The 113,970-nt window shown below is 48.4% G+C and overlaps 1 protein-coding gene across 1 annotated transcript; it reads right to left on the reverse strand.

Moving 5' to 3' along the window:
* Window positions 1-306: 306 nt before the first annotated feature.
* On the reverse strand, window positions 307-67,079 carry MMP17 (matrix metallopeptidase 17). The gene is made up of 10 exons (XM_086474332.1): window positions 66,951-67,079; window positions 23,697-23,829; window positions 21,624-21,750; window positions 14,294-14,577; window positions 11,153-11,329; window positions 10,918-11,017; window positions 8,649-8,731; window positions 4,272-4,424; window positions 1,838-2,095; window positions 307-635 (listed from the first exon to the last, which is right to left on the reverse strand). The coding sequence occupies exons 1-10, from the start codon at window positions 67,077-67,079 to the stop codon at window positions 307-309; spliced, it is 1,773 nt and encodes a 590-aa protein (XP_086330458.1).
* Between the last annotated feature and the right edge of the window lie 46,891 nt (window positions 67,080-113,970).

Genomic DNA, 113,970 nt, shown 5'->3' on the forward strand with positions numbered 1-113,970 from the left:
TGTTTAAACACCCAAAGCAACACATCTCTATGGAACATTTCTAAATTCAATGTTAGGCTGCTCTCATCTTTAACTGGATGGGGGAATAAGAAGGTGCAGAACTCAAAATCTGTTATTAGACCTTTAAACTAAAATTAAAAAGAAAAAAAACCCAAGAACCACTGTTCATTTCTCATGGAGAATTCAAACCCTTCACCAGCATGTTCCTAGGAATGTTTTTCTGCTTGCAAGAGTTAGCATCACAGGATTGCATCCACCTCCCCTCCCTGGAGCACCATGGCGTTGTCTCATCTGTGGAATGAGATGTCATAGGGCTGCACACATCAGTGTTGCTGTCCACACGCTCGTCAGCACGAGGCTGGCTGACAGTCTGAGCACAGGGCAAGCCCGGAGGGACGGGGAGGCCGAGGTGCAGGAGCAGACCTCGTAGCCGTTTTCTGAGCGGCTCTCGTCGTGCTGCCCTGGTTTGGAGCGTGCCCCAGTCCTGCTGCTCCCGGCTGCTTCTGGGGAGTCGGACTGCATGTCGCTGCACACCAGCCAGTCTCTGGCAATGGACTGGGGATAACCAGGCTGGGCCTCCAGGTCACTGTCCAGCACTTTCCAGTACTCCTTGCCTCTGAAGAAGTAACTTGCACCTGTGAAGAGACCAAAACCCAAAGGCAAGATGAGCGGCGATGGGTACTCTCCCAGTGGAAAGCTAAGCCCCAGGGAGTGGCGGTACATACTGCTTGCTGCCAATACCCTCTCTCACTGCAGGAGTGGTGGGATGCTCAGAAAGATGATCCTGTGCCCGTCCAGGATCTCTCACACCAGCCAGGAGCCACCAGACAGATGGGAGGCAGGTGGTGAGATGTCACCTCTTCTATGGTGGGTCCTAGAGCAGATGCAGCCCCCTGGTACTGAGGGTGTGCAGGGTAAAAGGCCTAGTAAATCCACAGCTGGATACACCATACACATCTCTTGGTGGCTGTTGGTGGACAGTCTTGTAAAAGGGCATGGTAAGGCTGAAGACGACCTCACCTACCTGTTAATGACCTGGCATGCATACTGCTATCCCTGAGCTCAGATAAATAACCCGAGCCTGGCAGGGCCCTGGGAACCTTCTGCTCTTGAGTGTGTTTCTTCCACTCTGAACTGGGAGGCTGTGAATTCTCTAAGCAGGTCCCATGACCATGGAGGACTCCTACCCATGTGAACAGCCAGTCACTCTCAACAGCTTCGGAAATTCAGCTTGAAAAGCCTCTAGAAATGTCCCTCCCCTCTGCCTTGTTTAATGGTTGCTATTACACTGTTAGATCACCAGTAAATAAAACCTGGAAATGCCACTTTGTTGTGACTGAATGGGTGGTTTTAAACATCTGTGACAAAATTTTTGTGGTCTTTTCAGGGGGAAGAAACAACTGAGAAATCTCATCCCTGGAGGAAAAGTTATAACTATGGGGAAAACATCTCCTTTAAAAACATTTTCTGTCCACATCCTCATATATCTAGCTAAAAAAACAACGACCACAAATTCAGCGAGGAGCAAATCAGCACATATTAGGATAAAAATCACTGCAAAGCAACATCAACTGTGTTCTTTTAATAAAATCAAATTATTAGGCCCCCAGGATATTTTTGTTGCCTGCTTGAAATTACAAAGTCTTTTAGTGAGCAGCGCGGGGAGCTCTGGCTGGAAGCCTACCTCCCTCTTCAGCTTTCAGACACTGGGAACTGTCGTCCCATCTGGGTCTCAGCAGTTTATGTCGGCAGGCGCAGTCCAAGGGTCTAGAGCTCAAGTGCAAATGATGCACTGACATTTTTTCTTGTGTCTCTTTGAACCAGCATATGGACTCACCATCTGACCACCTCATGGCATCATCTAAAGGGCTTGGTATTCCCTTCCACAGGATGGTCTCTGAAGGGTACCCAGGATCCATCCTCCGCTCGTGGTCATCATAGCACCAGTAGAGATTGTCCTTAAAGAAATAAGTCTTGTCATTGTGGGCCCAGGAGAAAGCGGCGTCGATTCCTCCTAGTGGCAAACCAAAGTCTGAGATCGGCCGTGGGTATCCTTCCTCCACGTTATTGTCTTTGAAGACCCAGTATCTGTCTCCTATGGAAAGGAAAGAAGCACAGAGCAAAATCACATTTGATTCACAGCCAAAACAAGCATTCCCCCACAGACAAGCTGATGTTTCATTATCTGTTGCCGTGACAATCCTCAGGACTGAGCTCTTGGCATTTAAGGATGGGGATGGGAAGGTAGCAGCCTGATGGGAAACCTCCATCTTTGAATAGTTGCTTTTCTGTGTCAGGCTCTCCACGGAGCATAGCCCCCCTTCGCTCCTCAACGGCTGCAGGCATGATGGTCCTGGGACACGAACGTGCCAACAGCGTTAGTACCCTTGTCACTTTAACGTATTTGGTGGTGGCATTTGGTTTTCTGACCCTTTGATTTCTGCCTGATATCCAACTGCAAGAAAACAGAAAGTTACATGGAGCTTTTGTGGCAAATTAGGGCCTGGACAAATCCCATCCCAGCAGCTCACTGCTCTTCAAGTGTCCTACGTAGCCACCCACCCTGGCCCTACGCTGGGCAGGACAGAACTGTTAATGTGGTTTTTTTTTCTGATAAAAATGAAACACAACATGACTGGTCCCTGGTCTGTGGCAGAACAAGAAAATGAACCCAGATCTCTCAATTTCTACATAATCCTTAACCACTGTGACAGTCTTTCTGTTTGTACGATGTCTCTTTGGGAACCTCCAGTGTGCTTTTAGGTATCACACAACCTATATTAAAGATCAGTCTTTTTCCTCCCTCGGTTTTCTAGAAAATCTGAAGAGGCACTTAAATACATGCCCACGTATCAGCAGCAGGACCTTAGAGGCTGGGGTAATTTGTGTGCTCTGGTTTCTGCCCAGGGATCAATGAAACAGTGCTGGAGAAAGAATGAGACAGTATTTTATAGCTGGAAAGAAAATCTTGAGTTTAATCTTAGGAGCAAGGCAAGACTAACACACACATCACGTGTGACCACAGAGCGCTGTGCCATGCAGGTGCAAGCCCCAGCTGTGGCACAGCTGTAATTCCGGCCTCACAAGCAGCCAGGAGGAGCCCCTGGCCCTGAGCTGCCGGAGGTCTGCGTGTCCCCAGCAGGGAGAGAAGGGAAGGAAGCGAGCGAGTGCCGCTGGGGTCTGCAGTCCTGACTGGGAGGGTCTGGTGTCAGGCCTAAGGGCTGCCACGCGCCATTCCCTCTGGATTCAGGGAATGGGAGAGCTGGGCGGCTGCCCGAGGCAGCTGGAAACACACGGCAGAGCCTTTTGCGTGCTGTTCCTTGGGGAGCCGCAGGGCTCGGTGTGGCTCTGCAGTGCTCAGCGTGCAGGCAGCCTGGAAGGGCTTCGGCTGCACTTGGAAACGCTTCTGTGAGCGGAGAGGGGTGTGCGGGACGTAAGCCATTCCTTGCTGGAGGAATCAAAACCAAATTATTGCTGAACCAAGCACTCCTGAAACTGATAATTGCACCACGCTGGAAGCAGAACGGTCAGGAGACAAAAAGCAGTTTCCAGCCGGGGAGCACGGAGGGCTGGGATGTTTTTAGCTCTTCAAATACACAACCTTTCCGAAACAAGAGCTTGTGCCTGCCGGGGGCTTGGGTGACATTCAGTGCATGGGTAACAACTAACCAGCACAGGTGGATGGTTCATGGAGGACTTGGACATTTGTATAGGAACCAAGAGCTAACGTCTTTCCTCCAGCTCTCCTGAAAGAAACTTGCAAGTCATTTTAAATAAAAAGAGAGGATTATACCACTGATTTTAAGGAGAAAAAAAAAAATTGTAACAGAAATATAATTAGCAAAACCAAGCTCTTCAGGTTTCAGTTTCGTCCCCTCCGCTGCTTCTTTTCTCAGCAACAAACAGTATAAAGAGAAAAGGCCAAAGAAGGAACACAAACCTGTAAAGGGTGTGTTTGGGTGGTTCCTGCTTTTATTTCATTCTTGAAAAGCTAAGATTTCTGTTAGGTTTGGCTGAAGTTTTTCTTCAATGACATTTCCCTTACTTTCTGGAGAATGTGACTGCTGCTTTTTGCCTGCCCTCCCTACGAGCTAGTTTCTTCTGGCCTTGCTCATGGACAACAGGTCTTGGACCTGCCCTGACAGATGCTCAACAGCTGACATGGGTGACTCCTGCCTGCAGGAGAGGGGAAAATACTGCCAAGGTACCTTGGCACTGGGCTCTACACTAGGAGACACACGTGCTACCTCCAGCACCGCGTTCACTCACACCTTTGAAGAAGACGATCTTGTGGTCGCTGGTTCTCTCGTAGACGGCATCCAGGCTGTCCAGGTTGAGCGGCAAGCCCCGCCAGAAACGGTGGATCTGAGCCGGCTGGAGGGAGACCAAGTGCTTATTGCGAGTCAGTCTCCAGAAGTACTTGCCTGGAGGAACAGACTGGACATTACTGAACCACACTGCAACCCACCTTCGCCGGGGGAGATGAGTGCCAGGCACACGGTGGCAGCAGCGGAAAGCAAAGCACGTGAGATGGGAGCTATGAATTAGAGGCATCCTGCTTTCCACCAGCAGCTGCTAGTGCTTTCTATTTCTGGCAGCGATTAGGAGAAATTCCCTTTTTGGGATCAAAATAATCCTCCGGACATTGCACTGGAGCTGTTATACTGCTGTCTCTGGTGTGAAGCTGCGCCGCTGAGCTGGAGCAGGTGAGAGAAGCCTTTCATCTCCTCCCTCGCTGCTCTGCGTGGGACCTCCTGAGAGCCAGCAGGACCAGGCAGCGGCTGAAGCTACGCCAGGCACCAGCAGCCACCAGCAGCATTTTTCGAGAGCCTCCAAAGAAACATCCCTATTTTGCCTCTCCTGGACCACCCGCAGCTTCCTGCACACAGAGTGCCCAGCTGCTTTCATTTTTAGAAATGTGTATGATGTTATAATGAAACACAGAAATATCAGAGGGATTTTTTTAATGAAGAAAGGGAGTAAGAAAATAGAGGAGAAGGAAATTGCATTAATAAAACTGGACGGGGTTGAGGTGGGGAAGGAGGGACAATTAAGGAGTTTGGTACTATCTAGAGGTGTAGGATAAGCAGGGGACATCAGAGCTGTGGTGCTCCCAGGGGCTGAACGTACCGGCGGTGTAAGCAGACACATTTCCAGCACCTGCAGCAACACTGTCCCAGCTAGGAAAGAGTTTGGCTTGGGGTATTTTTGGAATATTTTGGGTAATGGAAAAGGAAACAGGTTTGTTCTCTGTGGGAAGGATGCCAAACTGTGCCCTGCCGAAGGAGCTTTATGTGGGATTTCCCGAGGAATCTTACTGATTTTAGAGGGAACTCAAAACCCAACTCTGCCCTCTCTGGGATTCTCAGCCTGAGTTTTTGTAGCACGTTTCATGCTGCATTTTCTCTGGAGAGCTCCACACAGTGAGATCCGAGCAGAAGCAAGATGTCTAAGAGCCAGCTCTCAACTTTGTCTCATATTTGTTATTGCCTGGTAGAAATTATTGCATGTTATTTACATCTGCTCTTGCATGGATTCCCAAGGGAGGATAAACAACAGAAACCAAAGATGCATCTTCAGATTTGTATTCATGACACTCAGCCCTTTCTCCATGGCCGGCAGCTTGTGACACCAGCTTTTAAAATTTTATGGAAATTGGATCTTAGCCTAATAATGCAGAAGGCGAAACTGTTAACACTTAAACATCTGCAGAGAGGGGATTTTATTCTAATTATAAGGATTTATATCATATTCTTGTTCTTCTGCTCCAGTTTGCATATTGGCTTTATCTGCCTGAAACCCACAAATGAATAATACATTCAAATGTGGTATGAATTGCCATAATTACAGATTCTTTTTAAGAACGTAAAAAAAAATAGGATTCAAATTTGGTGGCCATTGTACATCGATGGAAACATATGTAATTAAATAAAGATGATCTCTGCATCTCTAATTAGCGAGGCACTAGACAAAGCCAGATTTTTACTTTTTTAACGAGAAATGCAGCTCAACATAATTCCTTCTTTAGTAGATAAGCATCTGAACTTCGGAGTGCCCTGGGCTCATTTGAGACAAGGAGGGAAGCCCCAGTGCTTTTGATGTTTCAACTCTTTGCCACTGATGAGCTCAGCGGGTGTGCAACTGCAGGAAGCAAGCTTTAAGTCTACCCTCAAAGTCAGGCATAGCCTAGGCTGTTGGTTAGTTTGGTTGTTCTTTTGATAAGCCATCAGGAAAAAGCAAAAAGATACAGCAATTAAGTAGCAAGGAATTCTTAATGCAATGGCTCCCGTCTGCCTGTGCTTGTGTTTTGTCACGGCCAAGCCTGCTCGCCAAAGTGCTGTGGTGGCTTGGACGATCGTCAGCCAAAGCCAGATCCATGGGGGAATTGCTGCCATTACCATGCAGAAATACAATAAAATAAGAAAATATTCTAACCCTGTGTTTGTTTAAAAACCTCCCACCGAGCTGGCAAACTGAGCAGGATGAGAGCCAAGTGTAAAGTCCTGCTGTCTCGAGTGTCTTGTTTTATATGGATGATGGGTTGAGGCAATTGCTTTCTTTAATACGAGGTGATTTTGATCCCAGCTGCGTACCGTACTTTGGCTGCCTCTGGCAAGACTGCTGCATGCACCGTGCAGACAGACACATGGGCCAAAGTTGTTTTAAAACTTCAGGAGTCTGTAGCAAGGCACCCAAGTCAAAGCAAGCTGTGTTTTGGAAGCGCAGAGAACCCACCGATGCCTTCAACACGACAAGTCTGGGAGCCATGGGGAGCTCCAGTCGCTTGTGGTGGGAGAGGCTATTTTTTGGCTGTGGAACCAGCCGGACCAGCTCTGAACAAAACATCCATGGATGGAGGGAGTTCATCACTGGTTGTCATTAAAATCCTGCCCCAGAGGTGACAGCCCTGCTCCTTGGTGCCCAGGACGGTTTGGTGGCAGCAGCGGGGGCTCTGAGGGAGGTGCCGGGCTCCAGAGGCAGCCGTGCAGCTGGCACCCACTGACACTGTGGCTCTTTACATTTGCATTTTGGACCACAATAAATATATCCAAAAATAGAGACCAAGACGGATTTCTCTTTAATCTTTTTTTTTTTTTTTCCCCCTCTGAGAGACAGACAGCCATTTATCCTGGACACCAGTTCTTGTCTCTTATTTTCCCTTCTTCACTGTGGCTTTTTGGAGCTGGCATCTGAACAAATACTGCAGGGGAACAGCCTCCATATTGTGCACTCTGAGGGCACAGACAACATCAAATTCTCTGGAGCCCTTTTGCCGTTGTTGCCTGCAACCCAAGACTTGCACTGTGATACCCAGATGGGTTATATGTGCCTGGACACTGCTCCTGATTCCTCAGGGAGACAGTCCTACTTCTCTGCTAGATGGCTTTGGGGTGGCCAAATGGTGGCCAGGGATGGAAAGAAGTGCCCAGTGGGCTTTTTTCCGTCTTGGAAAGATGGGAAGGAAAGCCCACAGAATCCAGCCTACACAGGCTCCGTATACCTGAGAAGGGATCCTCGTCAACAGCCGGGCACCCCAGGGACACACTGCCAGCAAGTGTTTGCTGACACAGAACCAGATGGCTCTGCAATTGCGGGCACGTTGTCTTTGAGCCGTGCACAGTGAGCAGCATTAGGGAAGGTGAAGTGTGGGAGGAAAGGAAAGTTGGAGGCATCCAGGAAAAAAGCAGTGGAGAGCCGCTGTTGCTCTGCTCATCCTTGGTTTGACCCAGATTTCGGCTTTGATAGCACGAGTATCAGATTTTAGTTCGTCACTTGGGCAGCGCAGTGCGATGGGCCAGACTGTGGTACAAGGTGCTGCGCTGGATTGTCACCAGCCTGGTCACTTCAGAGGGAAGCGTTAAACCCCAGGACGTGCCACATGGACATGTGCCTGCCCTGCTGTTAGGACACACGGCCCTTGTGGTGCTGCACTGGCTGGGCACCGCAGCGGGCAGGAGGGTTTGCCGCCACCGGCACAGCTTGCAGGTGCTCCTCTGGTCTCTCCTTCCTAACCATCCGCTAGACCCTCAACCCAGCTCGTGTCGCCCAGCTGCTCTTGGCCGCAGGTCCCACAGGTTAATTATGTGCTGGGTTTAAAAATAACCTTTTTTGTAATTTTAAAAATAAATTGTGTTTCAGTTTCACTGACTTCTTTTTGGATAAAAGAAATGGTCCATTTACTGTGCAGTCTGTTGGCTACCTCTAGCACAACCCTTCTCTTCCTCCTCCTCCCTCACGGTCCCATTTAGCTGTGATCTCTGCCTGTCCCCCAGCAGTGCCACTGCATGTCCCCAGCCATCGGCCACATGGGCACCTCCACCATGGCGCTGTGACAGACTGGCCATGAGCCGGGTGGTCTTCTTCCACACTGGAGGCAGGATTTGCATTGACATGAAAATTTCCTTATCATTCATCCTCGGCCTTAGCAGGCTGATTAAAGGTCTAAGCCCTTTGATGTGAGCCGAAAGGAGTCAGTGGCACTCAAGATGCCTCCCTGGGTCTGGGGGCCCTGCAGCCTGCAAACCCTGAGCCAGCTTATCCTCATCGCCCGCCCCAGCCTGGGCGACACTGCTGCTACAGCATGGCACTGTCACACCAGCGTCACCACAGGGTGACACACACAAAGGCCGCCGGCAGCGGGTGCTTACCTTTGAAGAAGAAAGCCTCTCCCCTGATCTGGGCCACTGCATCGAAGTGAGTGTTGCATCTGTTGGGCATGTCCCGCCTGAGCCTGCAGAGAGATGCCCAGGTGAGCACAGCCCAGGCGGGCAATGAGGGGCTGTGTCCTCCCCAGTGTCCCCCATCCCACGGACCACATCTCCCCTGCCCCCAGAGTCCCCAGCAGAAGACCACAGGCTGCATCCATCTGTTGTTCCTCATGCTCAAACCCAGCCACGTGCACAGGGATTTCCAAGGCAAGCTTGGGCAACCCTCAGCCTGAAGATAACTTCGTGGCAGACAAGCTCCCTGGGCCACTGGAGGACGTCGCTGGGAGTCAAACGGGGACATGCTCTACATTTACCAGCTAGCGTAACTGGTGAGGGCAGAGCTGGCTTGCCGCTCCCCAGTGGCACAGTGCAGCTCGGCCAGCTGCCCCTGGGCAGCAGGACACGTGGTGGATAAGAGCCAAGCAGCATCTCGCTCCAGTGACTGGGGACGTTGATGCTCCAAGGCTGAGCTCTGAAATGCCAGTGAGACGTGACAGAGCCGCAAAGCAGAAAGCAGACAAGACCAAACACAGGGAGACGATGCCACACGCAAGACAATGCCATGTGATATGTGATGAAAGCCACCTGGCAAGTCACAGCTGAGATGCTGAGCTGCTTTTAACAAGGTGGGTGGGAAAGGCACTGAGTATAAAGGACCGAAAACGCTGCGAAGCCCATGTGAGAAATGATGATTGATGGAGGGCAAGGAGAGGATGCTGGGAACATGCACAGAAAATGTGCTGTGGGTGACAGGGAAACATAAATCTAATTTGCTGATAGAAGAGTTGTGCTGGGCTGCCAGCATCAGCTTCATAGCCTTCTTTGACTACAAAACGACCCCATCCACCCTCCCAGTCACACACAGGGCAGGATGAAAGGTCTGGCACAAACAAGCGTCCTGCTCCTTCTGCTGCTGCTGCGAGACGATGGTCTCCTACAGTATCAGGGAGAAATGCTCTTGTCTCTAGGTCAAAACGGCCATACAGAGCCTTGTGGACAAGTTCTGTTAGAAGCTACATGGGAAGAAAGATAACTAATGGCATTCAGCATGTTCAAGGAAAAGCGTCCCTTAGGATCCTCATAGCCTTTCTGCAACCCCTGGCAGCTGGGACACCTTCACCAAGAGCAGGTGCTCAGCACCTCTGTACTGTGAGCTTCACACCGAGCAAGGAAAAGTGGGGTAAAGAAGGTGCTGAAGTGAGAAAAGTAACTGTAGCGCAGGGATATTTTTTCAAGATTATATTCTTCTTGGTCCCATTACTGTAGGAATAACCCAGCTGTTCACGCTCCAGTGCTGTTATCCCCTCTTTGCATTGGGGCACAGAGAGATGAAGTGACTTCTTCATGGTCAAACACCAGAAGAGGTCAGACCAGGAGGTGAAGATGACCTGCTCCATCTCTGCTGCTCTCACCTGCGGTGTTGCTGGTATCCAGCAAAAATATGTGTGACCATGACCTCGTGCCTTTTTGTTCAGTGTCCCTTCCTCTTTTAACTGTCCTGCTGCCCGGGTAGTAAAACAATTTGGTAACTCCAACGTTTATTAATCAGCTAGATCGAGAACTTCCCTTAATGAGGGCACGCTGGTTGCTTGATGACACTCAGTGTAAGCAGTCCTTTGCCAATTCAAACCTGCGTTGGAGTTAGGCTACCGGTCCACTTGTTCCAATATTCACCCCCACAGGTACATTAGGGAGTTGCTCACCGTGGAAAGATGTAGGTAGGTTACGCTTGCACAAATCAGAATACTGCAGAGGAAGTTTGATTAAAATTTCAGCAAGGATGAATTCACCTAAGGGTGATGGGGACAAATTTCCATTAACATGAGTAAAATTTTGAGTCTTAGGGAAACACAAAGCATTCCAAGATGATATAGAATTTCTGGATGTGCCTTGAGTAATAGAAATTAGATAAGCGATAGATAGCACCTATCACTTGTTCCTGCTCTTAACCACTTCAGTTGTGGGCTGGCTGGTGAGTCTCCACACAGACTGCCTGAAAAAAGCAACAGCATATGCAAGAGATGATCAGGAGATGTGAAGAAGAAGGGGCACTTCTGTGTCTGCGTGTTTTCCAGAAGACAAGAGGTCCAGAGGGAAATACCGAAGCCAGAGTGAGCAGGCAAGATACTGATGCTTGAATGGCGCTTCACTACTAGATGTCCTTTGCAGGATCATCAGTGACAGCTGAAAAGAAACAATCTTGACTTACGGGACAGTGGAGCGATTCTCTGGCAGCTCTGGCAGGATAGGATGGTCATCGGTTTTGCTTACTTCAGGCTTGGCTGTGGGGGACACAGATTCCCTGACTCCTATGCGTAAAGACAAAGAAGCAGTAGAGGGGTACACCATCCTCCCCACCAGGCTCCACTCACCCCAGGAAACAGCTAGTCCAGCATGCCCCATGCCAGAAACGGGCTGTAGCTGGGTGAGGGACACGAACTTACCGTAGAGTTGCCAGATTCGGACTTTGTCCTCGTAAGGTAGGTCATACTTCAGAGGATCCCCCACTGGACCTTGGTAGTACGGTCTCATGATAGACTCTATGGCAGAGATGTGGGTCAAGCCAATGGCATGGCCAAACTCATGGACAGCTACAGCAAATAGGTCCATCCCATGAGCATCTGGAAATAAAGACAAAACTGAAATAATAGTCACTGCATGCTGATTGTATTTGAGGGGTTTGGGTGGGCTGTAAGAGAAGGTATAGGTATATGTTAGATAAACTGGAAAGAAAAGCTTTGGAATAGGTGAAGTTTGAACAGGACATTTTTCTCCAATCGGAAAAAGGAAACTGAAGTGTATCATATGGAAATGGAGAGCACGCCAGACATCAGCCCACAGTGTGAGTCCTCAGCCCCATACAAGCCTAGGGATCACCCCTCTTATTCCCAGATCACCGATGGCACCTGAGAAAGAGCCAGACAAACGTTAGAGAGAGCGACCTCGGCACAACAGTCCATCATCCCCGCTAACCGGCACTGCAGGAGCTGGGTCAGAGCAGTCATCTCCCGTATCTCATGCCTGCCCTGAAGCAGTTGCTGACACAGCCTTTGTGATGCCCAGAATACCAAATTTCTGCAGCCGCCAGCCAGAAGCTCGTCAAAGCCTGTGATAATAAGCAAAGCCATGTGCCAAGGAACTAGTGAGCACATGGCAGTGCCTGCCTGCCCGTGGTGCTCTGCTGGGCCTTCCCTGCCTGCACAGTGCTGGCACCGCACACTGCTGCCCTGGCCAAATCTACCAACAACACCTTCCTGCACGCACACAAACGCAGAGCTGTTCACCTGCTCATCGGCCACCAACGTTGCTCATCTACCTGCTGTCCTGACAGAAAATGGCAGAAGGGGCAGGTGACCACATCCAGCTTGTTTCCAGAGGACTGGCCCATCTTCTCCCCTTCCACACCTTGCGCTGGTGCGGCTGCATCTCCTGGGTCTGCTTCCTTAGGCAAACACTTTGATCCTCATACACTCCGCTAAGCACCACAGAGACTCTATTGGACGTTGATTCCTCCTTTGGTGACTTTTTTCCTCACTCTGGCTCTCTCTATTCTCAAATTTCCTTATTTGCAATCCAATCCCTACTGCCTCACACTGCACCCACACACACAGACCCATCCCATATTCTCTAGAGTCTCAGACACTCGGGTCAGATCTCAACAGGGGTGAACGTCCACTTCCAAACCTACATCACTGCTGCCAAAGCAAAGGAGGAACAGCTTGCAGGAGCCGTACAGGACTGATCCTGCACGGTGCATTCCCACCATCCAGCCCCAGATCAGCTGGGCCAAGCACTTGTGCAGTTGCTGCCCCTCACTGCACAGCAATGCCCTGCAGAGCAATACCAGAGGGTGGCAATGATTTTAAGTACAGTTCTTACAAAGATCATGATTGCAAGTATTGTAATAAAAAGGCAGCGAGGTGGGAAAGGTCTCTGCATCGCTCAGGGGAGCCCCACGTTCTCTGAGCCACAGCTGGGGCCAAAGGACATGGTCACGTAGAAGCAGCCGTGGCTGATCCTGCACAGCCCTTAGCACTCCCCACCAGGCTTGGGGTGTTGGAGGGGGATATTTTTGCTGAATTCTGCTTTTTCCTTCATGACTATTATTTACAGTGTCTGTAAACAGCCGGGATTTTTATAACCTGTGCTGTTTTCCCCAGCACTAGGAGAGAACAAGACATATGCTTTCTGACATTTTAATACCAAACTGACAACCTTGGGGATATTTTTATATCACCTACCAAGTTGTTATTTTTGAATCACTAGGGAGAACAAAATAAATAAAAGATGAAGCTCAGATAGCTCCAAGACCTTCAAAATAGAGGGCAGCTTTCTCACCGTCAGGCTCATCCTCTCCTTCCTCAGCAGTGCTTGGAGGGATCCTCCCTGCGGGGCTGCCGGCCCTGAGCCTGCTCCTCCACACGAGCTTCTTTCACAATGAGCATGCCCAACTACCAGCTACAAAAGGGAAACCATTCTTTACTTCATCACATAACACATCTGCTACGGCAAGCTACCAGACCTCAGCGCTTGCCTCTGCCCTGTGTCTCTGCAGAGCAGAGCTGCTTTTTTTTTTTCTTCCCCATAAGAGACACCGGTTGGGGTTGCACAGTGGCATGAACCAAGGAGCAGGTTGAATCCCGAATAATCAGCCTGTCCTGACCTTTAGCCTTAACCTCAGACCTCCTCCAGCACGTCTGGTGAATACTCCTGCCCACTCAGCGGGGATAGACGGAGGTCAGCTGGTGGGCAGGGAGGAGAGGGGTGGGGAAAAAGAAGGTATTAGCTGGTTTCAGAGAAGATGATTAGGTCTAAATGAAACCATTAAGCTGAAGCAGTAGGAGCCCACTGGGAGGCTGGCGGAGGAGGTGGTGTGACAAGTAAATTAGCAGCTGGTGGCTGCAGAGGAGACACTCTGTCAAAACATGTCCAACATGAAGGTTTGGGACCTGAACCCCACAGATGGCTCACACAGCTGAGGAACAATTGCTTCTGCTTATTAAAACTCTGCTCTAGCCAGACGAGACGAAATAAAAGGAAAAAAAAGAATAAAACTGTAACTTGTAACCATCCTGATGTCAAGTAATGGACACGAGATGGCAGGAAAAGCCTAGTGTTCACAGGGGCCTTTTTCCCTGCAGACCACAGAAGCCTTTCCAGGCAGGTCAGCTTATAAATACGCATTAAAAATAGGAAACCAGGATGCGTGGCAGTGAAGCCACCCAAAAGATGCCAAAGTCAGAGAATGCAGTTCCCATCTGAGAGCTCCGACAGCTGCACATCCAACCTGAAACCTTCCGGGTCCCAGAAGGGATGGTGACTGGGTGTGGGTGATGAGGAGCATTGCAACTGCTGATATGATGGGGAGAAACACAGAGATGCCATCGAGGCTTCTAAGAACACAGAAGGTCCTCAACGCTGTCGCCATTTCACTAGCAAGGGCGAGGGGGGAACCAGAAGGTGGTGTCGGGATCCCCAAGCCCGTGGTGAAGGCACAGCAGAGGTTAAACCACTCTAACCGCCAGAGCAGAAGAGGAAAACTGGAAGCCCTTGCGTTTGACTGCAGCTCTATCACCCTGACCTACCTGACGATCGGAATGTCCAATACTCATCATCGTCAAAATGAGTGTCTCCCGCTGTATGATGGTCTCCAGGGAAGAAAGCATGTGCCACTGTCCCACCAGGTCCGTCAAAGGGATAGCCGTCATTGTGATCTGCCTTGGAGAAGTCTATCTGGATGTCAGCGTTGTTACCTGCCACTTCGTGGAAATTCAGTGGGGTAATGTCGCTCCAGACCTTCAGGGCGTAGTACATCAGGGCTCGGACTGTGTCGTGGCCCAGGTGGGACTCTTTTGGGAAGGTGCGAACTCTGAAATAAAGAGGGCAAAAAAGAGGTCAGTAGCATGAAAGATCTTCTCTGAGGACCACCAGGAAGGGCTATGCAGACCTTGGTGAGGCCTCCAAACCTTTTAGCGCTCCTCCAAAGTGCCCTAACACCTTTATAGATGTGCCTTTAAGTCTCTGAATCACATCGATTCCAGAGCTATAAGGATTTCAGAGACTGAATTTGGGTCCTCTGGAAAGACCAAGCCAGTTTTGTCCACCAGAGTGTGAAACATCCCACACTTGTGAAACACAACCAGGATTTGAATCCAGACACCTCCTGATCCTGCTGTACCAGGTGGCAGTCAGCCTCAGAGCAACACTTCATGCACAAACTGCTGTTAACGCCCAGGTCTACGACTTTGGCCCAGCCTTGGAAATGCCAATGCTGTAAGTCCCTTGCCCCTTTTTTTTTTTTTCTCAAGCTTCCTTTCAGCTATTGACAATTATTTTCTCACCACTTATTCGTTCCAAGCACAACCCAAATATACAGACATTATTGACTTCTGAAGCCTTTGCACCACACACAGGCCCATCAGTTTTCCCACAACAAACAGCAGGTCATTGCTCATTCTTATTACACACACAGAAATCCAGTACGGATTTGCTGCCTCCATATATTTCCCAGCATGTCTGCTGGAGGTATAAAATATACTCTGAAACCAGTACACTGCCAGAAATCTCTGAGACTGCAATCCATAACAAGGAGGAATAGAAAAGGATGCATTTTATGTAAATCACCTTCAAAATCCCTCCAGCCTATTGCCTGCAGGAGACAGGCTATCTGATGGAGCACTGTAGTTGAGAAACTCTTGCCTCGCTTCTCAGTAGAAAAAGCATTGATGAGCAGGGGCTTACAACACTACTGCATACATCACAGGGCTGTTACAGCTGCATCAGCACTGCATCCCTTGGTCCCCAGCTCTGCCTTGCCCTGGAAGAGAAGCCAGGTGGGATGAGCCATGTGCTGGTGTTTGACCTGCAGCTGCACGATTCAAACCTCACTTTTGGTCTGAGCTGGAATGAAAAAAAGTCAGTGTTTCCTGTATAACCAAACCTTGAAAAAGAATTCCTAATATTGTTGATTTAATAGAGGAGATGAAAAGACAAAGATGCAACAAGGCACCTTGGCTTCTAAAAGAGTATGTTTAGATAATCTTTCATTGACAACTTTGACAAAAATAAACATGCTCCAGGAAAATGTACTGTTGACTGAGTAATTATTGACAAAAACCAATTCTGCTGGAAAATTTCTGGCCAGCTCTACCCCAATAATAATGGATACTTTATTTCTTGTGTACCAGCACACCAACCAAAATGTTCATGAAATATTAATGGCTTGACAGATTTTTAAAGGCTGAAGCAACAATTATGATCACCTCACTTGCCCTCCTGCATAATGTAGCTGGGAGAGCATTGCTCAGTATTACTCCACTCCCCAGCACCAGGGTGAAGTAATGACCCAACTAAACCTCTAGAAGTAATTACAGGTGTCAGAAATGGACGCCACACCACTCAAGCTCTTCCTACAAGTAATTTGGTTACTAGGAGACACCATGGATCAGAGAAGGGAAGTAGGAACAACTTGCTGACTGAGGTTGGATGCCCTTGCTTTCACGCAGTCCAAGGTGGGTACCACCTCCCGACCTGGGCAAAACTAGCGAGGGTTAAATCCAGGACAGAACAAAAAGGGACTCCCGAGAACAAGCAGAAATCTCACTAGCAGTTTCTCTGAAGAGCTTGGGAACCCCACCCTAGAGACAGTAGGAATGAGATGAGCGATCAGGCAAAACACACCACAGCCACATAAGAAAAAAATCACTCGTATCTACTAGGGATACACTAGGGATAGCCTTTGCTATCCCTAAACTATTCTGGGCAAAGACAGACCTTATCTACTAAACTAAATGAGTCAGCATATATGTAGGATCAGGCAATTGCAGGACTCCAAACAAAACACACTTGTAAAGACGACAGCATGGAGGTACGACAGTATCAGCATGGGATTAGAAAAGATAATCTTCAGGCAATTTTTTAATTTTTAGAAGAGACTGGGGCTGGGTGTAAACCTCTACAGGACAAAAAAAAAAGGCCACTTGGTTTCCAGATATTCTTTAACTAGGTGTCATCTTCCACAACACTCCTCTGGACTTAGGTAAACTCTTTGCTGCTTTAATCCCGACTGAACAAGTCCCTGTACGAGTAAAACACATCATGTTTCGTCCAGGAGTCACAACCTGTCTCCAAGATCATGGTGCCTAGGATACAGACTCAGATCCGGGGACATTATCTGCTCTTCCCTCAAGCCCCACTCAACCACGTGAGCCCCTCCCCTCCTCTGCTGTAGAATGAGGATAATAAATCTGATCTCCCTTGTAAAAGGATGGTGGATGAAAAGCCCTGTCTAAAGAGACAAACATAATTAAAATTCAACCCAACCCCTGACTCCAGAAGCATTAGATTAAGGCAGAAACAGTGTCAATACTTATTTTGCTTCTTATAGAAGGTTCTGCACCTCTGAGCTGACCCACATTTTATTAAAATGCTGCAGCTGTAAGTGAAAAACTCCCCATCCTTTATCCATTACCACCGTTATTTTTCAAGAGAATCCCATCAGGGTTTTTCAATTCAGCATCTGATTTGATTGCCGGAGCTCTTCTAATTGTTTTCAATGAGATTAAGAGAAGACTATTAGGCTGATAGGATGTTCATTGGCCTTGCATTACCCAGTTCCACTGAAAAGGAGGCACAATTCTAACGTCATGCAGATGCAGACAGGACTAAATAAGCTTCCTTCTACCTTTATTATTTTTATTGATATTTGTAGTAAATGGTGCTTAGGTACCCAGCAGAGAGCAGCTCTCCTTCTTCCTGGATGTTAGTCTCTCCTGAGACTCCCCTTGCAGAGCTTCAATCACAGGCGAAAGCCTGATGTGAGTAATTGGAGAGAAAGCTCTCTCAAGGTCTCTGCCAAGCCCCTGGGAAGGTGGTGAGGACTCAGCTGCTTCAGTTCCTCTCTGGCCACCCCACCAACACTGCCCCGAGCTGCGGGGTCAGTCACATCCCTCTGCAAAGCCACATGCTGGGACACCCTGAGGAGCATCTGTCCCCACAGCAGATGGGGCCTGAAACAGCAGCTGCCAAGTAGTACGTGGTTGTAAGTGGCACAACTGGATGCCAAGGAGAACATCTCTACTCTGCTTTTAGAGCTCACCCAGCTGGCAGCTCCGCCATGCAGACAAATGAAAGCTGACTTTCACCTGGCTGCTGCTAGTCCTTCACATGTCCCCTGGGTCCCCTCCTTCGCTTGTCCCATCCCAAAGAGAGTTTGGGTCCAAGCTGGTTAATAAGTAGAGGCCGGAGAGGGCTGATCTGTCGCTGTTCACTATCGAAGGGCACCCACACCAATGGTTCTTTTGATTTCCGAGTTCCTTTTTTTTGTTTTTGTCCTCCCAAAGCCAAAAGTGCAAGAGTATTAGTGATGTATGAGAAATCAATTGCTGGTTAATGAAAGCAATCCTTCACCTTCTGCAGCCTCGAAACTAGAGAGAAATAAAATAAATACTGATAACTAGCAAACACAGCAGGCTAAGGATTGCCTAATAAACACAAATTGATTTTTCTGGCAGGGGGAAGAGGGGACAGTTGAAAGGGTGGCTGCTTGCTGCCATGGCACAGCAGCCCCGATCCAGAGCTGCCACAACACCCCAACGCCACAAGAGGAAAGCAGTGGGGCTGTTTGCACCCTCCATTGCGCCTCTCCCAGCACTTTGCAAAAATTACTGAAAATTATCATCTTAGGGTGATAATCCTTCTCCTGCTCACATAGTGCCAGCGATGCCCTGCAGCCCAGCGATGGGCACTGGCACAGGAATAAGCCATCCTGGGGAGAAGGGGTGGGTGAAAGCAAATTTCACAGCCAGCTTCTCAGGCTGGGACAGGAGCAGCTGCTCCGGGTGGTGCTGCTAGAGCGGGGCCACCGCGCTTTGCTGCCTGCCCCAGCCATCACACCCTGGTGCCGGCTGCCAACGTGGCAGCTGCCTGCACTCTGCTCCTGCCACTTGGAGCTTCTCCTTCGAGGATCCCATGATAGGTGCGTTACGACAGTCCTAAAGCAGCTCCGCACCAGGGGGGTGACACTCCTGCCCCACGCAGGCACCTGTGACCCCCCAGGCAAGGGGGGGCACGACTGGTAGGTCCTCACGCTGGGATGCCACGGATTAGAGGAGGAAAGGCAGAGCATCAGGTCCATCGTGGCGACGGCAGCGTGGTACTGGGGGTTACCCTGGTTGCACAGCCTTACCCCGTGGTACCTCCCCAGCAGCTACCCTTCCACGCCTTGGTAAATCCGCATCTCAGGTCAGGCAGTGCCATACCTCCACCATGGTGGAGGATGCTCATGGCGATGACAGGCAGTGACTGACAGACGTCACTGCTCCTGTGCCGCCTGCCTTTGCTCCCGCTCTGGCACGTCATGTCCTAAGCATTGCCGTTTCAAAGACCGCAGCTTTGATGAAGAAGCACCAGAGACTCGTCCTTAACTAAAGATGGATGAAAGTCAGCTCAGTTTGGCAGCGGGCTGAGATTTTCGCAAGAAAAAACCTGGGAAATTTAGAAAGCTGGGCTTTAGCAGCTTCCCCACGCCCCAGGGAGTGCAAAGCATGTAGAGAGGGGGCACGGCCCTGACAGTGCTTTTCCCATGACTGCAAGGAGACAGAGAGCACCTGGGAAGAGACAGAGATGCCGGCTGTGAATTCCCCTTCTGCGGGACACAACCAGAAGCAATAAAGGAAGATTAGCAGCAGAAAAACCAGGCTGCAAACGTGAGGGGGAACTCACTGCGGGCAGCTCCTGGCGCTGATGCCAGCAGAGGGCATCCACGGCACGCCACCGCATCCCACATCTATCCCACTGCCACCTCTCCAGCATACTGAGTGCCCTGGTACCCATGTACGATGCAGAAGAAAAGAAAATAAAAATCCCATGAAAAGAAGATTTATATGCTGTAGTATCCTGGAAACTTCCCATGGAGACGAGGCACAGATGACTGTGGGTGTCTGATGCTGTACTGGGATGCTCTGATACTGTACCGTTGGCTGTGCAGGATGCAGCCTGTACTGTTTCGCCCCCCTTGCCCTCCAGTCCCACAGGCTGGCTGTACTTAAGGGGAAAAAGGAGAAACCTGAGCAACCTGCACACCTAGAAAATTTTGTTTGCCAGACACTGCCTCCTCCATCAGTGCAGATGCCTATCCCAAGATGATCCTTTCATACAGGTTTCTTACCTGTTTATTCCAGCCTCACAATTGTTCAGGTTTTTTTTGAATTTTTAAATGCATGCCGTAATGGATTTTGGTTTTGTTTTCTTTTTTTAAAATCTTCAATCAACGTGTAAAAGGTAAGCATGTAAAACTTTATGCCTCTATTGGCAGATTTTCATAGTAGTTTCAAAAAAGCTATTTTAAACTCAAGTGTTGGATGTAAATACTACGTTAGAGTTTCTATAATGCTATAAGCTATTGGCTTATACAACCTTCAGTTATAAAATACAGCCCTTTCTTGAACAAAAGCCAACATCTTGGAAAGGATCAAAGAATAAAAAGCAGAAATGAGTTTCTCAGGAGATGGATTTTTTTATGTCATACATATAAAACAGTCTCAAACCCAATCCCCTTTCTATGGCAATCTTCGCTGCAGCATCACAGTTGCCAAGGGGGTGGGAGGCCCCGGCTATCCCAGGGCTGCATCCACCACAACAGCCTGACCCCATTCCCCCTCCACGCTTCACTCCAGCCTGGGACTGTGGACACTGTGCTCCTGAGCACATCACCTGGCCCCTGCACCTGCCCCACCGCAGGACATAGCTCGGGTCTGCCCAGTCCAGCTTTGCTCACAGGACCTGCCGAGGTCAGGGCTGTGCACGAGCCTTGCGTCCTGCACTGGCTCTGGCAGCTCACAGGACATCAAGGCAGGTTTTGTTGTTTCACCCAAAGGGATTTTTTTTCCCCTCTGAAATACAAAGTTTATTCCAGAAGTCAGAGCTGGTCGACAGGGGGACAGGCTGAGCTTTTATAACGCAGGTCACTTCACTACAAGAAGCTGCCCATGAGCCAAAATTGTTTCTTACTGAAGCTGAGTTATGTTTATCTTCTCTGAAAATAAGGTTTCAGAGGGATGTGCTGGAACATGGACCAAATCCCTGGTAAGGCCACAGTTTCAACACATGTCAACAGCGACAGCCAAGTCAAGATTTGTTACTGCAGTAGGAGGTGGACTCGCTTGAGGGAAGATGTCAGATCGAAGAGAAGATTATTATTAATGAGGAGATCTCTCCGTAGCATCCACATGTGTTTTCAGAGTACTGCAAGCACCTCACAGTGCTCATCTTTCTTGGAGGAACAGTCACTGCAGCACATGGTCTTTGAGGGAGGAAAAAAAAAAAAAAAGTCCCAAAAAGTACACGGCTTGGTGGGACAGTGATTGATGGCCTTGTTTGCCAGTCCTGACCTGCAGCGTGACTGCAGGGGCTCTGGAAGTTGGACCCAAACTTCTGTGTATCACAGTTTTAGTGACCCATACTTGTTGCTCCCTGACATCAGGGGAAAAATACTCCCTTGTGGCAAGGACTAGGAGAAAAAAAGTGACTCTACCTAGAAAATGCTCCCAACCCTTGGGCTCAGGTGGAGCAAGAGAAGAAGCCCCATCTGTGCCAAGCCAAATCTGTGGCAGCTGCTTGAGAAAGCACAAAGTCCCAATGAGAAATGATGTTCTAACCATTGCCACACATCAAAAAGCTCCCAGCTAACCACTGGCTGAATCTGCACCATTCCCAGCTAGCAGCCAACCAGGTCCAAGAAGTCAAGGCTAGGATCAGCAGGAGAGTTTACAAAAATAGTCTGTGGGGTTCTGGGAGCACAGAGGGACCCATCTTAATGCATCACCCTGAAGCTCATCACGAAACCATATTCAGCCCAGGGCTGCATGGGATCAGCCCTTTGCTGCAACATTTCAGTAGGGGATGGTGAATTCCTACCTCCAGGACAAGTTTCTTTTGCTCCACTTGGTGACAGCCTGCACAAATCGCTTCCTCCTAGTCTCTGCGGTGGTGATGTCAGGCAGAGAGCAGCGAGGGGTCTTCATCAGCTCCAGTGTGGCTTCATCTAGATTTAGAAAAACAAATAATAGAAATCATGGGAACAGTGGGTTAAGAAATCCCAGCAGGGACAGGGAGAAGGGAAGTGCTAAGGATGCAGCAGCAGAGCGAAAGGCAGTGCGTGGGAGCCACTGGGGCTGGGCCCACCAACACCCATGGTGCCCCCCATGGGGCACTGAGCCCCATCCATGCCATGGTTGCACCCACCAACAGCAGCAATTCTGGCTGAAAGCCCATTTCTTCAAAGCACCCACCAGCTGGGGCTGCCAGGAGGTAAGGGGAGACAACACCCCACAGCCAGGAGGCTGGGCGCTAGCTCTGCTGTTAGTGTCAATGGACGGTTTTACTGATTTCAGAAGTAAATGCAGCAGGTTACCTCTTGTGTGACACTTTACAGATCTTAAACTTGTGTGGAAAACCACCTGTGGCCAGATTTGATTATGTTTTAAAACATAAGTTTTTAATTATTCTGTTTTATTCTCTCTTGCTGGATTTCCCATTGTTCCCCGGCAAAGCAGAAACATGTTCACATGTAAATAAACTGCATCGCTGTTCAGCCAGGAGCTCATTTGGACACCGTTTATATTCCTTCTTACTTATTTTAAAAACTGAATGAAAGCTTAAAGCTCCTATTCTCATCTACTGAAAGGCAGACAAATTGTTCATTCACCCATTTTCCATGCTGGCTTTACCTCTTTACTTAAACACCTTGTTTTCAGATGCAAACCCATGTCCATGCCCTGTCCAGGGCAGCTCCCCAGGCCCATTTCAAACACCCCCTCCAAAAATGAAAATGCAAATGTATTCAAAAGGCCATCCTTGCTCCCAGACCTCCTGCAGCTTGTGATAAGGTGGAAGAGAAATATTGCACACGCTCAATTAAGAGTGGAGAAGGAAAGTCCCAGCAATGGGATGTGGCCAGCAGCTGCTCAGGCAGAAGCTGCTCCACGAGACCAGTGGAGGGCTGCCGGGGGCACTGGGATGGACGAGGACCGGCCTGCTAATTAGCAGCTTCTCATTAATTCTGTCCTGAGCAGCGGAAGCAAGCTGGCCACGCAGCAGGAGGTCGCGGCCGCGCGTCAGGGAGGGGAGGAGAGCAGACAGGCATCCTTCCGAGGGCCGGGATAATGCTGGCTTTCTCCTTCCCTCAATAAGGACATTGAGAGGAACGACCCTGGCCATGCCAGGAAAACATGTGTCACTTCAGCCTGGCCTTGGACCGCTCTGTCCCAGACAGATGTGGCCGCCACTTCAGGCAGAAGCCACGCACCACCCCGGCCCACTGGCTGCCGGGGAGGTGACAGGCTTTCAGCTGGATGGGGGTGACAGGGGGCGGGGGGTGCGTGTTCGCAGAGTCACTGTGGCTTGGCGAGAGCCCAGGAGACCCCCGCCAGCTCCGCAGGCACCTCGTGGCTCTATGTGTCATAAGCAGGAGCGAACAGCGCTGGGGCGATGCGACACCACCTTCCTCCCTCCCCTGTGCTGTGCCCCAGCAACAAGGAAACCAGAATATCTACATATACAAATCAGGAGGCTTAATCAGGATTTTCTTCAACTCCATGTGATGCTGCAATTACAGCTTTGAACAGGACAACCTATCAGTCTTAGTTTCTCAGTCTTTTTTTTTTTTCTTCCTCCCCTCCTTTTTTTTTTTTTTGAACACACCAAGAGCTATTTTAAGCTGTTTTAAGCACGACAGGAACCCCAAGGGTGGGTGGGTTTGGTGAAATAATTGCTTGCCTCAGGTTCTTGAAAGCACAAGGCAACAAAGCACCTGAGCCATGTAATTACTCTTACAGCTGCAAACTGGGCCATATGTTACCCCCATGTGAGCTTTTCCTGGAGATGATGCTACTCCACAACTCAGCATCAAGCCCCCTCTCCTCTGTGGACCTGCAAGGAGTCATCCTTGCACCCCTCTGCACCACAGTGGAGGGATCATGAGCCACTGACCTAGGACCCCTGTTGCCTCGAGCCCCCCGAACCGCTGCATGGCAGTGATGGCCTTGGTGAGCTCCTCCTGCGTCTGCAGTTGTCCTGTGACAGGATCCGGAGGAGGCAGATACCCGAATTTTGTCAGCCAGTCCTGTGAAACAAGGAGAAGGGCGGGGATGAGAAAAGGAAAGGAAGGAAATATATACACAAGGAAAGATGCTCCAAAGGTCCCGTCTGTTCCGCTTGGAAATCCTTTTCCCATTTACATGTTTATACCCGACTTCCCCATCGAACCACATGGTCCCTGCTAACAAACGGATGTGTCAGGACGGATCTGTACACATCACTTCAGTAATGGGATCCGGTGACCTTCACGCATTCCAAGGGTGACATCTAATTTTCCCACCCAGCTGCAGACCATCTTTGATAGCGGCGGCAGCGCAGCCCCAACCCGAGGGTTACACAGGCGCCTTTGATGCTCCCCTTGGACACTGGCAGCTCTCACTGGACACTTGTTGCAGGGCTGACCACAGAAAGGGCAGGAAAACTGCCTGTCACAAGGGTCAGGCAATGCCACATCCCTCGGGACCTCACTTCCAGTGGGAGCCCACAGGGGTCTTGGGGAGGGTGCCCAGGTCCGATGGAAGAACCTTGTTGACCTCTGGCTGAAGCTGCAGAGCAGCTGGGTTTTGCCCAACTTTGTCTCAGTCAGACCTCTCTGGCTGTATGTGCTGGGCTTTAAATTTTCTACTGTCCCCCAAGGTCACCACAGTAAGGTCATAGCTTCCCATGAGAGGTGAGAAGCGGGGACATTTCCTCCTCCCTGCCAGCACAGGGAACACCTCTGTGGCCAAGCACCCTTTACAAGTCCCCCTATGTCCTCACACTGGCACAAGGGCTGTGCCTGCTCTCCTGGTCCCTTCAGCCAGTGTACCACAATGCCATCATCCTGCTGTGATATTAATTGACTTGCTGTGACCTCCTGCTGCCTTCCAGTCCACGAACTGCTGGGGTGGCTGAGCTTTGGGACTGCAGTGCATTAAGGGTGCGAACAGCTTGGCAGGAGCTCCCTCCACCTGGTGAATATGAGCTGGGACACAGGGACAAAGACATCCCTGTGGTCCAAGCCCCCTCAACGCACCCTGAGGGTTTGAGGATGTTAGGTTAGCAGTTGGACTTGATGATCCTAAGGGTCTTTTCCAACCCAAATGATTCTATGAGGGTGGCTTATTTTACTTTGACCTTCACAACACCAGGATTTTGATTGGAAACAGATTCAATCATGAAGTCTCTGGCCCCCTTCTGAGCCACGCAGTCAGAGACCCTGATGGATGACCTCAGCATTGACACAAAACTAACTGAGCCCTCTAGAGAAAACCACCATGGAGATGGTGCTGCTTCCTCAGAGGCCACCACACGGTGTGGGAGCTTGGCTTGGACCCTTCCCACCAGTTCCCAGGCAGCAGGAGCACTGTGGCTGCAAAGTCTCGGCTTCCAGTAACCAAAATGCCGCCCCAGTGAGACCTGGTGGGTTTCCCAGCAATGCCATCACCTTTCCACCACTGCAGGGAGAGGTATGGGGACAAGGAGCATAGGAAAACCCTGCAACAGCCTTCCCCTAAAATTTGGCCAACACTAAAAAGTCATTCCTGGTGCTTGATGGCCCTCATCGTTTCAAAAAAAAAAAAACAACCCAAACAAAAAAACAAACAAACAAAAAAACAAAACACCAAAATCCACAAAACACAACAACGAAACAAACTATAAATGGATTTTAAAAAAAAGCACTGTAAGAAAATCTCATTGATGATGGCAACAGGCTTCTCTGCTTTGAATTATTTGTTCAAGGGGATGAATCAGCAGAGTCGCACGCACCCCAACAGCGCCAGAAGCACCAGGACTGGCTTACGGGTGAAGCTGAAACCTCAGCCACCCACAGCCCCTGACAGGGCCAACTGATTTATTTAAGAGGAGAAATAAATGGCTTTTCCCTCTATGCCCTCCTCTCCAGCATTTCCACATGCCCTGGTTTAACCATGTCCCTCCAGGTTGCCCTAAAGCATCTAGAGCCAGACACGGGTATCTCTACCACCAGAAAGTAGCAGGGACCTGTGCAGCACCTGCATGTCCCTCTTTGCCAAAGCCTAAGCAAACACGGCCACATGCCAGCAATCCCCCCGCCACAGGCGCCTCATTAAAACCAAGACCACTATTTGATAGGAATTGGTCTCTCAAAGGACAATACATTTTAATGAAGATGTTTTTCTTCCTCTTTTCAGCCTAAAACTGATGACAAAAATGCCATAAATCTCCTTCTTACAACTCCTTTCTAAATGTCTGGTGAATTATCTTTTAAATCCTTTCTTACCTTCCTTCTCGCTCCCCTCCCCTACCTCGGCAGAAGGATCAGCAAAGAATAACAATACTGCATGCAGGGAATGCCATAAACACCTACCCTCTCTTCTTTTTAGCTGTATCAAAGAATCTATTGAGCCTCTTGAAGACTGATATTGATCTAGCCTTCCACTGCAGTCAATGTGCCACAAATTTATTGTAGTCAGATTAGTGCCAAAAGTCAGTACCTGCTTATCGCTACAATCTGAATGTCCCACAGCTCGGTGTCACCTGCAGTGGCCACCCCAAACGGCACAGCATCCCCAGCCCCTCTCTAGCAAGCCCAATTAAACAATTGCACGTTTACAGAACTTTAAAACAGATCTCCCCACACTTGGTCTGGCTCTCCATTGAGGAACGTAGTCTCTTGTGCCACGTTTCTCAGTGGCAATTCACTTCCCTCCTCATCCTCCTTCACGGTTGCCTCATTTCAGTAGGGTGGTGTGTTATTACAGCCAGAAAAAGCAGCTTATCTGGCCATTTCTTGTTGCTTAATGCAACTCCACTAGCCACCACCTTGCTAGTAGTGCATTAGCATCATTGCAGCCTTCCCTTGCCATCATGCTGAAGGCCAGGCCAAGCACTCTCTCCTCTTCTCCCTGCTCCTATTTGTCCCTTTGCATAGCAAAAACATTTGTGACAGAAATTAGAGATACAATTCGCCCTTGATTGGTCATGAGAAATCAGCTGTGACACGGCGCTCGGCAGCCGGCCCATCAATTGACGAGGACGGTGGGGTTTAATTTGGTTTCTTCCCTGGTCATGGAGACAGCGTCATTTATTCTCTAACGACAGCAGAGCCGATGCTACGCCAGAGATATACATAACTCAGCTTTGCTCAGGTCCTCCTGGAGATGGAGGTGGCAGCAAAAGGCTGGGGAAAGCAAAGGCATGGTGAGGTCCAGCAAAGGTCCTGCTGCTCTGGCTGCAGCCAGGGCAAGATCTCTCTTTCTTAACCCAAAGGGGTGGAAAAACCACAAACACAACTGGACATGCCAGAGCAAACGGGAGCCTCCTTAAAGAAGAAATAAAAGGAACAGGCAGATATCACAAGCCCTTCACCTGGTCCACCTTGCAAGCACTTATTTTCCTGCAGACCATCATCTTGATCATGCTTTTACTCAGGTTCTCCATAATTTTATAGACCTCTCTGATATCATTCCCATTCACCTATTTTCCAGTGTACGGGTTCTGGCTGGTTTCCTCTCTCCTTGTAAGCAAAGCTGAATCATAATATTGAACTTTCACATTCCACCTTTGCTGTGGCAAAAAATGTCATTAGGGAAAATGCGCCTGGACTTGGAGATGAGAAAGACCAGCAGGAATTGTCTGGCTAATTATCTGTGTGCCCTGTGAAAGCTTTTCAGATATTTTCTTATCCTTAATTAGGACAAAAGCTAAACTTACAAACCTCCATAAATGAAAAATATGAAAACATTTTCCACTGAGATAACTTCAACACGTTCACTTCTTATTTCCACTTTTTTTTTAAATTAAAAAAAAGCTTTTTTGCCAACTCTCATTAGCTTAAAATGTTTAAATGAAATAGTGATTTGAGCTGAATGCTAAAATTCTTTGAACATATTTCTTGCCTGAGTTGGCACGTTAAAAACTTTTACTTAAAAACGTGCTGCGCTAAATGAATTGACCTAATCCCATGAGAAGATTCAACTTCAGCAACTCCCTATTTTAAAAGAAAAAAAAAATTGCTTCACCAAAAAATTCAGATTGAGCCAATGTCTGGCCATCTTCCAGCTCTGAGAAGAGCTGGGAACGAGTGTGGCTGCATTACATGACTCATGCCGTGGCTTGGGGTATGTACCTTGGTCTGAGGCTTATGGGATCCCAGTTTTTGTGGGAATTGCCTCATTGTGTCTCTGGCGCCCAATTCCTCATCTATAAAATACTCGTAATTGTATTTCCTGGTCTCCCTTCCACTGGTCCTGTCTGCTCCCACTGGGAACTCTTTGGGGCAGTCCATCTGCCCCTGCTCTGCTTTACCCCAGCTGCGGGGGGCTGCTGGGCCAGACCCAGCCACTGCATTTCACTGCCATCACCAAAAGTGGATCCACATGATGGGCTTCTCCTCTGGTGCTGGGAGTTAGCAAAGACGGGGCTGGGGAAAGCTGGAGGGACGGAGCCAAGCCCATGATGAATCTTCTGATCCAGCTCCACCACCACACAATACAGAACGAAATTCCATTCTGTCCCCATTGTGCTTAGGGCCAGCAAAAAAAAAAAAGGAAGAACTGCATGGCAGGCAAAACCAGCCAGAGACCTTCATCCATCTGCACCTCCCCTTCACTGTGCTGGATAAACACAGCTGCCAGCAAGAGACCTCACGCTGCTCAGCGCTGAGCAAAAATACATACATACCCCTTAAAAACCGCAGCCAGGATGTTTATTGACAACACACTGTCCCTGCATGGGGCTGGAGCTCCCACCCTGCCCCACTCTGGATGGTGGGACTTGCGCCATGTCCTAGGCAGCAGGGAAAAGCCATCTGAACATGTTCAACTCCTGGGACTGAGGCACCATGAACCAAGGCTCCCTGGGTGCTGCCCATGCTCCATCCTCTGCGATCTCATGGGACTAGCCACCCACAGACGACACAACTCAAGAAATGAAGAAAAATTAGGAGAGGGGGGAAGGTAAAGAAGAGTTTTTCCCTCCCATGTAGCTCTACAATCTTTAAACGGTTTGATTTTACCCCTCCCATCCCACTGCAGGCGGTACCGAATAGAAGAGGTCCTAAAGCAACTGCTTCAAAGCAGTTTTCCTTTGAAAAGGGACTGTGTTAACGGTGACGCAGCAGCATCATCCCTCCATGGAGCTGCTCCATGAGCATGTTTGGAGACAGATTGCTCACTTGGCTGGCTAAAAACAAGCTGTATTATTTTTTTTCTCGTCTGGGTTCCCATACTGCTGTGGCATAGTGTAATGGGGAAAAGCCTGCTGCTTGCCTAAAAAAATGGTTAACAGAATCCAAAACCGCAAAATTTTTTTGCACTTTTTTTTTTTTCTCTCTTTTGGAGAAGGCACAAAGTTAAGAAAAATGGTAATGAAGTCCTCTCCTCTGCAAACAAGCCCTGCTTCAATTTTGGACTTTTTTTTTTTTTCTCCTTCACCCACTTGAATGGAATACCAGGGAGCAATCCTGCTATGGCAGCAGGCAGGGACTGGGGCTTTCCAGGACCCAGTGATGACCCATAGCAAAATGCTGGCTCCAGCAGTGGCGAAGCCTCTGGTATCACTTATGCAGAGCCAATTTTCAGATTAAAATGGCAATTTAATTTCTTTCATCTACCCACTTCCTTTGTATCAATACCCTTTTGTCCTGGAACCTACTTACCTGTTTCATTTTAAAATAGATGTAGATATTGTCCCTCTTTTATGGAAGATTTATGAGCTCTGTAGGTTTGCTTTTACAAATATTAATATTATATAAGCTGATGGGCTTATTCAACTGCCACAGGCAAAAAAAAAGACTCAGTCAGCAAGTTTTCTTCCTGACGATTTCTTTTTAAGGGTCATAGGTTGGCATTTACAAGAAGACAAACTAGTTCAGGATAACAAGGAGAGGATAAATAGGATAAACAGCAAAACAGAAATCAGGATAAGCAGAAAAACTCTACCCAAGCCAGTTCTGAGCTTCTGCCTGCTCTTGTATTATTACAATGACCATGTTTCTAAAGTTTAGCCCCAAAAAATCCGGGTCTTTTTTTTTTTTTTTTTTTGCTTGATGTTGCATAAACATACATGTGAAAAAACCCAGCCTTAATCCTGCAGAGTTTGTAAAACTCTCTTTGCTCAGGGATGGAGATTGTTATTCTCGCTTTACCTGACACATTGCCAAGCAAAGAGAAGAGCAGAGCTTTACCCGCAGCCTCCGGCTCCTCTGCTGATTCCTAGACTGGACCCTGAGCTTTTCCCAGATTCCCAGACCAGCTCCATCCTCATCCCTTCAACATCAGAGGAGGAGACTGGGTTTAGATTCACGCCCCTGTTGACAGGGGTGCAAGCAGCACCCCCAACGCTCTGCCTAAGGGCTGTCGGTTGTGACACCCGCAGTCACCTCTCCCTGGCCCATGCCACGGCCCCCAGCGTTGCTTCAGACACCTCTTTGCAGCGAGGAGCTGTGCTTGCACTGACTTGCAACACACCTCCAGAGACTGGGCGTGCAACATGCAGGGAGAGGATGAGGGTATATCCCAACTTCCAAATTTTCAGGATAGTCCAACTTGAGCAGAAGCATGTTTTTTTCACCCAAAAGATCCCTTTCATTAATATTCTTTGAAAAGCTTTACTAAACTGCACCTTTGCTCATTAATCAAGCTACAAGATGCTTTTATTCATTTAAAAAGGCCCCTGTCACTGCCGAGAGCCTCAGCCCTTACCCTGACCTTAATCCTGCCCTTGGCTTTCCGGCCGGGGCAGCCCCAGTGAGGTCCCTCCCCACCGTGCCCAAAGCCCCTGGCTGCAGCAAACACACAAACCAGGAGCTTGTCCCCACCACTCGTCTCCTGCTGTCTATGCCAGATAACCAGAGAGAAACAGGCTTTGTTTTTGTAGGGTCACCTGTGGGGAAAAGAATTTGAAAGCTCCCTTTCCTGCTGGAAGTCCCTTTATACCCTGGGTGCAGTCGTGCTTTGCACATGCAGGGGAAGAAAATCCAAACACACTATTCAACAAAATTAATGACCCAGATTACTAAAATAAAGCTACAACTCAAGCATCCGGAACTAATTTCCAAATTACACTTCACTTTATCTCTGCAGCTACCATTAAATAGGGTGGAAGCTTTTAAAATTTAAAAAAAAAATAAAAAAATAAAAAAGTATATATATAACCACCACCACAGACTAGATTAAACGGAAATTCCTTTTGGCTGTTTGAGTTTTTCTTCCAAGTTTTCGAAGGTTTACAGTATTCAAATTTTTACAGTCATTTTCCTGAGATCAAAGGACCCCAGGAACGACGCCCATTAATTAGAGCAACACATATGGTGCCGCAATACTCCAAGGAGCACACTCCTGCAATGTAACAGCCTTCGGGCCACGCAAAGCCAACAATTTCCTTCCAAAGGTTGCCACGCACCTCTCTAATGAGCTATCGCACGCACGCAATCGTCTGATTAATTCATTAGGAGAAAAAACCTGCAGTTTGGATTAGAACCAGGATTTTGGTTGCCGCCACCACCGAAGCAGTTTCATTAGCTCACGCCAGAGGAGTCGCTTGAATCCAAACAGCTATTTAATTTGAGCGAACGCTGCGCACAGAATCCAGGGTAGAAGTTAATGCAGCTGCTAATGATTTCCTCTCCCTCCTCCTTGCTTTAAATGTTCGATCAGGTTAACAACAGTGGCATTGCAAAAGGCCACAACCTGTAAGTCCTGAACACAGCAGGTCCCTTGGCAAGGGACAAATCACACCACTCGATGACATTGGACCTGGGACATCCAGGTCATCAAGGATCCAGTGGAGAGAGCACCTCTGCTCCGGCACAGCTCACTTGCCAGCCAGCAAATGGATGCCAACTTGGCTGCCTGCAGGTCTTGTCGGACGTGATCAGGTCTCGCCTGTAGCCTCAAATGCTTGTTTGCAGGGCTCTGCTCGCATTACTGCTCTTTTGGGTGTTGGGGGATGACGTCCTCCACTGGGCAAGGTAGGGACAGAAGGCAGCTCTCATGACTTGGAAGCAAACTTCATCTACTCTGCAGCAGATGTTACACAAGGTGTAAGCATCTCTTTGGTTGGATGGGTACCGAGAACCTTCCCAGAAACACAGAGTTAATCAAGAGGCATTGTAGAAGCAGAAGGAAATTCTCTGCAGACCGCAGAAATAGCCTTTTCAACCTCTTTGAACTAAAGATCAAAGAACCAATTCCCATGCATACAAGGCAGGCAGAACAGTGCAGCACTCAACAAGGTTTCCTACAGCTGGTTTACGTTTCTTTTCAGAGCAAGAAAAAGTGACAAAACATATAAACAAGGTACAGTTTATTCTGTATTTTCAACATGAATGCGTATATTTCTTGGTGGAGATTTAATACGCCAGGGCTTTAGAGAGGCCTTCAATCACTGGAGGTTTTTCAGCACATCCTGCAAATTTCCACTCAAAGACAATGAACGATGCAAGAAATTTGCATGTAACTGAAACTCCACATGACCATCAAAAAGGAGTTTCAATGGGAATAGTTTTTTTGTTTTTAAATCAACTCTAGTTTTGCATAATGCTGCCTGTCGCAGTGAAGCATCTTTTTTCATCAATGAGTTATTTAGGAAGGAAAAGAAGAAAGTCCTGCCATGTACCAGTCTGTTGAACCGTGATGGGAAGTTAGGTAAATGACCGAATTAGCATTCTTTTATCTTGCTGCAAAAATATCTCTAAACCATGTAACTCGTTACTTAACATGGTTTATAAAAATAACCCTGCATAGCTGGAGGCTGTTTGAGGCAGATGCAGGAGGCTCTACCCTGGCCACATCAGGTCCCGGTGATGGATGCCACCGGCCAGATGCTACGCTGAAGGGCAAACTTGGGACTTTGGCTGTCCCTGAATACGCCCAGCCCTGCTCAGCACACAGGAAAGTGCCAACACTTGCATTAAAAATAAAAATGCAACAAGTTCTAGTCCTCTGGTGGGCCCAGAGGCAAATAATATCACTGGGGGATCTAAACCACCCCAATACTCTATTCCATTGAGAAACATAATAAGTAATTACTATTGCAACATACGGCACATAAATACCAGCAGCAGAGTTTGAATGTGGTTTAAAACTCACTTTAGAGCATCTGTGCTGCTGGTACCCAGGCTTTGCCTGGCTTTGTGTGATGAAGCATGGTGGCTATTGGGTTAATTCACTGGCTCACTCTGGCTCCGCTTATGCAGGACAAACCAGAGTACGGTCTCAACCAATGGGTCCACGTAGGATGGACAGTGGCCAAGGAGGGTGGAGGAAGAAGCCCAACTCCCATGTGAGAGGTAGAGCAACTAGAAACCATGAGACCTGCCACCCACTGCTCTTAAAGCAGCTACACTCGATTATCTGCAGCATTCAAAGCTCACATAAAACCCCAGGCAGGTGTCTCTCCTGAATGCCAGATCCCCTCTGTGCTGGAGCCCGGCAGCCAGTGGGTGCCCAGAGCCAGGGAGCACGTCCCCCGGCACACCTCCTCCCCACCAGCATCACCCACTGGTGTGCTCTGAGCACACCCACAGGTACAACTGGATCAACTCTAACCTCAGACTTGGTGTGACAGGGTTAAATTAAGCGTCACCAGATACAGTTCTTACAGCATTTGTAAGCCAGGAGAACTCTCTCCTCCCTATGTACCCAGCCGCTGTTCACACGTAGCCGGGGAAGAGGCTTCCCTGCTCAACACAGCACAATAAATCATGGTGAGAGGTTGCCTCATCCCTGAAATCACATCCTCTCTGTATGAAGAAAAATCAAAGCCAAGACTTTGCAAATTCAGGTTTTCTGGGCACAGGACATGGGAATATCCGTGGTTTCTTGGATGATTTTGCACAAAGCTCATCGGAGTCCAAAGCTGCCGGGGGGCTGTTGTGAGCAGAGCCAGATGGACAGTGCTCCTCAGGAAACATCTGCTGGAGATGGACAGAGGGAACAGAGCGTGCCCTGACCCTCCTCTCCCTGTGCTCCTCCACCCTGTCTCATCCATGCAGTAGGAGGGTGGGCAGGGAGGGCAGCTGCTGCGTCCCCTGCCCAAGGGGATTCCCGTGTCAGGAGGCTCCCTGAGCCCTCTCCACCACAGGAGCTGGGACACCTGCCCCATAGGAAGGGGGAAGGCTCTGCAAGATGGGCTCTCTGGGGGTTTGGTTCATCTCAGCACACAGATGTTCAGACATTTAATTAAAATCTGTGAGCCTCCTGAGTACCCGACATGCGGCTGTTGACATCACCCAAGCAGACTGTGCAGAGGACTTCCAAACACTCCTGTCTTCCAGCTGGACTGGAACCAAGATGAGCAAGAAAATGATACACTCTTTTAAAAAAGAAGTACAAATTGCTCTTTACCAAAGTGAGAATACACAGCAAGGCTCTCCTAGGGCGTGACTTTTGAGGTCCTGGTTTTACTTAATGAGCCTGCCCATCTCATTGGGCCCGAACGGCACGTTTGGTCACGGTACGTAGGGAAAGTCAATGACGCATTGAGAACACAATAGCGTTAATCTATATTCTCTCCTGATCTCACCGAGATGGGCTTCTACTCTTTCAGTCATTAAACAAACCATGTCTGGTAGCTAACTGAACAGACTGCTATACATCAAAACAAATCTCTTGCTAACTCCTTTTATTTTATTAGGACAGTGCCTTCTCCAGGACAGACTCCAGACCTGCAGCATGACCAGGAACACCAGAGTTTGCCTTGGCCCATCCACGTTCTCAATCACAGCTCTCAGCCTCCATCCCAGGCTTCAAAGTTGAACCTCCAGCACAGCTTAACTGTTCCCATTTACAGCAGCCAACAACAATTTACCTTGATGAATCAGCTCAGCTGCACATCTCTCCTCCACTCACTAGCTCAGAGATCAGTGGCTGCCTTCCTCCCCATTGTAGCATCACACTTCCCTCCAGCTAGGTAGGCTCGGTTTTCAACATAACCTCAGGACACAAATTGCCTGTTTAAATATGCTCACAGTGTGGCCCAATATCCCGTTCAAGAGATTGCAGAAAATCTCTAGTCCCCTGCAAACTAGGAATGCAAATGCTGTTACCACCGTGCTCTGTGCTAGGACTGGTCCAAGGGCTGCTAACAGCAGTCACAGTCCCTGTATTTACCTCAGCAGCTTTTAGACTGGGTCATAGCTGCATCTTCCCATTTGTTTTTAGCAATGAAAATATTGTGACGTTAAGAAATCCATAAATCAGAAACTGTACTGGGGTGTGAAATAGAGCATCCATTTGGGAAAGAATTAAACCCCACTTACGTCTCCTGCCCCTGGATCTATGTGACTACAGAAACAACACATTTCCTACCAGCTTTGCTGCTTCCCCCAATCTCTTTAAAACAGCGGTATTACAATGAGCTTTTCTTGTTGACAGGTTCTTTCTATTAGCTGTACAAGTGTCTCGAACAATTATTGATGCTGTGGGCAACTGGCAAAGAGAAAAAAAAGGAGCCTTCTGTTCACGAGCTGGGCTATTAAATCAAAGGAAGCAATAATATCACAGTTCTCAGGTGACCAGCCTTCAGGTGCAAACACTGAGAACCCTGCAGTACTTCAGGAGCACCCCACAGGCTGTATGAGCTGGAAGAAATTAGCCACTGAACAGCAGCAGATAAAAAAGAAAAAGAGCCCTACATCACCAAAGTGTTGGGCAATTTGCAAAACATGACAAATATTCTTTAATTATTAAAACAAACTAGCTGAAATGAATAATTTAACCTGCTCTGACTAGTCCAGGGCATTTTCCTGTGGCTACCAGGATGACTTTGCTTTTGGTGAGAACTGGTGTTAATCATGACCTGGGGCCGAAGCACTTTTGCAGAAACCAACCAGAACAAAGCAGAAACCAACCAAACCCACAGATTATACTCCTCCCCAGAGGGATTCAAATTATACAGTACCTGACTTCAGCAAACGAGCTGAACCATGCAACACAAAACTCCCCCTGCCCCAAATGCTAATTTAAATAATAAATCTGCACGTCCATACACACTGTCATCTCTTCAGGCATTACAAGCCATACCAGATTACGCAGCACCACTTGTGCACATACCGGACCACCGGAGCTGGGCAAACAGCAACAACTGGCTCCCACACGAGAGCAGGCACCAGGGATGCGGGTGCCAAGCCCTCCTCTCACCGAGGACCCCTGCATCCCCCCAGCCTGCACAGCTGACATCCCCTCCTGCAAACCACCCCCGCCACTCCCCGGCTCTGCTCCCTGGGAACACCGCGCTGTCCCCTGTCCCGTCCGTCCGTCCGTGTGTCCCCCCACCCCCCCCGCTCACACCTGCGGCTCTGCCACGTCTGAGGAAGGCTGAGTGCAGAGTTTTTGCAATGTTTTATCCAACAGAAATGCAGGTAAGGGCTACAGTTTGTGTACGTACCACCAAGTTTTGTTTGCCCTTGCTCGCCCCCTCCCAACTGCTTCCAGGCTTCGCCCTGTGCCAGTCATACACAGCTTCACCCCAGCCAAGTGCAAGCTGATGGGATATTGGAAGAGTAGGGTGGTTTGTTTTTTTTGGTCCTTGCTAGGAGACAGGTTGCTGTTTGTAACACAGCTCTTTCCTGCTGCCGGCAGGGAGACTTGCCTTTCCTGCCCCGCCAGGACTGCAGCTCCACCGGCGAGATGCTCCCTCCCGAGCCTGCAGGCTGCCGGGGCTAGGTAAGACATCAGGAGCCAGTGGTTGGCACACAACTGCTCTAGCTCACGTGGCACGACACTGAGGAAAACTCATGCATCCAGGAGACACATCCCTTTTACTCGATGGCTGCTATCAGGAGCATTTTCAAAGCATAGGAACCTCACACAGGTCCTGTTTTACCAATGGGGAAACTGAGGCAGGGGCAGCAAAGTGAAGCAAGTGCTGGGTCACTGGTGGCAGCGCATAACTGCTTTGCAGACAGTGGCATGAGGAGCTTTTAGCTGCTGTTCCCACACTACCCATCCCCAGGATGTAGTTCAGAGGAAAACCAGATCCAAACCCCACGTCCCACTTGCAGTAATTAGAACTTTTGTCTCCTCACTCATCATGGGGTGGCTTTGGAAACATCCTCAGAAGGTCCCAACAGCTTTGGAGTATTTCACAAGAAGTGGTCAGCCAGTTGGATCCAAATCAAATGAAGCCTGGAAGTGTCCCTGGCTGAAATATCACCAAGAATTTGCTCATGTGGAAAATCTTCCGTATATTCCAGTTTTCCAGACCCTGCTGTGCTTAGGGCAGCTCAGGACCATGTACTGGAGGGAGAGGCAAGCCATGTGCCAGCTGTGGGCTGCACAGCAAGGGCACTTCATTAAGCACAGGCATATGAGGTGCTCAGGATCATCACCAGGCTCCTGCAAGTGCAGTTGAAGCCAGGGGGCTACAGGGAGGTGCCAGGGAAAGGGGCTCCTCATTCTGCACAGTGTCCCCTAAAACCGAGGCTTGGCAGGCAGAGGGCAGGCTTGGCCGAGCATCACTTGTGAACAACCATGTCCCTAATTAGGAGTCCTCATTCCCAGCTCTGACTAGGAGCAGCAAGAAGCCTCGGAGGTGCCTGCCGTGACTGATGGCACCGGCCGCGGCAGCGCAGCAGTCATTCGGTCAGAGGCGATGCTTTATGCACAGGCTGCAGATCATAAATCATATTTGGGTGGCTTCTAATGTTCCCTTGAAGAACACGGGTACAAAGTGTTGTTGTGACTCATGTCTATTTGAAAGGACGAGGGACTGGGTGGCCATGTGCTGAAGGGCAGATTGTCCTGAGGTATCCCCCTGCAGCTTCAAATAACCTCTTCAAGAGGCTGGTTGCCCAGGGGTGCCCGCCAGGTTTCTGCCAGGTGGGTCAGTACCACATGCTCATGGCCACGGGGTCACTCCACTGCCACCGTCTTCTCCTCACCAGCCTGCAGACCCCAAAACCCTGCATTACTTTTTCATGTGGGCTTGATGGGAGGAGGGCAGTGATGCCCCGAAGCTGTTGGGAAGAGACAAGCCTTTTCCCAACACAATGGACATCTGCACAACCGCAGCAGTGCGCAGCGCCTCAGATCCAACCCTGATCTTAATTACAAGAGTGTCTCTTCGCTCACTGTGGTCCTGATCGCACCAATGTGGGATGTGCAAATTAAAGCCAGTGCCTGGGATTTTGCACATCAAAAGCCACTCCCCTTCTCAGCACGGCTGGCAACAGGCACATTTATCTCTCCCCCACTGGGAGACAAATGATGAAATAAAAAGATTATAAAACTTACATATTTGAAAAAGCTCTAATGGGAAAATATCCCCAATCTTCTCTGGCCTCTCTATGGTGTTGATACAGCCTGACACAGCTGGAGGCATCCTTCACCTTTCCACTCATAAACAGCCAGACTTTACATACCTATTAGATCTATTTGCAGTGCAGGCAGATATTGAGATTAAGGGATTTCAGCTTCCCACCCACGTATCCCATGCCAAGACCCAGGTAAACGGATCCCATCGCACTGCCCCAGCTACCGCTGGCCTCCTTAACCCTTGGCCACACTTCCCTGCCCCTGAGGCTTGGTTTGCCTTTCATGCCATAACCCCTATAGCACAAGCAATAAAGGAAGAGGGACGTTTTTATCTTGTTGAATTTTTGCTGAACGTATGTTTCCCCTCTGTGAGGGCTGTGGGTGTTGGTGGCGATGGCAGGACAATGCAAATGGCTCCCATTATGGGCAGCCACTGCTCTGTGCTAGCAAGATTTATGCAGAAATTCATCCTGAGACCTGTTCCAGCAGGAATGACACAGACTAACTTTTGATACCAAACTCATTAAATGGAGAGGTCTCACATTCCTACATAAGCAAAATATGAAATGCAGAGAAACTCCTGGAACAGCCCATCCTGCACAGCAGAGCAGAAATCCATCTGGTAAATTGAATACATTTAATCACACCAGGTTTTATTTTTTTAAGGCCCATATATTTTGACTCCTTCAGCTTCATGACACAAGCTCTGTCAACACATTTGATCGAAAATGTCAAAGTGACCATCTGTATGGCGTCACAAGCGGAATCGCTCTCCTTGCAACACCAGGACAGCTCTTTATCAGGAGCAGAGACATGCCCCAGCATGCTGAACGGGCTGCCATTCTCTTCAGCCATATATATCAAGTACCATTTGTTAGCTACATGGAAGCCAACCATCCAGGCCTGCTGTCTCCTGCTCTAAATACCACAAGGACGATCTCATCTCCTGCTGAACCTCATGCAGAAAGGCAACTGGCATCATCCTGCAACTGCAGAGTCTATAGGGACTGCCGGTTGGACTAGACAAACTGCCCACAATTTGCCAACACATCTATTTCCAAAGCTCACAAAGCTGGGCGATACCCCAGAAGGAGCCCAACACCTTCCCATGGGAACGAGGAGCCGCGCACTGCTGCAGCACCCTGGGGCTCAAAGACTCGGAGTGGTGATGCTACAACAGACACAGTTATGGAGAAACGCCAACAAAACCTGCCAGAAAGGTTGAAGAAGATATGACATGCCTGTCTTTGGAGGGATGACAGAAAAGCACCAGGTTCTGCTGACTGCGTTGCTTAGGGTGTTGCCTTGACCACGCAACAAGCTTGTTCAGAAATGCAGGTGATGAGTTTCTTTTTCATAAAGAGCAAGGCGAATCCTTGTTCCTCCTTATCAACATTCTTCCTGCTTTGGTTGGGAAAGGAAGGATGCTGCTGTGCTCAAACGGCAGTGAGCACAGGAGAGCTATAAAAATATCAGTAAATAAGTTTTATTCCCTCTTTAGCACAGGGAACGAGACAATTTGACCTTTCCAGACACCTGCAGCTTTCTACAGCTCCATCCCTGCCTTTCAGAAGATGTTTCGGGGTACATCCAGCTTGCAGAATGCAAAGCTAGCACAGAGAGCTTTCAAACAGCTTTATGCAAGCTAAACGCTGAGACCTGTCTAGCTGCAATAACAAACTAGCTTTGTTTCGTTCACGGTTGATTTTTGTTTTGTTTTTTTTTTTTTTCCTTTTTCTACATGCCACAGCCACCACTGTAGACATTATCCTTTATTTTCTTCCATAGCAAGGACGCAGACATCTCAGTGCAAGCAGATCTGCTGCTGCTGTGCAATTAACCCACTTAAGCAGAGAGCTGTCCCCGAGCAAAACCACAGCAGCAGCCGTGGAGGCAGGACACAGCCCCTTCCTCAAAGGGATGAGGCTTTCAAAGCATAATTAGGCCGATTTCAGCAATCAAGCTATTAAACAGAGTTAATCTTGTTCTTGGTCAAATAAGCAAAGAAATCAAAATGTAAACCCCTAACTTAATGCAAATTTAAGCTTTCACATTGATTGCCCATCACATATTTATGTCATTGCTTAATCTAGCAGCACCAAAATTAACATTCTTCTAGCAATGGTACAAATAATAATCGTCAGTGCCTTTCAGCAAGTGATAGCATCTCTGGCTCTGAGGCTGCTGTCCTGCAGGGGTGCACAGAGGCCACACACAGACAGGCAGAGCCTGTCCTTCCTCCAAAAAGAGAACTCCATGTCAGCAAGAGAAGTGGCAAGAGGGAAGTGGGGAGGAGGAGGTGTGGGCTGGAGGTCACACTGCAGGGAGTAAAACACGTCCCCCACATCCCAGGCAGGTGCCCCAGCCACCGAACCTCAGTGCCTCTCAGCAATTATTCACAGCAGTGCTCTACATTATGCATTATTGTCTACCCTTTCTTCCTGGTTAAAGTCCCAGGTCAAAAATAAAACCATGTTTTTGTTGAAAATATTGCCTTTTTTTGTGTGTTTTGGTTAGCTTTTGAGAAGTATCTGCAACTGACGGAGCATTGCTGGGGAGGCGGGGCAGCAGCGATGCTGTCAGCTGGCTCCCTGCCAGCGTGCACCAGGCCTTAATGGTTAATAAACCCCCTGTAGCCCTTGTTTTGCTCCCTTTTCTGTATTTAACACCATCATTCTTAAGGCCCTTGGGAAAAGCAATGGGTTTGCATCTGAGCGTCCTGTGAATTTTCTGCAAGAAACCAGGTTTCTGTGAACATGGTTGCAGCCCAGCACCTGCATTTAATGAGGTTCTGTCAGAGCTGGCTGTGTGGGAAGAGTGAGGGGTTTGCAAGAGCCTTTCCTTTTACTTTCTCTCCTTTATGTCCCTAAATGAATGCCTTTTATCATCTTTTCCTTCCCCTTTCTGCCTTGCAAACAAGCCGTTCGCATGGCTCAGTGACTGTGGCCTGGCACGGCGGGTAGCTGTGAGCAGAGAAACAGGCACGCAGGGCTCCCTGAGGATCCCCAAATAAAAGCATTTGCGTTCCTGATGGAGTGAGACTCCAGGGTGGGGAAAGTCGATCGGATTTTGCTGTAGAGGGCTGCGTTGCCAGATTCCCTGCAGACGTGGTGACGCCACAGCCAGCGCAGGGGGACGAACGCCAGCCCAGCCTGACAAGGAGGGGAACAAAGCCAGCGGAAACCTCCACTGCGCATCTCTTGGAGATGCCCGAGCATGACGCGATGCCTGGCCCATGGCATGGCTGCCATCTCACTCCCAGCCGCGTCTTTTATTTCCTCACTACTCCAGGCTCTGCCACCCTCCAGCAAGGGGGAAAGCCCAGCTGCTGCGCTGGGATCAGGCCTGGGCAAGTGGCACTCTCCTCCTGCGGCCAGCGCGCCCTGGGCGAGCTCTGAGCTCAAGCTGGGAACCCCTCCGAGCCGTTCCTGTCCGACTGGGTAGTGCTGCACCGAGGGAACACGAGGGAGGGTCCATGGGACCGTGTCACAGACGGCAAATGAATTTAGCAGCAGCAGCTGTGTTGCAATTAATACAGAGCAGCAGCAAGTGCTTAGAAGTGGTAGGTGCTTGGCAGGGTGAGTATTACTTGCTGTTGCAAAGAAATTTCAGCAGTGCATGGCCCTCCTTCCCCTGCATGTACAATTAAAAATGAAAAGGGCATCTGCTGTATCTTCAGCTTCTCCCTCCTCCCCTGGATTAGCCCTGCCACAGGCAGCACAATGTCCTCTGCTAACCAGGTACAGCAGGAGCAAAACAAACACAGCAGAAGAAACAGCTGACTTGCTGCAAGAGTAAAGTTACTCCGCAGCAGCCAAAACCAGGTATCAGAGCTCCTTCCTCTGCTCTTATACAACACAGACAGGGGTGGCTTCACCCAGCCCATACTGATCTCAGTCATCCTGACACTTAATTTTGATCTATCTCTTTTCTTGCTTTAATACAAAGACCTCGCTTGGTTTCGGCCAATCTATCCATCAGGCTGAGCTTTCAAAGCAATAAAAAGATGTCCAGAGTCCATCTCATAGACAAGGGAAGAAATCTTGCAGACAGGGCTCACCACAAGTCAGGACAGTATTGTCATGTATATACTCTGTGAATTAATGCCTTTTAGCTAAGCTAGTAAGCCTTGAATCTTTTCCAGCCCATAGGCTCATGGTTTTACTAAGTAGCAAGTATTGACTTAAAAAGGCCAAGATAATTTTATGACCATCAGGAATATTTCAAGCTCTACAAAGCCAGATAATGGCATGGGGGGGGAATGAAATCAAATCAGTTCATATATATCAGGCCTTAAGTACTGACTGACAATAGCGAGGAAGGAATTTTTCCTTCCAGAAGCAGTATTTCATACACTGTTACAGACAGGGCTGGTGGGAGACAAGAGCACAACTGCCCCTCATGGGATGGGCTTGGAGATGAAGCAGTGAGACCTGTGCTCCCATCAGCACACCAAGACCTTACCCAGCCTGACCCAGCATCCTTCGCCATCAAGCCAACCCTCCTCTCGACCGCCGGGCTGATAGATCGGATGCATGAGCCCAGCTGTATCCTGGACATAAAAATATGCTTCTCTCCACAAACTGCCCGAATGAAAGAGGGAAAGCCGCCAGCACAGAGCTTACGCCAGAGCTCCCGAGGAAAGCGGGGAGAAGACACAATGTGAAAATACGCAGGAGTCACTTTCTTTGCAACCAATTTGAAAAAAAAAAATTAAATTGCTAATTAATGGAGTGAAGAGGCTAAATAATCAAACAGGAGCCCAAATATATCAGATTAATTCTGCTTGCTGGACAGGTGGAAAGGAGCACTGCACCCAGCAGTGATGGGCCCAGCGGGCAGCAGCCTGGTGCTCCTCGCCACCAGTCCTCACAGAGGGGCAGCTAAAAACCAAGTCCTTGTCACGGTAAGGATGGTGAAAGTTAAGAGATTGTATTTTTCTCTCAGTTCCATGGCTATAAAGTGCCTTTCTCTGGAGGGCCAGCACTGAGTGCAATTCAGCACTTCCACTGCTGCAAAGTCTTACCTCATTTTCCTCCTAGCTTGCCATTTCATGGGCTGGCAGGTTTTGGGAGGAGAGGGGCAGGTGAAGGAAGGGTGAAATCTCAGTTCCTCTGAAACCAGGGCCAGACTCCCAGGGCTCAAAAGGAGCCAGGATTTCTCCCCTGCATCTGATCACCCAGGCGAGGAGGTCCGAGAGTCACTTTCCTCCTCTGTCACCCATCACTCCAGTGAGACACAGCCTCAACCACAGCCACAGTTTGCACTGGGTGGGAGTATAAACATGCCAGCAAAAGGCATCTCCCGACGGATGGAGAGGGAGGAACAGAAGAAAATCTACTCAGATTACTCTGACACAATTTAATCTGACTAAAAACTGCGACCACAAAGGCAGCAGCAGGCAGATGCCCACGGTAACCCCAGCCCACCAGCTCAGCAGGGCCCATTTTAATGGACTTTGTTTGCTCCGTGTTTAAGTGAGCATATTGTATGCCATTGTGTTGTACTACAAAGAGCATCAAAGCAGCTTCCCAGCTCTCGGGGCACAAGCGACAGATAAGATGGCTTGGGGACCAGCTCGCTGGTGGGCAGGCTCCACTGGGTCACCCCCTCCAAAGCCTGGCACGTGAAAAAGCAGCATGCAAGGCAGGTTAGGAAATGCAAGGAGAGGGCAAGAAAGGATTGTACACCCTGATAAAGAACATCACAGACTGCTTGGTAAGAGAAAGCAAGTGTCAGCCAAGAGCAGAAATAAGACAGAACCTGCTAAAGATGTGGCTAAATAGAAAATTGCAGCAGTGAGCTGCATTACACGACTTCCTAAAGCAGAGGGGGTTCAAGAAGGAACCAGTGCTGGGAGAAACCTCACCCCCATGGATGCTGCAAGGCTGTGTAAGCATGGCCCACCACATCCTGCTGCCCGCAGACGCCCAAGCCCTCGGCAGGCACATTGCAAAAGGTGGGTGGCTTCACCACGGCGTGCTGTGCCAGCCAGGAGCATCACTTGTGCAGTTATTCCCTCTCCCCTCCAACAGCAATGCCCCATGTGCAACATCAGCATCCCCCCGTCTTGCCAGGCAGTCCAGAACAATGCTGCCCACAAAACCATCGCGATTCCCCGCTGGGGTTAGGTACTAACGAACAGGCACGCAGTTCCCTGCTCCCCTGCCTTTGCACCCACCGCACCCATCCTCCTGCCTGCCCCCCAAGCATTGGGGATGAGCCTTGCCATCTCGAGCAGCCTGGCACGAGAGCATTTCCAACAATAAACCCACCACCATATAGCAAACCAAAACTACTAGGAGAAAGCAAGCAAGCAAGCAAGCTCTTTGGGTAAGAAAACTTTAGCTGAACAACTACAAGCAGAGTAAATTCAAGATGTATTTGACCTGGACAGCAAGAAAAGTCATCTCGGCCTGCTAGTCCTGCCTCCCTTTGCTGCTGGGGTCTCTGCTGGCTCCCCACACACAGGCCCAGCAAGCGTGGATGAACGTCCCCCTGGCCAGTGCAGGCTGGATCCGGGCACGTACCAGACAGCTCGTACTCATCCCGACACAGAGAAACCAGGGCAGCAAAGGCAAAGCCAAAATCCCCTGCTGCTTGGGCAGATGAAGCTGGGGGGAATAAGAGGTGGTAGGTAAGCGGGGAGCAGCCAGGCATGGGAGCCTCTCCTGGAGCAGAACGTGTAGGTGCGTTTTCATGTTACATAAAGGTGGACTTTATGGCAAGGTTCCTTGTAAGGGAAGGTTAAAGAAGCTGAAGTTATTCTCTTTGAACTTGGAGGCTCAGAAGTGATGTCTTTCACATTGCTTATGGTACTAGAAGCTGGAAGCGCAGCCCCACGTGGGGTCTGGCTGCTGTCAGGTCTGCAGGCTTCAAGGGAAAACAGAATGTTTGCAGGAGATGATATTTCTTTTCATTTGTGCACTTACCACAGTGCAGGCTCCAGCTGGGACTAGCTAAAGAAGTTGTGAAAACCACTTTTTTTTTGTTTTTTAATTAAAGAGCTGGCTGAATAGGCTGTCATTCAAGTTCGTTGTGTGGCTTCTTTGACCAGGAGTCTCCAGGACACGCCAGGAAAAACCAAAGAAGCATCCTCACATGCTGTCCTTCTCTGTCTGCTTACAGGGACCAAGCAGGTGCAACACGGCCAGATGTTCCCCTGGGGCTCTCTACCCAAGCAAGGCTCTTGTGGGGCCATGATCCCTCATCCAGCACCCCTCGCAGGAGGCCTGCCCCATAGTAGCAGGACATTGCATTTTCCAGCACAGATGTAGGATGCTCGAGGATAGTGTTTAAGGAGGTTTTGGTCCAGCTTCTCTCAACAGCCACCTCCATCCCTGCTCATCACCATGCCCTATGCTACATGCCTGCAGGGAGACCTTCTTACCTGAAGGGAAGCATTCCCAGCCTGGCCTACTGCAGCACCGTGCCTGATCTCTACACCATGCCAAGAAATAGATTAGTTAATAAACAAGGAGGAAATATTTACTGCTTCTCCTAAGGAGATGTATGAAACTCCCCCAGAGCACCCTCAGAAGGCTGCAAGTATCTTGAAACATGGAACCAGGAACACGCCACTGAAGGGATATGATAAAAAAAGATTATTAAGCAGCTTTAAGACTTTGCCTTTCTGCCTTGTCATATGATGTCCCACTCTCCAAGCCCAGAAATTAGGGGAGAAGCGGGGAGGCAGGACCGCTGTCCCAAAGGGACTGGCCAGAGCCCCACTCCAGGTAGTTCTGCAGCACCTTTAGCAAGAGTAGGAGGCAAATGTGGCCTGGGAGAGGCTTCAGGGGCTGATTGCTCAGCCTAATAAGCTAGTTGAGATGCTGAAGCAGCTACATAAAGGACATATAGTTATGCATCATTTTAATTATGCATGTAATAGCTTTACCTTCTTGTTACCTTATTATTGAAAACCTTTATTTCACATACACATTTCCATTCTCAAATCCCGCCACCAACAAAACTTATTATAAATAATTTAATACACAACAAGGCACCAATTCCTCCAAAAGCAGCAGTCCTGGAATGAGCCTACTGGAAACTCTCTCAGCATCTGACACTTTAATGTCATACCAGAGCACCCAGAAGGTAGCAATATACAGCTCCTCTAAGCTACACAAGCTCATTTAGAAACTGTAGCTGAGGAGCTTGTGCGAGAAGAGCATCTCTTGGTGATCATCAACATACAAGAAAGGTCTTTAGCATGCACCGAGGCAGGAGAGCCTGCCAGTGAGTTTGCAATACCAGCTTGAACGCTGCACAGAGAAAAAGGAAAGAAACCTTCGGCTGCTAAGTTCTCTCTGCCCTGGAGACCCGTAAGCTACACAGATTGGGCTGGGCAAGAACATTCCCCTACCAATGTCTTTTGGCACCACAACACCACGTTTAGGATGGGGAAGAGTCATTACAGCATATCAAACCCCACAGAGAAATGAAAAAAAAAAAAAAGTCTTGAGCACTGACAGCAGCTGCTGAGCACCAGCATCCCTGCAAAATAAATCCAGGAGAGCCAAAGTGAGACCCTCACCTCCCAGCTGTACCAAGAAGAAACACTGCTAGTTATCATAGTCCACAATCAGCGCTTGCTTAATAAATAGATTTTTCTAATTATGTTTGTCAGTTTTCCTAATTACACAAGATATGCAGAACAACACCATAATTTTTCATGTAACTGCCTCCCTTTTTCCTTCTAATGAAATGAAATTAAAGACAAATCCACCCATGCAATCCCTACCCCTATGGAACTAAAGCAGCTTTCACCACAGGCATATTCACACAGTCAGGCTTTTACCCTACACTTCGTCATTGCATTTATCCCCCCAGTGAACATGCAATAAAAATATATATGTCAAAACAAAGAGATACCTGGAGACGGAAGCATGTGTTCTCTCTTTGGGTCCTGCTACAGTGAACATTTGTATCTAAGACCCAATGAGGTCAAGGGGAAATAAACAGGTGCTTAAGTTTTAGGCCTGTGAATAAATTAATTGCTACTGAAGACGGTACACATGTGCATATTTTACTGATTGCTGAATCGGTGCTTTTAAGCTATCAAATTGGATCAGCCTGATTGCCATCAGAGTACCCTTTTGCTTCCCCACCACTAAGGCAAGACCTCCTTAAACTGATTATTTTTGCATTACTCAGTGGAAGGGGAGAGATGTCGGGAGCTCCCCTGAGTCCCCTCGTCCACCAGCCCTTCCCAGGGGGCACCTGTGCTACATCTTCAGCTCAAGTTAAGTGGGAGTTGTAAGAGCAGCTGCTAAGAGGGCAGCTCTATTGCTTTGCAAATGGGAGGCGAGTGCATCTGTGTGGTGTGGAATCATGCTCTGGGTTTTCCAGTTCTGTGTGTGCTATGTGGAAGGCAGCATGGGCACTGTGCAAGCCTTCTGCTCTACGGTAAGACAGGATATTGAGACATATTCCAAGGTAACATCAGACTGTGGCAGTAATGCTAACAAAACCACAGCTGGCATTAAACTGATAGCGATGGTGGGTGCTGACAACATTCTAAATGGGTGCAACAACACAGTGACAAAACATTTGGAGCTGATGGTGCGAAAGGAAGTGCAGGCAGCGCTTCATCTGAATGATCACCTGGGTGATGAGCTTCCTCCAAATCCCTCCCACAGAAAAAAGCCAGAGCATTTGCTAATGTCAGTAAGGGGGATGCTCTGGATCACCCTGGCACTGCCTGCGCCAGCCCACTCCGCAAAGGGCCCGATCCAGCCTCGTGCAGGCAGGCTCCTGCCAGCGACTTCTGTTTCGGACTGCTGCGGGCAGGGCTGGGCAGGCTCTGCACCAACCTGCTGGCTCCTTCCCAGCCCCAAACCCCAAAGGGGGTCGGCTGCTTGCCAAGCACATCCAAACCACGGCCCCTGTCCCTCCACCCCCGTTTACGCACAACGCTGCAGGCTGGATTAATGCCCATTTTTGAGCTCATCAAATGGAGGTCCCACAGCCATGGCATGCATCACCCTCTGCTCCTCCCCGCACTTTCATCCAGTGTGGGAGCACTGGGACCCTCCCCCGGAGCAAACAGCCTTTGCAAAGGGGCTTTATCTTTGCTGGCAGGAGACCTTGAAGGTTCAGAAAGCAGCAAGGGAAATTTGTGCTGTCAAAATCAAAGCTGTGGTAATTAAACAGGAGTTTCCTCTGTCCCAGGAAGGAGGTTGGCAGAGCAGCATTTGTGAGTGAGGACATAAGGTTACGTCCTGCATGAGGGACTGCACAGGCAGAAGATGAAAAATCATCCTGCTCCACAGCACGCTGCACCAACCCCATGGCTGTGGCCAGAGCCAGCAGCAGAGTCACCAGGCTGCTGAGACACATCCTGCTCCCACATACAAGTACATCCTGAGGGGTGGACTAGATGATCTTTAAGGTCCCTTCCAACTCAAACCATTCCATGAGTCTATGGAACAGGTTGCCCAGAGAAGCTGTGGCTGCCCCCTCCCTGGAAGTGTTCAAGGCCAGGTTGGACAGGGCTTGGAGCAACCTGGGCTAGCAGGAGGTGTCTCTGCCCCTGGCAGGGGGGTCAGAATGAGATGATCCTTAAGGTCGCTTCCAACCCAAGCAATTCTATGATTCTGTGACCCTCACCCTGCCGTTCTAAGCTCATCCTCAACCTGCAACTCAAAACTTATCCTTTCTTTGTTCAAATCTAAGAACATCTTCCAAAAAGAAGGAAAAAAGAAAATGTGCAAAGCAGCATCGATCCGGGCTGTGCGTGGCCCTGGGAAAGGCCGGCTACTGCCTTTCCTGACACCCAAGAGCCTTTTCCATCGATTCACCTCTGTGGCTGGCATCCGCTCTCCATATTTCTATTTGTTCCAGTGATGGGTTGCCAAGGTGTAAAAGTCAAATCATTTTAATTTCTCGCCAAGTGAAAGTTACTCAAGGTTCAGAATAACACCTTGACCCAGTTGGGTCATTTTGCAGCAATTATCACCAATTTCTACAGTGGAAGACTGTAAGAGTTCAAAGGAGGAGAAAAAAAAAAATTGCTTGTCCTTTCTTCACCTTGCATACAAATGAAAAACAAATGTCATCTTCTTGCTCTTGATATAACCATGCTTTAAAGAGCTTCACAAACATCTATTTCCTCATTTGAGCTCACACAGAAGACATATTATCTCTTTTAAATATTCCTTCTCCTTGGCGGTGTGCAGCCTATCCCCTATCTTTAACATTTTAAGAAGCTGCCAAGTGGTTATTTGCAAAACTGACGTTAGGAGATGGATATAATCTATTTCAAACCTCAGCAAAATTGGCTGATTTCATGAGGTTTTAACATACGGCTGAATTAATCAAGTCACACAGATTATGAAACGTGAAATGCAGCCCCCCAGCTCTCCACCCGCATGGGAGCAATTTGGAAAAAGCCCAACCATCTCACGGCACAGCGAGGAGAAAAAAAAAACAATAATAAAGGGAACGGTTTCCAACGCACCACCTTCCTGAGCGGTGACGCTCTCCCAGGCAGAGCGTCTCTGTCTTGCAAGACTTTCACCTCGACTCGCCTTTTTGGCATCACCACTCTCTGTTCCTTCAGTGGTAAAACACAGGGAAACTGGGAGCGACGCCTTTGGGCTCTCCCCCCACCCAGCGCTGCCTTTCCTGCAGCGGGGTCAGATCCTGCCCTTCCTCCTCTCTTCCCAGGTGCTTTGTCTACCTCCTGCCTTTCCCAGCCGCCCTCTGCATGGGTACTGGCACCACGGGGTCCCCTCCCCAGAAAAGGAAGCAGCTTCACCCTTTCAAGGGGAAATAAATCCAGGAAAAGGCATTTCCTCCAACATTAAACTGTAAGACTCCTCTTACTTGATTTTGTTTGTGAGGTCTTGCTATTTAGTTGCTTGGAGACTTCTGTTTATTGCCTTGTTTTTCTTTTGTTTTAAATGGTTGAAGTTAGCATTTTGACCAAGAACGAGGCCAAAAACACTGATTCCCAGGCAAAACTTCCTGAAGCTGGACACAGTTTCCATCTTTTGCTAAAGACATGTCTGACACGGAGCATCTGTGCAAATTTCTTCAGCTGTTACCCTCCACTGGGCTCCGTGTATGGGCAGACGGGCAGTGGCACGCTGGTGATGGTCACCAGCAGTGCTCGGAAAGCTAACTCTCTGGGTGCTTTACTCAAAGAAAGAAGCTCTGGGTTCTTTACTCAAAGCTGAGTTTCTGCTTGGGACAGGGGACCCATGGCAGGCAGCCAAGCCCCGGCCTTTCACCAACAAAACGCCAGTGGTACCAGCTCCCACCTAGGCAGTTCAGCTGCTCCTGGGAGCAGCAGCAGGTCTCAGCCCTGGCTGGTTCCCCAAGTGCAGGATAACTTTGATTTCCAAGTGCTGATCTGCCTGGGCTGCTGGCTTGCTGCCTGTCCTCCTGCCCCACCACTGGCAGCAGACGAAATCTTCCCAGCATATGCCCTCTCCTAGAAGCCATACTAACCAGCCCAACGTGGGCGCAGTGGGCAGCAGCAGCTCCTCAAAGCCAGGCAGCTATTTTGTAAATTATTCAGTGCAGCAGTGGCTGCCGTGAGTGGAAGAAGCACAGGCAGGAGCAGGAGCCATGGCCCCTGCACAGCACAGAGAGGGCTTGAACAACGGCTGCATCACCTATGGGAGCGGCCAGATGCACCTGCCAGGAGGTTGGACCCATGGAGCAACTCTGAAAACAGGGTGGAGGTTTCCAGAGATGGCAGGAGGGCAGCAAGTGGACCTGGGCATGCATCAAGCAGGGTTTCCTCTCATGCCTCACCATGCCCTGAGCTCTTCTCCAACACAGCAGGTTGTTTCTGAGGGGGCAGGCAGCAGCACTGCTCCCACAGACACCTTCTCTCAGCTGTCTGCACTCCGAGGGGATTTTCAACAGTGCCAAAGACAGAGTGCACAGAGCTGAATTCAGACCTCCCTCGCCCCCAGCACCCTGGGAGGACAGGCAGCATCTCCCAGGCGCTGGCTGCTCTGCAAAGCCGGGGGAGGCAGGATACGGTTTGAATGTAAACACACCGGGGACGAGAAGACAAATGGCCCCGGGGGAAGTACGATGACCTCCCCAGCAGTGTCAGGAAACATTTGTCAAATGGCAGAAGTCATTAGCTGTTTCGTCGCTCACGTATCGGGAACATCACATCGCTGGTGATGGCTGGTTAATGCAGACCTGATAGGGCTTCTGCTGCCAGAGCTGAGGTTAGCTCTCTGCTTCAGGTGGCAACAGCCAGGTTTGCCCAACACAGACTTGGCCACTGCTCCAGGCACCCCCAGCTCTGCCTCTGCCTTGCTGATGGGCACGGCAAACCGAGCCGTGCCAGGAAAACCTGCCTGGCTTCTGGTGTCCCTTTTGAAGTAACTCCCAGTGCTCATTTTTCTGTAAAATCAGAAGATTTCAAAGCCTTTTGCTAAAGGTGGAAGACTACCGCAAGCCTATTGCAATGGGTGGGAAGCCGAGGACCTTAGCAGGTAAAGGACTTTCTTAAAATCCATGAAAGGTCGACACAAACCCCATCAAACCCGAGGACCCATCCTTTTGGACCAATTTAGGGAGCATTGGGCTGAACTGTATCAAGCACAAGCATCCTCCGGGGAAATCCGCTTGCCTCCCACACACAGCAGAGCAAGTCACCAGCCTTATGCTTGAAGGAAGCAAAGCAGATTGAGTTTGTGCAGCGGATGCATTCTGCCTACCACCAAACCCGCCCAGCTTCCGAGATCCGGCGGTGCGGAGCTGCCGGCTGCCTTGCCGCACGGGTGCTGCTGGGCTAGCCTGTGGCGTTTGGTTTTACGAGGGTGAAGAAGGTGTGCTCAGCAAAAATGAAAACGGAGAAGCTGCCAGGTGAAAACCGTGCTTCTCCCTTCGTGAGCGCGGAGGTGGGATGGGGATAGAGGAGCGCTGACACCAGGGCACGCAGGTGGATTTATACAAATACATAAATAAGAGCATACACCCAGGCACTTAACATAATTTAATACATTGCAAATAACATCCCAGCTCAATCACGGTAGCAATTATTTTTATTGCTGCCATGAGACCAGCAGCCCCCCAAGCACCCGCATTAGCAGCTCCAGCGCAGGGAGGTGGCCCGGCGGCGTGCCGGAGCTTGGCCCACGCTGCAGCCAAGCACTCTCGCCAGAGGCTTTTGCTCTGCAATTGCCTTGGAATAAGGGGTAAGGAATTCAACTAATTCACCCATCACCTGGCAATGAAACGTTACTGTCAAGGGTCATTTTGGGGAAGTCAGTGATGCCTCCTCTCCTCTCTTAGGAAAAATGGTACAGATACCTGGACAAGCCAAAAAAGGTAGAGTGAGCAATGAAGGAGGTTAATCCAAACCCAGGTGTCACCAGGGGATGCTGAGACACAAAATGAAGATTCGAACTTGTGCATTGGGCTGCCCTGCCAAGGTGAGCTTTAAATTTAGCACGACTGCATTAAGATGTGGTCAAGATAAGATGCATTTTTATGCATTACATCTGAAATGAGAAGGGATTGTGGTACCCCCAAGAAGGACAGCCATAGCAGGGGAGGGACCTGGAGGTGTTCAGCAGCATCAGGCCCCTGCTGAACCTCCTCCTCTGATGGCAGATGGTGTCCAGCACCTCGGCGGCACATCAGACCCCTGGATGCATTTGCGGTACACGCATCCCTCACCCATCACAGCCCCAAACTTCTCTTCCTACGTAAAACAGCAGCATGCACCTCAAAGCTCAAAAACCACAGTGCTGGGAGTCTGTGAAATGAGGCAGTGAAAATGAGCAAGAGGTTGATTCCATAAAAGCCGCCCCCACCCCCTCCACAGAGGCCACTTATCTGCGACGGTACTCGCAGCAAAGCAATACAGAATTGTGATGAAGTGAAGACGTGATTTCTTTTAGTGGGTCCTGAGCCTCCTTCTGCAGCTAAGACACCAACACAGGCGCACACCGGTTGAGTCACCAAACCAACTTTTGCAGGCTTGCCCTCCTGGAGGAGCCTCTGCTGTGAAAGAGGCTTTAGGACGAGAGTAGAAAGGGCTGCAAAATGCACGAGTGAGCAAAGCCACACGGCATTGCCTCCACAGCCTCCGCGGCAGGGCACTGCTGTCAGCCGCCTTGATGGAGTGCTGCTTTCACACGGAGGCCCTCCTCCCAAACAACATTTTCTCTAGAAGGGAGCTGCATGTTAAAAGTCAGTATATAAAAAATATTTAGGCCTTGCCTGGTCGTAACACGCCTTTCCTTGAGTGCCGAGGAATTTCTCAGCCTGGCTTTCTTGCTCTTCAATCCACAGCAGAGCAGGGCAGGTTCCTGCAAAGCCTCCCCCCCCTGTTCTCCCAAACCCAGTCAGGGTTGCAGCACTCCCCCCCTGCCGCCCAAAATGCTTGCACCGCTTTCAGCTGTGTCTGGTTTTCTTGTTCTGGACTCAGACAATATGGGTTTTTTTTTGGGTGCCCAGCCCTTTGCTGGGGTGGTGATGCCCAGGGATGTCTGGGGCACCCCATGCCAAGCACAGTGCATCGAAATCAAGAGTTAACATTAAGAGATAAATTCAAAACACAAGGAAACAGCATCAGCACAAGGCTGGTTGTAGGAAAAGACTGTCAGAGATGTGAGCACCAGGACCAAGCCCACAGGGTGGTGTTTTGGTAGGGCAGTGGGGAGAAACAGGATCACCAGGAGACCCTGAGCGGGTGGGAAGGGTCCTCCAGCCATCACTCCACCAGACCGTGGAAGTTTTTGGTCCTCCCCGTCCTGCCCAGAGCTGTCCCCACGGGCAGGGATGGTGCCAGGGAAGCCCTGCAAGAGCCTCTCGGCCGCAGCACGTCGGTGCACGTCCGTCCGCCGCACAATCTCCTTCCCCCTCCCCAGCGCAGAGCTGGCAGGGCACCAGGGAAATTAAGCAAGTGATTTCTAAAGCCGAGAGAAAAGCAGCCATCTGGGCCCTAGCAGACAGGTCGTTTAATGAACAAAGGGAATTTTCTAGAGAAGCCGGAGAAATGCAACAGTCTGAATAAACGAAGCAGTAACCCGTCCTATCCCTCCAGAGGCTGCCGCTGCCGTAAGAGAGAAGCTTTCAGGGAGTGCTGAATACTGGGGTAACGCCCCGTCCTGTCTAATTAAAGGATGAAGCAGGAGATGGGCTGAAGTGGTGGGAAGCAGGAAGGAGCAGGGTGGGCTAGGGGTGAAGTTCAAGGTTTTCTGTGCCACAAGGAGCCAGGGAAACCGCCCATGTTGGCAGGGGCAGCCGCCCTGGCAGCCCTTTCTGCCTAGGCACCTACTTCTGCACCTTTGGGGATGTGATTTACATCGCTAAGTCCCCTAGACGACTTTATGTGCCTTCATCTTAACTCTCAGCATATTCCCCTGCAGAAAACATTACTACTCGTGTGATGGATGGAAAACCCAGGCGACTTTCCCAGATCACAAGTCCAAAGTTCAGGGTACAGACCTGGCACCCTTGGCCTCACCTTGCACAGCCAGCACCAGCCACAGACACCTCCTCTCCTTTCTACTCTTTCTCATAGGAAAACCATCATCACTCATAATTCAATTTGTGAGTACTTTCTCAGCCCATCGTTTTGTGCTCTGCCACATTTCATAACCTTGTTTCGCACGCTCGCAGGCAGCGCTCCCCTTCTCCTGGGGCTGGCAAGCAGGTCTCTTTTGAAGCTCTTCCAGGTTATTGAACTACTATGTTAATGCAGCTTGTTTCCCATCAGTTGAGGGCAGAGTGCCGGGGACATCATTTATTTTCCATGTTTATTTATGTCAGGAGAGTTCTTAAAGGATTTGTTTGCAGCTGCTTCGGTCGCTGCTCTTGCCGAGGTTACCTCCCACCCCACCATGTGCCAGCAAGTCAGGCCCAAGGAGACTGAAGTCCACTAGCTTCCTTCAGCTGTTTTGATACCGTGGAAACAACTGATTTCTTTTATGCTTCTTAATGAGCAGCAGAATTGTCCTTTTTTCTGGCTAATAGGCATTTATGCCCCTTGAAGGTAAGGCAAGCTGGGAGCCAGCAGTGATCCCCCAGTTGAACACCCCTATTTCTGCACAGTCCCCAAAGAAGGGCCAGTTCTGGTCACCTCCTTTTCTGATGGCTTAAGCATGTCCCATCTGGACCCTGATAACACGATCACAGCAGAAGGCAATGTTGCTCCCACGGCGTGTGGGCCCCCACAGGAACAAGCTCTTCCCACAGAATGACGTGGATGGGTCACCTGTAAGCCCTTGAAAAATGGAGGCCTTGGGATCATCTCAACAGAGCAATTCCCTCTGGCCCTCTCATCCTTATGGAGGAACCAACTGGGTGCATATTTCACTCCACCTGCCACAGTCTTTATTATTACTCTTTCTCCAGGCTCTGTTGTGGCTGCAGGTGGTCACTTTTTGCTATAAACAATATCTGGACAATTTTCAAACTAAGATGACCTCCTCTGGACCAGCCCCTGCTCAGGGCTTCACAGCAGCCCTTCTTCATCACCCATGATGAAGGTCAGATCCTGTACCCTTCCCTACGTGGTTCAAGCCAGCACATCAGCCTGCTCCCAGCTGCTACCCCTTAACTTCCAGCCCTTTGGAGCATCCCGAGGTGATGTGCTGGGGAGCTGGCTGCCAGTTAGTTCGAGGCTACCCCAGCAGAGGAGAGCGTGCCATATTGATTTCTTCTGTTGTCCTCGCAACCATCTGGGCAAAGAAACATTTGTTATTTTGTGACAGATCCCTGCGGAGGCCACTCGGGCATCCTACCCGCTTGCATAGTGGAGCTGGCAATTTTGCCAGAAACTCTGCTTTAAAGGGTTTTGCAACGTTAATTAAATTTCTGCGGTTGTATCTCTTGGCTCTGAATAAGATCCAAGCCTCTCTGAGCATGTGAGGAAGGGCTCAGCTCCTTGTCCCTGTTCAAACCTGGCTCTGAACAAGTCTGGCTCCCAAGACTGAATTCCCTGTACGCAACATCAGGAATACAATATTGTCCCTCACCAAAACCAAAGAAATTCAGGACTGTCAAGGTTCAGACATAGCATGGGTCTAGATAACCTAGAGGTTGCAAGATGATCCCAGAGCTACAAAAAAAAAGCAGATGCCCTTGCCCAGAGAACTGATTCCTCTAAATAGACAAGCAAAAATTAGTATCTGTGATCACAGAGAGGCACGATGCAGGAGACACAGTGAGTCACCCCAAGGACTCCGGATGGATTCCACACAAAGCTCCCACAACTCCAGCTCCCTTTCGCCTCTGATGAAGCACAGCCACTGCCTCGGGCTGGCACTGATGACCTCTGCCAACATGGTTGGGCTTTTGTAAATACTGCTTTCCAGGAAAGCACAGAAGGAAGATGAGCTGCCAAGCCTGGGAAATGCAGGAGGAGACAGGTTGGTTTTAATAGTTAAAACTGTTTAGGAATTTTAAAAAGAGTCTGTTTTTTTTTCAGGAAGAGGATATTAATAAATGAGATAGGAGGGAAACTGGAGAAGATAAGGAGATCATTAACTCAGGGAAGCTGTGGGACTGGGGCTACCTGAGCAGCAGGGCTAGAACCACCGCCCGAGCTGTTCCCGCAGTGGAGGTGGGAGACAGACATGCAGCTTGCCAGGGTCCCGCAGGGCTGGGAAACGAGAACAGAGAGTGGAAAACAGACCAGTGGTGCTGGGCTGACATTTCCTACACAGCACAATTTCTACCAGCTATTACAAAGGGTCCTGGAAGCGAGACGGTTGGCGGGGTCAGAAGATGCTTGGCACCAGCAGGTTTGCTCCAGGGCAGCTATTAGTCATCGCCTTCTGCGGCCGGAGCTGCCCGACTGCGACAGAGGGTGGTGCTGGGCTGCGAAGGCGAGAGCCAGCACGTTGGCACTGCGGTCCTGTGGGCGCGTCCCCCCACTGACATTTTCAGGAGGTGGCCAAAGTGGCACAACGCCTTCCCCAGGAGAGCGGCAGAGCTGCCGCAGATGGGCGACGGTGGGTCTGTGCCTGCGGGAAACACCCGGTGGGCTCAGCCCCGCGGCAGGCTATTTCAAGAAGAAAGTCGAAGTTTGTGCAGCTGTTGATAAAGGTATTTCTTACGAGGCCAACGGCAGTTACTGTAGAATAAGAGCAAGGAGGTGCAGAGGGCACTTGGCAAACTTTATCCACTTAAAGCATGGGCCACTGTTGCCACGCAGGGGTTTAGTGACCAAAGGTCTGCACCAAGGGGTAGGATTTGAACGCTGGGAGCTCCTGCCTCCCAGGCTAAGGTAACACCATTTCCCTCACCCTCTATTAACAACAGCAATAAAAAGGCGCTCGGGCAGCAGCCTGGAGGGCTGGGCACGGCACAGACCCGGGGGGACAGCCCAGCACCCCGCCCCGCTCCCACGGATGGGTTTCCAACCTCTGCACCCAGCCCAGCACCAACACATTTTCTGGGATATTTCCCCAGTTTCCACAAGAGGGCACCGGCACGACACCGACGGGGACGCAGGGGTGTCCCCGAGCGCGCCCGGCCGGCCCCGGGGGCTGCGCAGCCCCTTCCCATCCCCCGCGGACCCTACCCGAGTTATTTGCTGCTGCAGAAAAAAACCCCTTTTGCTCAAAAAGGCGATTTTCTGGCATAGCTCTGCTTACACCGAGGGACTGCGGGGAGGGGAACGGGCCTTCCCTGGTGGGTGCGGAGGGGCCCCGACCATCACCCCTTCCCTCCAGCCTCTGCATCCCCATGCCCAGCCCGGGCAGGGAGCACGAACCCTCAGGAGCTGCTCCTCTGGGGAAACGGCTTCGTCCACAGGGCGCTGCCGGGCTCCTGGCAAACCCTGATGCAAGGAAAGATCTAGCTGGAAAGGGACAGTAAACCCACCACCCCCCTGTAACAGAAGTGTGGCTGAAAAGAGCTGGCCCAGCTCAGCAGATGGGCTCTGCAGAGCAGGTCCACCAGGAACACACCTACCCCAACCAGACAGCAGACCTGTAAGTGTCCAGAAGTCACTCCAGGGCATCACCTGGGAGAGCTGCATCCCACAGCTGCAGCCAGGGCAGGCCCAGCTCCTCTTCTTCACTGCCTCTGGCTCCCAGCAGTGTCACGAGTGGTGAGAGGACTCAGCCCTGCCAGGACCCTGCCGAGGTGCAGCCTAACCACACGCTAACTGCCACCGGCGCCTACGCAGCAGCATTCACATTCACACCACAACTCCGAGCAAATACATCAAGTGTTTCTTCCTCCACTACGTGACCCTCCGCATTGCTGCAGTTTGATGGGGAAGAAAGCTGTTCTTAAGAGCCAAATGCTGCCAAGTGCTGATCCAGCAACCACTTCTCACGTGGAACCCCTTGAGCTGCACCTAACCCCAGCGAGCTGCAGCAATGGTTAAAGGAGGGGCACCCCATGAAAGCCACCCGTCTCCAGACTGGACTGGATGCCATTCACGAAGGGAAGCCTTTGAGTATTAGAGAGCTGGTGCTCAGAGCTCAGGTCACCTTTCAGTGAGCAGTGAGGTTGCTTGGTCAACAACTACATCTCATGCCTCAGAGCCCAGCAGATCAGGTACTTGGTACTCTGGGTTTTAGGCAGAGAAAGAAAATTTTAGTATCTTCCTGGTTTTTAACCCAAGTGAGCTTGTAGAAGACTACTAAAATCACTGCTGCCCTGTTCACCGCCCATATGGGACCCTGGAGCATGATAGCCGATTTCCTCTCGATTATCTTGATCTTGCTGGACACTGAATGAGTGTGTACTAAAGCATGAGGTGTATTAGAAATGCCAACACAGCAACAGATTGTCTGACGGGACTGTCATTCTGTCATGAAATATGACATGCATCCAGCCCGCGAGGAAGAACTGGATTGCTGCACACTTTAGTGCTGGCTGAGGCCATGCAAGATTATTCCTCATTTCGAAGTCTCATTCATCAGACCTGAAGGATACATTTCTGCAGCATAAACAAGACATGGCAAAAGTCCCAAACCACCTACCTCTCTGTAGCTGTGCCTTTATATAAAACCCGTTGCCCTTTCATAGGTGCGCCTATGAGGGATTTCCCTTTTGTGAACCCAATTTCCTCTCACTTTTGAACAAAAACGTGTTTCTGACATGAGGGATGCAAAGGTAGAGACAGCATGGCTTGGTACAGAGCAACGGGGAATTCGCCGAGCAGCAACAAAATGGAGAACAAACAGGAAAAAAAAAAAAAGCCAATTTAATGCAGTGAATTTATCAAAGGACCAAAGATGCTTCTCAAGCAGCATCACTGACTGCCCTTCTGTTGGTGGACCTGCTGGAGGGACACTACAAGCACGAATAAGGAACAGCAACGACAAAGTAAACGCAAGTAACAAGGTGGGAACAAGCCTGAGGACTGGTGGGAGCTCCCCATGCTCCCTGCCACGTGCCTTGTCAAAGGCATAGCCTCAACAAAGCACCAGCTAGGACAAAACTAACGTTGAGCGGATGTTAGCATCTCCAGAGGAGATCCCACATGGTGGGCTCAAGAAAAACGGGAGAGACTGCTTTGTTTTTCTCTTGCTCGTTGATAAATGAGACCTGACACCCTTTCTCAACGGCTGAATTCATCAACTCCAGAGCTTACAGGTAATTAGATCTGGAGTCACGGTGGGACTGTCTCTAGCAGTCATGGTGTTGTTTTGCTCTTTGTCCTTTCCTTGGGATCCTATAACCAAACTGCCCAGGAGCTACAGTAAGACAAAAGGAGCATTTTCTTGTGTTACACCCTTCAGCCAAGCAGACCTCCAAGTTTTCGGTAAACTGTAGGCCTTTGAGAAGGCACTGCCTTCAGGATGGCTGTGGAGGAGCCCAGCAGAGCCAGCCAGCAGCTCAGGCACCAGGAGTCATAGCTTCGAGGGAAACATGAAAATCCACCTCCCAAGATGTACTTCAGCCACAATTCTAGCAGCAGTACTTCTGCATGTGACAACATCTCACTGAGAAAAAGCAAATCTTCATGAAGAGTTGACTGGTACAAAGACAGTCAAAGCCTGAGCAGTATAGCCTTTAACTTGAAGTATTTCAAGCTAAATGAAGGAAAGTGTACAGCTGCCAATCAAGTGCACACTTCCTCAGACGAATGTTCCCAGGCTTTCCTCTCAAAAGCTGTCCCATGGGAACCCCTTCTTCACACGCCGGTCTTTTCCATCTTTTTATCTCATTCAGGTCCCCTCCAGCGTTCAGCTGCTCACTTGGTCCCAACACCGCTCTCACATCTGCTTCCTCAACCTCAAAAAAGCCTTGGACAGCGAGATCCCCAAAGTCTGGCCACAGCCCGTGAAGTTTCCTTTTAACCTCTTGGTAATCTGGTATCTCCAGCAAGGGGCATTTGGAGGGAAGTGGAAAAATCCAGAGCCAGGTGGTTTGGAATGGGAGCCCCGGGGAAGCTGTATGGGGGTTAAGTTCCCCCACCACGGTGTAGGTACATGCAACCTTTGGAAATGAAGACAAACCTGTGGATGAAGCAGTCCAGACCTCTTACTGCCCACTGGTATTTTGGACGAGGGAACCTCTTGTCCTGCACCCTTAAAGAAGGACGTGTATAGTGGGCCATGTAGGACACACTTGAATTGCAGAGCAAACCCAGGATATAATGGCTGTGCCTGGGCCACTAGGTGATCTTCAGCAGCTGGGAGCTGAACCGCAGGAGATGCCAGTTGGGGTTTGTTAAATGACAAGACGATATAATCCAAACATGTCCATCACCTTCAAGCAAGGACCCTATGACACAGGTAAAATTGCTTTTGTTCACCCAAAAGATCAATATTGTCAGGGTGAAATAATATGTCAGCCAGTGTGAAGAACTCCACCTGACCACTGACAGTCAACAGGCAAACTCCCTCTCGAAAAAATAATATAAAAAAAAAAAAATCCTGAATATACTGCAGCTTTCCAAATCACTGTATTCAGAGAGTTCTCACGAGGAGCTGTAGATCACCTCCAGATTTCTTGGAAGAACAATTTTCTGTGCACATGGTATTCTGATGCAGGTAATTCCTCAGATTTAATCGTGTTCTTTTCTATTATATCATCATGGCTAATCAAACTGCCAGAGTCCCATCTGAAGACCACACTCCTCAGTGAATGTCAGGATTTACTCCGCGTCAGGACTTTCCTCTGAACAAACCCATTGCCAAAGGCAGTTTCTCATTAGGCTCCTCTCAAACTCTCTGGTCCTTCAGCAGCTTCTTCCCCTCGCCCCCGCACGTCTGCTTTGTTTTGCACTGGATTTAACTTTGCATATGTGGTTTGGTGTGGGTTTTTTTAATATAACATCAAATCTCTTAATTCTCTGACCCAGAAATCAGAGACAATCCTCATAAAAATCTGGGACAAAGAAGACACAGCTGCACGCGCACAGCAGCAAGAGCTTCCGAAACTCCCAAATCTACCCATTTAAAGTGATTTTGATTAAAGAAAGCATTTTCAGAACCGTTGCTGTCAGATCTTGGGTTATTTTGAAAGAAAATCCTTGGCTTTCAAGTGCAGCTCTACTTTGAACAAGACACTTTAAAGAGCGACAACGCAGTGGCCCAGGTCTACCATCAGCCGGCGATTCGCACCTGAGACGCGAGGGCTTGTCCCTCCCACGTTGTCACCTCCACGAGGCCAGCTAAGACCGAGGCCCGCGCAGGCTACACGCCTGCTCCCACAGCATCCAGAAACAAAGGCTCCCTCAGATGCAGCGTGACCTTTCCTGGAGCCGCACAGCCCGTTCCTGCAGCACTTTCGGCCAATGAGTAAATAATGAGGAATTAGTGCGCAGCCCCAGCGATGAGTCAGAGCGAGCCGCCGCTGGCACTAATGAACCTGCAGGGACAACACAGGGTGTCGGAGACATCCAAGCCCCCCAGTTTCGTGACAACGTCGCCCGTGTCACCCCCACGTCCTCGGTGGGGCCGATGCGCGTGGTCCCACCAGTGAGTCACACCCAGACGCCGAACGGGGAAAGCCCCGTCTGACGCCAGGCAGGGGATGGGAACACGCTGCGTTTCACATCGCCTGTTCGCAAGTTGAATTTAACGAAGGAGAATAACAAAACAGGACAGGCTGAGTCAGGTAGGGCGGGCAGGCAGCAACCTCCCTTGCGAGAGCCCCAGGAGTTTTTAGGGGCAAAAGGAGGGTACGGAGGTACAGCTCCACTGCATGCTGCCACCAGGGATGGTGGGGTCTGGTTGGGGGGGGGTGGTGGTGGTGTCTTGTCGGTCAGGAGCTTCTTTACCCTCCAGCACTTTGCTGCAGCACCCAAGTGTGAAGGGAGAGGCCAAGGTGGGAGCTCACCTGTTTCATCCCCAGCAGCAACCATGGGGAAGTCCCCAGTGACAGCACCTGCTCTGAACCCTGCCTGAAGGCACAGCCTCATTAAAGCAGGTAATTTAGCTTAACTACCCTGGGTATTTCACACGGCTGGGCCCACAATAGCAGCCAAGGCGGGAGGAAATTGCATTACTGTATCTGGAGGTCTGGGGTGTTCAAATCTGAAAGGGAAGTAGTGGTTCAAACCAGCCAAGGCTTTAATACCAGATTAAATGCTTTCACAGGAGCCTGTCTATTTGAAAGCTTCCAGCCAGCCTTTTGTCAAGCCAATTTAGTTTGCATTGTACTTTGGCTCAAGAGGTACCTTAAAATGTAACCAGCAGCATTTTATTTTATTTTATTTTTTAACATGGTAGCTTAACTTTCTTGGAGGGGATTCACGGACCTGGGATAGCCACTGCTTTATATGGGAAGGGAATGAAGTGCTTTCATGGCAGAGGCGCCGAGCAAAGCTCCCTCTCTCCAACACCGTTGGCCTGAATGCATTATTGTTTAGGGAATCTATTGAGCATTTTGTCCTGAAAGACTTGCCCTTTTAGAAGGCTGAATGAAGCTCCAACTGGGATTATCAATTTTTAATTTCCCCATTAGTAGAAACAGAAGGTTACCAGCCTGGCAGTTTCTCCTGACAGAGGGAACAGCCTATTTCCATACAAGGATTTTACTTTAAGAGGGCTAATTATCCCAGGCCTTGAATCAGGAGGTAAGCTATGTCTAAGGGAGACCATGCCCAACACTAGGTCCTTAAATGCAGCAATTTAGGAGGGTTCCTGGCAGATCTTGGGGCAGGTGGGAGCGGGAGGGTGGCTGGACCAAGGATGTGCAGCTGCACGTGGGCATCTTGCAGCGGGAGCATGCAGGGATGCTCCCACTCTCTTGCAGGCAGGAAAAGCACCCCAGAAGCAGCAAGAAGGAGCCAGTTCCCCCGGCGTGGGCCACTGTCTGCTTTGAAATTTGGCACCTGGGAGACTCGGGGCACAGACTCGTAGGAAACTACCGCTCCTCCTGCCCCTCCGCTCCCTGATGTGGGGACACAGAGGAACCTCTGTCTGTCCCCCCGGCCCACCGCAGCCAGCCGGGGGGGGGGGGGGGGCACAGCGGCACAGGGCTCAGTGCCACCCCGGCTCTCCCCACAAGCGCATCCTTGTCATTCAAATGAGAAGCTGCCACAAAGGCGAGGGCGCTGCCCTGAACAAAGAGCCGCTTGGGACGGCGGCAGAGGGGGATGCGGGTCCCCGGTCTCCACCGATGAATGCAAATGCCTCCAGCCCCTGGGAGCAACTTCTCTGGGAACAACACAGACGGGCTTTGTGAGCAGGAGGCCGAAAGAAGCGTCGCTCATATGCAAGCCCCCAGGAATGCCCAGCAAGCCCCAGCTGGAGAAACGCCTGGGGGGCACCACAGCCCTCCGCAGTCACCCCTGACCACGCAGTCAAGAAAAAGCAGCTCAAGCAGCTCGCAGTCTTTTTTTGTTGTTGTTTCACACCCATGCTCTGGCAACCAAACTAAACTTTCCTGGCACTCCTGCATCCCTTGGCCACTGATGCCAGTGCCCACGTCCTCAAGGGATGATCTCGGTGATGCCACCATCACCACGCCACTGCCAACTCCCACCCCGCAGCCCCAGCACCAGGGCAAAGCGTCTCCCCTGGGGGCAAACTGGGCATCAGTCTGTCCCCAAGCCACAGCTTTTGCCCAGCACCCAGTGTCCCACCGCAGCGCCGCCATACCTGCAGCAGGCAGCAATGCAGCCCAGTGGGCAGGAGCTGCCTGCTTAATAGCCAGCTCCTTTACAAACCAAAGGGTCTCCAGGTCAACACCTTCAGTGTACAGACTCCACCGCGCTGGCTCTTCTGAAAAATAGAACTTGAAGGTAGACCTCCCTTCAGACCTGGTTCAAAGCCTAGTGAAGTGAGAGCTCTTATTCCTCGGTTACTACTAACATATATAAAGTTTTTGCTGCTTGCACCCCTGAGACGCTCAAGCCCAACGGCTGTAAAAAGATGCAATTTGTTAACGCCGGGCACCGCGGCGAGGAGGGGCTGGGGGGTTTACTGTAAAGGCAGCAGTGCAAAATGCAAAGCAGTAAATCTCAAAAGCAACGTAGTAAAATTAAAGGGAAACACTCAAGTCAAACGCTGTTCCATCTGCTATTTTATGCTCTTTGTTAGAGCAGCTAATGGAGAACAATAAAAACATTAATAATCAAGTTAGATTTATAAACTGGGCAGGATATTCCACTAGTAATGAAATCTGGAGAATCATTCAATATTATATTGCTTTGGGCAGCACTCTAACAAGAACTGCCTTTGAATTATAGCCCTCTTTCGTTTTCCTGAACTTTAATTTGGCCCAGCATCACTGTTTCATTTAAAACAAACCTACAGCAGACTGGAGCGGAGGATGCAGCGCAGAGGCACAGTCCTGCCCAGCGCTGAAAGCCTCTCGGCTGCAAGGGCTGGGGGGCAGGGGGGGTGAGTGGGTGAGTTTGGGATGTAAAAGCTCTGTTGACATTGTGCTCTATTTAATGCAGAGAATTGCTGGATATAATTCTCAAACGTTAGCAGAGCTTTCTATCGCCATGGTTTCATGCTTCCTAGTTTTCAAATATTTGGTTGAAATGCATCACAGATCTTTAATTTCTTAGTTGCTTCATCAAGTGGATGTCAAATAATTCTTCTTAAAGCTCTCACTTCCCACATAGTGGTATTTTCCTGATGAACACCTCTGAAAATACCTGGCATTTTCTGCTCCCTGCTGCTCATTAGAGGGCATAAGCACAAACCTGCTTTACAATCAGCCCCTTCATAATCCCACCAGCACCATCTCGAGACAGAGATGTATTTGCCCCAGCCAGCACACCCACCAGAGGGGAGAAATCACCCAGACACCCATCTGACATCAACTACTCTGTACTTCCCAGCCTAAATAGGGCTTGGTCTTAACGTAGGACTCTAATCCCCTTCCCCTACAGTTCACTTCTGCACTGTCGTCACCATCCCTGGCACCTTTTGCTTTGTGAGACTGTCACGGCTCTTCAGCACGGTTTTGAGCTACTCCTCAGTTCCAGTCCAGGACAAAAAAAAAGGTACCTGAATGCCTGAAAGGTGTCAGCAATAACTAATAAGACCCCTCGTGTATTAACATTTAACCTGTAAAAGCTGAGTGCAGCATGTAGGTAGCAAGGGTAAAAGCAGGTCAAAGACAAAGTTCGAGTCAAATTGATTGGGGCACAATACATCAATTTGTGTGCTGTCTGCATGAAATATTAATTCCAGCTTTAACATTTGGTTATAGAGGAAAGCAAATGCACCATAATGATGCAGATGTGCCTTATTTTTCCCACATTTTCTATTCTTCTAGGAACCGATGGGGAACGATAGGCTTTGTCCTTCCTGGCAGGTGTTTGAGCAGAAGCCTGTGAGCCGGAGCACACTCTTGGTGGCCAAGCCTCGGCGGCAGCGTCCTGGCACACTGCTCTGTGCGAGCCCTGCTCATTAGATAACCCTGCCACGCTGCGAATCCTCCCTCCCTCCTTCACAGCAGCGCGCAGGCAGCATTTTGAAATTCACTGAATTTCAGGGAATTTCTCCAAACTGGCGGGTCCAGCCTGCTCTCCCATGCCCAGCTACAGCCAGCTTTCCAACACCCAGGTTTGATGTAGTCGTGGGGCTTCTCTGAGCTATGGCTGCTATCAGCTACAAGAAACTTTTCCTCCTCCAAGAGAAAAGCCTCCACCTCTGAGAGGGGACGCCGTGAAGCTGTGCAGACCTGCTGGCACCTTGACCCGGCAGGGACGTGACCTCAGCCCTCGCTGCCTGCTAAAACCTGTCACCTCTCTGTGAGCTGAGCAGGCACCTGCGAGCGGAGAAGCAGAACTACAAGGATGCCCACGCTGGGCAGACCACCGCAACGAAGCCAACCCTCTGCCGGCGCAGAGCAGCCCCTAACGCGTCCCCGAGTGTCCCAGTCCTCAGGCATCGCTTTTACTCCAAACGTGCCATTTTACCCGGCTTGCTGGCAGGAGTTTGTGCGACGCCACCGCAGGCAGAGAGCCCTTGAGAGGGATCAGCCCTTTCCCGGCACCTGAGACATCGCCATCCGTGGGTGAACGCTGGGGGGGCCATCACCCCCCGGGTACTGGGCTGGGGGAAAGTTGGGCCACCCGGGCGGGGTGCAGGGGGGCACAGAGCGTGGGGGAGGCCCCGTGCACTGGGGCAGTGTGTGCGTGTGTGTGTGTGTGTGTGTGTGCAATGGTTGCAAGGGCCCGCACCGGGTGCAAGGGAGGGGGAACACCGGTTTCAAAAGGGCTCCGTGCAGTGGGCATGGGGCGGAAGGCACTGGGTGCAGCGGGGGGGGGATAAAGGGACCCTTCCGTGGGCGCGGGGGGGAGGGGCACCAGGTGCAACGAGAGGCACCACGTAGAGTGCTGGGGGGGGCAGGGGAGGAGGCACCGGGTGTAAAGCGGGACCGAGCAGTGGGTGCAAGCTGGAGGGCGCTGGCTGCAAAGGGGAGCACCCAGCAGCAGGGCGCTCCGGGGAGCATTTCCAGCCGCCGGCGATGCCCGGAGATGGGGGGGGGGGGCAGAGAGACGGGAGCTGGGGGGGGGTGGGGGGTGGGAGCGCAGGGGAGCAGGGGGTCGCAGATAACTCACAACTCCCCGGCTGATGTCGTCCGCCGCGGGGGTCGGCGCCGCGGGGGCTTCTTGCCACGCCAGCCACAGGGCGACCACGAGGAGCATCTCCCGGCGGCGGGCGCGGTGCCGGGCAGCGGGGCTCAGCATCCCCCCGCGCTCCGCGCCTCCCGCCGCCCGCCCCGGCAGGGCCCGGCCCCGCGCTGGGCTCCGCCGGGCCGCCGGGCTCCGCGCCGCATCCGCGCTCCCGCCCCGGGCTGCGGGCGCCGCCGGGGAGGGAGGCGGGCGGGGGGGGGCTCCGCTCCGCGTCCGCGCCGCCGGGATGGTTCCGCTCCGCTCCGCGTCCGCGCCGCCGGGGAGGCTCCGCTCCGCGTCCGCGCTGCCGGGGAGGCTCCGCTCCGCCCCGCGTCCGCGCCGCCGGGGAGGCTCCGCTCCGCGTCCGCGCTGCCGGGATGGTTCCGCTCCGCTCCGCTCCGCTGCCAGAGAAGCTCCGCGGCCGGGGCGGCTGCGGGGCGGCGGGTGCGCGATCACATCGCCCCGCTCCAGCACCCCGCGGAGCGAGAAAGTTGCTCGGGGCGCTGCCGCGGAGCAGAGCGCGGCTCGACTGCCGCTGCCCGGGGCCGCCGCTCCGTCGCTCCTGCCATGCACCTCCCTGCGCCCGGCCGGCTGAGGAGGAGGAGGAGGAGGAGGAGGAGGAGGAAGGGATGCTAATGAGGAAGGCGGTGTCAGGGCTCCGGCGGGGAGGGGGCGGCACAGCGCGGTCTGGCCGCGGCGCTGCGCAGTGCCGAGCACCGGCGGGGCTCTCCGCGCGTAGGGCAGCGCTGCGGCGGGCAGGAGGGGGCTCGGTCCCCAAAGGCGGGTTGTGCCCCCGCTCCGCTTCGTGTCCGCGCCGGGCTGAGAGGCCTCAGGTTTCCGACACGCAGGTCTGTCTGAGCGTCGACATGTCTTTAAGCACCAGCCTCGTCCTCCGCGGGTTTGAAGGTGCTGTGGGAAAGACCGGGTGGTTGGTGCGTCTCTGACTGACATCGAGCCTCAGCGAGACAAACGTCTGGCTTGTCCCCGTAAACAGCATAATGGGATCCTATGGCCTCTGCAATGTGCCCTCCCATGAGAGCTGTGAATCTGCCACATGCTCTGACAGGCCAGATGGCAGGGGACACCCTGACATCTCCAGCTCCTGCCCGTTCAGGATGAAAATGTACTTCATATTTAGCATCTGCATTCCCCACTTCCTATTAGCACCCTGATATACTCAACAGCTTTGGAAACGGTTTTTAAAGTTGTTTTAAAGTGGAAACTGTAAATGTACTCTTTTTTTTTTTAAAAAAAAAAAAAAAAGATAAATAAGAGATGGAAATAATGAAGAATTGGCAGAGACAAAAAATTGCTTCTAGATGCTGCTGGGGCAAAATTGTAATGGACATTGATATGACACCTTCTGCACAAATAGATTAATTCAGCGCTGAACCGTAGCTGCTTCTGGAGATATTTAATGTCAGACAGGACTAGACCAAAGCAGCGGAGGAAGAAAAAACAAATCTTTGTCCAGAAGAAACTGGTTAAAGAGAATTGACAGGGAGACCTTGCTTCCCGCGGGCAAGTTCACACTACCCTGTGTCTCCATGAGCTGGGCTGAAATTACTGCTCCAGCACCAGAGAAATTGAAGAGAAAACCCCTGGATTACAGGGCTCAGAGCCTCACCAACGGGAGCTACCTGTTACAGCTCAAGAGCAGTTACCTTGAGAGCTTTGCTCCTCACTAGAGCAAAGCCCAGCCCCTGGCTCCACAGGTGCAGGGAGGGGGGTTTCCGAAGGGCAGGAGCTCCCTATGCCTCAGTGCCGAGTGATGGGTCTGGCAGCTCCTGCTCACCATTTAATTTTGCTCTGGAAAAATGCCCACGGCCACCTTGCCACAAAGCCCCTGTCTCCCAGGGACTGGCTGTGCCTCTCTGTACATCCCTCTCCCCTTTGCAGGACCCACTCCTCCTGTATGCATCTCCTGCTGCCCCCACCTTGTCCTGTCCATCCTGCAGCTGCTGCTGCTCGTGGGGGAGATCTCTTCCTCACTTCCAATAACTGTCACACCAGCCACGATGAGATGAGGATTATTATTTGTTCTATTCCAGAATGCACTGCTCTGAGCAGAAAGCAGCAGCCACCCAACACCCCTCGACCTTTCCCAGGTTTTCCAGTGGAGAAGTGTTATGCCGGGCAGTCAGGCCAGCCCCACATTGCTTAGCAACATCGCATGTAGTAATTTCCTGCTAAGCAGCTCCAGAATCTCTTCTTATTAGGGGTCGTTTCTCTTGGCAGTTGACATAACTGTGGGCAAATCAAAGCGATTCTTGGGAGGAAGGCAGAGGCAGCACAGCCTCGCAGGGCTGGGAGGAGCGCGCAGCAGTGACTCAAAAATCCTGGAGTTTGGGACAAGCCTTTAGTCCTCAGGGTGAGCAGCTTGTGCAGTGACAGCCTTAACAGGGTGAAAACTGCCAGCACAAGTTCACCGACCTCAGTAAAGGACATGAAATAAGTTTGGGGTTATCATTGACAAACGCTTTCTAGGGGTTTGGGGCTGTCATGACTGCTTAGAACAACAACAACAACAACAACAAATCTATCCCTTTACAAGGCACAGTTTACATGCTAGCCTGGCTCCCTGTACTGTGCAGCCTGCAGCACCAGTGCTTGGTCCTACACCACATCCACAGTGCCACCTCTGCTGCACTGCCTACATCATCCTGTAGTAGCAAGGTTACCTCAGCTACCTGCCTCGTGTTTCTAGAAGATGTTGCACTCTCCTCCCTGACCCTTAGTCCCGCTTTGCAGATGAGGGCAATGAAGGATAAAGGTTCACCATGGGCATCCTGCGAGCTGTTGGACCAAAGATAAAGGCTGAGCCCACTCCCGGTGGAAGAGTTTTGCTCTTAACTTCAAGGGGTCAAGATTTTAGGGCACAAGCTACCATTTTATCTTCGCCTCCTAGATCATCCTCTTACAGCAACGCATCAGGGATAAAATCTTCACGGTTTCCATCAGACTGGGTGTTTCAAGCAGATTGACAGCAGGGCAAATGGAAGATGCTGCTCCATGTCAAATGTACTTTAATCCTTTTAGATTCTTTCCTGTGGCATTAAACGTAGGAGTGTACCCATTTTTACCAAATGTGGAATATACTAAAACTTGCCAACTGCAAGAGAATACTTTTCCCACAGTCATTTCTCACGTACATGTATTACATACAGGCATGGGCTGTAATTGCAGAGTTTTGGGTGTTTGTAGACCCAAGCTGCCAGCTCCATCCTCCCACTGATGAGTGTCGTGCAGAAGCCCAGCTTCCCACCAGCTCTTCTTTGCACAGCCTCCTGCCTCCAGCATACCAGGAATGAGTTTCACCCTGATTGGGGTAGATTGGCTTTTGGTGGAGCAGATGGTCAGATGGCCCCAAGCAGTGTCAAAAAAAAAAAAAAAATTAGTGAGTGTCTTGTATCATCTATTCCTGGTAACAACCCTTGTTGGGGAGGACTGTAACATTAGGATAGCTGCAGATATTATAATGAGAGCCAGGACTCACAAGCAGCTCTGCCCAAATCGAGGTTTTGAATCTCCTTTAGCACCAGTTGCGCCACGGCAGATGGGAGCAGGGGTCCAGGAGACAGGCTCTTAACACTGAGCTCAGTTCGCAACGGAGTCCCTGCTTTCTTGGATGCAGGGCTGCTCGCTTGCACAGGGGATTTTGAATTCCTGGGTGGCCAGAACAGTTCTGTCTGCAAGTTTAAATGCCCAAGTGCTGCCAGGAGAGGTGTGCGCTGGGGTGAGGAGAGCACCCGTTGCTCTCCCCTGCTGACTCAGGGCCTTGAGCCATCGGCTTCAGGGGGTAACGTTTGGGCTAGTGGAAGTTAGGTGGGATGGGCAGCACCCTTGGTCCTGCTCAGTGAAGCACCTCAGCTCATGGCTCAGGATCCCCACTGCTTTGGTGTGGGCTCAGTCCCATGGCTGTGATCTGTGCGCCTTCCGCTACAGCAGAGCCACATGCAGGGTAGGAGCTGAACGGTTTTGCAGATCTGAGACTTTCAAAGAAGACAGACAAACAACCCCACAAACCCCTCAGTTTTTAGGTGGCCAATTTCTACTGAATTTTCCAGCCTCTGACTTTTGCAGTTGCCGCTACCTGCTGCGTGTCACCATCCGCCCCAGGTGTTAGTTATTAGCATCTGTGCTGTGACTGCACCCCAGAGCCACTCTTGCAGCACAAGAACCTGCAATGTGAATAATTATATACCATGGATGAGTAGATGCTTTGTCTGCACCCTAAAGCTAGTTGGAGTCACTCCTAACATATTTATAAACATTTTTAGCAAGCACTTATAAAAGCAAGATGGCAGATTTCTACGTGTTAATCAAAAGCTGTCACAAATTACAATACCAAAAAAGTTTAAAACAATGCCATGTACAAACAGCAGGGACAAATTCCTTAACAGCTTCATTTTATTGCATGAAAACTTCCTCCTCCAATAAAACACTGCCTGGTCACCAAGGCCCAAAGAAATATCAGAGAACACCTAAACCCTCAGACTGTTGTAGGATATATATTCAACTTTAAGCATGTGAGTAATTGTGCTGACATCACTCTAACCAAATGAATGTAATAAAAGTACATCTCTTCCTGGGAAGGTAGAAGCTGTACATGATATAATGAGGCAGATCATACAGATGCCATCGGCTCCTTACAGCTGCAGAGAGCAGAGTTAAGCAATATGAAGAACCTAGTTAGAACAAACTGAACCGTGAATATTTTCTCTCTCTTTCCTTTTCAGTCAATAAAAAAAAAAAAAAAAAAACACCTCCATAGCACAGGTTTAACTCCATGCTCGTGTCATAAGAGCAATATCGGGTAGGGTAGAGTTTTCATGCCATTCATTACACAGGCGAGTTGCTGAATAGAATTTATATAAGGAAGGAATAGTGTGATGATTTTAGTTCTGTTAAGTGTAGCTTCTAAAATGCATTCTTTATGCTTCATTTGTTGCAAATGAATGACTCGGTTAAAACAGCATTTCAACACATTTTAGCCAAAATATTTGCTTTGCACAACAACAAGATAGAGATAACAGCAATCATCTGTAAGTAAGAACAAGCAAACTGACAGACACAGCAGATAGCTGTTTATTGTGGTACCTACAGTCTTTTTTAGCACAAAACTTTTATGCAAAACAAGAAATGCTAGTAAAGCTGATTTGCAAGTTTGCGTTTCCCTGATCTGCTTGTTATTGTCAGTGTTTGGAAAAAACCCTGCAAACAAGTACACTATATTTATAGTTTTCTTTCCACATGCATTCCAACCAAAATGCACGTACTTAAAATATTTTCACCTTTGTGTATCAAGACGGTGAGTACGAATTTAAAATAATATCGTCTAACTACACTATGTGCAAGATTAATATTTTTCCTCTCGGTGTCTTTAGTATAATTAGCATGTATGACAACATTCAGACGATTTAATTTCCCAATTACACAGCTATACTGAAAATATCCTTTGCATTAAATATACAGCAATTCTTATCAGTAGATACTCTACAACTTCTTCTGCCCCGTTATATCACTGCAGATGCTCATGTTTTGGCACGTTGAGAAATGATAATTTTCGGCCCTATCAGCCAGGGAGACAGAAATGGCAGTGCCGCAGCGGAGCGGGGGCCCAGGCTGACGCGGTGCCCCTCTCCGGGAGCAGCCACTCCGAGGGCACACACTGCCCTCCCAAGGGGCAGCCCCATAGCACGAGCTTCTTGCTGGGCCCAAGTGGTGAATCAGTTTATGCTGTGAAGTGTGAGAATGAGGACAGTTGGGATATTATCCTGCTGTTATCCTAGAAGCTTTGGTAGCCATGGGAAAATCAGTTACTGGAATCTAATTTGCTTGCTTGTAATTAATATCACCCAGAAGCTACTTATTTGATTGCCTGCTTTTAGGACTGATGGGTGACAAATGGTAATGAAAAAAAAAAAATTATTTTTCTAAGACCAGTAGCAGACATCTAGTTACATATATGTTAAGTATTCCTCATGGGAAGTTCAGAATTGTTCTTTTCCACAGGTAAAAATGAAGTGGAACAGGGCATTTATAGATGGATTGGGAGTATACAGCTTTTTTTGCTCCTTGTTCTCCGATCGAAAAACAAACCTACTGACATTTCTTTAATAGCTCATATGAAAGGAGGGAAGACAAAGTTAGGAGTGAGGAAACCAATATTTTCCTGCAGGCCAGGGCTCCAGAGTGGAGGGATGCTGCAGAGATTCTTGCAGTGCTCTTGGCCACAAGAGTCTTGTTCTCTACATAATCACACTGGTATAAAGGATCTCCAGCATCTCATGGACATCTGTCTGCCAGCTCCAGATCCCCGGGCCAAGGCAGCACTAACCATCTCCCCTTGGAGCTCATCCTGTTTGAGTCCACTAACAACATGCCTTATACCTCTCTAACTCACTCCAAGGTCAAAAATCTTGCGGATTTCTCCCACATAACACCTGAAAAATGCAGCCTTCCCTGGCTTCCCACACAGCTGCAGCACTCCCCAGCTTGCTACTCCTCTGCTGTGAAGCCCTTTTATCTCCCCTGCCAATCATGCTCCTACAGGTACCTGTATCAAATGCTGTTTCAGAGGTCTTTTTCCAAACCTATCGCTTTGACCATCTCTCTGCACTCCTCTCCGAGCAGCTCTCTGCTGCATTCTGTGTATCAGATCAAACATTAACTACTTGTCTCTCTTTCAAAGGCTTTCACAGACAACCCTACTTTGTCTTTTATTACTCATTTAGCATCAAGAAATCAGGTCCCTCCTCCAGCTGGCCATGAAACCAGCCTCTCCTTTGATAGCCTCTAGGCTCTCAACCAATCACACTCACACCTCCTTCCATGCTGCCCCTTCTGCCTGGGGATTTTGCCTTCTAAGCAAACCCAAGTCAGCTGTGCTGTCCTCCCTCTGCCTAGGAATATACCCTATAAGATCAGGACCCTCCCCAGTGTATTTTTTTCCAATACAACTATGCTCTAAGAAGTTGCACAGTATTATTTTGCGGTTTCCTTCATCTCCCTTGCTTGCAGTCGTGCCTTGTTTTGTGTCTTCTCCTTGGTAAGAGAGCTCTTTTTTCCAAGCTTGTAAGGCACCTGACACGAGGTCATCTTAATCTACTGCTAGAGTCCCTTGGCACTATAGTAACATCAGTGATGGCTACAACATCTAATTACTCGGCTCACAGCTATGTTGCTGCCAAGCAGATGCAAGGACACACCATATCACAAAACACCGGCCACTTCTGCCACCTTACTGCATCGTATACTTCTCACAGAACAGTGTTGAGGGCATTAACAGCCATGAATTATAAAACAGTACAAGAGGCACGCATTCTCCAGGCTTAGCTTTGCTGCAAGCTTCCCCAGTACAGCAAAGCCTCAATCAAGACCTTGTAATGAGCCAGGCAGAAGGATGGGACAGACTGCCATGTTAAAGCAAACCAGGGCATTATTGTCTCTTCACTAGCAGCATTCTCATCCTTGTTCCCATTGCTTTTCAATAACATCAACATCTTTTCATGCACTGTCTTTTTTAAGCAACGAAGAGAAGTCCAGAGGTTAGTTAATGAGAAGTAGAACATGGTCACTTTACTCAAAAAAACACAAACCCAATAAAAAAAAGAAAACAAGCACACAAAACGCCCCCCCCCCCCCCCCTTAAAAGCTACAAACTGGCATTTGATGGAGCTTTCCAGTGGAAAAAAGTACTAATTTTAATGCTATTTAAAAACAACAGACTGTTCTTTGGCTTAGGAAAAGCATGAAACCTTTTGACCTGTTTTTACAATGCTTTAATGAGCATTTGTGCTTTCTGTCAGTCAGAAAGACAGCAAATTATATGGCATTGTGCTGGTTTGGGCTGGGATAGAGTTAATTTTCCTCATAGTAGCTAGTATGGGGCTATGTTTTGGATTTGAGATGGAAACAGTGTTGATAATTCAGGGATGTTTTGGTTACTGCAGTGTGGTGCTTACACAGAGCTTTTTACACTCCTCACACCAGCAAAGAGGCTGGCGCTACACAAGGAGTTGGGAGGGGACACAGCCGGGACAGCTGACCCCAGCTGACCAAAGGGATGTACCACACTGTATGATGTCATGCTCAGCAGATAAAGCTGGGGGAAAAAGAAGGAAGAAGGGGGACTTTCAGAGTGATGGCGTTTGTCTTCCCAAGTAACCATTACGCATGATGCAGCCCTGCTCTCCTGGAGCTGGCTGAGCACCCGATGGAAGCGGTGAATGAATTCCTTGGGTTTTGCTTTGCTGGTGTGCACGGCTTTTGCTTTCCCTGTTAAACTGTCTTTATGTCAACCCACCAGTTTTCTCACTGTTACCTTCTGATTCTCTCCCCCAACCCACCATGGGGAAGGGAGTGAGTGGCTGGGTGGGGTGGAGCTGCCCCCTGGGGTTAACCACAACAGGCACACCTCGAAAGCCAACAATCATTGTACGCACACGTACACTGTACCCTACAGAGGAAGATAGGAACTTTAGTAATGGCAGAACATCTCATTGATTAAATCTAGCCATGTATCTTCTTTCAACATATGACATGTTGACTGGCAACCTTGCTAGAGACCTAGCTCGAACACCTGGGTGGTTCTGCTGGCAGGGTCAGCAAAGCTTCTGATGCAATGCTTTCCACCATGGAGTCGTGGGTGACGAGTTAACAGACCTCTGCTCCACGCTGTGCTGCAGTACCTACCGCCCACAAACAGCACATGCTGCATCAGGGATGCTTGCCCTGATCTCAGATCCTTGCTCTGCTCTCTACATTGTTCCTCTTCCTGGTTTACCCCAAAATTCTTCCTCTGCCCAACCCTTCTTATGTACATGCTGCCAGTTCGTCGATGTCCCTAATAAATAGGGTTTGGCTGCAGTGCTCTTCTCTGCTCCCAATTGAGTTCAGTTTCCTCTTCTTGGCCCTGGCTGCTCCTGGAGGGCAACAGTTATTTAAGGTGCGGAGAGTCTTGGGTCTGAACTCTGGGTAAGTCCTGGTGTCCTTCACCTTCTAGTTCTGACAACCTCTCTTCTAGAGAGACGGGGATTAGTTAGTGTTCAACAGAGAGCAACAAAAAGCATTCAGATGTTTTATGGGAAAGGACTTACGACTGACCATACCCATCTTTTCAGGGGAAAATGTTACCAGAAAAGAATAGGCAGGAAAGAAAGCATTCATGAGGATGGGACAAGCAGAAAGGTGATTAAAACAGAAGATGCAAGACAGACATTGTGGAAAGCTGTAAGAATAGTGAAGTATTTAACCCCCTTGCCTGGGAAGGCTGTGGGATGTGCAACACCAGCCCAAGAGGCTTTCAGGGCCAGCCCAGGCATGCCTGGCAACCTTGGTGTGGAAGGATGAAGAATGGTCTCATGATGGTCTTCCTAATCTTGTTTTATATTTTGTTTCTTCTGCTCCTTATCTGACATCAATCTTCTTGCCTTTAAGATGTTCATGAGGTTGAAGAGCTGGGGCAAATCAGCCATTAATTAGCCTAAATCCATTGTTGCATTCATACAGGTGCAGTCCCAGCTCCTTACCCTATATAATGGGGTTTAGGAGCCTGAGTTTTCAAATTCAACTTTTTCTTCAGTAAGCAAAGAACCCTTAAGATGCGTTTGAGCCATATGCTTGGATTCAGAGCTGAATACTTATCAAATTACATGTCCAGTTTTCCTTGGCCCAGTTGGTTACAAAGCCCAGCTGGCAACCATGGAACCTGTTTTGAAACTTCAGCAAAACCCAAGGATATTTTGGAGCCAGTGTTGCAAATTCAGGGTTTTTTCTTGCTGTAAAGAGTTCATCTCCTGGAAGTACATTGCCCACAATGTAAGCAGAGCTAAGTACAACCTAAGGACAGCTGCCAGCACTGCTCAGCTTCCCTGTTAATGCCCTAACGGGAAAACCCTGCATCTCTTGAGCAAGGCTATTCCAGTGCATCAAATCCAGACAAATCAATACTGTGGAGGCTTCTCTTTCTGCAGCCTCCTCTAGACCTTCTCAGCAAAACAACAACCAAAGGAAAGATTAATCCACTTGATCAGTCCTCCCTGCTTGAAGTCAGTTAAATAAAGCAGATGTTTACTATGAAACATGTTCTTGGTGGCAAAACTCATATTTTGCCTTTGTGGCTATTCTCACCCATGGTAGTTTCCATCCAGGTCAAAAGTAAGTGGCTTCTGTTGGAAGAGGAAGGCTTCACTACTGGAAACATAAGGCAAACATCCAGGAGGAGCATCCTTCTCTTACTCTGTTCTCACCTGGATTGATGAAGGGTGGAGAACGAAAGACCCATGCAGACTGGAAGGATTATGCCTCTATGTCAGAGGCACGTGAAATAAACAGTAGCATCATTTGTGAAGCAACTTTTAGAACTTAATTATTTCTCAGCGTTCAACTTTAATGACTCCTTTCTACTCCCTGGATCTTAAACAGCTAGTTACGTCATGTTGCATTAAAAGCTGAAGCAGATAGAACAGCATCAGACCTAAAAACCAAAACAAACCCTGAATGGCTTTCCTTTACCAAGAAAAACATATCCAGTAGCACAGTGTTTTGGAAATAAATTGCTCATGAACCTTCTGGCTTGAAACTACCAGTAAATCTTTCTGTTTGCACTGATGCCCAGGTATATATGGCAAAAAATCTCACTGCTCTATTAAAGGTCTTACCGAAAAGTCTCCCTGCTTTACAGAAAAGCTCTTATTTACCCTTTGTGTCCTCAGAATAACAGATTACCACAGCTCCTGGCAGTCACAGCACAGCTCAGCTGTATGTCCACACTGCAGACTAAAGTGCATTACATAGATTGCAAGCTGTTACATAAACCAAACTTTTATTATGGTGGTTGTAGCAGCAAGCTGTCCAAAGGGTTGTTTTATATACAACCTCTCTCTGTGCTTAATCAAAGCACAATCAAATGTCTTTTTTTTTTTTTAAAAAAAAAAACTTCACTAGAGAAATGTTTTATTATTTTTAAATTGTCCAATACTCTACCACTAATTCCCTACTTTATTAAAGCTTGAATGAGGAGACTAGGGTCTAGCTCTTGCAAATCCTCAGTCAATTGAGTTTGGGGTTTCTAAAGCCTCAATGCAGAGTGATTCAGACCTGAACTCATTGCATCTGAACTGTCAGATGAACTCAAAGACACAGACCCAAACTGTCTAGTTCTGCTCATCAGTGTCTTTATTTTGTCCTGAGAATGGGCAGCTACATTGCTTGGGAACAGGATGGAGAAGGTGGACAACCAGGTGATGTTTTGGCGTGTGAGACTGGACACAATCAGCCCCCAGTCAGCCAGATCTGACAGCAGCATCATGTTTCTCAGAAGCTTCCTGAGGAAGGTACAGGACAGAGCATAAGGTGTTCAGTTAATGTGATAATGTGCCTGTGGAAAGAAATTAGGCAACTACAACTGAGGTCTGGGGTCCCAGATCCGCTGGCTTCCAAGAAATACCCTGGTCTTGATCCACACCAGCGGCTGATCATGCTCTGCTCAGCTGCCCCTGTGTGGGAGCAGTCGGAAATGTGCGTGGGCACAAGCGTGAGGGCTTTGTGATGGCTGTGCTGCATCAGAGCACCTTAAATACCCACCTCCTGCCTCACAGCGATGCACATTGTCCCAAATGCACGCCCCCTCCTGCCAGAGCCCTCCCCCAGGAGCTCTCAGTGCACACCATTCCCCTCCCAGGGGACAGAAGCAACTTTCCCCTGCCCACACGAACCGGCTGTCTCCTGATGGTAAAGCCATACTAATTGCTGTCTGGTACAATTAGGCTTAGTCCTACTTTTAATTTAATTTGTGCGAGAATGCTAGTTCAGCACAGGAGTTTGCGTGCATTTGCAGCTCCTTCAATTAGCAGCAGCACTTTCTAGCATCTCAGACAATGGCTTCGGTAGGGCTTTGCCTGGTCTGTCCTGGAACCATGCTCAACAGGCGCTGGGCTGGTGGGACTGGGGCAGGGATGTGCCCTGCCTTGCCCCTGGGGTAATGGGGGACAGCAGGACATTTGGGATGAGCCAATCCCTGCCATGACCCTGCATGGCAGCAGTGGTGACCAGCCAGGAGCTCTCTTAACTCTAGCTGCCCTTGGTGCAAGAGACAAGAGACAGGCCGAGGTGGGTGGCAACACAAACAGGACAAAGTTAGAATCCAGGGGGAAGCTGCTGAAAGAAGCCTGACATATATAAAACTGCGGCAATCAGCCAAGGGCCCCCTTTCCATGAGGTTTGCTGGCCCGTGGGACTCACATCATTCCAAAAGGGCACATGCTTCACCAAGACCATCAGCCAAGTCCAGACAATGCTGTGCTTAACTTTGGGAAAGGAGGAGGGAAAATACCCAAGGAGCAGAAATCACTATACAACTAATGCAAGTCAGTATTTGCTGGCACCTCTGATGTTTCACTGGTCTTTACATATTTCTTGTGGGATCAGGCACATCTTAGGTATCGTGGGAGGATAGGAGTTCTTGACTAAATAAGCAGATCTCCTGACATCTATCTTTCACATCCTTTGCTCTTCACACAGGTACTGGTGGGAAAGCTACTGTATCCTTCTGACAAGCTTTTCTTATTAAAAAAATAAAAATGGTATTTCCTCAGCCTCCAAGAAGATCCCCTATTTGGAAAATAAGAGACCTGCAGAGGTCTTATTTGAAATTCATCATACCTGCTCTAGAGACATGCCTAAGGACAGATACTTCAGAACACATAAAACTCTTTTTGAACCTGCCATGTCCTGCCTGTCTGTGTTGCTCTGATATTTGCTTCAAGAGCAGAGCATCACAGGGGCTGCTGCAAAGACTTTAAAGGTAGAAAAGACCCCTTTGGTGCCAAGAGAGTTAAGTGGTTCCTTAGAGGGACTGTATCAACAGGGAATTTGACAGATAAAGTGTTTTATTTGTAGAAACTGTCACAAAACCCCCAAACCACCCACCATCCATGATAACCAGAGAAATTAAGGTAATTTCTTGTGTTCCCCCCACATTTTAAATAATCTTGCCAAAACAACGTTTCCTTCATTCTGATGCTTAAAGGACAGCCATGAAGATTTAACAGTTAAAATAAAACCATTTATTTCAAAAGGTTGTAGTAAAAGATATGTAATTTTAGCAGCAATTGCCTGTGGGCAGTGGAAAGAGCTGCTGAATGTGCTATCAGCAGAGAGATTGAAGAGAGGTTAAAGAGGAGAGCTGGGAGAAGGCATTCACCTTCCCAAATAGGCCATAAACTCAAATGGCTGACTGCAGCCAGCTAAAAAGCAAGAATATTTCCATTGTGTATCAAAATAACAAGCGGGAGGCTTACTGGAGCCCTGGGGACGCTTTAGAGGAGCATCTAATGTGAAGTGCTGTTTAATACAGGGAGCAATGCAGTTCTCACACACCACAGTCAAACTGATTAGCCCCATAGCAGGAGCTGAACACCAACACAAGCTTTGTCCTCCTGAGGTGGTGCTGTGTTGGTAAATTGAGATCCCCAGCACTGAAACCCCCACAGTTTGCCCAATTAGTAGCCACTGATAGTTGTTTTCCCCATGTCCCTCTTAAATCACTCACTAGCAAACATGGAGTGTCTGGATCCACCAGACCAGTTGCTTTGCAGGTTTCCTGCTGCCCACCTGAGCCCAAGAGCTCCCAGGGACCTGTCTCAGTCTCAGCAGCTTTGCTCCCAGCTGGGCAGCAAGTGAAACACTTGGGAAGCACTCGCACTGAGTAGCCACGAGCAGAGGCATCATCGCACCCTGACACTAGCACTGGGCCATTAGCCAACACGTACCAAAGGGACAAGCAGAAGGCAGGATGAGCAGCGTTATGGAGGAAGGGGAAGGGACAGCCAGTCCCAGTGATGGAAGCGGGGCTGGGTTATAGCTGTGTCCTCACAGGCACTTTGAGTGGAGGTTTTGTGCCTTCCCAAGTACCGCAGGGCTGAGGTTCATCGGTTGATGCCCGAGACCACCCCGTGGCTCCTTGTGCCTTGGGGACAAGGAACAACTCCCCGCATGCCTCCTATCTGCTTGGAGGCAGCCTGGTTATTTGTTGTTAGTCCCACACCAAATACGCATCAAGCACAAGAAATTGTCTCTTCTCAAGCCATTGCACCAAGGGGAGACAGGCACACACAGCAGAGCTAGCTGGGTGGGCTCCTTTGGCAGCCTAAGGCAGAAAACATGACCCTATGGGTGTCCAGTGCCCTGTGGAGAGGGGCTGCTGCTCTTCCCAGGTGGGAAGACACATTGTGTTGACCAAAGCAACACAGAGGAGCTCTAGGGCTTCAGGTAACATATTTATGCCTCAGAAAAAGAAATCCAAATAAAAAAGACCAGCTGAACATATTTCCAGCATTAATAAATCATTTGGGAGTCAGGCAGACGCCCCCACAGTTGACATGATTCACACACCAGTTCTTCCCAAGCTTAGCCCAAGTGGAAAGCACATTTCAGTTGTTCCAGGCTTTGTCAGATGCAAAGCAGTTTCTGGAACTTGCGTCTCTCCCCAGAACTCTCTCAAATCGAAGTTATTCCTATCACTGGATACTTGGGCGCCAAGAAGTCCGTGTGGGTGGGAAGGAAGGAGTCAGGATTTGGAGGCATCAGTGTCCCAGAGGAACAAGTGACAGCATGGGCAGATGCTGCTGGAAAAGCAGGAGCAGCAGCAGGGGAGGCTGAGCACCCAAAGGCTTTTGCTCATGGCCATGGCCAAGGAGGGGGCTGTTCATGTGGGGGAGATGGAACCAGAGGAAAACTGGAGCCTCTTCCCAGGCAGCAGCCAGAAGGGGAGGGAGATGGACCTCCAGCACTTGTACAAGCTGGACTCTCCGAACTAGCTTGCCACAGCGCCTGTTGTGAGCCCGGCAGCGTTTAAACTCAGCAAGTGAAGCTCCAAGTCAGCCACAGGTACTTTATAAGAGCCAGGAGCCAAACAGCAGCTCCTGGTTTGCAGATTTACACCACCACAGGTGGTGGCCATCTCGCCCAGAAAGCCACTTCGGGATGCATCAGGGCACTGTTCCCCATCAGCCTCCTCATCTCCACTGTGGTCAGAGCTACCCAGCCAGGGGCACAGGAGCATCCCCCATCCCAAGGCAGGCCCAGCCCTACCGAGGTCCTGCTTTACACCAACACCCGCAACGCTTCTTCACTGTTAGGTTTGTTCCTCTCTTTCCACTCGTCCCCACCACCCCCAACCCCAGCAAGGCTTTTCCTTTTCCTCACAGCCCCCACCACCTTTACAGCCACAATTGAGGGGACAGAAATTTTTTGCCATTGTATAAGAGCTGGCAAATCTTTCAAAAGCAGCAGGGAGAAATCTCCTTTTATTGATACCAGTAACAGAGGAGCCAAGCAGACCCACTGTTTTATAGTTTTATGTACATAAATTGCACACAAACACAGCAAAAGCCTCGCTTAGCCCTTGTTCAGCTCTGCACGGGGAATAGCCCAAAGACCCTTCCTGCTCCGCAGATTCCAGCCTGGCTCTCCCGGAGCCTGCAGCACTCAGACCAGCCCCAGACTTCTCCACCGCATTTCTCAGCAGCCTGCGAGAGCTTTGCCACCCTAAGGCAGTCAAAGAAATGGCAGTTACTCCAGGCTCGTAAATGGGACGTGGCACTTCTTGCTCCAGAGCAGTTTAAGGGAGGAAATGTGTTACACAGCCCAGGGTGACCCCATAGCAGCAGTACCCTGTACACCCAGCAGCAGAAAGTAAAGCTTCCCAACAGGATTTTTTCTAGTTTATCAGAACCAAACAAGGAGGTGGTGGTGGAACAAGGGGGTTTCTGCAGCTTCTCAGCACCCTGGCACCCCTGTGCTTGGACAGAGCTGTGACCCTGTCATCACAGTTCAGGGCATGTTTCTGCCCTGTTCCCAAACAAGATACATCTCATTTCCAGCACTGTGAATCCCCAGGAGGGGGAAGAGGCTTTGCTACTCTGGAGCACTCAAGGGAGGGAGCAGCAGTCAGGTCTGTCCCAACTACAGCAGCCAGGGACCAAACCCCAGAAAGAACCGAGTGACAATAAATACAAGAAGAAATACATCACTGAAACCCAGTGTGGAGTTTACAGAAAGAGAGCACCTGAAGTGCTAAGAAACCAGTTATTAAAGGTTTTCTCTTCTCTGACAGAGTTAGATGCTTGAGGAACTTCTACAGAAAAGTTTGTGGTTTTTTTATTAAACACTAGTAATTTTTTGAAAAGTTCTCTTTAAAGGAAAACTCTGCACTTCTAGAAAAAAAAAATTCCACCCTGAAAAAGCAGAGCCACTTCATTTTCTAGTGTCTTACTACTGCACTTCCAGATCACTTTTCCCCTTTCCTATCTCACTCTCACCCCTACCCTCACACTTAACACACCTACAGAAATTATACAACACACATGTACAACATTACCTGTACCACTGCCCTTAGACCTGCCCTCCCCCATCTCCAAGCCGTGCTTGCTCCACACCTCCCCTCTTCTGCTGTGCAGGATCCAGCCAGCCAAGGCAGAGAGGGTGTGAGAGCATCAGCCACCCAGCCTGCTGTGAGCCTTTTGTTGCCAACTCTCCGGGGCTTTTCCCTCCACCCCTAAGCACCTGGGCTCCATCGCTTTCCTTGAGCTGCCTCCCAGCCCCAGCTCCTCTGTGTTAAGCCATCAGATGTGCCAGACCTTACAAATCTGCATGTCCCAGCTATGCAAACTGGCAGGTGTGGCTTAAGAAAAAATCTTACTGGGGGCCACAGGTCCCACCTGCAGAGTGTTAGGAGACTGATGCTGTACTTAAACAAAATTATGAAGACTTTATATAGATGTAAAAAGGCACCAATTCCTTTCCTTCTGCTTTTTAACATGCTTTAAGCTGCTCATTTAGGAAAAAAGGCTTTAGACTAATTGGAGTTTTCTGCCAAAAATATACAGCTTCATTATTTAGAAACACGAGCAAGACTCCTGCTGGCCTCGTGTTTAGCAGCTCACCTGGGACTAAAACCTGACCCTTTCTGGGACATGTCCTCCCTGCGTAGACCTCAGGACTCTACAATTCATGGGAGGGTCAGGATGGTTGCTGTGTTTTATGGATGGAGAAATTCAGCCATGGCTTCATGTTGGGCAACTTGGCTGGGACTGGGTCTGGAGAGCACAATGCCAGCCCCGAGGGTGGTGGGGCGCAGGGAGTCCCGCGGGGGAAGGTCCTGATGGAGCTGGAGCCGGTGATGTCTCCCAGGCCCTGAGGGAGCTGCCTGGGAACTGGAGAATGCTCTGGGTGGCTGTAGCTCTACTGGCACAGGTAGGGCATGAGCAAGCAAACCAAGAGATGTCTGGCACATTTATATTTCAATATGTTATTTTTTTTCTGAAAAGAATAAGAGGATTGAGTCAAGCATTCTAACTCACTTTTAGAAGTTTGGCTTTCTAAAAGGTTTCGTTTAGGAGAGGCAAGAAAACACCTCCTAAGCAGGGGAAGGCTGGAGAGGTCGGCAGCTGGGGCATCAGCCTCGATGGAATCCCTTCCATCAGGTGCAGAGCAGCCAGTGGCAGAGGCAGTTGTGAAAAGAAGTCAGATGTCCCAACGGCAAAGACCACATCAACTGCCACATCATCCCCAGCACTGTTGAAAGATAGGAAATGCCTCCAGGAAGAGCTCAGCCCTAGTTTTGCAGCCTATGCAGGGCTGGGGCCAGCTCCTTCCTGGGGAAATGGCCCCCAGTGTGAGTCCTAGGCTGGGGTGCATACTAGCACTGACAGGTTTAGTTAAATCTTGTGTTTCAAGCTGAAATGCATAAAACAAGCTGAAGAGAATGAACGATGGGAGTAAATGATAAGGTGAGAAATAGGCTCAGTGAAACCAACTGCCTTGGGGCCTCTTGCACATGAAAGGAATTGAAATGGTGCCCTAGTGATGGAGAAACAGTGGAGTTCCAGGAGAAATCCCAGAGAAACTTTGTTTAAACTTGGACTACTTGAAAAAGCAATAGGAAAATGGGTACAAAAAGCTTTGTGCCCTGGGCCTGCTGCCACCTGCATGTGTTCCTGTCTCCTCCCAGGGTCTTGCTGCTCACACGGGGGTTACGTATGTGCCAATGTGTGCTCAGCCTGTGCCAGGACTGGGCTGCTGTGATCTCCTCTGAAAATGCTCAGGTACTGCTCGAAGTCGAAGGAAGGCTCCTGCCTGCACTGGGGTAATGTGGTCGGTGCCCATCACTTGTGCGACATGAAGGTTAAATGCACCCGTGGAAACTGCTGTCGATGGGAGTGTGTACCAGTTTTGGTGCAGTTCTGCTAGAGAAGATATCAATGCCTGTGTTTCCCAATGCTGTCCTGGGTATCCCCAGGCTGGTGGCAGGGCTGAGATCTGGCTGCTGGCACTGGCAGGACTGTGGGAAGCTGCTGGTCCAGCAGCTGTGGGAACGGCTCTCCTGCCAGCTGAGCATGGGCTTTGCGCATCTTTCCCATATGCATAGTCAGTGATGCTAATGCAAACTTTGGGGTTTACTGCAGGATGCACACTGTGAGTGCTCAGCGTGGTGTTTGCGGCCAGGGGTAACACAATGATTTGAGCAAAAGTTGTCCAGGGCTCTTGGAAATGTCAGCCTTGTACAGCTCTGGCGTGCTGGGGCTGCATTTCCCTGTCTGAAGAGCAGGCAGAGAGTTAAATGTCAATACGTGTGAGCCTCTTTTGGCAAGCATCCGGGGCTTTTGCTGCATGGATATCCACCCTGCTTCCCATTCCCCAGGTCACCCACCTTCCTGTCCCGAGAGCCAAGCACTGCAGCCAGCCCCCATGCTTGGGGAAGAGGTTGCTGGAGGGGACACGAAAGTTTCCATGATGCTGGAGGAGCATAAACAGTAAATCTAGGCTTCTTGGCTCCATAAGCAGCCCAAATATCCAGCTGGAATATGTCTGAGTGCCTCGTGAGGGTTTGTCCTGCAAGGTCCATGCCTTGGGCATTGCAGAGCAAACTCCTGCCATGGGACAGCTGGTTTCAGGAGAGCGTGGGGGCCCCGGACTGCGAGGGGTGGCAGACACATCACGTTGGTACTTGGCTCCTCACCTCCCACGCAACACCCCACTGAGGCCCCGCTGAGAACACGGCCCAGCATGCACAGTCTGGCCTTACTGTGGGTCTGGCCTCGCTGCTGGAGGCTCGTCAGGAGGGGAGCAACCCTTCACTGCGCACAGGCGGCCAGAGCCCAGCGGGTCACACTGTAGAGGACACCAATGAACGTCCCAACCCCCTGCTGATGGCAACGCTGCATCTCCCATGAAGGGGCTGTGCAGAACTCAGGCTTTTCCAAGCAGCCTCATGTGTGGGTCAAACGCTGAGCTGGAGGTCTGAAAATCACATCTGACAGCTCATACTCCTGCAGGCTGGAGAGTGGCATGAACACAAGGAAAGGCTCTTGATCCCCATTATAATGCTAATCTCCTATAAGGAGTGACGCGGTGTCACTCTGACTCCCAGTAGGAGCTGAGTAGCATCCTGTTAATGAAATTATAACCATGGCTCACACAGTGCATTTCTGCTGAACACATCTGAAATCTCTTTCCCTCAGAGGCTACATAACCAATGCCTGGGAGTTATCTTACTGCTGTTATAAAAGCAACACGATTAGAGTGCTGAAGCTAATTTAAATCCCGTTGAATGCTATTGTAAAGCAGCAAGAGACAAGCTGGTATGTATTGTGTCATTGAGCCATCCTCAGAGCAGGCACATCAGTCTGATACCCAAAAGTTTAAGGGCTAAGTTCAGAGACTTTAGTGTAAATGGCAAATTCTACATGAACAGGTTCTGTTTGATGAGACTTTCAGGTACTTAAGGTACACGTCTCATTTAATTGTGTGACCACTCGAGGACTCTTAGCTGGCCTCAGACCGAAGTATCTTCTCAGATCCTCAGTTATCCTGAGCATCCTCTGGGTACCATGGCATCTCTGCCCCCAGTGTGAGCAACGGGTGTGGAGCTGGGGGAAAAGACTGTGACAAATCTGGGCACCGGTAGTGAGGCCAAAGTGTATTTTAATTGTACAGGTCAGTGGTGTTGGAGAGTCTTCTAATCCCTTGCTCTATGGGTTTTGTAGGGATTTGGGGCGTGTGGTGTGTTGTAAGAAAGAGCTGTGTTTTGTAGCTCTTAAAGAAGTGCCTCAGCCTCTGCACTGCTGAAAGTCAACACCGCTCCCACACACAGCCAGGATGTCACCCTGGGAGAGACAAAGTGGCCCCTGCACTACAGGACAGCCCTGTCAGCCCAGATCGTGACAAACCAACCAGACACTGAGCTAAGAGGTTGTGTCTTGACCTTTACCAGCTGCCGCAACACCCCAGAGCTCCAGCAATCACCACCTTGCAGTGCCTGAGCAAACAAATTGCCGATTCAGCGGGGAGAAGCGACTCGGTCAGTACCCAAGCACGACAGCAGACTGCAGCATGCAACTGCTCTCCCGAGCCCGGCATCGCAGAGACGGGCTCCTAACATTTGCATTTTGTAATTGTTCCTGCATACGAAGGAGGGTTGAATCATGCCTTTTTCTCCCCTCCCTTTCCCAGAGCACCTGAAGGCAGATCACAGAGATGAAGCCGGGCCGGGGTGGGTGGTTTGCCCCGGTGCTGAGCAAAGGGCTCCTGATTACCCCGCGGACAGACAGTGAGCATTTTGTCCCATCTTGAGCCAGCCCCATTGCTGGCTCTTGGCTGTGCCTGGCGTGGATTTCATGTCCCGCTCCATTTTCCCCACTCAGCTGCCACTATAAGGATGTCCTCATCAGGACGGCGGGCGGCGTTGCACGAGTTTCAGCCTTTTGTGGGAGCTTCGCCCTGGAATTGCTGCCCCTGGTGCAGCCAGCTCATGATTTCCTACTGCATAATTTAATGTCCTATGCCATAAAAATACAAGTGTGGGGAGGGAAAGAGGAAGGAGCAATGGCTACAGCGAGCAACAGGGAAGGGATCCCAAAGTCTGGGAGGAGAGCATCCGTCACCTGTCTTTATGTCACTAAAAGAACGAGCTAGATCTTTAACAGGGTAAAGCAGCTCAGCTCTCTGGTCCATCGCAGGTGTCCCGTTGCCTTCGCAGCCCCAGACTTGGCTCAGCCGCCCGCACAATGGGGTCAGCTGTGGGAACCTCTGTGTTCTGCTGGGCCGGGTGCTCCCTGACAGGGGCCATAGCCTGCTGACCGCAAGGGTAAGCAAGAAGGTTACGTGCCTTGCAGGAGACATAAACCTTACCCTGAGCATGTCCCTGCCCCACCAGGTGTTTCATAGGCTGTAAAAAAACCCTGTTTGGTGTTGAAAAGAGCAAAACGTAGGCAGAGCTTTAAAACAAGCTCAGCTTTAGGGAGTCCTCTAAAAGGCAGAGGCCATCAACAAAGCTTCCTACCTGTGAAGCAGGGCTGGTACATCCTTGCTGATGGAGGCTTGATGGATCTCCTCAGCATGTGAATGAAGCTGAGGAGAATGAATAACAGCCTCCCAGATTAACTCCACAGCTGGCTTCCTTGAATAACACTGCTGTACCTCTGGCTTGTGCTTTCTGGGCAGCTTCTGTCCCTTCTCCTAAAAGACAAGGCAGCTGCTTCCACTCTGTAAATGACTTCAAAGTCAGTGCTGGAGTCTTGATCTGACAGGGTTAATATTAGGACTTAAAGTCAGGTGACGGTGGAAGATGAAAGAGGTTATGTGATCCAGGTGCTCTAATCCATGGTCAAAGGGAGCAAGAGCAACCAGTCCAAGTTGGAGACACCTCTTTCACACACCAAATGCTATAGTCTCCCTGCCAGGCCATGACCCACACCGGCATCACCTATTTTCTGACTTCAAGGAGAAACAGAGAAGACCTCTAAAACTGCATCCTCCAACACAGGATGGCTGCCTCCCTTGAAGTAAGATTTCTCTCTCTGTTCCTGCTTGTATTCTTATCCAGAAATTCATATTTCTTTCCAGAACTCCCTTTCTCCACTGAGACGTCTCACACAGCCATAATACTGTTCTCCAGCACTCCTTCCTGCTAGGATTTCACAAACCCTTGGCCAGATTTTATGCATCTCCCGAGGACCCTACAGCTGTTTCTTCTCTATAGGTCTCATTTATATTGTAAAAAGGCTGAATTTTTAATTCTGTGGCTCACTGCAAAATCTGATCTTCCTCCATATCCCCATCCAAGGCAGAGCTCTAGTCTCACAGGCTGCGCCCTGCTAAATAGCCAGTGACTCTCCCACCGAGGTGGGTGGGACTGTTCACATTGCACTTAGTGCAGGTAAGATTGTTTGCTCATGCATTTATTATTTTATATTTACAATTAATTTAAAATATTTAATTATCGTGATATTTTCTTTTTGGTGCTGAAATAGGGCCTCATATGATCAGAACCCAGTTTGGCTATATTGTGGGGAAAGATGCCCCCAAACTGATGTATCAGCTCAGTTCTCATGAAATTTAGAGCCCAACCAGCCATCAGCCTCTCCATCTTGGTTACCAACATCGCCCTGCTCTTTGAGAGCTGCTGGGGCTAAACATGTACCTGCTGTGACCAGAAAGAGACAGAGAAGTATTTTAGGAGGGGAGTTAATACTCCCAAAATGAACTCATCCTTTCAGTTCATGCGCTAGCAGCACAGGCTGTCACAGCTTTATTTTTAAATGGCCTTTCCCTTTATCACTGGAAAAATTTTTTCCCATTGACCTGAACAGCACTAGCAAAGTCAAGAGGAATATATATATTCTTTCCTACTCACTGAACATAGTCATTGTTAATCTGAGCATGTTAAAACCAAAAGGGACAAGACGTGGAAGGTGGTTAACGTTAACATGATGGGAGCAAAGGGGAAGGGGTGAGGACCAATCTTGTTGAAGGCAGAATTAGATGTTTGGAATGGAGTGAAGTGACTATCTGTCTTGGACTCGCAGTACCTACCTCCATCTCAGGTGGGACAGCCGTGGCACAAAGACTCTTGACTGAGAAGAGACAGGGAACCAGTGGTCTTGCAGAGTTAACAGCAGCACGAGAAACATGGGTACACGTTCACATGTATAAAACAGGGAGCTCCAGAGTAAGAAACCAGCAAAGCATTTGCTGCTGTCAGGTTAGAAGGAAAAGATTTTGTAGCCACTTTGAAAACTCTGAGCCAAGACAACAGAAACTTGGAGATTTTTTTTTTTAACATAACATCCTTTTCTTTTAAGTTAGATCTTTGTGTAAGTTCAAGGTTAGGGGAACACAATGCAGTTTTAATAAGCAGTGACTTATTTCGGTCAGGTTAGTGTCAATGATCAGCAATTAGCTATGCAAAGGATAATAATTTGCATAAACAGCATTTGAGGGTCAGCTTGTAGCAGGATTGTCTCATGTGAAGACGAAGGGAAGACCAGCCCCACATTCAGAAGATCTCAGGCTGGTGCCAATGTCCACAGTACTTGGCAAAACAAGCTCACCTGAAGCCCACTCTCTGAAGTGGGGTGGAAACAATGCTACAATTTCCTACATCCTAGTAACTATCCTATAAGCTTTGGTAGCTCTTCCTTCCCAAGGAAAGAGAAGAGAAAAGCCTCGACGAAGAGTTTTAGCATGTGGTAGTGACAGGAATGTTTGACAAGCGTACTGTTCTTTCCCTCCTGAGAGTTTTCTAGGAGTAAAAAGTACCTGTATAATCCACCCAAGGCCTGACAGCACTTAGATCAGTCTGAAGGCATCTGTGGTAGCTATTGGAGGGGAGAGGGAGGAGCAGGAAGCTACAGAGCAGAAGGGATTGATCCCTTCTGCAGGACCCATAAAGCAGGCAAGTCTCCTCTCCAAAATCAGTCCCCACCATCCTCCTCCTCCTCCTTGCAGTGTTTATGTGAGAGATTTAAAAGCAGGGCTAAGGTTATGCATTGGAATAATTTCTAACACAGCAAATTCCAATTTTAACAGAGAAGTTCATCTGCAGGGGAAAAATAATGAAGGAAGTGCCAAATCACACTGATCCATCAGGAACTGTCAAAATTGTCTTTGCTGGTACAGACACGTGTCTTTCTCACTCACACAATGCTAAAGGTTCAGGGCAGAGCAGAAAATCTCTTGCAAAGTTCTTTGGATGGTATTTTAACTATACTACAAAATGTAGTATATTTTATTAATATATCTAATTATATCTAATAATAGTATATCTAATTAATCCCTGAGATTGGTGACATTACACTTGGGGTGAGGCTGCTTGTTAAGCCTGAGGAGGTGGGAAAGAAAAGAATGAAAATATCCAAATGCTTCAATTTGACTTCAATGCAGCCAAAGACCTAGCAGACAGTTCCTTATTAGAGATTAGTCTTCATTTCAAGTTAATTAGAACTGTACTGAAAAACTTAGGAGATAAAGATGGTAAAGGTGAACTTTAGTGAGGGTTTAATCACTAGAATGACCATGAAGTATTTTGCTTTGCATGCGCTCTGCAACAGCGTGGAGCTGCAGTGGCATCTCTGCTCTGTGTGCCACACCTGAGACACCAGGAAGAAATAGTTGAACACTGCAGGGAACACCCAAGTTCAGCAGTCTCCAGCAGAGAAGGTTTTTGTACAAAGCTGTCAACAATGCAGAACGGAATCAGACTGTTTCACAGTAGGGATGATTGTTACACCACTGCCAAAGTTTTTTTAACTTGGAAAGCCAAAGTGGCCTCGTTTCTGGAAGTGATAAGCTGAGCTTCATTTTGCCTATAATGGCAGCTGAGTGCATTAGTACCTACACCTCCTCTTTAAAAATGCGTGTTATTTGCCTACAGCAAATTCCCATTAAGAAAAAAAAAAATATCAAAATGTCCTAACAAAGTGGGACAGAGCAATTTTGATGAAAATGGATTCAATTTCATTAATAAGAAAAATATGGCTTTTTTTCTAAGCACAGCACTGTAGCAGGCACAGTGATTTTTTGACCTCTGCAATAAGCAACACTTCTAGCTGGAAACAACAGAAGCAATACCCTGTGCATCTGAAAAGTAATTTATCTTCAAGGCATTGCTAATCACAGCAACGAGGGCCAGAGTCACAATGGATCAGACCCATTCTATCAAGCTATAGCTTTAATTAATTGAATTAGTATGAACTTTGAGTTCAAATTAACATGAAAATGACAGGTCTGACTATATTTTTTTAAACATTTTTTAAAAAATGATTGAAAAAATAGTATCAATTGTCTGTACCCAAGTCAAAATAAGACAGTCCGTCTTCTGTTCCCCAAGGAGCCCGTTAAGCTTTCCTACTGAGACAGACCCATCCCACTCGCACTGGTGCCCCCCCTGGGCAGCTGAGGCACTTGGGGGTCAGAACAACCCCATCATCTCCTTTTTGCCCATGAGTCTCTCAGCCCTCAGCTCAGCTCACTGAGCCCCATCTTCCTCCTCACGAGCAGACGGGCTCACGCGTGCACAGAGCACTGGGGTCCTGGCTGGATGCTCCTGCCCAAGCATGGGGTGTGCCAGAGGACCGCTCTCTTTTCCCAAGCTCTTGGCTAACTCATCGTTGGACGGTGCACAAGTCTGACCTCGGGCTGGCCATTGCCTACCTCCTGCTTCCAGAGATGGTTCCTTTCCCTTTGGGCACAGCTCTTCCGGATGGCTGCTGGGTGTTTTAATGCCTTTCCAGACAGCACTCCAAAATGGAGCGCTCTCATGTTCCTTTCAGTGTCCATTTCTTCAAGGATTTCAGTTTATCAATCCCACGTGATGCAGAGAGCAGCAGCCAGCTGGGCACCCGCACCTCTACATTCCTGTGCCTGCAGGTGCTGCCCAGCCCCACAGCTCCAGCCACCTCTCAGGCAGAGCTGCAGCACCCAGCCAAGCTGTGGAGACATCTCCAATATCCCAGATTCTGCCTACTTGTGTGCTCTGCCAGCTAAGCTGGTTTTGACAGTCACTACCTCTAATCAGATATCCCTAAAGATTTTTAATAACATGATTATATGATGGCAAGAAAAGCCGATAACCCAAACTTGATGTAAGCTGTTTTTGTCACAATCTTGAGACTCCTGCTTGGAGCAGATGCCTTATTAGCCATTTAATCCTCAGCTTCACGGCAAGGCACTACCATGAGAGGAAATATAAAATCAACAAGGCAGCTGCAAACTATCTTCATGTTCTCTCTCAAATTTAATAGAGATTCATGAGGCTTCACACTAATGTGCTGAGAGAAAAGGATTACAGGGCTTTTGCACCTTGCTTGGGTATAAGGGAGGTGAAGATCAGTAATCAGCATGCAAATGATAAAGGCCTGGCAGAAGTTATACCAAAAACCAACTGTGCTAATGTCAAACAAGGCACTTCAGCTAATGTAGTGTGTCCAGTTCAGGCCAGGATGTCTCAGAAACACAAGCCCGGAGGTAAAGGAGCAGATCCAAAGGAGCAGATCCATAACAGAGGACACATTAATGCTGCGTGTGATCAGAGAAGTTGGACCATTTCCCTTCCAGAGAGCATACGCAGCACAAGCTGCAACAGAGCTGCCTGATCTCGTGGATGGCAGAGGGGAGATAAGTTGGGTGCTGCTATTTCTCCTTCCCCCCCAGGCTAAAGAGCAGAGGAAGCCAGCAAATTTTTAAAAAATGGAAGGTTGTACTACAAGGTTTTGTTTAACCAAATAATAATTACTAGGTGGAGCCGGGGGAGAGGGTGACAGTGCCCGGCAGCCCCCTAGGCAGCTCTGCTCCGCTCAGATCTGAATCTCTGAGGTGGGCAAAGGCAGGTGGTATCTGCTCTCCCCAAGTCCATGCAGGAACCAGGTCAATTTGCTCCCTGCCCTGAGGCTTTCAGCCACCGGGCAGTCGTGTCCCCACGCTCTCTGAAGCTGCCCATGCCAGCAGGCTGTGCCAGTCCCACCGGGTGCCGCAGTGGTGCCAACGCCCGGCTCCCTCTCTCCACGCACATGGGCGCAGGTCTCAGGGCAGAACCAGACCCACATTTCTTCCCCTTCGCTGGTGCCTGGCTGACAGCCCCAGTCACACTCAGTCAAGAACCACCGACACAATTGGCTTCGCTATGCCAGTGCTACGTACTTACTTGTGCAGTCACCGCCTGGTTCCCTTAACTCCTCATCTCTTGGGTATTTCATGCAAGACAAAAAGCAGCTGAGAGTTAATCCTGCTGCCGCTGGACTGTGGTACCTGACCCACCGCCCCCATGGGTCCTCCTGCTCTCTTCCCTCTCCTTCCAAGTGCATTTTTCCACTGGGGTGCCAGGCTCCCATCCAGGACCTGCCACCAACATCGCTGCTGTGGAGGCAAGCGAGGAGTGCCTCGGGGTGCGCTGGGCACATTAGCAGGGTCTGGCTGCTGAACTGCAGATCCAAGTCAGTGAGCTGTCAGCCCATTCGGGGAAGTTCACAGCAGCAGATGAGAAAGAGAGTCCCTCCTGCTAGAAAACACACCCTATACACTTTCCAGCACATAAGGAAAATGGATAACCTCTTTGTTTTAAAATGCAGTGCACTCCCATGAAAATGAACGTGCCCTAACAAAGACTTTCCACCTTGCATCCTTTGCTGTACTCTCAGTAAGTCACAAAACTTGCCGCTGTATATTTTCTTTAGCAGGCAGGGAACCTTAGTTGCCATTCAGGAATGTGACTGGGATACAAGGGTACCATCCAGCCCCAAGTCAACCCACATATGATTGTATTTATCAGTATGAAAACCGCCCTTGAAAGGGCTTGACTGAGACCAGACCAAAGAATAGCAGGCACAGGATACAGCTACTAAGAGAGAATCCTGACCCTAAAAACCTTAATCAGACAGCAGGAAGGAGACAGGAGTTACTTTTACTGTGGTTTATTCGTGTGGAATCTGTTTGCCAAAGGATGACATAAATTGCACAAACCTTGGGCTGAGCCAAGAAAGGAGCCAAAGAATAATGCCGATTTACTGCCCTAGCTGCAGTCCTCGAGCCACAGTGTGAGCAGCTCGGGGCCACCAGCTTCGCTGCAGGTGGGGACACTTGTTAAACATGGGAACATTAGTTACACGAGTTCGCATCCAAAGCTGTTGTAAATAAAGCAGGGCATTACACAGTAGTTAATCCAGCGCTGTTTTGCTGATCATGTTGAAGATACTGACCTGTTTATGTTCTGCACATCTTTTATTGAAAATAATGGAGCAGATTTCACCTGAGTGGCTTACTTCCATCGAGTCTGCCTTTGTGCCCCTAAATGAATGATAATAGCTGCCATGCCATTGTAATTCCTGTGCAGTAAAGCATGTTGAAACCTGTTACCTCCTGTTTGTTCTCAGCACGGATCATTGCTTCTTCCACCACTGCAAAAGCCAGACCAAAAAAAATCCAGTGGTCTCCCAGCAGAAGTGTTTAATAAATTTACCTCCCATCTGTGAGAAAATGGAGATACAAACAGGCATGGGAGGCTTTGAGAGGCACAGGAGGCTTTGAGAGGCACCAGGGCTTCCTGGTGCTGGTGTGGGACAGATCCCCCTCACCTGGAAATGGTCACCCTCATTAGCAAAAGGGAAGCACGAAACATTGGGCGCTTTCAGTCCCAGCCAGCCGCTAGGGCCAAGGGCACAACAAGAGTTGGTCTTTGTTTATTGCTCTGATTTGCTTTATTAGAGAAAGGAGGGCTGCTTCGTCTTTTTTGTACCTCTGAGGTACTGTCACAGCCTTAAGCCAACAAGATATAATGCAAGAATTATTTTGAGCAATTCAGGGTTGGATTGTGTTGCCTTTTCTTTTTTTTTTTTAAAAAAAAAAGTTTCCAGAAGCAATCTATTTTTATTCTGCACATGAACACATTCAATATAGCAGGCACTGAGTGCACTTAGGCAAACCAAAGGCAAGAATTCATATAAAGCAAAAAAAAAAAATAATCCGGGTTTTTGTCCAGTCTTCCAATTAACTTTACTGGCAATTTATAACAAGGAATTCGTAAAGATCCTGAGGCACTTTTTGCAGGCAAGATGGAAAGTGATTTTTTTTTTTTTCGTCTTGCAGGAAATTTCCTTTTCTTTCTCTGAAGCAAAAGAAAACACATCAATAAATAAAGAATGAATCTCCAAAAACTTTCTTTGATTCAAAGGCAACCTGAAATTATACAGCCTAATTCACTTCAAGCACTCCCAGCTCGGCCGGGTGAGTGCGTCATTCCCAGAGGCAAACACTGCATTTCTAAAGGACAGTGCATTAAGCCACCCAAGCCCCCCTCTCTGCCTTTGACATACTGGGTTAGATCGCACGTCGACTCGCTCTCCTCACCCCCTCTCTGCATCAGGTCCCTTAGCTCCGCTCTGACTGCTGGCAGAGTCCTCTGCAAGCATCACCGTTCCTTGCCGAGGTCTCTCCTACACCTCTGAAATCTGACAATGCAAAAAGAAACTCTGGCTGCAAAATATCTGCAGAAAATGAGCTGGGATCTTTGCTCCCTCCCTGCCCTCGCTCAGTGTCTGTCTCTGGGGCTTGACAAATGTGTCGTGAAGGATCCCCAGCGGGGACCGTGGCTGTGCCACTACCTGGCTTCCACCCTCCGAGTGTTTCGGTGCTCGATGAAAGCGTGTTGGCAATTTCAGCAAATCCCTTGAATTCTGGAGGGGGTTTTGTTCCTGAGAAAGAGTCAGATGTCATTTCCTTTGCAAGAAAAGCAAGTGGTATGAAAAGGCACTTGAGCTGCTCCGGTTGCCTCCAGCAGCCAGGAATGTATCAGGTATGCCAGGTAACAACAAGCCTGGTGAGGGGCACTGATTTTGTCTTCCTACCTGCTCAGCCTCCGAGAAGCTGGGAGTCATTTGGAGAAGGCTTAACACAAATTGTTAAGTGCAAATTGGCACTGAGACAGTGGGGTTTCTGGGGGGAAAAAATAAATAAATTGGGTCTCGGCTTTCAGATTCAGACAGAACTCAAGGTTTCAGGGCACCGTGCAGAAAGGATTGTTAAGAAGTGGGCATGCAAGGGCGTGTTGTCCCCTCCTAAGGCTATGTCTGCAGTGTGTATTTCTTTCCAAGCCTGAGCCCATGGCTTTGGCCAAGATCAGTGCACCTCCCTGCAGGGAAATGACAGCACCAGCAGCCACGTCCCTGTGATGGACTGCTTGGGGATGCTCAGGGATGCTCCAGGGTGAGCCCTGGCAGACCCAGGCTGGGGACAGCCATCTCGGCCCCTCTGCTCCAGCTCCTGGGGTGCTTTGGAGCTGAACAACATGCAGAGCAGAGCAGCTAAGGGAAGACCCAAGTTTGGGTTCAGCTCTCAGCACACAGTGTGGACACAGCAAAGACACACCTGGTGCAGTGCAGCAAGGGCTGCTTGAGACATGTCTGACAAAAATAAACCATTCTGCCTTGGGAGACTGTCCAGGGGGGGTTGCTGCAGGGAGGGATGGTAGTAAGGGAGGAGGTGGAGGCTTAGGGCCCCCAGCTCTGTTCAGGGTAGGTTTATTGCCAGTCAGATGAACACCTTTACCTCCAAGACTTCATCAGCCTTTCCCTGATCAAACACGTATTAATCACACCGAGCAGCTCAAGCCCCAGGGCTTTGCCACAAGACCTGGCTCCGGCAGGCAGAGCACAGCGCTCTGTCCCAGGACGGAGTCCAGCGCAGCCAGGGCAGCACGGTGTGGGGCTGCCTCTAGGACAGTGTGGCACAGAGGCTCCGAGAAAGGTTTGGGTTTTGCTCTAGGGGAAAATAAAAACATATTTGGAAAACTCTGAATTTTCTCCATGAAAGAGCTTTTCAGCCACCCTGTTTCCTGCCCTCCCTCCCCTAGAGAAAGCAAACCCGCTCTCACAGCCAGCCATGCCACTTCTGCTCAAAAGCTGGTGGCCTTGGACCACTCCTTCGAATATCTCCATTCAAGCACAGTTTGCCACTTTTCCTCTTCCATCAACATCTACTTCACAGGCTTTGCTCTTCCCACATCCCTCGTATTTATCTCCCATTTGTTAACGCCTCTTCTGTTATCCCATGCACCTCTCAAGTCAATGACTGCTATCTACATTCCCTTCTACCCTACATCTGCCAACACTTGCAGTTTGGACATATTTTCAGATGCCTGTTTGAAAGCTGCCTTAAAACCTTAATCACAACTGTTTCTCCCAGTCTGAGATAATTGGTTGTTAGAGACTGGATCTCTTATTTATTTTTAGCAGAAGGTAAGACACTTCTACAGGTGTTTCAGCACGCAGGGGGTGGGGAGGAGAAAGAAGTCAACTACAGGATCAAAAACTTTCCATATTCCGTCCCCAGCTCCCTTCCCTTCTGTGCAGATACTGCCAGTGTGTTGAGGCAAGAGGACATGCCCCAGCTGCATAAAGGTCATGTTTTACCTGCCTCAGAGGTCCTTGTCTTCAGCAAACAGCCAGATCCCCACCATTTCCAGAGGATATCAGTAAAGGTGGAACAGAAAATGCTCCAATCTAGCTAATCTTAAACAAATGTAACAATTATTCAGCAATCTTGTGTAAATTAGGGTTTCCTTGAGTACATTTAGCTCATTATCTGGAATTTAAAAGTGGAAACATGACACATTGTTCAACAGCCAGAAACAAAAAGGATGCCCTCTGCGTCCTCCCCAGTTGCTAATGCTTCTTGATCAAAAGGATTTAAATAATGAAGAATTGATCAATGTACCTTTGTGCACACAAAAAAAAAAACCCAAACCAAATTGAAACAAATACCCAGAAAAAAAAAAAGAAAAAAGGGGCTGGTGGTGGCTTAGCGGCTGGCCAGGGTCAACCTGCCACAGTCCTTTGAGCTGAGGCCATGGGACAGGAGTCCCTACTTGCCTGTGTTCCTACTTGACAGCAGGGACTGGGTGAAGAGATTGCCTTGCCCAAGACACTTAGGAAATCTATTGAGATGGAACCTCAGAACTGAACTCAGATTTTCTGAACCCTACCCCACTTCTGTAGCAACAAGTCCATCACCAACAGCACATGGGTTTAAATGGCTGCTGAAGAGTAGCCGAAATGCCATTGAAGGAAACAGAATGGCACCCACTGGCTGAAAATTGAACTTGGTAGGGCTGGCTTCTGAAATAACACATATACAGTCATTTTTTTAACTATATTGACAGTAAGAGTTGCATGAATGCCAGTAAACCTATCATTAGCAGCGTAAATTCGTATGATATTTAATAACAACCACCAGAAAAAGCTAATCTACATTTAGCAGAGGAAAGAATATAACTATTTAAAGGAACCTCTCTGTTTTTCCATGCTGCATACAAAATACATGGGTACGCGAAAAGGACACAAGGAAAAAAAAATGCAATAAAAATTCCTGTAAATGCAGTAAAAATTCCTGTGCATAGATGGGTCCTTCTGCAGCAGTGAAGGTCTCAACGTGGAGGATGGATCAGAGTTGTATGGGGCAGTGTGGATAAGGCATCCTGTTGGCTTTCTGGGTCAGGCAAGGATCACCATGATGTCCGCGGTTATCTGAGGCAAGGATTTCACTTCACTCTGACCACACTCAAAACTGCATCCCTGGGGAGTGCACCATGTTGTGGGCAAGTGAGGATGGGGCAGAGGAGGGTGGAAGGATGACACAGAGCCAGCAAGCACAGCCGTGCACTGACAGCTCCATCTTTGCAGGCCCCATCGCGCACCCAGACACGCTTCTCTGTGGGAAGCCCTGGTTTGCCACAGATTTCAGAATCGGGCTCCTGTCCTGGCAAGCTGCTCTCTGTTCATCAGTGGATAGAAGTATTTGTACAGGGTAGTCAAAGAAGTGGGTGGATTTCTCCATTAAGTCACCCATCTGTTATTTGCCCTGGAAAAAATGATGTGCATTGCTCAATTCTACCAAAACACACTTAAAGAAAATGCAAGGGTCCACAAATCGGCTGTTAATATTACACACATGTAGAGATGAAGGCAGCAGCAGTTCGTCACTCGCTGGAAAGCTGACAGGAATATGGCAGCACACTGGGGTCCTATACATGTTCAGCCTGTAATGCTGCTCTGAAGGCTGGCGCCTGGTGATAGCTTTTTGTCGAGGAGAAGAGGGAAAAACAAAGCTTTGCTTTGGACCTGATAAAATGGATCTCCCTGGAGTACTCCAGGAAGACTTGTAAGGGGAAAAAAAAAAAGCACAGAATCCTGTACTTACATGAATTATGAATCAGGAGGTTTTGTAGGACTGGGGCTTTGTTATGAAACAATAATTTTCAGAAGAATAAGAAGAGGTAGGCAGTATGCTTTTGAAGGTTGTAACAATGGTGTAACGGTTATGAAGATGGTCATAAATGCCTGTATTTCCCTGTTTATATCTATCCACACTTGCATCTATGCAAGTTTATACAGGGTTCTCCCTGGCATGCGCTTTTCTTTCCTTGAATTCTCAGTTTTCCGTATTCTTGCTCATTCACACTTCCTCATCCCTGCACCCCTGCCCATGTTCCCTGGGCTCCCCAGCTGTCCTGTTACAAATTCTCCCCCCCTCTCAGTCTCTTTCCCAGTCTGCTCTGACGCCTTGGGCCATCTTGGCAAGTGTAAGAGTTTTCCTTCAGGAAGGTGATAGGACTGGTCCCTTCCTAGTGCTATTTGATCAACAAAAACCAAACCCAGCAGCCGAGAGCAGAGCTAGGTCACTCAAATTCATTGCTCAACAAGTCTCTCAAGCACAGTACCACCTCCTTGTATCACCACTTAGGGCCAGTACCTCCTGATACCGGCTTTCTGGATGCCAACAGGCTTCTTGTGACTCAAGTGGCTGCAAAAACAGACCATCATAGCTCATGTTGACTTACCTCGTGGACTTTCAGCTTGGAGGGCAAGCAGAGATTTTGAGCTGATGTTAGTAACAGCAGCTAAACACGGCACCAGATTCCAATGAGCTCCACCAGCGGCACTAACTAGTTTCTTACCAAGGAGATAAGATCCCATCACACCATCCATATGCTGCTGTTTCCACTCTGCCTCTCTGGAGAAAGCCCTGGAAAAAGCTGTTGTGTTGCATGGCAATACTCAATGAGTAGATCAGAGTAAAAAGAAAAACGTATGTTCAAAACCCAGCACGTTGATTATCAAATTCATTGCTGGTTTAAGAGAACACAGATTGAACAGAATTAATGAATTGTGCCAGCTGCAAAACTTCTGGCAGATGGAGCAGAAAAAAAAGCAGCCCTGGATGCTGGGAATGATCTTCACCTCTTTTGAGGGAGATATTTCTACAATGAATATATTTAAGTGATGAAAAAAGTCTTGTGCAAAGATGATCTTGCTTTTTCTTCAATTTTTCTTTGAAATAATTATTTCAAACACAACAGCTCTTCAGAAGATCAATAGCTAGGATTATAAAAATAACCCAGAACAGACTGATTGCTACTGAAGAAAGAATTACGAAGGTTCAGCTTCACTTTTTTTTCTATTAAATAGAGACTATTTGGAGCCCAGAAAACTCCATGTTTCAAGATCTGAGATGTCATTTTTAGATATGCATTCATCTTTTTGGTTCATATCAACCACCATCATCTGTTAAGTCGATAGTTATCTTCCCTCTGTACCTCCGGGGTGTCCTGAATAAACCCATCAGCCAAGGAAGTCTTCAGTGCTCTTGCTGCTGGAAAGAAGCAGCAGCACACACATCAGAAGGAATCAGGCAAGAAAAGTTTCTTCACACATCGTCACCGAGCTTGTTTTCTTACAAACTATTGCCTTATCTATGTAGAGGTATTTAAGATGCAAAACCAAAGAAAATAGCTATGCTAGATTATGTGCATTTACTGTTAAGACCCTAATAGTCAAGAATTTAATCTATTTAAAATTAACTCCAAAGCCAATTTTAATGCTGTGCTGCAGCTAAAAATCAAGTAAGCTCTAAGCTCTAGACCAGGGGAAAACCGCAGTTAGAGAAGTCTTGTGGAGCATCTCTGGCACTGGGAAATCTCAGTCCATCTCAACGCCAGCGTATGCAGGACACCATCCTCGCAGAACAGGGGTGCAGATATCTCGGTACAGGATGACTAGCTGCGTTACAGAGCGGCCTGCGGAAAATTTTAGCCTCATCGCACAGCACCGCAAATATACGGGGCTCAGAGTCGAGAGCAGCAGCCTTCAGCCATACATTACAACCGCAGCATCATACCTTGTTCTCCCACTTGGGCTCAGTTGAAGCTTTTCATGTCTCCTCTCAGCTACGCTCAAAGGTCTCAGAAACAACACACTGCCCTTAAGCCCAGGGTTACGCGTCACTGAACAAAGCAAAGAAGTAAAATTACCTCAATTTTTCTCACATAGAACTGATCTGTACGAGGTCACTTAAAGAGATGGTTGGAGAGCCGAGGTCTGAACACGCTACCACCAAGTGCCAGCCTGGTGCTCTGACCACACCACAGCTCTGCTTTACTTCTAGAGAGTCAAAATTTTCAGCTTTTCTCCTCTTTCAGATGCCCTGCTTGGCAAGTTAATACGCTGTTAGAGGGGATAACGCGTCAGCCTCCCAGTCTGGAAACAGGTGATCTGAGAGGATGGTGAGAGGTGATAGGCACATTTCATGAATCGTTGTTAATTGTGAAAACCTTTTGATAATATTTATCCAAATAAATTAACAGGTAGAAAGCTCAACACAATTAGTAGAAGAGCCTAAGGCCTGATGTTGTGCACTTGGCCAGACTTTAATTAGTCAAATAGCAACGTTTTTGCACAAATCCTGACAATTAAAGCCAGCAGCTAATAACATTCACAATGCTAGGCTAAATTCTGCACAGATAAAAATTGTAATGACTAGAAATTAAAACTGAAGCTATCATGCAGAGTCTTAAAGGCACTTCCTGCAGATCTCTCTGACCAGCAGTATTTGGGGACACCAGAGCTCTGTGCTGCTGGGGTTCAGGTTATATTTTGGTTGTGAAAGGACTGCTTTATTACTTTTTTTTTTTTTGCTTTAACTCAAAACCTGCAATACTTGTGAATTTTACAGCAGCCAACGCAGGAGCAACAGAACAAACCTTCTTCATGCCTTTATTCTGCATAATTTCTGCACCCCTGTTGCTGCCTGTGGCCTCACAACACAAACCTTCCAGCCGGGAGCAGCGCTCATGCAAGGAGACCCTGACTTCACGCACCTTTAATGGCCCTCCTTCATCAGCGGGGTGGCAGGACGCAGGCTGAGGGACACAGGCTGAGGGACACAGCTGGACACCCTGCCCTGCACGTCAACCATGCAGCCTGCAGCCTCTCCGGCAGTAAGGGCAAGCGCTCGCAGGACTCTCCAGTCCTTGGGCAGCAGCAGCTGCCTTGAGCCCACTCCAACTCCATTGCCCAGGGGGCCCTCCCTAACAATAAAAGCACCTGCATTTTTGCTATGAACACAGGTTGGTAAAGATAATGGAAGATTCTGAAATTTAGAGCTCCTCTTTCTCACCAGGTTTTGTTACTAGGACCCTGAGCAATATAATTTAAAATATTAAACAGAAAAGGCAAATTCCTCTGCTTTTTACATGGCAGCAGAGAGCTTTATCCCTCCCTTTGGTGAAGGTGAGCACTTTTGCAGAGCAACTTTCAATGCTGCTCCAAGGGAATGAGATGATTATTCGCTCTGATAGCACCAGCCCCTCTTCCCCTTTCCCACTCAGTGCAGCATGCCATTAGCTTCAGACCTACAAATAACAAAGAACGTTTTACAGCAAGGAATTAGCCTGTTACGGTTTCTGTGGATAGGGAGAATGGAAAGGGCACACTAGTACCATTCTACAAATTAGCCACTTTAATATAGTCCTTTTTTCCCTTTTGAGTTTTCACGGGTACTTCTAGCCACTCATGCAAGGCTCATCCTCCAGACAGTCCAACTAAAAGTTAGATTCGGTGATTTAATACAGCATTGTTTACAGCATTTTTCCTTGTTATTTCATGACATCAACGCTTGGCAGAATAAGAATCATTCAATTTGATTGGTTGTTCATGGGGATGACTTTCCATTTCCAGGCTGCTGACTTTTTTGGAAAGGAACATGCTTACATCACAATGGCAGTGTTTCATTTTCTTCATAAAAATAGGTTTCCAGATAGCTGTGGTCACATATTCCAACCATATAAGTATTTTAAGATTTAACCCTTACTTCTCCATCCCCTCTCAAAAGAATTAAAGTCTCCCAAACCTTTCTGCTGGCAGCACTGCTTTCTCAAAACAGTCCTGAAGTTATTTGTCCCATCAGTCAGGTAAGAGCCTAGTGCCAGCGCACCAGCACACACGCTTGAGTCGCGTAGCCAGCAGAAGGCAAGGTCTTGTAGAACGCATCTTGCCAGGGGACAGCACCACCCCGTGTCCTCTCCTCCCCAGCCCTGCGGCAGTGGCCTCGTCCCCAACTGACACTTCTTAACCGTTCTTTTCATTTAACAGCTTTGGCTGTTAAATATGGAGCACTTCCCTCTTTTCCTCCCATTGTCTGACGCCATACCTAATAAACCCACATATGTAACTCGAATTACAGACGCGTATCAGCAAATAGCCACCTATAAACGTAACGCAGCATAATTTGACACGATGAGCCATCATCTGGAATGCTTTTCAGAGCGTTCAGCTATGTGCTGAATGCTGAAATACCCCTCTAAGAAGGTGGAGAAAAGCAAGTGTGACTGACGTGCCATTTTTATTTATTGGCAGATCATTCACAGTCCTGGCCTCTGTGGTATGAACAACGGGAGGATTTGAAAGGCTTTTTACAAGCAGTCCATTCTGCAGAGATCATGCATTTTTGGGGAGGTCCTGCAAAACCTCCCCACTGCTAATTTCTGTCTAGGCAAGAGAAACGGTATTGAAAGCTTTTTATAACAGAGTGAACAAGATTTCAGTTGAACTCAAACTATGTGATACGGATAAAAAAAGTAACGATGTAAGAAGTCGTCATGGAAAGTTGTTTCTTAAGGTGGCAGTTTATTTACAGAAGACTGTTGAGAAGCTGCTTTTGTACTGCTGAAAATGCCTGAATGAAATCAGTGACTCTTCCGTGACTTTAAAGAAATTGTGGATAGATCCTACTTTGCTAGAGCTTTTATTATGGTCTAAAACTCATTACTTTAGCAAAGGGCTAAAAGCTGTAAAAATCTGGTCTTGAAACTTTCAGTGTTCAGATGATGAGAGACGTTGGAAAAATGGGTTTTGAATGGGCTGCCAAGTTCAGAGTTAGAACTGAGCTTTGATGTACTCATCATTAGAAACACAAAAATTCAGCACAGGGTACTACTTTAAGGTCACGGGTGCTTGCTTCTTTCCTCAGAGAATGCCGTGACTTTTGGCATGAGATGGGGACTTTCAAGATGCCCAGGATGAAGCAGGACCACTCATAAGTGAGTCACTAGCCAAGGAGAAAGCATGTGCCACAAGAAAAAAGTGCTTATAAGCATCTGGGGGCTAGCTGCTTTCATTCAGCAGAGATCCACTCACAAACAGAACAAGAAATTACAGAGACCTTGGCCACCAGCCTTTTAAGGGACCAAGGAAGTATTTCCCCGAGAGGATCAAATCAATTGACGGCTGCCCAGACTTGTCATTATTTTCAGACTTCAATAGAGGTTCTCCAGATCTCCAGCAAGGTGAAATGGAAAGGGACAACTTCAAAGCATGAAAGATAGCAGCCAAACGCATTACCTTCAGCTACAGCTACAGACCACTGGCAATGGAGGTTTAGCTCCTCAGGTGGGCTCTCGCCCATGCACCTACCACTGGTTTCAGACGTACAGGGCACATAACTAAAGACTTGGTTTGACATTTCAATTCACGGTGAATCACCTGTCATTGCTTAGGTTATGTCTCAGCCAAGTTGTTAGTTTCTTACGACTCAGTTTTTCACAACTCAGTTCTTGAATCTGTGAACACTTTAAATCGTAGTACTGTTCCCCTTCCTCACTCCCAAGTGAGACAGAACATCAGTAAGTCTGAGCCAAACACAATGAAATAGGGAACTACGCCTTCTCTTGTTACATACTGACCTTCCTTTTACAATATTAAAAAAAAAAAAAAAAAAAAAGGCAGCTCAGTAGCGGAATAATCTTGAACTGTAGTTGAAACTGGACATCATCGTACTCGGTTCAACTTTACCTGTGGTCTGACTTCCTGAACGATGCCAGCTGTGGGATCTAAGCTGTATTTGCCTGAACCTGAACAAGTCTCCACATGCAATCTGTAACACCCATTTGAATATATACTTGCCACTTTTAACTCTGTACTCTATTTTAATTGATATTTAGAATATATTCTGTTCTCTCTTCCCATGCAGACAGGCTACTGATGGGAAGGAGATTTTGCACCACTAACTGTTACTTAAGGATAAATAGTGTTTACTGTATCATATTCTTAAAGCATAAGGGCAAAGAATAGTCTTTCTTTATAGAAAAGCTGCTATCTTGTGTTCGCTTGTGGCTTAAACAAGATCACCACATTTGTGCTCCTCTGCATTGTCACAAGAAAATACCGAGAAGTCAGCAACATACAAACCCTATCCTTCAGTGACATTTCAGGGAGCCTCTGATGGTGCAAACTTCAGCATGCTGTAAGGAGCAACACACCAAGTCTAAACCGAGCAGCTGGGGAATCTAAGTACTCCCCTGCCTAATCATGAGCAGCCAGTCCATAGAGCAGAGGACTCTCACCCGTGCACATCCCCAACAGCTCTTTCTATTCCTGTCTCTCTATGAGACGTCACCCCCTTATCCACAGTAAGAGTAAACTGCTTATTGCTTCAGAGACACAGACAATTAAACCAGACCCCTACTTACAAAATGGCATTCAACCCATTTGCCCTCTACAACAAAGGACCTACCTAACCTAGATGTTACAGAAAGCATATTCGTAGCTTTCCAAAACCATAACTTCTGCTTTCAGCATGGAGGATTGTCAAAAAAAGAGGCAGCAAGTTCAGTGATTTTGAAGGCCAATCGCTCAATCATTTCTGTAAAGCAAGCAGTCCGATTGCACACTGCCTGTTATCCTCAGCTCCATGTAAAGTAGTCATTACCCTGGGAAGGAAACACGGAATTGCTTCTGCCTCTAAAGATAGAAGACTTCATTCGTTGGCAAAGTTTCACTGGCCTTAAAATCCAGCAAATTCTCACTGTCACAGCATGAGAGCACCATTTTCAATACCACTTATTGTACCCATGCTCAAAAAACTATCACAGTGTCATCAAAATCATTAGGCTGTCAGAACTGAGTGAATGTCTCTTTGCCAGTCAAGAAATACCAGACAAATGCCATCAGATTTGCCAGCATCGCTCACTCATTTTTACAGTATTCTCTTAAATTCAACATATAATATCACTCTTTGTCCACTTTGTCTCCTTATCTACAACGCTTTAAAATAGAAATAGCTTTAGGGAAGGATGAAAGATGTGTTTAATTTTTGCCAAGTGCGATACCATTAAAGTCATTAGCCAATATTGGTTCCAACGGGAGATTACTAACAGCGGGAATTTAACGTGCTCCTCCTGCAGGATTAATAGATACCTGTCTCATAATGTTTTTGAGTGCAATGGCAGCTCGAGGCTGTCCATTTTTACCATTTCCTGACTAGAAAACATCAGACAAGCTTACACCCATACAAGAAGAACAAACAGAAGATGCAACTGAAGACAAACTGTTAAGGTGATGCACAAAGTTGTAAAGCAAAAGTAGTTTTTGGCACTGGGATGTGGGGGTTCAGGGAGTGTTTTAATTGGATCATGAAGCTGCCAATGTTCAGCTATGAGGTTTCCCAGATTACATAGCATATTATCATATTTTTAAATGTATCTTTTATGAAGGGGAAGGAGTTCAATAAAAGCTACTTTAGTATACCGGCTTTCTTCAGTCTTTGAGACAATTCCTGTTGCCTGTTGTAGTAAGACAGAGGGCATTCACCTTTGGACCTAACATACCTATGCAAAGCTATTCCAGGGACACAGGGACAGCTTCACCTAGAATATGCAGAGTGGAGGCAAAACCAGTCATTTCCACCCTGATTAAGATGGGCAGCCTTGGAGTGTTGGCAAACGAGAACCACAGACTCGCTGAGGGTGGCAGATCACTGCATCCAAGCCCTCAGCTCAAAGCAAGAGGAGCTGGAGCATGGTGTCCAGGTCTGTGTGCCGTCAGGCTTTGACTGTCTCCAGGGACAGAGACTCCACCACCTCTCTGGACAACGACAACAGCCAGCGAGCTAGACTTGAGCAACGAGAACCAGGGAACAGGGAGGGCCAACTGCTCCCTGAAGGATGGGAGCTGGGAGCTCAGCGCGGTACCGCAGGTGGCAGGGCAGGGACCTCACCAGCCCCGGCACAGCCCCACGGTACCCGAGCAAGGAGGGCAGGCCCAGGAACGGCAGCTGGGATCAGCCGGGAGCCCAGACGGCCAGACAAGGCGCGTGGTGCCAAGGCAGCTCTGAGGTGAAGCCAGAAGTCAGCCCGTGGGTCAGGGTCCAGACCAACGGGGTCTGTAGCCAGGCACAGGCACGGCTGCGACAGACCTGAGACGGACATGCCTACAGCCAGCCCAGCGGAGGGGGAAGGCGCCGGGCTGCCACGGAGCCTCCGGTCAGAGGCTGCGGGTGAAGATCCCATGGGAGGCTGGTCAGGACCATTAAGGTCTATTACTGCGTTCAGGGCCCTGACAGAGAGAACACAAACGAGCTGGAAATATCTTCCCACTGATCAACTGCAGCACAACTCACAGGGACAGCGTGAACCCAAACAGAGAAGGGACCCGCACAACAGGATGATGATCATCTATTCTGTTTGCAATGGCAATTCTGAGAAAACTATTAACTTACAAACTCAAAGGCTTTCACAATTCATGACTCAACTGAGTAAACTGGGGGCTTCTTATTATGCAAATGCATAAAAGGTTTTGTTCTGGGAATGTAAAACAATAGATTGGGGCAACTAAAGAACCTTTATTTCTCGGTCTGTCATTATTGTACCATTACACTTAAATCCCACATACTTAACCATAAGAATCCAAGGGAGTAAGAGGTTTCCCACTAGAAATACCCCTCCAGAGCAGTTGCCTTTTCACTCTGTGTCGAGTACCCACTGGGAGAGGGTTTCTAGGTGAGGTCAAGGTCATATAGCTTTCTAACTTTTCTTGCAGCATAAACTGCTTACTGAAAATGGGCTGTAACAATGCCATTGTAACACAAGCTTCACCCATACCACCATTTTTTTAAGGCAACATTTTAATGATTTTGATAAAATCTTTCAATTGTTGTACTTGGTGGTTTATAATCTTTGCTATGCATAAACTAGAGCACTCAAAGACCTGAGCACAGTGTAGTTTTGATTGTCTCAATAGCTCAAGGCTGAAATATCTTCTCACACATATTCAACTCAAAGTGGAAAAATACTCATCTTTTCACCAGCGCTTACAAAATGTATTTTTCCTTTCCATTTTTCCTTAGAAAGTGAATTAGATTATTAGATCTTCAGAAAGGAGGAGCAGAGATTACAGATTACTTGCTTCCTTTCTTGTGATACCAAGCCCTCTGACCTTCTTGATCAGAGTTAAGGTTAGATTTTTTCCAAGTTTGAGCATTTCTGCTAGAAAAAAGCTATTCTAACAAGCAAGGGCAATAACTTAACAGACAGTCCCACAATCACCAAGGCTATCATATCCTAATAAATAAAGGTGCAGATAAACATCTTTGGATTGCAAGAAACCCCAAATCTTCCTGCTTTTTAATAGAGGAAATATGAGCATATATGGGATTTCTCCCTGGAAGAATACATCCTTAGAATTTATTTTACAAGAACCAGGACAAGGAAAAGCTCGGATCCCCAAATTAGGACGGTTTCACTGAAGTAACATATCGTATCTGCCACTCCATGTTGTCTGGGGAAGTCAGCATCTGCCCTTCTCCAGTCTTGCATACTGGGATTTCTCCTACCCTACCAGGCAGCTGTATTTATAACACTGTCAAATATCATTAAGAAGTCATCACGCTTTCTATTTAGAGATCAACAGTTTAATACTCAGTATAAAGAGAAAAATGAGTTTGTCAGCATGCATCTAGATGTGCAGCCATTTTGTCCTTATCAGAAAAACAAGTCATAGCACGTCTCCCGAGGAGAGTATGGCAGTGATCCAGAAATAGCAGATTATCACCATCGTTTTTAAAATGGTCTGGCAGAGCTTTTTATAATGTTTGTCATGCTACATGTTCAGGATTAATTGTTGCCAAGAGATTATCAACTTCATTCAAATTAAAGATATTAAATTAATACCACAGAAGTTTCAAGTTCACTGGAAAGTAAAAGTGGTTTTGTTATAAACAGTCAGGATTGCTTTAAGATTATACAAAATCCAGTAAGGTATTTCCATACCCGCATTCACCTCCTGTGTAATCCAGACCAAGGAAAATTAAGGCGAGAATCAGAGGCATGCTTTGCATCAAGAATTATCAAGAATCCTTCAATGGCTCAAACAGAATAACAAAAGCAATACCACACCAGCTGGCCACCAGAAAGACTGAAACTCAATTAGCGCTTAGGCAGGTATCCGTTTCCAACCAGCTGCCCCAATAAAGCCTTTCCTTTCATATGGAATATGTAACTGAACTACACTTTGGGTGCTGAAAGGATCTGTCTACAAGCAAAACAAAATATTCAGAACATGTTCGTATTTAAATCACAACAGAAAAAAAAAATCAAACCACTAAGCTTTCAACTTTTAAGAGCCAGAATTAGGAGAATTTCACAAATTTTCATGAAGTTACAGCCAAGTTAATTTATGAGATGAAAATAAGGATGTAGATCAGTGCAATGCTGTATTTTATGCTTTCAAATCATGACGGAAAGAAAAATTAGTAAAGATGATGCTTTAGCATTTTACTAACCTCAATCCACAGGTCTTTTACTTCTTTGCCTCGTATAATTAGTTGCTGGGTAGGAATGGGAGAAAATGAATAGATGATAAATGCAATTTAATTAAGTAGAAATTGAATTAAATAGGATTTAAAATTTCTTCACAAAAGATAAAAGACATTGCCTTAAATCCAAAAAAACCATGAATTCAAAATGTTATCATTTGTTGCCCCACTGAAAAATGGAGAGTATGGTTTTGATTGTCTCTAACGTATGAAGTTAACAGGTGAGAAAATGCACATTCCAAAATAATTGGCATCAACCAAAATGTTACGATAGCAAGAGTTATAAGTGACAATAGACATGAAATCATGACCAACGACAAGAGATCGCAGACACAACTCAATGGTTGTCAGCTTCTTGACAGACCCAAATTGTTCACTGCCAAACCATTCAGTCAGTTCGACAGAAGCTGCCCTACATGTGGAAGCAAGGTTTCTTCACATGTACAAAACCAAAAGTATGTGCTGAGATGGCCAAATGATTTTAACTCTCTTATTATTAACAGGTTACCCACCAGCTGACTGATGAGCCAAGGAGGAAGCTGCTGAACACATCTAATTGATTCGAATTAGAGCATCATTAATACAAGTTCTTACGAATCCACCTCTTGAAGATTATACCTAGATGGGCAGATGGAGCAAAGCTGATGAAGGAGAAGTCTGTACTAAGAAACACGCTCTGAAGGAAACTGGTAACAGGGATTGGACACCAGAGGTATACAAGCACCTAACACCCATTTCGCTTCCACCTGACAAAGAACAGAGGAGAACCAAGCTACACGCTACCCCTGCTGAAGCAATGCCTTTGTCCCATTAGCTTTGTTTCATAAGGCTTTCCATCACTGAGGAAGTGTAACACCTACATACACCCAAGACTGCAAATGATTTAGTGGTTCAAAACTCAACAAAGTTGTAAGTACTTTTTCGATACCTCAGTTGAACCTGAATCTCCACAGTGAAAAAAACTGGTACCTCTTGAGCAGCTCCTACTGCCTTTCTGCCAGTGGGAATTTCTTTTGCTTTGAGAGGTTACTCTGCATGAATACAGAGAGAATAGTTTTGTTGTATAAACGACTTTTTTTTTTTTTTTTTTTTTTTAAAATCTTCAAAACAACGATCCAGAACTCCGAAGACAGTGAGGAAACACTGGCTAGTATACTACAGAAAAAAGCCCTTCCAAAAAGCTAGCCTTGATACTCCGAGTCCTTCTGGTTTGTTACAGGCACACAGAGGAAATAATTCAACGTACCTACAGCTGAAGAGTTGCTTAAATTACCGTATTTGACTGAACTCAAAGCAAACCAATCTCACACTACATTGTTTCCACAAAATTGAGAAATTTGAAAAATTAAAACTAGTTGCTGACAACTCAGAGCTACCACAGCACCTTCCTCATGCCTACTCAAAGCCCACTTTCTTCCAACTGAAGCTCTCCCAATTTCTTAACTCCTGGTTGTAGCAACCTCATGTATTTCCCACCAGAAACCAGGTTCTGGCAATACAGCCCGGTGACACAGGGCCTCTTTAGGCCCCCTGGGGCGTGGCCACATCACAAGGAGACATCAGACACTGTACCGATTGTACCACAAGCTCCATGCTGTATTTACAAGCAGTTGTTACAATGCAGCTTGTGCCTGTGAAGACAGACCAAGAGCAGCATCATCGATTTCTAACTGTGAATACATACAAAGGAATTACTACGGTAAAGCAGTTCAAGCCCCTTTAATATGGTGAAAATGTCCATTCTGGTTTGAAAGAGAAAAAAATAACACAATAAAAACACTACTACTTCTTAAATTGTGGAGAATACAGCTACCCATGAGAGAGTGCTAAATGCAAACAAACCTCTGTAAACAATAAAGAGTGTATAAAAATGCAGTATAATCTAAATTTTCCTGGAGCTAAACACTCATCTCACTTCATACCACAAAAGGGAATAAGAAAATAAAATAAAATATTTTTTTTAAAAAAAAAAAAATAAAAAGACTGGCTCACAGGGAGGGAAAATATTTTAAGTCATTAAAGTAACAACCTTCCCAAAGAGAATAAATCTGCAAAGCAGCAGCAAAACAAGCTGCCCAGTCTATTTTATCAGAGTTGGGCTTTTTTCCTATTACATGACAAACAACTGGCATCCAAGCTGCCAATTATTAAACCATGGTGAGACTTTTAACTCCATTTAGGAGGGAAAAATATAGCTGCTGTAAATTTAACACTGCACAACAATCTACAACAGCTGCCTACAAAATTTACTTTATGTTCTTTTTTATCTCTGTCTCTACTAGTACTGTTTCATCAACACATACAGAGAAAACGTTATCTCTCTTGCACTGGTTGAAAGTTATTTTTGTCCTAGTCAAGAATTACAAATAACTTTGAAATAATTAGGTAAACGGTGAATAACATGACTCTACATCACCATCAAGATGGCTGTTTTATCACAATTTATGCGCAAAATGACATTCCTCTGCATCAGACACAGCATTTTATATTGGCTGTAGGAGTGTAATCTCTGCCAATTATTACTGGCCAAAACCTGAAAAGAAACCTGATTGATTATTGTTTCCAACGGTTTAAATATTGTTCTCGCATTCCAAGTGAGCACCAGCAAGTGGCATACCAACCACCATTTTGACCATCATGTTACTCAAAGCTTGAATTATATCAACGCAGTTTCTCCTCCCCTTGCCTTGAACAAAAAGATTTCGCATCTGAGTTACTAATCTGTGTAGTTCTACATAGTTAACTTACTAACTAGTCTGTAAGAGTAAACTTTACCACATTAATTTCTCTAATCCATCTCCAACCTCCACCTACTCTCTATAAAATTTGAGAAAATTAGGACATGACTCACTATAAACACAATCTTTCTGATTACAGATCACAGAGTTTTTCAGGGGTCATTAAAAGCCCCAATTCCACTCTTTCAGGAATCGGCTAACTGCCAATGAGGGCGCCTTGTGAATACACCAACTACTGCAAAACCTCACAGTTAAAGCAGGCTTGGGGAAAAATTCACCTGTGCTTTTTTGTACTCATTTTAAGAATATTTCAATTATAAAATTAAATAGTGTCAGTATACAACGAAAAATGCAAAATAAACAAACGTGCAATTATACTGAGGCCACGAGCTTTCTGAAATGTGTTAACTGGTGTGTGTCGGTAAAACGTAAGTCAGTAAGCATCGTTCTCAACCGTATGAAAGATGTTAAAT

Source organism: Leptosomus discolor, chromosome 16, assembly GCF_034619465.1.
Source record: "Leptosomus discolor isolate bLepDis1 chromosome 16, bLepDis1.hap2, whole genome shotgun sequence".
NCBI classification, from domain to species: Eukaryota; Metazoa; Chordata; class Aves; order Leptosomiformes; family Leptosomidae; genus Leptosomus; species Leptosomus discolor.

What these genes read in the sequence shown, in the direction of transcription:
- MMP17 (XM_086474332.1), bottom strand. Translation starts at nt 67,079, where the DNA reads ATGCTGAGCCCCGCTGCCCGGCACCGCGCCCGCCGCCGGGAGATGCTC. An exon ending in AGAGGCTTTCTTCTTCAAAG is followed by an intron (nt 4,425 to 8,648) that starts GTAAGCACCCGC and finishes CTGTTCCTCCAG; the next exon opens with GCAAGTACTTCTGGAGACTG. An exon ending in TGCCATGAGGTGGTCAGATG is followed by an intron (nt 636 to 1,837) that starts GTGAGTCCATAT and finishes GTCTCTTCACAG; the next exon opens with GTGCAAGTTACTTCTTCAGA.